Genomic DNA, 109775 nt, shown 5'->3' with positions numbered 1-109775 from the left:
CTGTAAAAATGAAGCCTTGAAACCTTTCTCGAAGTTAACGGTGGCCGCTCCATGTCATAGTCTTGTTTCTCTGAATCCCCTCCTGGGAGGAGCTGGCACATTCTTCCGGGCTGATGTCAACAGGAATGTGTACCAGTTAGGAGCCTTCATAAACAAACTCTCTTTAGCAGGGACAACATTCCTCAAGCTAGGGACCTGGGACCAGAGACGTACCAGACTTGTTAGCAGAGGCGGCAGTGCCTGCACCCAGGGGAGTGGTTGGGAACCCCGTGAGTCATGAGTTTCTCTGCTGTGCTCAGGAGTGCTTGGACCTGGGATATCTCCTGTCGGCCCTGCCTGTTCTCTTTGGCTAGAGTGTTCAGTGGGTGTCAGCCTAGGTGAGACAACCACGGTTTGTTAGAGAAGCCAGCTCCTGTGAGTCGACTAGAGGTCTTCCGGGCCAGTTCAGGATTTTGACTTGGGGTCCTGGGTTGTTTGTGACATGTAACTTTCTCCCCTTCACTATTCCTGCCTGGCTGTGTTACTGGAATAGGTGTCTGTGTATCTGTGTCTGAGACCAAGTTTCAGCCAGGCTAGCGTCAGAGAGAAATCACTTTCAAATGGATGGATCATGTGTCTTGTCTCGAGACTAGCTTTGTAGGGCTTATTGCTTAATTCAAGACCATTCTCACTGCAGCTCCCTGATACAGAATTCAAGACTAAAGAAGTTCACATGTAGAAATGCAGACACTGACTAATTGAGGTAGTGTCTTTTATGTAAATATATAAATAAGTTTGGGCATTGAAATGTAAACTGTACATTTTTCTCCTCTGTGGGTTTAGCCATCATTTCAGTAATATATTTGTTTACAGAAGAAAAAAAGAATCTGTTTAGAAGCTGAAGCTTCACTGCCGTTTTCCTTGAAGAGTGGCCATCTCCTCTTGTTCCTGGAGAAGGAGCAGCCTTTGTAACTTGGGTCAAGTTACTTTTAGTATTATCGGAAGGTTCAAGGCTTTCTAAGTTGGGATGGGCAGTCAGAAGTAGGGGTGGGGTAAAAGGAAAGGTCAGGTTCTCTTGGAGGACACAGGTAGGCCCTCGTTCTGTGGAACTCAGGAATTTGTTGGGCAAATAGTAAGCCCTTCTGCTCCAGAGGGCTTCTGCATGCGAATGCTTTTGTTTCTGTGCTATTGTAACTCTAGGCTCAGACATGCTGATGTAAAGGTAATCAGGTGAAAATGAGGTTCCTGTATTTCTCTTTGAATGGTGGGCCCAGGGTTCCACACCCCTTCTTTCAACTCCGTGCACTTCTAGGCAGCCGTCCATCTGGCGTCCCCTGGGCTGGGAGTGGCCCTGGAAGAGGGTGCACCCATGCGGCAGTGCCACATCTGAAGTCGAATGCAGCCTTTTTTTGGCTGACCCCAGAGCAGAACCCCTCTGCTCCCCTTACACCCCTCCGCCTCCCCAGCAGTGCTGGTCCTTCCCTGCACTGCCAGCTTCCTAGTGAGGCCAGGAACCTAGCGCAGCGCCCTCTGCTGGCCTGCAGAGCACGCTGTTACCCTGTGTTACCCTCGTCACTGTCATCCCCGAGGAGACGTGGATGGAGCCTCTTGGAGTTCATCTTTTGAAGGCTCCCCCCTCCGCCCCCCCCCCTTCTTCCCCAATCTCTCAGCTGAGCAGCACGCCAGCATCACTTGCTGCCAGGTCTCTGAAAGGAAAATTTGTTGGCGAGTTACCAGGCAGGCCTCCCTGGTACAGGGACAGCAGAAGCTAGAAGCCACCCAGACCTGCTTTTGTGTCACTATGGAAGTACTTTCAGAGAAACCATCTGCTTTTGTTTGGAAGTCACTGGAGAACGTCCTTCTCTGTCCTCTGTAGAAACAGGGCTTATTATAATATTACTGTGACCTTCGGGAGCAGGCTGGGAAACTCAGGTGTGGGTACACTGATTGATGGTGACCTTCTGTCCCTCTCGACTCTTAAACCTCCTCCTCCCAACCCTATGCCAGCTGGCTTGGTCCTTCTGGGGAACTTTAAGCCTGATCTAATGCCAAGCTGTACGTGTGTGTGTGTTCAGTCGCTCAGTCATGTCCGACTCTTTGCGATCTTGTGGCATGTAGCCCGCCAGGCTCCTGTGTCCATGGTTTTTCAGGCAAGGATACTGGACTGCGTTGCCATGCCCTCCTCCAGGGGATCTTCCTGACCCAGGGATTAAACCCCCATCTCTTGAGTCTCCTGCACTGACAGGTGATTCTGTACCTGTTGAACCAAGCTGTGAGCCATGCCCTAAGCTGGAAACATTGCTGACTTGAGATGTGGGGGCCACTGGGTCATCATTGGATGAAGTCAGAAGAAATTCTAGGTGGTCAGAGTCCTTGTGGGCCTAGAATCCAGGCTTGGAGTTTGCTGATGTCTAGTCGGATATGACAAAGTTCTGGCAAAATGGATTTTTTTCACTTGTGCGGGCTTGGCAGATGGTACTCTTCAGCCTTTGGGACAATGTCCAGTTGTCCTCTGGATTAGGACTATTCTGAAGGAGTCAGAAATGGTAGGACTTATCTTTCCCCAGACCAGAAAGTATGGGCCAAATAACAGTTCTGAATTAGCTTTGGCTTTTGCTAAGCACAAAGCACCCCTTAGGCCTAGCATAGATCCCTTCTAAGGTAAGTGCCCGTACAGTCCTCAGTAAGTTGTGATTGCTGTGGATTAGAAGGCTGCCTCCGTCATTCATCATGGTGTTGTGTCTTCCATTTGGCTGGAGAAGGGAAGCGGAATTCATTGATATATTGATAGAAGTCACTTAGCCTAGGAATTTGCATTTATAACTTGTTTGTCCCACGTGAAAAAGCAAGATGGGAAATTTAAATTTAGCACAGGGTGCAGATAATTCTCAGTACCACATGTGAAGAGTCACTGATCAGTATAACTACCTGTTTTAGCTAGAAGATAAAGGTAAAGATAAATGAAATCATAGCTGAACCACTTTTTTTCATTCTGGTGGTTATGAGGGCAAACTTGCTATTTGTCTTGATACACTGAAAGTAAAAAAGATGCGCTTACTCACCTTTAAACCAAGGCCTTTGGGGAAGCTTTTGCAAAGGGCAGTGATGTGAAGTTTTCGTTAACCTTTTAATGGCAGTACAAACAACCCTCCAGGAAGACGGGGACCTCAGGAACTTGTTTTTGTTTTGAAATGAAACTACCCAGGTGGCACAAGTGGCAAAGAATCCACTTGCGTCTCCTGCTAATGCAAGAGACGTGGATTTAATCTCTGGGTCGGGAAGATCCCCTGGAGAAGGAAATGGCAACCCACTCCAGTGTTCTTGCCTAGAAAATCCCATGGACAGAGGAGCCTGGTGAGCTACAGTCCATGGGGTCGCCAAGAGTCAGCCCTGACTCTGGACTGCTAAATCAAAGAAAGAAAAGAAACCAGAGAGCCCAGGGAATGAGAAAGCCCGGGGGGTGCTTTCTCCCATCCCAGGAGGATCATACTCACAGAGGTACAGGAAGGGGGGCGGGGGGTGCTGCTGAATAAGACCAAGTGTTCAGCTTGACAATGAACTTGCCTTGGCGTGGTGACAGTTCTTCGCCAGGCGGGAAAGGTGGTAATACGGGGACCGGGGTGTGCTGGATGGGCTCTCATCTCCCCGGCAGGCTCCTGGCTGTGGGCCCGGCCTCTGAAAGCGCCAGTCCTCGGTCCCTTCTCTGCACTCCTGCTCTGCCTCCACGTAGTGCCCTGCGGTGAGGCTCCTGCGTGGCTGGGGTCGCCACAGCAGGCCAGCCCACCCCTCTCGTTTCAGGAAAGCCCTTTTGTGATTCAGGTGTAGGGGAAGAGGAGCTCAGGGCTCCTTTTACTCCCAAGTCATGGATGGATTTTTTTTTTTAATATTCCATTTGTATTACTAATATACCTCTGTTCCCAGGAGCTACTGGAGGGCCGAGTGTGGTGGGAAAAGGCTAACTGTGAATTAAGTTAATGTTTTTCTGATAAGAAATGGAAGTTTATTTTTATATGAATACGACTATGTGATGCATTGAGGATGCAGATGTTCAAATGGAAGGAAATATCAAAATGATAATCCTGGAAGAAATGGGCAGTATTACAATTTGGAAGCAGCTGAGACCCCCTTTTTTTTTAATTTAAATGTTCTGGTGAGTGAATAAGGACTGTCCTGTGATATCTAACAGCCTTTTGAGGAGATAAAAGTTGACAGTCCTGTGGAGGATGACATAGAGTCACCAACTTTAAGTAAGACTCTTGTACAAAAGGGGGTGAATGTGATCAGGCTGATTGCTAGGCCTCTTAACTGGAGGGAATCAGAGGTAGTTTTATAAGTCACCTTAGCTCATTTTTTTGGAGCTGGAATACAGGGACTGTTGGATGAAACTGCACATTTAGAAAGGAAGTAATTTTCTAGTACTATACAGAGAACTGATGATGGAGAAGTAAAGCCCTGTTCTCATCTCTTTAGCATTTATTCTAGAAGCTGAGCACTGAATGGGCTTTTACAGGTAATAGGATCTCAATTCAGGAAATGTATTTAATCACCATAAACAGATGGGTACGAACCACCTCTCTTTGCTACAGAATGCCTCTTTACACTAATGGTACATCTATTTTGCTAAGGACAGTTGGGGGATGCGGAGGTGGGGTGTAGGGCTTTATGAACTAGCCAGAGATGATCCACAAAACGAAAAATCCACACACAGGTCACTGAGTTATCTGGTTGTCAGCATATATTGTTGACATTGGAGTGAAAACGCCTTCCTTTGTCCAAATCAAACAAAGACTGAGTTTCAGTCTAGCCCTCCAAGACCAGTGAGGAAAGCTGTAGATTCTGTGCTTTTGAGAAGACTGGGTAGGAGACCTGAGGGGTATGGGGTAGAGGAAAACAAAACTAACCTCCTTTGTACATCTCAGGCTTGTTGGCCGAATTTTTTTTTTTTTTTTTAATCGATCTGACGAGTAAGTCTTTTCTGAAAAAGAAACTTGGGAGAAGTTCTGTGTTTTCCAAGTTGAAGATCAGCATAGCCTCCCCATCGCCTTAAACGTCAAACCCCTACTGTGATGAATATCCCAGTGTAAGTCATAGCAATAAGAGAAACGGAATCTAGTTTTGTTTCAAGTCTTCAGCTCCTAGGATGAAATCAGTAAGACAGTTGATACAGCTCCCTGAATGTCCTGCATCTGGCTCTGCTGTCGTCTCTCTTCGGTGGGAATCATTTAGAAGGCCTAAGGAAAGCTGGGATTCATCCCAGCGGGTACATGTTTCTCGAACTGATTTTGTTCTGTGCTACAGAAAACATCTGTGTATATCATATGTGTATATATGTGAACCAAGCTGTATGCAGAGAGGTTGATATAACTATATTTACAGAAAACAGTTTTTATGATTAAAATTCACATTTTAACATGAACACGTGTGCTGCACTCCTTCGCCTGGTCCGAGAAAGGTGGTTTGTGATAGGAAGGAGCGGCAGCCGCGGGCGTGAGCAGAATGTATGGTGCTCACCTCACTTAGGGTGACGACGGAGGCTGCAGAGGCCTGTCCTCCTCGAGGCTGAGGTCTGGATACACACTCTCCAGGTAAGGGAAACCGAAGTTGGGAGTAACCACCCGCATTCCGTCAAAAAGTCGACTGCGTGCTCTCAGTGACATCAGGCGACTTCTGGAGGAGGACCCCGCCCAGACCAAAGCCTTTTTGTTTCACATCTTCTTCCTACTAAAGTTCACTTTAAAACATTATATACTGAGATGTACACACACATCTCACTTTTAACCTTTTGGGCAGTTACTTATTTGAAGGCAGTATAGAGTCAATTCCTAACACTAGGAATTATCTGTGTTCTAAGCCAGGTTCCTACCTTCCAAGAGACGCGACCACATATTACCTAGCTCCTTGGGTGGTGAGAACACAGTTAATCAGTCGTGTGTGTGAAGCGCTGGCACACAGTAATTATAACCATGCATACACATTGGCGGTGGGGTCAAGCGAAAGACTTTATACTAAGCTATATTTAATATAAAACCTCTGCTGTTTTGAATAGAAATGCTGTTGGTTTTTCAGTGACGTTCGTCTGACATAAGGTTTGTACTAAACAGAAGGTGGTGGTGGCGGGGGGGGGGGGGCGGACTCGGGTTCTCACTGGACCCTTTGCGTTCAGGTCTGGCTGATGTGGGAGAGTCTGTCACAGTTGTGTTAAACATCCTTTACGTGGACCTTATATGGAAGGACAGTGGCAGGAAGGCAGTAGATGATAAGGCAACTGTGTTCTCAGGTAAAAGCCTGAATCAAGGAAACAAAATTTGAACTAGGACATATCTACATTTAAAAATGAATCCCCAATCCTATGTTCCATTATTTCTATAGAAAAATTAGAATCACTAAATAAACACATACCTGCTGGTAGTCAAGATTCTGTGCTGGTCTTTTGCACTGTATTATACAAACAGTATATGCCAGATTCTCTGGGCTCACGTAGAGACTGTATTTTCTCAGACCACAGCACCCCCTCCCCGGCACGTTTGGACCCGTCTGCTTTTTGTTTAATTAGTTTTTGCAAAAGTGCAGCTTTTAACACCACTCTGAAGAACACAGAGGTAAACAGGTAAGCATTATTTTATGTGCTTTTTAAGCTGCTTGTCATGGTCTTGTCATAGCTGCTTTGTAATCCTTTAAGCATGTGGTCTTCCCTCTCCACAAGGTCTGTGGGTGCAAGTACATGCACTGTCCTAAAACTGATCTGCCTGAGAAGCCTGCCAATTCTTCTTCCCCTTTTTCCCTTTTTTTTAAAGTGCCTTAGGTCTCATCCACCTTATTGCAGTGCATTGCCCTCTGGAGTATAAAAACCTCAGGGGCACCAAATTAATTATAATGACTGGCTAACAAATCTATGGCAAGGCCAGTACTGTCTAGTTCTCTGCTTTCAACAAACTAAAGGAGGATCTATCTAATTAAGCATTTAAGCTGATATATCACTATCATTTTTGATATGACAGTGTCATGCAGTTGAGTTGCATAACAGAATCTTTCTATCCCATCTGCTTATTTATCTATTTACATCTATAATGTTAAACACTGTCTCAGCTGTAAATAATACGCCTTTGGGAGGAGACACGATGGCAGTGTAGAAGGGCGTGAGCTCACCTCTTACGGAAACACCAGAATCACAACTAACTGCAGAACCACCATCAACAACAAAACACACGCCGGAACCTACCAAAAAGGATATGCTCTATCCACAGAGGCCACAATAAGACGGTAGGGGGCACAATCAAGATTAAAATCAAATCCCATATGAACCAGGTGGGGACCCACAAACTGGAAAATAATTATATCACAGAAGTTCTCCCCCAAGAGTGAGTGTTCTGAGCCCCACAAAGGGCTCCCCAGCGTGGAGGTCTGGCGACAGGAGGTGGCTCCAGAGAATCCAGCTTTGAAGGCCAGTGAGGTTTGACTGTAGGAATTCCACTCTTGGAGGGTACAGAGTCTCACATACATGAGGATTCAGGGAAAAAAAGCAGTGACCTCATAAGAGATTAGGCCAGACTTTTAACCTGCTAGGATTGGAGGGTCTCCTGTGGAGGTGGGGGGCAGCTGTGGCTCACTGCAGGGACAAAGACATCGGTTGTGATAGTTCTAGGGAACACTTATTGGTGTGAGCCCTCTTGGATGCCCCCATTTTCTCACCAAGACCCCACCCAACAGCCAGTGCTAGGACACCTCAAAGCCAACCAACCAACAGGGCAGGAGCACAGCTCCACTCAGCAACAGACAACCTGCTTAAAATCCTGAGAAAACAGCTGCCCAATATAAACAGTCCCTGACGTAGCCCTGCCCACCAGAGGGACAAGACCCAGCTCCACCCACCTGTGGGCAAGTACCAGTTTCTCTCACCAGGAAGCCTGCATAAGCCTCTTGGATAGCTGCACCTGCCAGGGGCAGGCAGCAAGAACTACAGCCCTACAGCCTGAAGAATGGAAGCCACAGTCACAGAAAGTCAGACAAAATGAGATACCCCAGAAGAACAAATGGGCGAAGTAGAAACTGGCAATCTACCTCAAAGAGAATTCAGAGGAATGATAGTAAAGATGAGCCAAGATCTCAGAAGAGGAATGGAGGCACAGATCAGGAACATAAAGAAATATCTAACAAAGACCTTGGAGATTTAAAGAACAAAGATGAACAATACAATAACTGAGATGAAAAATACACTAGAAGGAATCAGTGGCAGAATATATGAGGCAGAAGAATAAATGAGCTGGAAGACAGAATGGTGGAAATCGCTGCCACGGATCAGAATAATGAAGAAAAGAATGAGGAGAAATGAGGACAATGTAAGAGATCTCTGGGACATTAAATGCAACAACATTCGCCTTATAGGGGTCCCACAGGAGAAGAGGAAGGACCCAAGAAAATATTTAAAGAGATAACAACTGAAAACTTCCCTAACATGGGAAAAGAAACTAACACTCAAGTCCAGGAAGCACAGAGTCCCAGGCAGGATAAACCCAAGAAGGAACATGCCAAGACAGATAGTAATCAAATTGACAGAAAAATATTAAAATCAACAAGGGAAATGTAACAACATACAAGGGAATTCCCGTAAGGTTAGCAGCTGATTTCTCAGCAGAAACTCTTCAGGCCAAAGGGAATGGTACAATACATTTAAAGTGATGAGAGGGAACCTACAACTAGGAATACTCTACCAAAGCTCGTTATTCAGATTTGACAGAGAAATCAAAAGCCTTACGGACAAGCAAAAGCTAAGAGAATTCAGCACCACCAAACCAGCTTTGCGACAAATGCCGAAGGAACTTCTCTAGGCAGAAAAGGCCACAACCAGAAATAAGAAAACTGCAAATGGAAAAGCTTACCAGTAAAGGCAAACACACAGTAAAGGTGGGAAATCATCTGTAAATGATGCAAATATTCCAAATATATCAAAACCAGAAATCGCGAGGAGAGCACAAATGCATTAGAAATTAAGACTACCAACTTAAAACAATCATATGTATATATAGACTGTATCAAAACCTCATGGTAACAGCAAAAGGAAAACCTCAATAGATACCACACACAAAAAAGAAACAGGAAACCAAACACAATACTAAAGTTAGTCATCAAATCACAAGAGAACAGAAGAGGAAGGGAAGCCGTAAACAAAGTGCAAAGGCTACCCAGGGAAATGGAAGAAAATATTTGCAAAGGAGCTGAACAACAAGGGGTTAATCTTCAAAATTTATAAACAGCTCATGTGACTCCGTCACTCAGTCGTGTCTGACTCTTTGAGACCCTGTGGACTGTAGCCCACCAGGCTCCTCTGTCCATGGGATTCTCCAGGCAAGAACACTGGAGTGGGTTGCCATTTCCTTCTCCACAAAAAAATGGGCAGAAGACCTAAAAGAAGGCATGCAGATGACCAAGAAGCACCTAAAAAGATGCTTAGCATCACTAATTACAGAGAAATGCAAATCTAAACTGTCATGAGACATCACCTCACACCACCGAGAATGGCCATCATCAAGAAGTCTACAAATAATGAGTGCTGAAGAGTGTGTGGAGAAAAGGGGGCCCTCCTATACTGTCATTGGGAATGCAAACTGGTATAGCCACTTTGGAGAACAGTGTGGAGGTTCCTTAAGAAATTAGAGTTATCGCATGATTCTACAATCCCATTCTTGGGCGTATATCTGGAGAAAAACGTGGTTGGAAAGGATACATGCAGCCCAGTGTTGACTGCAGTGCTATTTACCATAGTCAAGACATGGAAGCAACCTACGTGTCTGTGGACAGATCAACAGGCAAAAGAAGGTGTGGTACATACAGAAAAATTACTGCCCGTTAGAAAGAAGAATACCATTTGCAGCAACATGGATGGACCTGGAGATGATCATGCTAAGTGAAATAAGTCAGACAAAGACAAATATCATATGAAATAACTTAAGAAAACACAAATGAACTTATTTACAAAACACAGACCCAAAGAACATACTTACTGTTACCAGCAAGGTGGGTGGGGAGGATAGATTAGGAGTTTGGGCTCAACATGTACACACTGCTATATTTAAAACAGAAAACCAACAAGGACCTAATGTTGGTTGGGAACTCTATTCAACACTCTGTAATAACCTAATGGAAAAAGAATTGAAACAAAATAGATACACATATCTGCATAAATCACTTTGCTATATACCTGAAACAACACTGTAATCAACACTACTACTATATAAAATAAAAATACAAAAACGAGTTAAATAAGTGTTTTTCAATAAATCAACTCAGAATAAAGAGCATTCTAATAAAATGTTAATTTTTAATTTTCAAAAATTTATATCAATTGTATTTCAATAATTTATAACATTTATTCTCTTTTGAGTTAATTGACACTTGAACTAAAAAAGTTATTTCCATTTATATTTTTTGTTGGCAAGAAGATAGTTCCAATAAAAAAAATTTCAAGCATAAAAACATTACATTATGATAGCATTCTTTGCAGAAAGTGGTATGGAAATACACATATAAGAAAAATCGGCATTTTTCAATGACTAAACAGCTTACTAGTTTATTTTTGTAAATGGTTGATGAGTGTCAAATTGCTATCTATCTCAATTACACTGAAAATGTTTAAAAGAGCGATGTAACAGTTTTATTTTAAAATATCAATATTTACATGACACTAGAAAGTATGTACTTTGGCAACTACCCATGAAAATTTTTAGCTGTCAATTTAAAACTGCGGAGGGTTGCATGATTTTTCAAAATACTTTTAGGACGTACATGCGCAGAATAACAGTGTGTGTGGACCGCTGCTTTACAAGACCGTCCCATTCAGTTCGGGGGACCTCTCCTAGTAGAACCACCCGGGGACGGTGGCCCGCCTTTTAAGAAGTGCAGATTCCTGGGCTCCGCCCTCCAGACCGAGTTACTAAATTCGGGTTGGACCCCCAACTAAGTCAATTTTCAACTGGCACCCTAGGTGGTTCTCGGGCAAACCGACATTTCAGAAGGAGGACTGTGGGGTGGAGGCGGGAGAATAGAGTATTTGACAGTATTTCAGCCATGGCTGAAGAGGGACACACCTCTCCCTATGTGTTGCTTGGGCAGAGTAAACTGAAAGAAGCGGAGTCGGAGCTCACCAAGTCGCAGCACCGGCGGAAGGGCCTGGGACAGGCAGAGCGGCGGGAAAGCAGGTGGCTTGCTTCCCTGGCCCCAGGGCGGCCGCGGGACCCAGCGCAGAGGAGGAGCCTGCTCCCCACTAGGGGGCGCTGTTGAGGTCGAGCCCTTCTCTGGCCACTGCGGGTGGGGATTTCCTGGAACTAGTCTTAGGAAAAGCGGTCTTCACGGGGGACCGGGCCATCACAGCGGAGTCGAGCATGCGCTGCTGGGAAGGGAAGCACTGAGAGGGGGACGGGGGTTGGGGGGTGGGAGGGGTGCTACTTGCCGTGAACCGGCCCTTGGGGGTCCTCTGACAACACAGCGAGGGACAGGGGAGGCCTCGGTTCCCTTTTGGTCCCAGGGTGGCCTAAAGTGCAGTCTCGGGCGCCCACCTACCGCCCGCTCACTGGGCCGGGCTCTGCAGCAGCTGCTCCCTCTTGCGAGGGTCACAGAAGAACTGCAGTTTCCTGGGGAGCAGCTTCACCTCCACGGGCATCGCTTCGTACTCCTCACTGTCGATGCTGAAGGCGCCCCCTGTGCCCTGTGTGGAGGAGGGGTGGAAGCGCGGGGGAAGAGGCCTCTCAGAACAGCTCGTGCCCACAGCTGGCTGGGATTCGTCATCGCTCTGAGCATCTGGGCAGGTTGTTAGGGAAAACCGCAACCTCTCCGAGGATTTAGCTTAATGTTCTTTAAAAAGAGATTGCAGGGCCTGTGTCAGACACAGGGCTGGTTTTGGAAATAGGGGGGCTTCCCTCATAGCTGGGTTGGTAAAGAATCCGCCTGCAATGCAGGAGACCTGGGTTCAATCCCTGGGTTGGGAAGAGCCCCTGGAGAAGGGAAAGGCTACCCGCTCCAGTATTCTGACCTGGAGAATTCCATGGACTGTACAGTCCATGGGGTCGCAGAGTCGGACACGACTGAGCAACTTTCACCTCACTTCACCACCATGAAAAAGGTTTAAGTGGCCTCTGCCTCCTCCCAGAGGATTTTGGGAGAGGGGGTCCTGTCATATCTTTAAGGAATTCACATAAGATGTGTATGTCCTTCTCAGTCTTATCTTGCCCAAAAGAAGTGAGCAACACAGCCAGTTCTCTTAGGAAAGCCATTACAGCCACTTGGTTATTTTCTTGGATGTTCTTTAGGACTCGCTTACCTTTACACCTAAGGTATAGCGCCATTAATATTACAAATTCTAGAAAACCCTTCCATAACTCATGTGTTTAATTCAACATTTGCTGTGTTGAAACCATGGTACCAGCCACTGTGGGAACACCTTCTGTTTTACCTACACTCCTTTTTGACCACCTTAGTTTAACATCCAAGTCTTCAGAGGCCATCTGTAGTAACTTTTCTTCCCCACTTATAGGTTATTCCACATGGCTTGGCATTTCCCAGTACAGAAAAATTTACTGCCATCCTGAAAACGCTTCCAGATCGTTGTTTTTTTTTCAATGTGAAGCTAGAATTCACTATGAACGTTTGCAAACTGGAGAATTCTGTGGGTTGTTACAGTAACCATTTGCATAATTTACATTCAGAAAAATAAAAGCTCAGGAGACTGAAGGATCATTTTACAGAACCTTGGCTTGACAACACTGGAAGTCTTCAGGAGCCAAACTCTAAACTTGTGACTCAGAAGGGGCTTTTCTGCCATCTTTTCAGGTCTCCCTTAAAATAACCCAGAGCCTGGCACAGCACTCAGCATGTATGAGGTACCTAAGGAAGGGTCTGTTAATAGGAAGGAGGGAGAAAAAACCAGAAAGGAAGACCAAAGAGGAAAAGACCAGAAGCTATGGGGCAGCTCTCCCCTGCTCACCTCTGGAAGCAGCAGAGTGCAGCGGCTGGCTTGGAGACACTCGGTGCCCTCAACATGCAGCTTGGGGTCTCTCACCTTTTTACTTCTGTTGGTACAGGAAAAAGCAACCTTGGAAACCAGTACTCACAACTGCATTCAACTGCCAGAACAAAGCAAGTTCTGCACGTCTTTGGGTAAAGTCAAATACATGGACTCACGGTCTCTTGAACCATGGGGTTCTGTGAATAATTTTTCCCCCAGTGCTTCTTGCTTAGTGTTGAGATACATTCTAGATTGAGAAGGTTTATTTATTGCAGAGAACTGTACATGAAGACTGACTTTTCTCTCAACTGATCTTTAAGTAGTTCCATGTATACCTAATTCTTGGGCTATTTAAAAATCCCAAGTTTAAAAACTGGAATGAAATGAAATACTTTAGAAAAAAGTACTAAACTTTTGATATTTGGTACTTCTTGTGAGTCTATTACTTGCAAGAGAAAATTTATTTTAATTTAAACTAGATGGATTTATATGAACAACCAACCTTAGCAGTTTTTGTATGATTCTCCGTATTGATATGAACAGTCTACTTAGAATACTGCATCTTGACCTTGACTACATGGCTTTGGAATAAAACTGTTAGCCTCTCTCTACACACACACACACCCCCCCTCATGTATATACACCCTGAAGCTAGTCAGAGTCAGTGGGAAATGGGTAAAAGCGAAATCTAAGAAAATTAGTCCATCTTTATCACTAATTGCTAGAGAACAGATAGGCTACCCACTCCAGTATTCTTGGGCTTCCCTGCTGGCTCAGCTGGTAAAGAATCCACCTGCAATGCGGGCGACCTGGGTTCAAACCCTGGGTTGGGAAGGTCCCCTGGAGAAGGGAAAGGCTACCTACTCCAGTATTCTGGCCTGAAGAATTCCATGGACTGTATAGGCCATGGGGTGGCAAAGAGTCAGACACGACTGAGGGACTTTCACTTCACTTTATCATTAATTAACAATAGCAATTCTTTCGATTAAACATCATCGGTTTTCTAAAGCAACTTTACAGTGTTCTAATCAGATACTCAGAGGAAGCTGACATGACTTGATTTCCCTTCGCGTAGAGACCAAAAAGAACCTGTTACTGCTGCTGCTGCAGATGACGACAGGGACCATGTGCACCATGATGACTTCGTCTAATTTAAGCAGTATCATCAGCTTTTCCTTCTGGTTTTGGATGTCAGCATTATGAAGGAGATTCGAAAATAGCTGGTCCCACAGGCTTGTGGGACACTGTGTAGCTTCTGGACCCTTCGTAGGAGAAGAAAGACTTTTCCCTTTCTCCCTTTTACTATAGTTACAGCAAGTAAATCAAAGGCTGCAGAAGCAGCTATTCAGCATCTGAAGAATTGGTACCCAAGGCGAGAACACCACAAACTGAGCAAAGACATTGTGCTGCTGGTGCTGGCACAGAGAATGAGGTAGCCATGGAGACCCAGCCGCTGCAGCAGCAATGTCTAACCCTCACGTGGGCGCGAGAGGGAGCTCTGAGACAGAGTTCAGAAACAAATGGAGCAGATTCCAGTTGGCATGGTAACACACAGCCTTCTCAGTTGCTCTGAAGTCTGGCGGAAGGCTGAGAGCATCCTTAACCAATAAAACTCCGGCAGAGGTACGGCTTAACAAATCACGACAGGACTTGGGAGGGTATTTTGTAGTGGAAAAGGGAAAAAAGTCTGGAAAATGTCCAAGATACTCAATACCTTTTCATTAATGCCCTGGGAAGAGGCAAGGTGAGCTGACATGAATGGTAACTGATGGTACTTCATGCTGATGAAAGACTTTGCCCACACAGTCCCCCATATGAGACTCAAAAACAACCCTGAGAGAGAGAAGCAATTATGTTGTTCCACTCCAGGATTCAGGGACGGTAAAGGACCATGAGGCCAGTGAGTGGCAAAGTCAAGGTTTGTATCCAGTAGTTCTGACCCCGAGGCCAAAATTCTGGGCAGGATACCATGCAACACTGACTCCTATCATTTCAGTCAAAAGACCAAGACAGCTCCCAAACTCTGATCTTCCCAAAATGCAAGGGGAAGGCCAGACTAGGAGACATGCACTCCGCGTGCCAACCCAAAAAACAAAAGGGTGCTGCAGCTCCCAAACCACGCAAGTCTCCAGTGAGATCTCTGCTTGGACTTCGTGGGTGCTCGGATTGGTAAAGTCTGAAAATACAAGCCACTTAAAGCCTCCCTGCCTACAAACCCCAGTCCACTTACCCTATAGTGATGAAGTCTCCTTTGCTGATGGTGTTGGGTTCCATGCAGATGTTCATAAAGTCTTCTTTGCTCTGAAAAGTTAGGAAAACTAATGTTAATGCTCTGAATTTTGGCCTATGGACCCTGTTGCCCTCTTAGCCTTGGAGGGTTGTGGTTGGAGCTGTGTATTACAGAAGGGACTTGACTTTGAATGACTTAATCCTGAGTATATTTTCAGTCCTTTTTCTTCCTTTTTACATTAAGACCTTTATTGAAGCATAATTTACATACCATAAAATTCGTCTCCATTGTTTGCTTTTTTTTTTTTTTACGCTATATACATAAGCTAGGTAAAAACTCAGGTTTGGAGGTTGGTCAAGTTCTGTTGCTTGCTGATAATCACAATTGTTACAGTCTCGAGGGTTCCCTCCCTGGCAAGCCTCTCTCCCAGCAAGTCTCCATCCTCACTGTTTGTCAGCATCACACCACACCAGCTTGGTTGGCTTCTTGGTGTGCAGAAGTATCTGGATTTTCTTCTTTTTTAACTCTCTACATGCAGACTTAGTGAGTGACCAGAGTTGAAGAACAGCAATCCATTTATGCCATGGAATGGAAGTGTTTTTAATGCAGGAGTTGTGGGTTCGATCACTGGGTTCGAAGATCCCCTGAAGGAGCAAATGGCAACCCTCTCCAGTATTCTTGCCTGCGAAATCCCATGGACAGAGGAGCCTGGCAGGCTCCAGTCCAAGCGGTCGCAAAAAGAGTGGGACATGACTCAGTGACCAAACAACAACAAATGTTTTTAAAACACTGCATTCCCAACCACAGAATGTTCTGGAAGAACTAAGCTACAAGGAAATGGCTATTAAAAAACAGCCTTATTTCTTTGGCCACCCCTGAAATTTACTACCAGTTGGTAGTGAACAATACAATCTGGCCCTCTATAAATCAATCCCAATCCTTCTGGGTCTGCTTCAAATAGAATTTTGTTCTTTTTGGAAAGGTTCAAAATTCATAGCCCCAGAGTCATCCCCAGGTCTCTGCAAGCTGTCAGCCTTTGCCCAAGATTAAAGGGCTCAACCAAACCACAACTTCACATCTCAACCAGGAATTACAAAGCACAGAGGGATAACTGCTCTAAAGTCATCTCTTACTAAACGACTTATTGTCATCTTTGTACCATGAACTTTTCTAAGTGCTAGGGTCCCCTTAATGAACAAGAAACATGAACATTTCTGCCTACAAAGAACCTACATTCTACCAGAGACAGTGAAAAGGATGAACAAAACACAACCATAATAAAGTAATAAATGATCACAGATATTAGAAGTATGCTAGAGTATACCAGTATAAAAATAGTAAGCTGGAGAGTATGCATATTAGCATAAATGGTATAGAGTATATTAGAAATATTATGAGTACATTATAAAAGTGAGATAAAAGGTGATGTTGGTGGCATTTTTAAAGAGGAGTCCAGGTATGCCTCATTGACGAGGTAACCTCTAAGCAGACACCTGAAGAAGGTATAGGAACTGTGGAAACCCAGGGCAAGCTTTAAGAACCGTCACCAGGGTGGCTGTTAAATTCAGACTCAGCCCCATTCTCAGAGCTTACAGTCCAATAGATCTGGGGTGGGTCCCAAGAACCTTCATTGTTAAAAGGTCCCAAGCGATGCTACTGCTGCTGATCTAAGGCCCACATTTTGAGAACCACTGGTCTAGGGACGCGCAATCCACACAAAGGATACTGGCAGGGCAGGGGCCTCTGGTGGGAGCAGGTCTGACATGGGAGACAACAGCACGGAGCTGGCACGGCTGGAGCAGAGAGGGGAAAGGAGCCAGGAGGAGGGGAGATCAGGGAGGACAGACACTGGACAGCCCGCAAGGAAGCTGGCCATTAGGCTGAGTGCAGCAAAAAGCCACTGGAAGGTCTCAGGCAGAGAAATAGGATGTGCCTGTTTTTTTAAAGGATCTCTCTGGATACTGTGTTTACAGGAGAGCGAAAGGGGCAGGGAGACCACTTAGGAACCTATTGTAATAATTGGGCTAAAATACGACCCTGGCTTGGAACAGTTGGCAGGGGAGACTGTGACGTGCTGGCAATATTCATTAACAGAAGGTGCAGCCACTAGGATTTCCTCAGAGGTTTCGGGTGTGGACAAGGAGTATCCAAGATGTTTGGCCTGAACAGCTAAAAGAATGGAATTACAACCAGTTGTACTGGAGGAAAGAGTGAGAATAAGGCAATTTTCAAGGGGTGGGAGGGAAGATCAGGAGCTCAGGACATGCCAAGACCGACATGTATATGAGATATCAAAAGGGGTAAGTGGATATATATACGAGTCTAGGAGTTGACTTCTGTAAAGTGTGCAAGTGTGGAAATCAATGTGTTGTAATACGACAGATTCAGTGAGAAAGCCTTATCTCAGTAGTGGCTGAAAAGGTACTTGATAAAATTATATAACCACTCATGATAAAAACTCTTGGCAAACTAGGATAGGAATGGAAGGGAACTTCCTTAATCTGATAAAGGCTATCTATTAAAAAAAAAACCGCTCAAATTAAAGAATGAAGCAGTAAAGCCTTTTTCTCTAAATCAGGAATGAGACAAGGACTCCTGCCGATACTGCTTCTCTTCAACCCAGTACTGAGGTCCCAGCCAGTGTGACAAGGCAAAAGGTTATAAGGTTAAGCATTTGAAAGGAAAAAAATCATATCCACTGCACCATCTGCAGTTGGCATGACTGAATCTATTGAAAATCTAAAGGAATCCATAAACATGATAAGAATTGTAGGTTGCTGGTACAGCATCAATATAAAAAAATCAGTTACATGACCATCTACTAAATCAGTTTAAAAAATGACATTTTAAAAGACACTATTTACAACAATGTCAAAAATTAAGATAACCAGGAATCTACTCAGCAAGACAAAATGTTAAAGAAAACTATAAAACTTCACTGAAAGACATTAAAAGCTTAAATAAATGAAGAGATATGCCATGTTTATGTAACAGAAGAGTCAATGTTGTAGAAAATGTCATTTCTCCTCAAATTGATCTACAGGTTCAATGGAATCCTGATCGATTTTATAACATATTTATGCAGAACAAACATTCTAAGAGATTTACTGAAGTCAAAGAGCCAAGAATAGCCAAGAAACCCTTTAAGAAGAAAAACAGAGGGACTTACTCTAAAACTAATAATTAAGACAAGCATAGTACTAGTACAAATACAGAAAAATAAAGCAACAGAGTAGACTTAGGAACACCTCCATGTATACAAATTCTTAATGTATGACAGGTTTACTGCAGATCAGTGGGAGAGGGGGAGGGGTGGGGCACATTTCAATAAATGATGCTTGGACAACTGGCTTTCTACATGGAAGGAAGACAAAATTAGAGCTTCACCCTCTATCATTACCGTGACATTGAATGGTTTGCCTTGGAAACTAACAGAGATCATTCTGTCGTTTTTGCAATTGCATCCAAGTACTGCATTTTGGACTCTTTTGTTGACTATGATGGCTACTCCATTTCTTCTAAGGGATTCCTGCCCACAGTAGTAGATATAATGGTCATCTGAGTTAAATTCACCCATTCCAGTCCATTTTAGTTTGCTGATTCCTAGAATGTCGACGTTCATTCTTGCCATCTCCTGTTTGACCACTTCCAATTTGCCTTGATTCATGGACCTGACATTCCAGGTACCTATGCAATATTGTTCTTTACAGCATTGAACCCTGCTTCCATCACCAGTCCCATTCACAACTGAGTGTTGTTTTTGCTTTGGCTCCATCCCTTCATTCTTCCTGGAATTATTTCTCCACTGATCTCCAGTAGCATATTGGGGACCTACTGACCCGGGGAGTTCATCTTTGTGTCCTATCTTTTTGCCTTTTCATACTGTTCATGGGGTTCTCAAGACAAGAATACTGAAGTGGTTTGCCATTCCCTTCTCCAGTAGACCACATTCTGTCAGACCTCTCCACCATGACCCGCCCATCTTGGGTGGCACCACACGGCATGGCTTAGTTTCATGAGTTAGATAAGGCTGTGGCCCGTGTGATCAGATTGGCCAGTTGTCTGTGATTGTAGTTTCAGTCTGTCTGCCTTCTGATCCCCTCTCTCAGTGCCTACCGTCTTACTTGGGTTTCTCTTACCTTAGACGTGGGGTATCTCTTCACAGCTGCTCCAGCAAAGCACAGCTGCTGCTCCTTACCTCTGATGTTCGTTTCCAAGGCAAACTATTCAATATCATGGTAATCCAAGTCTATGCCCTGACCAGTAACGCTGAAGAAGCTTAAGTTGAACAGTTCTATAAAGACCTAAAAGACTTTCTAGAGCTAATACCCAAAAAAGATGTCCTTTTCATTATAGGGGACTGGAATGCAAAAGTAGGAAGTCAAGAAACACCTGGAATAACAGGCAAATTTGGCCCTGGAGTACAGAATGAGGCAGGGCAAAGGCTAATAGAGTTCTGCCAAGAGAATGCACTGGTCATAGCAAACACCCTCTTCCAACAACACAAGAGAAGACTCTACACATGGACATCACCAGATGGTCAACACCGAAATTAGCCTGATTATATTCTTTGCAGCCAAAGATGGAGAAGCTCTATACAGTCAGCAAAAACAAGACCGGGAGCTGACTGTGGCTCAGATCATGAACTCCTTATTGCCAAATTCAGACTCAAATTGAAGAAAGTAGGGAAAACCACTAGACCACTAAACCACTGTATGACTATACAGTGGAAGTGAGAAATAGATTTAAGGGACTAGATCTGATAGACAGAGTGCCTGATGAACTATGGATGGAGGTTCATGACATTGTACAGGAGACAGGGATCAAGACCATCCCCAAGAAAAAGAAATGCAAAAAAGCAAAATAGCTGTCTGAGGAGGCCTTACAAATAGCTGTGAAAAGAAGGGAAGCAAAAAGCAAAGGAGAAAAGGAAAGATATAAGCATCTGAATGCAGAGTTCCAAAGAATAGCAAGAAGAGATAAGGAAGGCTTCTTCAGCGATCAATGCAAAGAAATAGAGGAAAACAACAGAATGGGAAAGACTAGAGATCTCTTCAAGAAAATCAGAGATACCAAGGGAATATTTCATGCAAAGATGGGATCGATAAAGGACAGAAATGGTATGGACCTAAAAGAAGCAGAAGATATTAAGAAGAGGTGGCAAGAATACACAGAAGAACTGTACAAAAAAGATCTTCATGACCCAGATATTCACAACGGTGTGATCACTCACCTAGAGCTAGACATACTGGAATGTGAAGTCAAGTGGGCCTAGGATGCATCACTACGAACAAAGCTAGTTCCAGTTGAGCTATTTCAAATCCTAAAAGATGATGCTGTGAAAGTGCTGCACTCAATATGCCAGCCAATTTGGAAAACTCAGCAGTGACCACAGAACTAGAAAAGGTGAGTTTCCATTCCAATCCCAAAGAAAGGCAATGCCAAAGAATGCTCAAACTACCGCACAACTGCACTCATCTCATACGCTAGTAAAGTAATGCTTAAAATTCTCCAAGCCAGGCTTCAGTAATACGTGAACCATGAAATTCCAGATGTTCAAACTGGATTTAGAAAAGGCAGAGGAACCAGAGATCAAATTGCCAACATCCGATGGATCATTGCAAAACCAAGAGAGTTCCAGAAAAACATCAATTTCTGCTTTATTGACTATGCCAAAGTGTGTGGATCACAATATGACTGTGTGGATCACAATAAACTGTGGAAAATTCTGAAAGAGATGGGAATACCAGATCCCCTGACCTGCCTGTTGAGAAACCTGTAGGCAGGTCAGGAAGCAACAGTTAGAACTGGACATGGAACAACAGACTGGTTCCAAATAGGAAAAGGAGTACATCAAGGCTGTATATTGTCACCCTGCTTATTTAACTTATGTGCAAAGTACATCATGAGAAATGCTGGGCTGGAGGAAGCACAAGCTGGAATCAAGATTGCCGGGAGAAATAACAATAACCTCAGATATGCAGATGACACCACCCTTATGACAGAAAGTGAAGAGGAACTAAAAAGCCTCTTGATGAAGGTGAAAGAGGAGAGTGATAAAGTTGGCTTAAAGCTCAACATTCAGAAAACGAAGATCATGGCCTCCAGTTCTATCACTTCATGGCAAATAGATGGGCAAACAGTGGAAACAGTGGCTGACTTCATTTTTCTGGGTTCCAAAATCACTGCAGATGGTGATTGCAGCCATGAAATTAAAAGATGCTTACTCCTTGGAAGGCAAGTTATGACCAACCTAGACAGCATATTCAAAAGCAGAGACATTACCTTGCCAACAAAGGTCCGTCTAGTCAAGGCTATGGTTTTTCCAGTGGTCATGTATGGATGTGAGAGTTGGACTATAAAGCAAGCTGAGCACCAAAGAATTGATGCTTTTGAACTGAGGTGTTAGAGAAGACTCTTGAGTCCCTTGGACTGCAAGAGATCCAACCAGTCCATCCTAAAGGGGATCTTTCCTGGGTGTTCACTGGAAAGACTGATGTTGAAGCTGAAACTCCAATACTTTGGCCACCTGATGTGAAGAGCTGACTCATTTGCGAAGACCCTGATGCTGGGAACGATTGAGAGCAGGAGGAGAAGGGGACGACAGAGGATGAGATGGTTGGATGGCATTGCCGACTTGATGGACATGGGTTTGGGTGGACTCCAGGAGTTGGTGATGGACAGGGAGGCCTGGCGTGCTATGGTTCATGGGGTCGCAAAGAGTCGGACACGAATGAGCGACTGAACTGAACTGAACTCTATCATTCACAAAACTCAATTAGAAGTGGGAGTATTTCTTTTGAACATATATATGGAATCATTTGATGCAAATCATATTACCTGGTTTTCATTTAAATATACAACGAACATCTTTCCATGTTGGTAGAGAACATTTTAAATACATGTACCAAAATCTGTTGGAGTAGGAAGTAGTAACCCACTCCAGTATTCAAATTCCATGGACAGAGAAGCCTGAGGGCTACAATCCATGGGGTTGCACAGAGCTGGACATGACTGAGCAACACATCAAAATCTATTTAATCAGTTGCCTGATTAGTTTTGTTTCATGTATTTTGCAATGATAAATACAGTGAACACAGCTCTACAAGAGATCCTAATTTTCAAACATTCTACACCCCTAAAGCTTCTTTCAGACTCTGAATGGACATTTTTTTTTTTAATGATAAATGAACATTTTGAGCTATTACATGGCAGCTTCATTGTCTTTGAATATTTTATTGCATTAGCTTTTATTTTTACAAAGAGGTTTTGGAATAAAAGAAAATGAATGCGCTGCTGCCAGAGATAAGCAGCAGAGAATCATATACTTTTATAATTGGCACAGAGATAAAAAGCTTTCGGCATTCTGAATGCAACTAATCTCGAGCCACAATCACCTACTTGCTGAACTCGATCCATTCACTGGTATTCAATCATCAAAGCAAGAACAAAGTTAAAGAACATGAACAAAACACTGGAAGTACATATCATCAGAGACTGGGTATAAAGGAAATACATAATTAGAAGTCTTATCTTTCTTTTTAACAGAGTATTTTTTAACCTTAATACATTCACTTTCACCAACATTTCCAGAATCCCATTATGTAAGAAATAAGGGATTGTCTTGTCTTTATATATCATCTGATTATTTTTGATGGATAAATTTTTAGAAATATACTTAACAGGGCCAGTGATATGCTTGTATTTCAGATGCTTCATATATACTGCCACAATGCCATGGAGAAAGGGTGTTCCGAGGTCTCTTCCCTCCAATAATACCCGACAGCCCATTTCCCTACCCACACTGAAAACTAGCATGATTTTTAATTTACGGCCATTCGATATTTATGATTTTAATTTGTATTTCTTTGATATAAAGCATTTTTTCTTTACTTATGAAATTAAGATAGACATTATACCCACCTGATAGTACAGTTATGATGAATACATGCACTGACACTATATAAAATTCTTAGGACAGTGCTTATCAGGTAGTAAATATCAGCGATTTTTTTTTAATGTTTACTTCCTTTGTGAATTTCTGTTTTTGTTCTCTGCCTGTTGTTTATATGAATCCTTTGCCCATCTCTTATTGATCAGTATAACAGTTTAGTACAAAGGAAAGCTATTAATTCCGGGTCTATCACTTCCTAATATTTTTCCCAATTTTCATGAAAACTTTTATTTCTTTTTTATTAGAAGTACACAAATGCGTCAATATTGACTGTTGCCTCAGGTGCCAGGTTGAGTCTTGTCCTCTCAAGTTTATATTGATAATCACTTAAGATTTTACTCTAGTACTTTCATCAGTTTTTTGTTTTTCTTTTTTACATTTAACCTTTTGGTGAAAAGAGCTATGTGATCCAAATGTTATACAACAGACATGCATTAGTTGTTCGCTCTGAATACTGGAATCAAACTTCCCACTGCACCTCTCTCCCTCACTCACCATACGACATTCATACATTCAATTCCTTGTGCCAATTTTCAGACTGACCAGGTCAACTGTGAACATACTACTTTGATTTACTTAAAAGCTAAACACAGTATTATTGGTCCATGGTTAAGAGTAACCTTCCTGCTGGCATCTTCATGAACATAAACTACTAAGGTTTCCTCTAGACCAGGGGTCAGCAGACCTTCGCTGTGGATGGTCAGAGAGTAAATGCTGTAGGCTTTTGGGCCATTCAGTCTCTGTCACAATGACTCAGCTCTGCCACTGGAGCACAAGAGTGGCTGCAGACCACACGGATATGGATGAACACAGCTCTGTTCCAGTAAAACTTTACTTATGGAGGTTGAAACTTGAGTTCGTATAACTTTTCACCTATCACAAAATATAATTCCTTTTTTGACTTTATTCCAACCATTTAAAAACTTAAAATCAATTCCTGGCTTGCAGGCTGTAGCAAAACAGGTAGCAGACCAGTTTGCTAACCTCTGATTTGTCTCAGAATATTTTTTAGCGTTATTGTCTGTATCAGCACTCTCCAGGAGAACTCTCTGCACTGTGGAAATATTTCATATTTGTGCTTTCCAATATGGTAGCTATTAGCCACATATGGCACTTGACATGTAGCAGGAGAAATGAGTTTTAAGCTTTATTTTGTAATTAATTTAAACAGCTACCTGTGACTAGTGGCTACTATATTGGACAGTCCATGTCAATAGATTGGACTCAAAATATGTAAATATACATATTTGTGTGTGTATATATTTATACACACATACATAATATGTAAATATAGATATGTGTGTGTGTGTGTGTATATATAGGTTTCTTCACTGGAGATCTAAATCTACATATTTAATACAGTCACAAAAATAATAGATGTTTACTCAAGTAAAAGTTCTGCAACTTTTGATTCCTGTGACAAACAGGAGTGGACTAACTCCACTGCTAAAGGCCCTTTGCCCTTAGTTCTCTCAAGGCACAAAGCTTGGTGAGAGATACTTGACCAGAGCCCCATAAGCTTTTAGGCACTTCACTCAGCTGTTTCTTCCCATGCTATTATTCCTCAAAGGCGTCCCGAATCCTCTTGTTCCTGACCCCTCTCTCCCCACACAGGGTAAAAATAAAAACATCAAGTTACTAGAAGAGTGTGCAGCTTCTGTAGCCTTTGTCACTTTTCCAAAATGCTTTTCTAATTAAAAAAAAAAAGCACACTTACTGCCAGGTCAAGCTGACTGTTCCGGGTTGTGATGGACAGCTCAAGGGTGGACAGCTGCACTTCCTTCCAGACCTCTGGGTTCACCTCTTGCAGGGCTGTGTGAATGCATCCGATACAAGTCAGTTATCTCCCATGAACATTTCAGCACTGCCACCCACGGCCAGCTGCCAGCGGCTCAGATGGCCTCCCAAGCCCGTCTGTGGACTCCCAGGCTTAATTTTCTTTATCTCATACTTTTTATACATGGGATAAACAGCCAGGTTCAAAACGGAATCTCTAGGCCTGAGACAACCCAACAAAAGCAGCTACAGTAACATAAAGGCTGGCGAGAGAAAGAGGGAGTCGCTGGGAGTCAGGAATGACACAGGCTGTTGTTCCCATTCACGGGATGTTGCTGCTGCTGGTCTGGGCCTGCGCTGTGCACAATGAAGGCTGAGTTTAGGCTTCCCCAACTCTGTGAGGGTCTGACACTAGTGTGGGGTCTGCCTCAGGCAGTCCTGAGCTGCCCAGGGCTTTCCAACCTCGTCTCCAGGCTCCTCACCTCCCTGCGGTTGTGCCCAGTAGGACGCGAGCCTCCGTAATATTCTCCTATATAAAGAGGGCCGGGGAGGGGTCTCTTCTGCTCCACTGGGAGGTCTCTCTATAGGTCCCGTGTATGAGATCGAGGCTTGATGAGTCTGAGGCCACTCCTTTCAATGAAGGGAAAAAAACGTTTATCATGCAACACAATTACAAACTCTTGGAGTTTCTCAATATGAACAAGCACAGAATCACACCATAAGAAATTTATCATTCATTTAGAGATGGTGGCACAAACATGAGACAGGTGAAATCTAGTTGCATCACATACTTCCTTCACTCCGGGAAGCATGTTCCACTCAGAGGCCGCACTGGTCTGGCCTCGAAATCCAGCCCACGGCTTCTCGTTCCTGCTTCAAAGGCCATCATTCTCACACTCCAGATCTGTCCTCTTCCTGGCATCCCGAGTCCAGTACCATCCTGGGTCTCATCAGTGTCCTCAAGGATTATTAAAATAATACCCTAGCCTCTCAGCCCTTGACTTTGCCTCCAACCTACATAGCAACCCATTTCCATGGCCACATCCTGGTCCTTATCAGTACCCAGAACTATTCCATCTTAGAACTCTCAAGCCCTGGTATCCCACTATCTAATCACTTCCCTTATTCTTCCAGTTGATATTTCTGTGCCCAGTGGCACTCAGGGTGAACCACTCCCCTGTTCTCAAGTTTCCACGTGGTGAATTACAAAACAGTAACAATTAACTCTGACTTCTCTCACTCCATCTCTTACTCCTCCCAAGTCCAGAAAGACCCAACCTTTCTCTTCTTTCTCTGGAAGTGATCAGAGTCCTGCGGAGTCACACATCCATTGATTCCTCATGCAGTGGGCTTACTTAGCAGTCTCTGTCCTGACGGAGATCTTTTAAGTGGAGAAATTCAATTTGGACTGTGAGGAAATCAGATTGTGACCACGTGTCCACGCTGTGTCCTTCACTCCTGCTGACGCTGATAAAGCCAGTATGTCAATTTCCATCTGCTTTGTTTCTGCATTTTGTTTTCATAACTTGGTTCAAAGTCAGAGGAGGAAGAGAGGGCTATGAACTGGGGGCCCCTGAAGACTCTAACCACACCGGGCTCTCAGACAGTCCCAGCTCCTGGCCTCTCCAGCTGTCCTCAGCACCAACCAGGTTAACAGTGGATTTTACATCATTCTTCTATCGCTTTCGGCCCTCGTGTCTTCCTTCTCTAACATGTACCCTGAAAAGCCTCAGTTCTGGATCAATCTGTCACTAGGTGTCTATACTTCTACATCGTGGCTCAATATTATCAGAGGGGGAGATGAGGCCCTCCGGCTGCGTACCGACCCAGGGAAAACAACCGCCCAAGTGAGCATACTCACGTCACAACAAGTTCTTGGTCTAAGGTCTTCTATGTCACTTGATAATCTTTCTAAACCTTCCTATTTTCATCCTTCTTCCAAACTCCCCACCCACCTCGCTTTCAAAAGATCACCTTGCTTCCTACCATTCAGAAAGAAAACAAGGACATCAGGGAGAACTGCCTCACCTCTTTATAAATGTGTTTTCATCTGGACCTCTGCTTTATTGCTCCCCTGGCTCAAGGAAAAAGGTGTCCCTCCCCCTGTCTGGGGCTAGTCCAGGGCTTTGATCCACTCCCTCTTGCTTACGGACTTGGCCGAGTCAGTCGTGTTTTTGGTGCCCTTTCTCTCCTCCCCTCCCATTCGCTTTTACTTTTGCTTCAGGGAGTAAACACAGGAACAGTTCTCTAATTAAAAAACACAAAAAGAGAATGCTCCACTGACCCGTATTTCTCAGTACCTTCTGCTGTTTTCAGTCTCCTCTCCTTCAAAGTCGAGTTTCTTAAAGGAGTCGCTCTGCTGCCTCCAGTCTGTACCTCCGGTTTATTCCTGAACTTCTTCAATTTGGCTTCGGCCTCTCCACCTAACACGTTACCAAACCTGCAGGGGTTGCCAGATTCAACGGATCCTTACTTTCCTCTCTTTATTTTGCTCTTTGATGCTGCTTCTTAAAATCTCGCTGTCTTTTGGAAGTTCTCTTTTTCATTGGCTTCTATGTCAGTAATTCCTCCCAGAGTCTCTTTCTGGATTTTCTGGGCATCATTTCAGGCTCTTTAAAATGATGGTTATTCCTGCCCACCTATTCTCAACAGTAACTTCAACAAACCCATAGCTCAATGTCATACACTTACGACATTTAAATCTATTTCATCAGCCCAGATATCTCTGAATTCCAGATCTAAGTCATAGCTGTATGATTTTACTGGCCTGTACCACTGGTAATATTAAGCTCGATACGTGCCAAACTGAGAATTTCATCTTTCTTCACGAACGTGATCCAATTCTAATATTATCAGCATTCATGGAAAATTCTAGTCACCAAACTCTAGCCCCTCGAGCCAGAAACCTGGGAATACTCCCTGCTCCTTCTGACTTTCGAGGATAGTGCCTCTGTAGTCAACGCTCTGGGGTCAGTGTGCGCTATTACCACCTTGTCGAGACCTCATCTCTCCTCACCTGGACCGTGTTAACAATCTTCTATCTGATGCCTTTGCCTGTAACTACCAATGCCAGTCTCTTGCATACTGCTGCCAAACAATTTCTTGCCAAAGTGAAAGCCTCCTCCTGTCATTCCTCTGTTTAAGATCCAGTGACTCTCTAGTGTCTTAATGATAAAGGTCAGATCCCACGTCAAAACCTGCCATAAGCCCGCAAGCCATTCCACTGTGCTGGCCATAAGTAAACACCATGTGACATCTCTGTGACTCCACACATCCTGACCCCTGCTCTTGGAACGCCCTTTATCTAGTTCTGTATATTTTTCGAAATTTGGCTGAAGTGTCACCCTCTTTGGGCTGACTCTACTGACCTTCAGTCAGAGGTAAAGGCTCCTTCCACCTTATTCTTTCCTATTTCTCTCCAAGCATTTGCCAAACTGGTGATTTACCAGGCCCTCACTCCTGACGTGTAAACACTTCTTGAGGGCATGACACCTGTCTTAGTCAACCTGGTATTCCGATTATGCAACAGGGCTTGCCACCCAATAGGTACGCAATACTGTCTGCTGTTGAAATGATAGAAAAAGTTTATATGGTCCCAGATTCTACAACTTAAATACAGAGCTACTCTATTTCTTCCTGAATATTCCACCAATGAAATTATTCCCCCAAGCAACAACAGTCATGCATTTTACTCACACAGTTTGCCTTTAGCATAGAAAGTCCTTGCTCCCCACCACTCCAAGTTCATTTTAGTAATCACATAGATTGGTTACCCCTAGTACTTTAATGGTTTTGTTAATGATTAACTGGATAGCTCTGGGTAAAGAGAGCTATATTTTACAAATGTTTTGCAATGGACATACATTACTTTTTAAATTTCAAACCCATTCGATACTCTGAATGTTAACATTAGATAGAACCAAACTCTTGACTACATTTAAACTTCATCTGCCAATTTTCAGATCCAAACTGTAAATATACTACTTTCGTGTGCATAAAAGCTCAACATGGTATGTAGTACAAGATAACTATGACTTTTCTATTAGCGTTTTCATTAACATACATTGTTGAGTTTTTCTCTATGCCAATATTTTTCACTGTATAGCCTATAACAGCATAGCCTGATAGAACTTTCTCCTATGATGGCAATGGTCTCATACTTGGACTGTTCAATGCAGCAACCTCTACACATATTTGGCTAGTTAAGCATGGTTTGAAGCACAAAGCATTGTTTGAAGCCTACTATATTACACAGACGATTAGGTGTTCAGTTCAGTTGTTCAGTCATGTCCGACTCTTTGCGACTCCATGAAACGCAGCATGCCAGGCCTCCCTGTCCATCACCATCTCCCTGAGTTCACTCAGACTCACATCCATCGAGTCCGTGATGCCATTCAGCCATCTCATCCTCGATCGTCCCCTTCTCCTCCTGCCCCCAATCCCTCCCAGCATCAGAGTCTTTTCCAATGAGTCAACTCTTTGCATGAGGTGGCCAAAGTACTGGAGTTTCAGCTTTAGCATCATTCCTTCCAAAGAAATCCCAGGGCTCATCTCCTTTAGAATGGACTGGTTGGATCTCCTTGCAGTCCAAGAGACTCTCAAGAGTCTCCTCCAACACCACAGTTCAAAGCATCAATTCTTCGGAGGTCAGCTTTCTTCACAGTCCAACTCTCACATCCATACATGACCACTGGAAAAACCATACCCTTGACTAGACGGACCTTTGTTGGCAAAGTAATGTCTCTGCTTTTCAATATGCTATCTAGGTTGGTTATAACTTTTCTTCCAAGGAGTAAGCATCTTTTAATTTCATGGTGTATTCAGATACAAATCTTTAGTTCATTTCTTGATACAAATATAGGCACACTTGCAAGTAATCAATGAGATATAGGTCACTGTGTTCAAGGTTTGTTTGGTAAGAGTGAGTGAACAAAGGGAAGTGAAATACTAAAATGAAATTAAATATGGGCTTGGTAATAGAGAATAAGTTGCCAGATGAGAAATATAAGAACAGGAATGCTTTCTGGATTTGTGTGTAAGTAAATAGGCCCCATTTTAGGAGCATGCCGTATACATCTATAACAAGAAACTTTTAAAAATTCCAAATACACACATCACAAAGGAATAACAAAATACCAGAGGGCAAATTTCAATACTGTAGCCTGCATTTACCTTAAGAGTGCTGAAAAAGTGGGCTGCTTTGGTTTTTAGAGGCCCAAGATACCAGTACCTGAGAAAGAGCAAGATAAAAATCTGATGAGACTGTTAAAAAACCTATCAATGTGCCAGATACCATTCAGGACAGATAATACATTAGAATTACACCTCTGCCAGAAGTGTCTGCCCTGGTGGTTTGGAGATTGTGGTTCAGCATAAAAAAGTATTACAGTAAGTTTTTAATCTGCATTTGAATACCATGTCAAACAGAACATAATTAGTTATACAGCAGCTAAATCCTTACAATTTATGAGATATATAATCAGAGTCTTCTTGAATCTCTAAATTCACAGGTATCACTGTAATACGTACTTTCCACCGTGGAACACAGCTGAGTTCGCACTCTGAATGAGTGGAGAGGGATAAAGCCACGACGAGACGTAGATGTGGGTGCTGATGTATTACTCGTGAGCTAAATGGCTGCATGCTGTACACTGCGTTCTCTCTCAACACACAAACATACAATTAAAATCTGTAAATCAGCATCATTTTGCATTACCCACGTTATGCAGCTTCAACATGGCAAATGTGAAACCTGGGAGTAAAGAGGGCCTACTTCATATTGCTAAATTCCTAAAAGCCACTGAAGAGAAAAGGATGTCTGGCTGGATTTAGAAAAGTGGCATAAAGTAGACTTCTCTCTTAAAATGTCTCTCTTTCACCTACCAGCCCACCTTAACCGCTCCCTATTCAATTCGAATCAATATGCACTCATTTAGCACTTACTGTGTATATGGAGGAAACAGAAGCAATAGAATCAGTACAAAATTCTTGCCTTTGCGGGCTTCTGAGAAGATAAGGCCCCTCAGTATAATAGAGAACGACAAGTCAACATATTTCTATGACATGGTATAAAGTGATCACTATTTACTCGTAAGGAGAGTCAAGAAGGCGCAAGAAATCATTACGGCCCTAAAATCACTGCAGCAGCCACACCTGCGCAACAAATCGCACAAGAACAAAGTGAGGGCGTGAGACCTAGAAACCTGGGCTGGATGGAGACACAGGAGGAGGCAAGGACATCATTCTAGGCAGGACAAGGAGAAACAGCACGGGAAGCGCTTAGAGTAATCACCAGAGCAAAAGCTTTAAACAAAGGCACAGAACTCGGCAGTTAGGGATGATGACGGATTAAGTTGGTCTTGAACACCAGAATATGGAGTTTAGCCATCCAACGAGCAGAGCAGAACCATTCTAACTATTATCCCAGTAAGCACCACCAGGCTATTAAGGACGGCTTTGATTATCTAATGTTTTTGTTTCTGCTATTTTGTTGGAAAGCTCACTTGATGCTTTGCTTCTTTTCCAGGGTAGCCAGACAGAAACACTTCCCAGCCAAGGCAGTTTATTTCTAAACTGATTTAGAAATAAATAAATAACTTTATTCTGAACTGATACTGTGCGAGGTCAGCTAGGAAATGGCTTCTTGCACCCCTACTGTTTCTCCCATAACACACAGAGCGACTCAGTGGTTGGTTCTAGTCCAGGTACAATAATAGCCAGCATTTTAAAATTCCAGGCTCAGAAATGAAACAGAACATGGGCCTGTGTGTGATACTCCTCAAGGGCTGACCTATGCTTGTGCTGAATACACTTAGAAAGCAATGTAGGACTTCCCCAGTGGTCCAGTGGTTAGGACTCTGCACTTCTCCAGTAGGGGGCATGGGGTCCATTCCTGGTCAAGGAACCCCAAGTGGTCAAGGAAGATCCTACATAGCGCGTCGTGTGGCCAAAAGAAAGAGAGTAATTTACTCTCACCAGACTTTCTCAGGGGAAACTAAGCAATTCCTCATGGTAAACTGCTGTCACGTGAGATTACAGATCAGATACAAGAGGATTTGTGGGATGAAGATAACCGTGCATACTTGCAAACACAGGAACGCAGTGCGTGATGTAACTCAGTGGTCTCTCTCCTTTGACAGTCCACTGTCAGGAACATCACTAGCAGGAATAACCATGTGGGATAAATGAGAGGGATTTCTGTAAAGAAAATGGCGAGAATGCCTACAAAGTGAAGGAGAGCTTTCTAAGCTGTGTGTGAGCTCAATCACCGTTCATTTAGACTACACTCAAATTGTAAGCATGTTGTCAAGAAGAGGTAAAGAAAGAAAATAACGCCCACCAGCTAGGAGCGAACCTCACGCCCTGTCTCCTCCAGCCCCACCTCGGGAAGCCTTGCCCACGCGGCCTCTCCACGGCACACAGCACAGGGCACACCCTCTTTCCGAGCCAGCAGTTTCATGCTACACAGTGAATTCACCAAAATAAGCAGGTTGCCATGAAAAGCCACCAGCAGCCCTCTCGTCGCCTCCTCCGCAGGCCTGTTTCTTCCACCTTCCAGCATTCCCAGGTCTCTGCCTTTCTCCCTCCTCTGAAGGAGGCGGCCTGGGGTCGGTGAATCCGCTAGGCATTCAGAAAGAACACCTCTTGGGGGAAAGGGCGTCTTCCGCCCAGGGCTGTCAAAGCTCCAGGAAGCTGCAGCCCCAGTGGTACCTTGCACTTGGTACCCAGCTAAGCAGGCAGTGGGAGGAGACGACACCCAGTGCCCCTCTGGTCTAGTTGAGCCTCCCTCTCCCCGGTCACATATGATGTTTAGAAAGAAAGGTGGACACTGCTCATCCTGAGCTACCACTCAGCCAGCGTGGAGGAAACTGGGACTTCCCCCAGCCTCTCTGCACACAGAATGTAAACTTCACTTCTGTTATTCATACATAATTCAACCATGGGGCCCAACCCATGTATTCCGAGATCACTGTATACTGAAACCTCAAAGACAGGAATGGAGTAAGAACATGTTTAAAAACCACCACTGGTTAACCCAGCGCCCTTCTACCTGCTAACTGAGACGCCAGCATCTCGGAAGGATCCCCATCGAAGGCCGGTGAGTGCAAACACAGGCTGTTCCTTTTCACCCTGGAAATTAAATACATTTCACTTAAATTAATGACAATAACCTGGAACTCTCTACAGGTAAGTAGCCAGCAAACGTTCACAGCCTATGTTTCGTCAAAACAAAATTCCAAAAGGGATGTTCCAAATTTAAGAAATGAACTCTTTTGAGTGCTCAGTAAAAGTAATGAAATAAAATGAAACCAACATTCATGTATTAGGCGTCATGAATCTGCCGGCAAGAAAACATGGTATCATACTTCAGCCTGTAATCACTATGCTGATTCTTGGACCAATTAGTCGGGTCAGCCAGATCTTCTCTCACTTGTACTTGTCCGAGGTCATTTAAATCTGTGTTCTCTATGGAGGGCCAAGAGTTGTAAAGCAAGATCATCAGAGTCCTGGTATGTACTCCAGAATGTTTCACCTGAGTCTCCGAAGATACAGCCAGGTATTTGTCATAACAAATCAGGACGCAAAGTGATTCAGGTTTAATTCAGTGCTTTATGGCCAAATACTGCATATTATAATCACCAAAGTCTAATAAATCAGCGAGTTTAGCAATACCTATTATAGAAAATAAACATTAACAATGCCACTGTCTCTAAGAGTTTATACTCCATGCTGGACTTTTTTCTAGATGAAAATATACACATCTGAATTTTGAAAGGGACATTCCCTATAGCTCAGAATTGCAGCAAAAGCCCAAAGGCACCCCCACATTCTAAAGAGAGCTGCCAACTGCTAGACACAACTCCACAGAATTTGCTAATCATGCACAGAACCAGGTCAGTTTCCACTGTGCCATCATCAGAACCAGCGTAAGAAGAAGATTAGGAACTGGAGGAGACTCCTGGCACTCTAAGTTGCTGGCCGAGAGAAAGTGTCTAAATCTTCTTAGGAGAGGACGTCTGTCCGTTTTCACTCCTGTTCCCACTATGCTGAAACAAGCGAGGGTCTTCTAGGAGAACCATACACAAATAGGGCCAGTCTACAAGGAAAAGACACTGGCCTCTCACTCCTTGGTTGTCTATCCACTGAAGCAGATTTGCTTTTCTGCTCTCTGTACCTGCTTGAGCAAGAGAAGAAACAGTAGAGGAAGAGAGAAATAGTAGAGCAAAGAGGTGATGGTAAGATTACGTCATGACGGGCAAGGCGAGGATGTATTAGTCTCCTGGGTGCCAAGTGCATACTGTGGAAGATAGCAGGGCCTGAGTCTTTCTCACTCTATTAATCGTTCATTTACTCATTTTTTCCATGAATCATTAAGGATATTTACAGTATATATTAGGAACTAGCAATAAAAAATGTCTGTCCTCAAAAAGCTCAAGGTATAATGGGGGGATAGACAGACACAGACAATAAAAATACGCAGTAGGCCCAAGGAAGAGAGACATGCACCGAGTGTTGTGAAAGTACAGGGTGGGTGCAACTGCATGGTGAGTGAGGGAACAGAGCAGACAGATGGTCAGGGAAACACGACGTAAGGTCTAAGAAAATCCATGCATTTTAAAGAATAAGGTAGAATCTGAACAGCCTGATGACTAGTTAGAAGGCTGAATCAGTAGAAACCTCTCACCAAACAAACATCCAGGACCAGACAGTTTCACTGGTAAATTTCATCAAATACTCAAAGGAGAATTAACACGAATCCTTCTCATACTCTCCCAAAAAAACAGGAGGGATTTCTTCCAAACTGACCTTATGAGGCCAGCATTACCCTGATACCAAAATCAGACAAGGACAAAACACGAAATTAAAAGCCACTATTCCTGACAAATATAGATGCAAAAACCCTGAACAAAATATTAGCAAACCAAATTCAACCATACATTAAAGGGATCAGACACCATAATGAAGTAAGATTTATTCCATGGATGCAAGGATGGCTCAACATCTTCAAATCAGTCAATGTGATTTGACACATTAACACAAAGAAGGGTGAAAATCATATGTTCACTTCACTAGATGTAGAAAAAGTATGTGATAAAATTCAACATTAATTTATGATAAAAAGAAAACAAACCTCTCAATAAAGTGGCTATAAGGGGAACACACTTAAGTATGGGATAAAATTCAACAATGATTTATGATTAAAAAAAAAACTCAATAAAGTGGGTATAAAGGGAACACACTTCAACATAATAGAGGCCATACAGGACAAGACCACAGCTAACATCCTATTCAACAGCAAAAAACTGAAACCCTTTCGTCTAAGATCTTGAACAGCAAAGACAAGGATGTCTACCCTCACCACTTTTATTTGACATAGTACTGGAAGTCTTAGCCAGAGCAATTAGGCAAGAACAAGAAATAAAGACATCAAATTGGAAAGGAAGAAGAAAAACTATCACTATTTACATATGACATGAGAGAAGTAATAAAGAAATTCAGTAAAGTTGCAAGATATAAAATCAATACACAAAAACCTGTAACATTTCTATGCACTAATAACAAAACCTGAGAAAGAGAAATAAAGAAAACAATCCTGTTTACAACTGCATGAAAAAGAATACAGTATCCAGGAATAGATTTAACCAAGGAGGTGAAATTTGAAAACTACGTGGCATTAATGAAAGACGCGGAGAGTGACACAAACAAATGAGAAGAGACTCTGTGATCCTGGACTGAAAAAATTATTGATGTTCAAATGTCCATACTACCCAAAGCAGTCTAGAGATTCAATGTAATCCCTATCAAAATTCCAATGACATTTTCAAAGAAACAGAATAATCCTAAAATTTTCATGGAACCACACACACACACACAAATGCAAATAGCCAAAGCAATCCTGAGAAAGAAGAACAAAGCTGAAGGCATTATAATTCCCAGTTTCAACCTACATTACAAAACTGTAATGATTAAAACTGCATGGCATTTGCATAAAACCAGATGCAAAAATCAGTAGAACAGATTTTAAAAGCCCAGAAATAAGCCCACAAATATATAGTCAATTAACTTGTGACAAAGGAGCCAAAAATATACAATGAGGAAAGGACAATGTCTTCAATAAATGATGCTAGGGAAACTGGCAGTCATATGCAAAAGAATGAAACTGGACCATTAGCTTATACCATATACGAAGATTAATTCAAAATGGATTAAAGACCTGAAATAGAAGACCTGAAACAATAAATTCCTGTAAGAAAATGTAGAGGGTAAGCTTCTTGACATAAATCTTGGCAATGATTTCTGAATCTGACACCAAAAGCAAAAGCAACAAAAGCAAAAATAAATAAGTGGGGCTGCTGCTGCTGCTAAGTCACTTCAGTCGTGTCTGACTCTGTGCAACCCCATAGACGGCAGCCCACCAGGCTCCCCCGTCCCTGGGATTCTCCAGGCAAGAACACTGCAGTGGGTTGCCATTTCCTTCTCCAATGCATGAAAGTGAAAAGTGAAAGGAAAGTCACTTAGTCGTGTCTGACTCTTAGCGACCCCATGGACTGTACCCCACCAGGCTCCTCCGTCCATGGGATTTTCCAGGCAAGAGTACTGGAGTGGGGTGCCATTGCCTACATCATACTAAAAAGCATCTGTAGAGCACAGGAAATCATCAACAAAATGAAAAGGGAACCAAATGATCGAGAGAAAATGTTCGTAAATCACATATCTGATAAGTGGTTAATATCCAAAATACATAAAGAACTCATACAACTCAATAGGAAAAAAGAAGCAATCCAATTGAAAAATGGGCAAAGCATAGGAACAGACATACTGATGGCCAATAGGACGCCCAGAATCATTAATCAGAAAAGGCAAATCACACACAGTGAGATAACACCTCACATCTACTGGAAAGGCTATTATCACAAAGATAGGAAAACGAATGCTGTTAGGAATGCGAAGGAAAGGGAACCTTTGTGAATGCTGGTGGGAATGTAAATTTGTGCATCCACTATGGAAAACAGTGAAGCCCCTTCCCTGGTGGCTCAGACGGTAAAGCGTCTGCCTGTAGTGCATAAGACCCGGGTTCAATCCCTGGGTTGGGAAGATCCCCTGGAGAAGGAAATGGAGACCCACTCCAGTACTCTTGCCTGGAAAATTACATGGACTGAGGAGTCTGGTAGGCTACAGTCCATGGGGTCGCAAAGAGTCAGACACGACTGAGCAACTTCACTTTCACTTTATGGAAAACAGTAGGGAAGATCCTCAAAGAATTAAAAATAGAATTATCATGTGACCAAGCAAATCCACGTCTAGGTATTTATCCAAAAGCACAACAGTAACTCAAAAGATATACACACCCCATGCTCACTGCAGCAGCATTAACAATAGCCAAGGTACACAAACAACTTAAGTGTCCACTGACAGATGAATGGATACACTGTGGGACATGCACACACGCGTGCACACACACGTGTACACACACACACATGTGTACACACACATGTACACACGTGCACACACACGTGTACACACACATGCAGACATGCTCATTATTTATTATTCAGTCATAAAATAAGGGATGAAATCTTGCCATCTGGGATAACATGGATGGACCTTGAGGGCATCAGGCTAAATGCAGTAAGTCAGAGGAAGAAAAATACTGTATGATCTCTCTTACATGTGGAATCATTAAAAAAAAAAAACAAAAAAAACCTAACAAAAAAAAACAAGCTCATAGATGATACAGAAAACAGACTGGTGGTTCACACAGGCAGGAAGTAGTGGGTGGGAACTTTTTTCTTAATGCAATGTAACTATATTTTTTGATTCAGCATATATACATGTGTATATCTGTATATACATCTATATTTATATGAATCCTGGTTTATTTTATCTACTCATTATAATTTTTGCAGATATACCTAGGAGGTTCTCAACAGTGACCTAAGCACTATATAGGATTGAAAGAGAATGAACAAGGCTGAATCATACAGTATTGGGACTAGGGAAGATGCATGCTAATTAAAAAGGGAGAAACAAACCAGGTCCCTCAACTGAGGAAGAAAACTAGCTTACAATACAATAAGTGCATGCCACAGTGATTTCACCAGTCCTTCCCTAACAGGAATAAAAACAGAATAAAAAAAGAGCCTGGATTAAGGGGGTTGGAGAGAAGAGGAGAGAGAAAGGAAAGAAACTAGAGGAGAAAGAGTGTTCTAGCCTAAGGGAGAGAAACAACACTACGTGAATAGTACGCTGTATCCATGGGAACATTTCCCAAATGTCTTTTAAGATCTTAAGTGTTACATCTGATGCTGATGATTTTGATGTCAGAAGATTCCACGTTGAAATAGGCTGGGAAATAGCAAACGTATTTGGCTTGAAACAAGTTATGTTGACTGCAGTTCTTCTTAGAGTCTTTCATATGTTAATGTACATTATAGATTTCCAAGAGGAGAGATACAATATACCGTTTTCCTGAATCGTTTGTGCAGCCCTCTCTGGAAAGACATCCTGCATAAGTATAATAGATTCCTTGGGGAAATGCTATTCTAAAGCATGTAGCAGAGGCAAGAAGTTCTGAGATAAAGTACTCAAGATTTCCTGAATGGTGCTCTAAAACCACTTTCCCTTTCTTCATGTAGGGGGAAGAATTTGGGGACTATCCTGTTAAGACTAACTGAAAAGCCTTGTAACCTTAAGGTTCCACAGACCTGAGGTGCTGTTCTAGCAAGTGGTATAAAGGGCTCTGGACAATAGGAAAGGAGTGTGAAGAGTCTAGAGAAGCAGATGGGTACAGAGCCTTCAGGATGAGAAGAGGTCTGAGGCTCAGTACCGAAGAGACTGGTCCCAGTTAGAGAACACATGAGTCCAGCAAAAACAAGCAAGGTCAAATGGATGGAGTGGAAGCCAACAGACAAAGCATCACTGTATCTTAGGTCAGTGAAGGTCTGCTGCTGCTAAGTCGCTTCAGTCGTGTCCGACTCTGTGCGACCCCATAGACGGCAGCCCACCAGGCTCCCCCGTCCCTGGGATTCTCCAGGCAAGAACACTGCAGTGGGTTGCCATTTCCTTCTCCAATGCATGAAAGTGAAAAGTCAGAGTGAAGTCACTCAGTCGTGTCTGACTCTTAGCAACCCCATGGACTGTAGCCCACCAGGCTCCTCCATCCATGGGATTTTCCAGGCAAGAGTACTGGAGTGGGGTGCCATTGCCTTCTCAGCAGTGAAGGTCTGGCTGATAGGTTATGAAATGGAGAGGTCATAAAACAAGAATGGATACAGAAAGATGGTGCAGAGCCAGATCTTGGCAGCAGAGGAGACACGCTGCACCAAGTCAGAGGCTCCCCTGGACAGAGCGACTCCGTGCACAGAATGGCCTTGTGCTCTGCAGAGGAAAGTAACTAACTGGGAGAGCTGGCTGGAACAGAACAGTGAAAAGAAAACAATCCTGGTCAACCAGACACCTGCCTGATCTAGGAATCTTAAGGATTTTAGATGAAGAAAAAGAAGCAAGGCAAAGAAAATTAAAGTGGCTCAGCTGTGTCTGACTATACAGTCCACGGAATTCTCCTGGCCAGAATATTTCCCAGCCCAGGGATCGGACCCAGGGTCTCCTTCTCCAGGGCATCTTCCCACAACCCAGGGATCAAACCTAGGTCTCCCGCATTGCAGGTGGATTCTTTACCAGCTGAACCACCAGGGACGCCCAAGAATATTGGAGTGGGTAGGCTATCCCTTCTCCAGCAGCTCTTCCTGACCCAGGGATCAAACCGAGGGTCTCCTGCATTGCAGGTGGATTCTTTTTTTACCAACTGAGCTATCAGGGAAGCCCAGGGTAGAAGGGGCTCTAAAGCAGCCCTAAGCATCATCGTATGAGAAGGATCCGTGCTGGGGCTTTCACAGAAAGAAGCCATGTGATGAGACAGGAATGACAGTGGGGAAGGGTGGGGAGTTTCTCACTTCTCACCGCCTGCCCCACCCTCCTCATTTGGTTCTGGGTTGGCAGAGTCTGAGTCAAACCAAAAGACCAAAAATAAAGAACCAGAAAGAATTCCATAAATCTTTCCAGTAGTTACTTTAAAGTCAAGTTCAAGGCACTGTCGATATCTATGTGGGAGGGGCAAACAGTGACCCCCCCTGGACAAAGCACTGAAGGAAAAAGCAATGGCCCATAAGACAGAGAATCCTTCTTTTGTCTCCAGCACAGCTAGTCTATGATCAGATAACCCTTTATTTCTTAATCTGTCCCATGAAGACACTAATACACACCTTGCCTCTCTGAGTTAGAGGACCTAAGGAGATGTGAACTCACACTCTACAATGAAAATATAAAGCACTATTAGAGCTTCTAAGGGCCATTTTTTTAATCTTTGAGAATCTTCCATTATATGTTTAACTGTGTTTCAGTTTGTTTTTTAAAAGAGGAATCTGGTATCAGGCTTCATCTATAATGCTTTCTAGCATATTTTGAAGGCAATTTCCAGAAATAAAGAAAAAAGAAAAAAGACAAATTCAGCCTAGCTGGGTGCCTCAGAAACCACAGTAGGGGCTACTGTACTTTGTTTTCTGGGAATTGATTTTAAAGTTTTCTGCTTCCCGGGGTGTGTTACCAATATAAAGTGGCTGTGGTAAATTTGACTCTGGTTTTATCAATTCACAGAACTGGTATATTTGAAAGAAAAAGGAGACGAGATATTTAAATGTAAGCACAGTCAAGAATTTCCAGTTAAATCCTAATTATTTCAGAATGTATAACTTCTCACACATAAATGAGAAGCAGTAACTCACTCAGTTATTAAGAGATCTACCCTGATTCATTCCTTTGATAGTAACAATATTTTAGAATAATATCTTCATAGATGCTGATCTGCAGTTTCCTTTTCTAGCCTAACATTTCTCTCAGTACCTTTTGTGAAAACAATTAAGCTTTATTAGATGCTAAAGAATCAATTGCAACTTAAATCACTGTTACCCTGACCAGCAAGGTCATGGTGGAAAGTGCAGAGGTCACTGCATAGAACCTGGAAAGAACAAGGAAAATAAAAGGAAAACAGACTGCAAGCTCACAGGTCCATCAACTGTAAAGAAGCACATAACGAACGCTATAGAACAAGAGTGCGTTTTAGGACTGAAGCTTGGAATTGTGACACAGCGCTTCCACAGATACTTGGAAACCTGCGCGAATATAAAAGGTGCGTAACCTTTGGAGGACAACCTGAACGTAGCTGACACATTTTTAAGGCCAAATCTGAGTAAAGTATGAGGGATTCACTGTTTGTTTACAGGATTATTTGGTGGGGGGGGGGGGGCGGGCAGATGGGGAGAAATATAGATGACAAAGAACTGCTATCAAGCGAGAGCATCTTTTCCTTTTCAATTTCTAGGAATTGAAACCTTTTTAGAAGATTCTGATCAAGAACCTGCAATAGCTGTTGGGGCTTCTTCCCTCCAAACTTTTACCTTTGGTAAGATGTCAAACCAAAAAACTTTTTATATGTGCAATGAACACCATTTTTACCTCACACTCAGCTTCACCATGCCAACATTTCCTATTAGCTTTATCTGTGTGTGTACAAGAAACTGCAGACTTCATGACATTTCACTCAAAAAATTTCAGCATGTGTCTCCTAAGAAAAAGGACGTACACAGACATAACCATAACACCATGGCACCATATATCATCCGTATTAAAATATCTCTGGTATCTTTTATAGCTGACACTATTTTTTCATTTTTCTAATCCAAGATCTATCTTAATTATGATATTTCTTTAGTTTTCCTTAACTGCTCAAGATTAAATCTTCTAAAAGAAGATTTCATGACACTGATTTTTTTTTTGACACTGATTTTTTTTTTAATAGTTTTTTATTTTTTTAATTTTAAAATCTTTAATTCTTACATGTGTTCCCAAACATGAACCCCCCTCCCACCTCCCTCCCCATAACATCTCTGTGGGTCATCCCCATGCACCAGCCCCAAGCATGCTGTATCCTGCATCAGACATAGACTGGCGATTCAATTCTTACATGATAGTACACATGATAGAATGCCATTCTCCCAAATCATCCCACCCTCTCCCTCTCCCTCTGAGTCCAAAAGTCCGTTATACACAGCTGTGTCTTTTTTCCTGTCTTGCATACAGGGTCGTCATTGCCATCTTTCTAAATTCCATATATATGTGTTAGTATACTGTATTGGTGTTTTTCTTTCTGGCTTACTTCACTCTGTATAATCAGCTCCAGTTTCATCCATCTCATCAGAACTGGAAGAAGCCAAATCAGTGGTTGCCTCTAGAATGTCCTACAGCTTGGATTTGATTGTCTTCTCAAGATTAGAGTCAGTTAGATTAAGATTAATGTTTTAGGCAAGACACTACGTGGGTGATGCTGTGTCCTTCTCAATGTATCATATCAGGAGGTAGATGATGTTCATCTGTCCCGTTACTGGTGATGCTGTTTGATCACTTGGATAAGGTGGTGTATGCTAGATCTCTCTATGATAAAGGTGTTTTTTCCCTTTGTAATGATTAAGTACAGTAATTTGGCATAATTTGAGATTGTGTGGATATTTGTTTCTCAATAACCTTCTATTCAATGTGTACAGCATCCACTGATGATCTCTGCTTGAATTACTTCATTAGTGACTGCCAAACGGTAATTCTCTAACTCTGTCGTAACTTACACAATTTGGTGATTCTTCTGTAATATGACTGTAGATCAGGATTGATCATTTTTATTTAATGTATTATAATCCAGTAGCATTACTCTTTTTGATGTTCAAACTGCTCCAAAAGTGGCTAGTAGGATACCATCGAAATAGCTGCTAAAAGAAGAGAAACGAAAGGCAAAGGAAAGAAGGAAAGACACACCCATGTGTGTGCAGAGTTCCAAAGAACAGCCAAGGACCAGTAAGAAAGCCTTCCTCAGTGATCAACGCGAAGAAATAGAGAGAAACAATAAAATGGGAAAGACTAGAGATCTCTTCAAGAAAATTAGAGATACCAAGGGAACATTTCATGCAAAGATGGGCTCAATAAAGGACAGAAATGGTATGGACCTAACAGAAGCAGAAGATATTAAGAAGAGGTGGCAAGAACACACAGAAGAGCTATACAAAGAAGATCTTCACGAGCCAGATAATCAGGATGGTGTGATCACTCACCTAGAGCCAGACATCCTGGAATGCGAAGTCAACTGGGCCTTAGGAAACATTACTACGAACAAAGCTAGTGGAGGTAATGGAATTTCAGCTGAGCTATTTCAAATTCTAAAAGATGCTGCTGTTAAAGTACTGCACCCAATATGCCAACAAAGCCACTGCTCTTTTCCAAATTTGGCCACAGCAGTGGCCACAGGAAAAGGTCAGTTTTCATTCCAATCCAAAAGAAAGGCAATGCCAAAGAATGTTCAAATTACCACACAACTGCACTCATCTCACACACTAGCAAAGTAGTGCTAAAAATTCTCCAAGCTAGGCTTTAACAGTACATGAACCAAGAACTTCGAGAGGTTCAAGCTGGATTTAGAAAAGGCAGAGGAACCAGAGATCAAATTGCCAACATCCACTGAATCACAGAAAAAGCAAAGAGAATTCCATAAAAACATGTTTCTGCTTCATTGACTACGCTAAAGCCTTTGACTGTGTGAATCACTACAAACTGTGGAAAATTCTTAAAGAGATGGGAATACCAGACCATTTTACCTGAGAATCCTGCATGCAGGTCAAGAAGCCACAATTAGAACTAAACATGGAACAACAGACTGGTTCTGAATTGAGGAAGGAGTATGTCAAGGCTGTATACTGTCACCCTGCTTATTTAACTTAGATGCAGAGTAATGCCGGGTTGGATGAAGCACAAGCTGGAATCAAGATTGCTGGGAGAAATATCAATAACCTCAGATATACAGATGACACCACCCTTATGGCAGAAAGCAAAGAGGAACTAAAGAGCCTCTTGATGAAAGTGAAAGAGAGTGAAAAAGCTGGCTTAAATCTCCACATTCAAAAAACAAAGATCATGGCATCCAGTCCCATCACTTCATGGCAAATAGATGGGGAAACAATGGAAACAGTGACAGACTTTATTTTCTTGGGCTCAAAAATCACTGCAGATGGTGTCTGCAGCCACGAAATTAAAATACACTTGCTCTTTGGAAGAAAACTTTGAAAAACCTCGACAGCATATTAAAAGGCAGAGATATTACAATTATTAATATGTAATACAGATATTACATATTACCTTTGCCGACAAAGGTCCATACAGTCAAAGCTGTGATTTTTCCAGTAGTTAGGTATGGATGCAAGATTTGGACCATAATGAAGGCTGAGCACCGAAGAACTGACACTTTTGAACTGTGGTGTTGGAGAAGACTCCTGAGAGTCTTGAACTCTCAAGACCCTTGAACTGCAAGGAGATCAAGCCGGTCAGTCCTAAAGGAAATCATTCCTAAATATTCATTGGAAGGACTGATGCTGAAGCTCCAATACTTTGGCCACCTGATACGATAAGCCAACTCATTGGAAAAGACCCTGATGGCTGATGAAGATTGAAAGTAGGAGGAGAAGGGGACGACAGTGGGCAAAATGGTTGGATGGCATCACCAACTCAATGGACATGAGTTTGAGCAAGCTCTGGGAGATGGCAAAGGACCGGGAAGCCTAGTGTGCTACAGTCCATGGGGTTGCAAAGAGTCGGACACAACTGAGGGACTGAACAACAATGAAGGATCCCATCAGGCTGGCCCCCACGTCATTTCAGTGCTGTCCCCATTAGTTTTTCAGTAGTTCTTTGCCTTGTTCTTGCCCTGCCACTGAAAGACCTCTCTGCACAGAGTGCTGCCAAGTTTAATTAGGGAATGTACTTAAGAAACCAAAATCTGGGCGCCAGGTACGCTCACTGCTGTTTGCTGTCACTGTCTCAAGCCCCTTCAGTGGGCAGAGCCAGCAAACGTATTTCTAGAATAATTCATGAGTCCACCTACAAATCGCTAAGAAAATGTTAGGCCACCCAAAAGAAGATATAGGAAGCAACAGAGAACATTGTTCCCACCCTAAAGCTGAGAAAAAGCCTGATAATCTACAGAATCATAATTTTTCTTAAGCTCTTCAGACAGCTGAGAATACAAGAAAACAAAATAACCTGAATTCCCAACAGAAGGCCCTCCAGAGGACAGACAGGTCATGAGAAGGGTTCTGTCCGTGGCAGAACATGAGGTTAAGAGACAGCCACTACACACATGATGAAACCAGGTGCCGTCCCAAGGGCTTTTATTAGCTCTTTCAGTACTCAAAACAACCGTGTAAGATAAGAAAAATTACTTGTGGGTCAAACATAATCAACAGAGGAACTAAAAATCATGATACAACTATATTGAGAGCTGATATAGAGGACTTCTGATATGTAAGAGAGGCCAAGAGATAAGGCCTAAAACTGATAAACCACTACATGGCATTATATGCTTAAACTGAATTGTGTGTGCATGCTCAGTTGCTCTACCGTGTCTGACTCTTCCTGATCCCGTGGACCGCAGCCCACCAGGCTTCTCTGTCCATGAAATTTTGCAGGCGAGAATACTGGAGTGGGTTGCCATTTCCTTCTCCAGGGGATCTTGCCAACACAGGGATTGAACCTGGGTCTCCTGGATTGGCAGGCAGGTTTTTTGCCACTGTGCCACCTGGGACACCTCCTACACTGAATTTCACAGAAAAATGATTATGATGCAAATTTCAAGTTTTGGGGGGGTTTTTTAACTACAATTTTAAAAAGTATCATCATAGTTATACTAATTAGTGGTAAGAGCTAGAATAACCAAGTAAAATTATTTTCTCTGTGGAGTTATACTTCAGATAGCAAAGGGTAAGAAGAGGAACTGGTTTCATTCTAACATTATTTGAACTATTACATTTTTAAAAATATGTATTAGCTTGTAATTTTTTCAAACTCTGATGAAAAGACCTCCTTACCTTGATCTGTAAGACATCAAGTGGAACTGTCTCTCCTTTCACAATGGCAAGTGTAGCATCTGTAATATGTCTAAAAGATAACAAGAAGGAAATTATCACGTTGTGAAGAATAAGCAGCAGTCCCCCCAAGACACACACACCCACATATACACACACTCACCCCCCTAACACAACCATTCCTGCCCAGAGTACCAACAGATGAATCAGGAAAAAGACATAGCCCTTCGAAATACCCCCAAGAAAGTAGAATGAGGGAGTATAAAAGAATTGCTGATGCAAACAGAGTGGAAGGCTCTGATACAGACTCAAAAAGAAGGTTTCAGCAAAGGGAAGTTTATACGAATCATTTATTTACTTCACACTTATTGAGGGTCTACATTGTGTCCAACTCCTATCATTGGAAATTATGATAAATAAATAACATACCATCTTTCATTCACTGTAACAAAGTCAAGCACTTCAAAAACCATATACCGTTTTACTCTAGTAATCTGAAGGATAACTAAAGGACAGGACTGGGCCTCCCTGGTTGGCTCAGTGGTAATGAATCCACCTGCCAGTGCAGGAGACATGAATTCGATCCCCTGATCTAGGAAGATTCCAAATGCTGCAGAGCAACTAAGCCCATGTGCCCCAAATACCAAGCCCGCGCTCTAGAGCCAGGGAGCCGCAACTACTGAGCTCACGTGCCGCAAGTACTAAAGCCCGTGTGCCCTAGAGCCCGTGCTGCACACCAAGAGAAGCCACCACAATGAGAAGCCCACAGACCACAACTAGAGAGTAGCCCCTACTTGTTGCAATTAGAGAAAAGTCCACAGAGCAACAGAGACCAGCACAGCCATAAATAAAAGTAAATAAATGAGATTATTTTAAAAAAGAAAAAAAAAACACCTAGGTATCTCTGGTGTGGGATTACATTCAAAAAAAGAAAAAAAAATAAAGGACAGGATTCATTGAAGTTATTTTAGAAAAATATAATAAATCCTCAAAATATACACGTTAATGCTTGGATGACATTCTGGGTTCCCTAGTAAGCAAGCTGAAATTTAATAAACAACCTCATTTACTTTCTCAAATTTCTCTTTATCCTATTTCCCCCTCCAAGACAGATGCTATGTGGGAAGTAGGTAGAAGTCTAGAAAATGAGATTCAATTTAGGGGAAAGCAAGATGCATGTTCACCAGTTCAGATTAATTCGATATGAATATATTAATTTCAAAGGAAGTTATCAGAAAGAATCCTAAAGTTCCATGCTTGCTCTGAGTGGTACCTAGCACATTAAGAGGTTTAAGAAGTGCTTTTGAGAGGCTGACCTTTAAAAAATGTTCCGACTGAAAAATGCCTTTCCATATTAATTTTTTTCAAAATTGCTTGGCAGAAGATGGTTAACATGCAACCTTAAATTTGTCATCCTCTAGCAATAATTGAAAGTTCTAAATAAAGCAGCCCTGTAGCATGGAACAGCTATTTTTTAGGCTTATTTATCTGCAACATTCTGAATTCAAAATTCCTTTTTCTTCTGTAGTAATTATGGTACAACAAATCTTGACAGCAATGCAAAAAGCAAAGCCTTGTTCTTTTAAATAGCCTCAGGCACCTGCCATGTTAAGAGGGTCTACAAAATTCTGAACCCAGGGCAGACGGACTTAATTACCTAAGAGCCCTGGGGCATGCTTATAAATTAAGTTTTAAAAATCTTAAAATTATAAATAGAAGCAGCAACAACATTAGTTTAACTACAGGGAAAATCAGCTCTCAAGACACTGAGGGCTATTTAAGGCCTTGAGGGTGGGCGCCCAGCATAGACCGTGGCTTTGGATAGGTGACGGATTCTCCCAGGAATGCCGTCTGCCTCTGCGCTGCTGACATATTCGGTAACGCTGGCAAGCAGTTTGAATAATCTACACTGACAGGCAGAAAGACCAGCTATCACAAGTGATCAAGACCCGAACCAGACAGGATTTGTCTCCGACAAGCAAAAACGTTTACCTCACTGGTTGTCTATTTATTGTCCCTCAGAAATTCTAAACTGGGGGGAAATATACAGCAAAATGAAATGACATGTTCAGCTGCAGGAAAACTGGCAAAGGGCTGGATACTCCCCACTAGATGAAGACTTGAGGCATGAGGGACATTTTAATAAAGATCTGATATTAGTGCATGTCTACATTTATGCCTAATCTGTGATATATGGACCAAGGCTTTTATCTAAAACAAAGAACTGAATTGTTAAAAGATATAAAATGACTCCTAAAATTAAACAGCAATAATAAATCCATAAAACCAGTCTATTCAAAATCCCCAAGCAGAACTGGACAGCCACATGCAAAAGAACGAACTTGCACCACTAGCTTACACCACACACAAAGATAAACTCAAGATGAATTAAAGACCTGAATGTAATAAGACCTGAAACCATAAAACTAAGAGAAAACAAAGGGTAAGCTTCTTGATGTAAGACTTGGTGATGATTTCTGAATCTGATACCAAAAGCAACGAAAGCAAAAATAAAAGTGTGGGACTACATCATACTAAAAACCTTCTGGAGAGCAAAGGAAACCAGCAACAAAATGAAAACGCAACCTGATGAATGGGAGGAAATATTTGCAAGTCATATATTTGCTAAGTGGTTAATATCCAAAACATATAAATATCTCATACAACTCAATAGAGGAAAAAAAAAATCCACTTGAAACATGAGCAGATGATTGGAGCAGACATTTTTCCAAAGAAGACATACAGACGGCCACAGGTACATGAAAAGATGGCCCGGAAGCATGAAACTTCAGGGAAAAGCAAATTGAAACACACAGAGATATCCCCTCATACCCGTGAGAATGGCTATTATCAAAAAGATAAGAAATAACAAGTGTTATAGAGGATGTGGAGAAAAGGGAACCCTTGTTCACTGTTGGTGGGAATGTTAAATTGGTACAGCCACTGTGGAAAACAGTATGGAGATTCCTCAAAGAATTAAAAATAGAACTACCGTATAATTCAGCAATGCCACTTCTAGCTATTTATCCAAAGAAAACAAAAGCACTAACTCGCAAGATATATGCACCATATTTGTTACAGCATTATTTGCAATAGCTAAGATATGGAAACAAGCTAAGTGTCCCCTGACAGGTGAATGGATAAAGAATACGTGATACATGTATATGTTTGTGCACACACACACAGCATTCAACAATAAAAAAGAATGAAATTATGCCATTTGCAACAACATGGATGAGCCTGGAGGGTGTTATGCTAAGTGAAGTCAAGTCAGACAGAGAAAGACAAATACTATATAATCTCACTTTTTTGTGGGTGGCATCTTAAAAAAGAAGTTCATAAATGACACAGAACAGATTGGCGTTTGTCAGAGGTGGGGTGTGGGAGGTGGGCAAAACAGGTGAAGGGAGTCAAAAGTTACAAAATAAGTAAGTCGTGGGGATGGAAGGTATAGCATGGCAACTAATGCTAATACTGTGCTGTATGTTTGAAAGTTTTAAAGAGAGCATATCTTAAAAGCTCTCATTGTAAGGGAAAAAATTCTGTAACTATTGTCTGGTGGCAGATATCAACTATACTTACCGTGGTGGTATACACATATTGAATCATTGTGTTGTACATCTGAAACTAATATAATGTTGTATGTCCATTACATTTTAAAAGAAAAATCCCAAAGCAGAAACAAAAAAAAAAAATCCAAAACAGAAAATCACTTGCATATTGTTATTGTCATTGATTCTGGAAGGCTATAAACAGAAATGCCTTGAGAATGTTTCAATTCATTCATTCAACAAACACTATTTATTGACCTCTCCAATGTGTCACAAAGCCTTAAAGATCAGGCATTTAAAATGGATAATCAACAAGGACCTACTGTATAGCACAGGGAACTCGGAGCAATGTTATGTGACAGCCTGGACAGGGGGTGGTTTGGAGGAGAAGGGATACATGTATATGCACGGCTGAGTCCCTTCACTGTTCACCTGAAATTATTAACAACGTTGTTAATCGGCTATATCCTAATACAAAACAGAAAGTTTAAAAAATAAAGATTAGGCAACCGACAGTGAGACCCTGATAATGATGTGTCCAAGATTCTATTTCTAATCAAAGTCACAACTCGAATTCAAGATTCTCATCTTCTTGAAAGACTCAATTTTTGTTTACAGAATGCTTTCAAAAGAAAAGTGCAATGGTAACAATTTGCCTGACTCCTAAAGACAACGGTAGACTTGCAGCAATTTAATTTAGATGTCAAGGCTGCACTGCTTTCTGTCGACTTTCTCTGTACTGCCTTCTACTTTAGGCATTCACTAAAGGAGGTAACTATATTTGGTTGTTTTAGCTACTTATATTATCAAGGTAATGGAGCCAAGGCTGCTGGCTTGGTCTCCACGGGGGATTTGCTATTTGTCATCATGCATACTTAACACAAACAAACGAGCACTGCGAATCTGTCTTCACCAGAGAATCTTACAACACAAAAGCACATAAAGAGTATGCTTGGATCAGCAAAGCTAACTTCATAAGAAACAAAAGGACATCAGTATTCATCGCCATACCTCACCTGGGGACTTAATATTAGATCACCAGGGTCCCACCACCCAACAGAGAAACTTCCCAATCAACCGAATGCTTGAACTCTGATCTCCTCTTAATGATCTGAAGTTTCAGGCTGCTGCTGCTGCTAAGTCACTTCAGTCTGTATCACACATGCGGATCTGCCATTCCCAGGCTCTCTCACCCACAAATGTACCATCCTACATTGACAACCTACTGGACTTTGTTTCCACTTTCTGCAAAGAGTGTCTGGCTCAAACTACTGGTCTGGCCCAGTGGGATGAATCCGATGGGAATCTTACTGAAGGTAGCCTGGGGGGAAGAAAATGAGAGGGAAGTTTTATTGCTATGGTCAGAAAATGAGATCGAACAAAGAGGCACAGACGTGTCCATAAAACAAAGTAAGTGACCCTGGCCCTGCCTCCCTGTCTTCCATCCCACACCCCTAGACCAGCCATCAGGTGGTCCTGAGGAAGCAGTTTCTAGAACAAGGGAATTCATGAAAACAACAAAACTTCAAATTTGGCAGAAATACTTGAATACTTACTAACAGCAATGGATTGAAAGAAATTTGGTTTAGAAAATGAGTGTCTTGGATATTACGTAACTGCATGACTGCGACCGACTGTATTAGGTTGCCAAACTATTTGACAAAGTTGCAGATAAAATTCAATTTAAAATGTCTAACACTGGTATAGTGACTGAGGACAGGTGAAATTGCCTTGTAAACTATTGCAAGTATAAACAAGGCTAACAGAATATGCAAGGTCAAGTAGCAGAAGGCTACCAGAGGACTTAATCAAATGCTACAAATACTAATAGATACTGTAAGGTTCCAAAGAATATTTTGAGCTCTGTCTATTACCACCAAGGGACTGTGAAGGACCTTCTTCACTGTGGTTACTTTTTCTTGTTGTACTTCTTATTTAAAACGCTTTAAATGATTGTAGAAAAGTGGATAAAATAATCCCACAACACCCATGTAACTAAGACCCAGATTTGGCAAGTATTACATTTTGCCATATTTGCTTCAGAGTTTTAAGAGAGAAATTGATGCAGATGCAGTTCAAGTCCCTTCTCACACTCTTCCTCTTCCCCTTCCCTAAAGGAAACCAACCATCCGTCATCATAGACTTGGTACAATTCCTCTCCATCCACATTATCATCCTTTGACTACATAGTTGATGCTTCCATCAACAGTATCTTTGTTCTCTGAATTTTAAAACTTTGTAGAAATGCATAATATGCTTTAGCAACCTGACTTTTTTATTGAATATTTTTTAGATTTACCACGTAGATGTTTGTAAGCCTAGTTAATTCAACTGTTGTGTGGCTTCCAACATATGAATATACCATGGTTTATTAATGAAGGAATCCTTTGAGAAAAAGATTTTATAGGGAAATTTTATAGTTTAAACAACTCTTGGTTAAAAAAAAAAAAAAATCATCGGATATTCTAGATTCCCAAAGCAGCAAAAGTCAGCCACGGGTTAATAAAAGTGTTCTATGACAGGCAGATTTTACTTTCTAAAATCCAAGGAGGCAAAACTTGTTCCCACCTTAAAATATAAAATAGGGAGGGAGGGAGGAAGGGAGGAATAAAGAGGAGAGAAGTAAAAGTCAAAATGTAATTACTCTTATTTTAAAGCTCACCTCATCTGCTCTTCGAAGAAGTCCAGTAATAACCTAAAAATGTTTTAAAAAATTATTATAAACACCTTGTAGTTTCTTTATCATAAAATAATTGGATTCAATTTTCATGGACCACAAACTTGTTCCTGTTTTCTTCCTAGAAACTATGTCAAAAGATGTATTGGTTCTTAAAACACAAACCATTCTCCAATAAGATCAGAGCTAAATTAGGTTTTATTCTTCACCTGGGATCAATACGACTATAAAGACTAAGATAAAATAATTATAAAACCTCCACATTATATTAGCAAAATTATATTTTAAGTTCGGTAAGATGGGTCACTCAGAAGCCTGCTCTCAATAAAAGTTTCTTATCGATGAATACAAAGACAAGGGGAATTGTGTTCCCTCTATAAAAAGACATTTTTAATTTGAATTTTTACATAATTTACTTTCCACTTTTAAACTAAAATGCACAAGTCTTGTAAAAACTGTAAAAAATACCTAAGGAAAGAATACTTCCTCATTAACCCACCAGACATCATTAGTGAGTTGTTTATATTCTGTTACATTTCCCTCCAATTCTTTTTTTTTAATCAGGGCATAGTTTTATGACTAAATTATACTAGATACACAATTTGGTTATCTTTCTTAAAAACATTTTGTCAAGTCAAGGCTGACGCCAATCTTCTCCCCATCTCCTGCCTCCCTGAATTTGGGGATTAAATGCGGCTCTGATGTGGCCCACTTCATTCTTTGTTGGCATGCTATCTGTTTCTTCACATTTCATTAAAAAGCCATAAAAACAATTAGAAGATCATTAGCACAGCCTTTTAAAAAGCAGCTTACTAAGGCTCACATGGTTGCTAAATTAAACACAGGACAATGCCCTGCCTGCTGGGAGCTCTTGACCCACAAACACTGAGGCAAACCAGAGGTAGAGGCAAAAGGCAAGGGAAATGAGGTTCGGATGAAGCGTTTACACAAGCTGGGGCGACTGAGGGGGAGGGGCCCCTGCACGGGGCTCTTCAGGGGCTTCCAATACGTAATGAAGGAGCTAGTCTATTGCCCTGGAAGAGAAGAGCATTCCCAGGGCAGCATACTTAGTGTCCCAGGGAAGCAATATGGAAAAGGTACTGCAGAACAAAGGCAGTACACACACGTGAGCATGGAACCCTCTGCCTCTAAAGGTACCATTAGGAGATAACATTACCTAGGATGGAAATGATGTGAGAATGGACACATGCCTTCTTTTAAAAAGGGAATCTTATTTAAGTTTTACAAGAAACCTTCCCAAAATTGAAACTACGATTCTATAATAAACAGGGCTATTGCAGAAGGGTCATCAAAATGTAAAAAGCGTTTCACACCCAGCACCATTTTGTACCCTGTTTTATTCCACTTTATCTACCTTCAATTTGATACAACAAAAACCTTTCTATGTGCTGGGTTCAGAATTTATACAAAGCAATGAAATAGAAGTCCATAAGGAAAAATGTAATGCTATGCTTGCTTCACAGAGAAAACAATCCTGGGAAGAATGGATTACCAAGAAACCATTTCCTTAAATGATAATCACTTTATGCCCCCGTGCTAAGATCTCACTTCTGTTTTCCTCATTTGCAAAATGGCTTCAGACAGAACAGTGGCCATACCTCTTGCAAAGTCCCATCGCCTCCAGCGACAATGATCACATCTGTGTTTTCCATCAGTTCCAGGAGTTTCTTGGCTTGGCCCTCATAATCTGTCTGCAATACAAAGGAAGCCTTTGGTAAATGTATCATCCTAGAGCCACAAGCCCAAAGGTCTAAAAATGTAGAAGTTTCTTTACAGTTTTACACTGAATCTTTTCTTAAATTCATAATTGATGCATATGAAAAACTAAATAGCTGATAAAGCAACTAGATATGGTTTTTATAGTTTTATATGTTTAGAGCTGGAAGGGACCTCAGAAACCGTCCAGTCAGCTCCTTGCTTTAAAAATAAAATTCAAACTCAAACTGATGATGCGTCTCAGTTACAGTTAGCCAATCAGGGGGCTCATTCTCAGTGCAGTACAGATTCTATTATTCATTTATCCAATGACTTTCATCTGAAAGCAAGAGGTCAAATGTGTACGCAAATAAGGAGAAACAGATGTAATGAAAAGAGCACAGATTTGAGAGCCCAAGAGACCCAGATTAAACCCCCCAACTCTATTTTTTAGCTGAGTGGCTTTAAACCCTCAAGATCTTAATTTCCTTATCAATGAAATCATGTGTACTGGAAGAAAGGCTAACAGATTTCTCGTGAAAAGCAATCAGTAAGGTACCTGTTCTTAACTGGTACTGTGCTAAATAACGGCTCCCCCAGTGGCGCAGCTGGTAAAGAACCCGCCTGCCAATGCAACAGACGTAGACTCAATCTCTGGGTCGGGAAGCTCTCCTGAAGAAGGAAATGGCAATCTGCTCCGGTATTCCTGCCTGGAAAATTCCATGGACAGAGGAGCCCGGTGGGCTACAGTCCATGGGGTTGCAAAGAGTTGGACATGACAGAGCGACTAAAACCAAATACTGGATTTTAGCAGATGTAAAGGGAATGCAATTAATAATAAGGAAACACTATTTCCTGTGGACATTCTACTAGACAAACTAACAGGCGAAAAATTAAGAGACTGAGGTTTCAGACGGGCTAAAGCACCCGGCCACAGTCAACACAGAAAAAAAAAATGAAGTCCCTACACTAACATCACCTCATCTCATGATGTATGGTTCTACTTCTATCCTGAAAAAATCAAATGACTGGCTTTGCAGTTATACATTTGCAAATACATCTTTTTTCACACTTACACAGCTTATTAGAAAGGATTTAGATGAACAAACGAAGAGGTACCTGGGGCAAACTGTGTGGGGAGGGGCGTCCCATGCCCTCTGGTACACCACTTCTCAGACTTCCACAGGTTCACCAGCCCTGAAGCTCTCTGAACCCTGTCTCTTTGGGTTTTTATGTTGGTTTCATTACATACCTATGGTTGATTAAATTGTTGCCCTCTAGTGGTTGAACTCAATCAATCCAAATATTTCATTAAAAAGAAAAAAAGAATACATGTTGATCCTATTTTAAAAGGAGGCTTTGTAAACATCCCGAAATAGGTGACTACTGGTAATCTGCAAGGGTTCTCCAAGAACAAGACGTCTCAGACTGTTCTCACCTTTGATAGTGATAGTGAAGTCGCTCAGTCATGTCCGACTCTTTGTGACCCCATGGACAGTAGCCAACCAGGCTCCTCTGTCCATGGGATTTTCCAGGCAAGAATAGTGGAGTGGGTTGCCATTTCCTTCTCCAAGGGATCTTCCCGACCCAGGGATCGAACCCGGGTCTCCCGCATTGCAGGCAGACTCTTTACAGTCTAAGCCACCAGGGAAGTCACAGATAAGAAGATACGAGAATCCAAATAGACATTCTGTCTGGTCCTCCGCAAGGCTGAGCTATTTGATAATATCCTTGGGAACAAGGCGGAGACAAGTGGGAACAATACACTAGAATACAGCTGGGTGGACTGATCACCAAGTGAATGTCTATGTTCAAAGTAACATGTGCCCAGGGGAGGAACATCAAATTGTAGGTAGATTCCTGATGACATTTCTTTAGGGCTCTCCACTCAGCCTTTTCCTGAATAACACTTGATCAACAGGGAGAGGAAGGGTCATTTACTGAATAAATAAGTGACACAAACCTGACAATCTTGCCCTTCCTGACTTCTCCACCCTCATCTCTGCCTGTCTCTCCTAGCTCATCCTCCTCTAACTACACTGGCCTTCTTACTCTTCCTCAAACACCCACAAATACTCTGCAGAGCCTCTGAACGTGCAGTATGCTGGCCCTGGATCCTCTCCCCAGCCCACCTGCATGGCTCACTCATTTCCTCCAGGTCTCTTTGAAAGGGCATCTTTTAAGGCCAGCCTTCCTCGGCTTCCTGAACTAAACTAACACCCCCTTTACTTTTCTTATCCCTCCTGACTTTTCCTCTTGGCACTCACCACCACCTGACAAACTGTAAGTTTATTTATATATGTTTATCATGTGCATCCCTTCTTTTCCCACTTTAGAATTTCTCTGAGGACAGACAGGGAAAATGTTTTGTTCAGACTCTCTCCTCAATACCTAGAACAGAGTTTACTTTATAGGAGGTGCTGTGGTTGTTTAGTTGCTAAGTAGTATCTGACTCTTTGTGACCCCATGGACTGCAGCCCACCAGGCTCCTCTGTCCATGGGATTTCCCAGGCAAGAATACTAGAGTGGGTTGCCATTCTCTTTTCCAGGGGATCTTCCTGACCCAGGGATCAAACCCACATCTGATGAGTTGGCACGTGGATTCTTTATCACTGAGCCACCTGGGGTACTCAAATATTTGCAAGAAAAAGTGAAAAATAGGAATGAGTACAGGAACTTGAAAGAACCAGAATTTCAAAAGACACTGACACATTTAACAGACCATAATTTAAAAGACTACATTAATAGGGATGACATATTTGAGGCTCTAACCTTAAGAGGAAAATTCTAAATGCACCAAAGAGAAAGGAGAAAGAGTGGCCTAAGGACGCAGAAAACTCAAATTTTATACCTTTCATAAAAATTAACTCAAAATGGATCACAGATCTAAATGCAAATAAAAACCTATAAAATCTCTAGAAAATAACATAGTAGAGGATCTAGGTGATCCTGGGTTTGGTGATGAGTCTTTAAATAAATCACCGAAAGCAAACCTAAAATAAAAAATTAATAAGTTGGACTGTCTTAAAATTAAAAAGATAAGTAAAAATTATACCAGGCAAAAACTAACCAAAGTAAGCTAGTACGGTTACTAATAACACTAAATAAAATAGACCACAGTAAAAGGCAGCATCAATGCTTAAGGGTTATGCATTACAATGGGTTCAAAATGCAAGGAAAATGAAATAATTTGAAATGTGAATGCATCTACTGACATAGTCTTAAAATATAAAAGAGCAAAAGTGAATAAAACTACATTGAGAAATAGACAAATCTATCCAGCTGGATATTTCTAACACCTCTTTCTGAATAATCTATAGTTAAAACAGAAGAAAACAGTAAGGACATTATAAGTTTTGAGCTACACAATTAACACACATGACTTACTGGGCATATATAGAACATGGTACTCAATAAATGATACCTGTTCTTTTCAGGCATACATAAAACATTTATGAAAACAAACCACATGCTAGGCCATAAAACAAATTTACTGAAATTATATAGACTACATTCTTTGACTATAGCACAATTAAATCAGAAATCACTAACAAAAAGATGTGGCAAAGTTTTGAAAATTTTAAAACATGCCTGACTAACTCACAGGTCAAACAAAAATCATGATGAAAATTAGAAAATATTTAGAAATGAATGATAATGAAAATATATCAAAACTTCTAGGATGTAGCTGAAGCAGCAAATGCTAGGAAAGAAGGGTGAAAATTAATGAAATAAATATTCAAGTTAAAATGTCAGAACAGCAGAAGCAGAAAAAAAAAATCCAAAGAAAGTAGAATGAAGGAAACAAAGACAGACTGAAAATTAATGAAACAAACATAAATAATGGGATCAACAGGCCAAAAATGGTTCTTGGCAAGGATTAAATTGACACAGCTCTCACATGACTGGGAGGCAAAAAAATATGGTATAGATAAACAATAAAACAATATTGAGCATGCCAATGATTTATTTCAGATGGTACAGAAATTTAAAAGAAGATTTTATGAACAACTTCATGCCTATTAATTTGAAAACTTAGATGAAATGCACAAATTCCTTTAAAAATTTTAGCCTTACTAATATTAATAGAACATCTTGATGTACTTCTACAGACACTAAAGAAATTTAACACACACGTACAAAAAAATTTCCCTTCAAAGAAAGCTCCAAGGAGGCCCAGGTGGTTCTGCTTTTGAGTTCAACCAAACATTTCAGGGATAAATAGTATCAGTCTTAAGTGAGCATTCTCAGCCCTCTTATATGTAGAGTTTGCAGTATACGTCACAGGTCTAAAATAAATGTCAGTGTTCTTCCCCTCTCTCCCATCCCTGCAGGCAGACAACTGGAAGACCATGTCTCAGACAAGGTGGCGTTCAGCACTGCATGGTCAATTGGACTAAATGACCATTCAACCTCTAAGATTTAATGAAAGTGTCTAATATTAAAAATCAGTAAACCACAGACTTAAAAACAGGTAACAGTGATTTTTACCAAATACATTCACCTATGTACACACCTTACACAAAACACTTAAAGTCAACAAAGTGGGGCTTTGAGGCATCTTCTGAAGTACACAATTCCCTCTCATTTATTTTTTACCCCCTTTCTTCATATCCAAATCTTGAAAATTCTAAAGCTTTACCACTTAAAATTCCTCACCAGAGATAATTCCTTACCAGAAAGAAAATGTTTACCTGTCTGCCAAGAAATTAATTACTCGAAGTTTTTTTTTTTTTTTTTAAAGAGTCAGAAGAATTCTTACAGCTATAACAACTTTTCATCTTCTAAGAGACAAGAGTTCCAAGCCCTATCTTTCAGAGGAAAGGAACCAAGTTCATGGCTCCATTTAATCCTATTTTGAAAATGAAAAGCTCAGAGAGGTTGGGAAAAACAATATAATAGTATTAATTATCAGAAGAAGAACACAACGTTGATTTCTCTGTTCTTACCTCCTTACGTGATAAACGATTTCTGCTAAGTCAAGAGAACTGGATATGTTATAAGGAGGGGTGGCTTGGATAAAATCAACACTCTAGAGCAAGTCTCACCTTAACGACAGTAACATCCATGCCAGATAAGTGTAAAATCGGGGCAGCATTTTTTTCAAACAGAGTCCTGGCTTTGCTGTAAACAAAGGAAAAAATACAAATATTTTAACAGGAGTGCTCAGGGGGGAAAATAAAAAGCCCAACTACGTTCTCTAGAATAGGACAAGGAACAGCCTAGAGCACACAGGCTTCCTCTATTTCTTCAACCCAGGAAGACTAATGATGAGTAATGAATGGGTTTCTCTGGGTAGAAACACAGACTCTCTCACTCTAGGGCCCCCAGGAGCTTGCCCCTATCCATGCAGGATGCTTACAGTTCACATTCTAGCTCCTCCAGAGGAAAAGTGTACACTAGATATGCCTCCAGTCTAGCAACAACGTCTGATTCATTCAACAAGCACTACCGACCTTCTACTGTGTGCTAGACACATGTAGGAGCTGGACAAACAACAGGACAAGGCAGACAAACATACGTGTAATTCAGGTATAATGTAACAAGCCCTCGAGGGGCTTCTTTATAGTCAGCTGGTGGACTGAGAACGTATTTAACATTTTTCATGTGGCCTGAGAGAACAGATGGAACCTAAGAGAATATTGCTTAATTCTGACTCAGTGAACACCACCTTTGAAGGAAAGAGACATCATTTTTAACGATTTCAAATACTAGGGGTATCTCCATTTCTTGAGTTTTAAGCCTGTAGTGAAATCCCTGGAGAAAGAGCAAAATTCTTTTCCATGGAGGCAGAATTTCTGCTGAGAAAGGGAGAAGTTCTAAATTACTTAATCTTACTATGGGATAACTGGTAGCTTGTCTAAAACTCCAAGGGGCCTCCCTGGTAGCTCAGCTGGTAAAGAATCCACCTGCAATGTGGAAGACCTGGGTTCGATCCCTAGGTTGGGAAGATCCCCTGGAGAAGGGATAGGCTACCCACTCCAGTATTCTGGCCTGGAGAATTCCCTGGACTGTATAGTTCTAGGGTCACAAAGAGCCGGACACAACGGAGCAACTCTCACTTTCACTTTCTAAAACTCCCAGTCATGCACTTCTCAGGGTAGCCCTGGCACATGGTCCACACCTCTTGTACGGACTTTCACCTTCTATGAGGAATAGTGGTTCCCAAGACAGTCTTCAGGACTACACTGGAAGCCTTGCAAACACACACATCAAACCTTATTAGTCCTTGAGTCCTGTGGCCTTTAGCATTATGACAGGTATTCTTAGAAGGTTATTCAGTAAGCACCTGGTCCATTTATGCACTTATGAATGAATGAATAATCCATTCCAAATGTAGACAGGTATATTGTGAGGAAAAGGAAATGAGACAACTGTGGTATCTGATAACAACAGAAATAAAGCGCTCTTAGGAGAGCCTGTATGTTTTAAAAGTATCATACACATCATTCCAGTAGTGACCCTTGTCCAATTCAGGTCAAGATTCAAAAACAAGAGCCTAGAAATCAAGGGATACAGAAGCTGCAGAAAGTTCCCAATCACAGTCTCAAGGTTGAATAAATGTTAAACATACCCATCAGCTGACTTGTCTTTTACGCAAATATTTTCAACTATCGTATCGCAAAACAGAAACAAAAGCTAGCACTTTCAAAACAATCAACACCAAACATCTAACTTTTACATTCACACTTACCCAGTCCTCTATCAAAAAGATTATTTTTCTTATCAGTGAGGCATGCTTTGAATTTCTTAAGAATATTTTATACTAGAAAGAGATGCAAAAGCAGTGAATGAGGAACATGTAAAGTTATGCACAGACCATATTCAACGTTCTTTAAAAAGAAGTAACTACCACCTGGAATACAAAACATAAAATGTTTCTGATTATGAATGAAAACAGAAATTGAGAAGCTTGAGCAAATTTTCACAAGAGCCAAAAGAATAGCTTGAACCAAGGGCCCACCTAGGCAGGTAACAAGCAAACCAAAAAAACCTATCCTCCCACTTCTACGGCTCTGAATGCTTATTAGAATGAACAGGAGAGGCTAAATGGAAACTTCTCCTTCCCAGATCACCATTGCTGGGGCTTATACCAATAATAAAAGGCTGAGCTGGTGATACTGTAAACACTCCTCCTGGTAGGACTGCTTTCATTAACAGGCTGATAAGAAAGGGTCAGGTGGAAGTGGATCAGCTCTATCTCTGGGAGGCAGAACTCTGGAGAAGTCTCAAGTGGCGGTATTAATCACTTATAACACACCTGTGGGCTCCTCTGAGTCAGCTTAAGAAATAAGATTTGCAAAAGTACAATGAGGTATCACCTCACACACAGTCAAATAGCATCATCAAAAAATCTACAAACAATAAATTCTGGAGAGTGTGTGGAGAGAAGGGAACCCTCTTACACTGTTGGAGGGAATGTTAATTGGTTTGGCCACCATGGAGAACAGTATGGAGGTTCCTTAAAAAACCGAAAACAGAGCTACCATATGATACAGCAATCCCACACCTGGGCATAACATATATTCGAAAAAGATGAAAACTCTAATTTGAAAGGATACATACATGCACCCCAATGTTCACAGCAGCACAGTTTACAATAGCTAAAACATGGAAGCGACCAAAGTGTCCATCGATACATGAATGGATAAAGATGTGGTGTGTACACACACGCATATGCACACACACACACAACCAAAGCGTCCATCGATAGATGAATGGATAAAGATGTGTGTGTACGTACACACACACACACACACACACACACACACACACACACACACAGAGGAATATTACTCAGCCACAAAAAAGAATGAATATTGTCATTCACAACAACATGGATGGACCTAGAGATCATCACACTAAGTGAAATAAGTCAGAAAGAATGACAAGATAGTATATAATATTACTTACATGTGACATCTAAAAAAAATTTATTTTAAAAACAGAAATAAACTCATAAACACAGAAAACAAACTTACAGCTACCAAAATGGGGAGGGATAAATTAGGAGTATGGGATTAACAGATACACACTATTATATATAAATTAGATAAAGATTTACCAGTTTATAGGTTTTGTTTTTTTTTTTTGCCAAGCAGCATGTGGGATCTTAGTTCCCTGACCAGGGATTGAAGCTGTGCCTCCTGCATTGGAAGTATGGCATCTTAATCACTGGACAGCCAGGGAAGTCCCAACAAAGATTTACTGTATAGCACAAGGAACTATATTCAATGTATTATAATAATCAGTAATGGAAAAGGATCTGAAAAACTATACATGTATATATAACTGAATCATTCTGCTGTACACCTGAACCTAACACAATATTGTAAATCAACTATAATTTTAAAAAAAGAAAAAAATATCTGAACATTTGGGCCTTTATTCACATATTTATGTGATGCCACAGGTATAGAAAATCTCTAAGATGAAAGTGAAGACATTTTTTTTCCTTCTAATGTTCCATATACAAGATTGAAAAACAAGTGTTACCAGTAAGAAATGTATTATTTATTATATAATTAAGGGTGAGATAGCACCAGAGTCAAATAAAAACTTTCTATACTACAGCAATTTCCAAGTTCATGCACACACAGAAAATAATTACTCCTTAATGTATTATGTATTAATGCTAAACACAGTTATCTTATTTCCTAAAGCTCTAATGTAGTTTTAAACCAGTACTACATAATGAAATAGCTACATGATAAATTATAAATTATGTGTCAGGGCAAAGCCAAGATGACAAAAATAGTACAATTAAGTAGCGAAAGCTATTTCAGAGTGACTGCTTCCTAGAAGCATGCAGGGATTCACCTTGTCAAAGCGGACCATGACTTTAGAAAAATTTTCCTTACCCTCGTCTACAGATAAAGGTATCATACTTTTCAACAAGAACTTCACCTTTAAAATCGCAAATACATTTCCATGTAAAAGTGTAAACAGAACCTGAAACTGCTTTTTAAAAAGTGTCTTCATTGTTTAAAAATGCAAATATCTTTTACATGTAAAAATTCAAAATGACTGATTATAGCTTAAACAATTGCCATATAGATCATCAGAATTGGCAAGTTACTAACTTACTAGGTCTCTAGAGGAATAGAACCTGGAACAGTTACATTAATTCTGACAGAAGGAGAGGTCCAAGGGTGGAGAGCCAAGTAAAGAGCCTTTTGAACTTAGCCTATAGGTCAGTAAGGGCTTCCCTGGAGGCTCAGGGGGTAAAGAACCCATCTGGTGACGTACAAGACGCAGGAGACTCGAGTTCGATCCCTGGGTCGGGAAGATCCTGTAGGAGGAAACGGCAACCCAGTCCAGTATCTACACCTGACAAATCCCACGGACATAGGATCCTGGTGGCCTACAGTCCACGGGGTTGCAAAGAGTCGGACACGACAGAATGACTAACACTACAGGTCCGTAACAAGAACAGCAGCTTATATTTCTTTGATCGAATGCTAACTATGAAATGGAAGGACTGCAAAAGACTTCAGAGGCGTTGTCTCATTTAATCCTGAAGGATTACATGGTAATTTTTATAAGGTATGTGCCATTATCTTACCATTTTACAGATGAGTATAAATTGAGGAGTTAAGAAACTAAAAAGCAATACCCGCAGCATCACAGAGCAGAAGAGAGGATACAGACCTGATCCTCCAGACTCTTAAACTCACATCCACTTCCCTGCTGGCTTCTCCCAAAAGCCACCAGTGACTATTCAGCCGTCTCGGGTATTTTGATTGTGTTCTGTTAGAACCTTTGTTGGTATTTTTGTTTAGTGCTGGTTTTAAACAAGAATGAGGGAAGTTCCTGGTGGTCCAGTGGGTAAGAATCCACCTTGCAATGCCGGGGAAAGTGAAAGTGAAAGTCGCTCAGTTGTGTCCGAGTCTTTGCGACCCCATGGACGACACAGCCCATGGGATTCTCCAGCCCAGAATACTGAAGTAATGCTGGGGACGCAGGTTCAATCCCTGGTTAGGGAACTAAGATCCCACGTGCCACAACTAAGACTCTATGGAGCCAAGCAAATAAATATATATAAATAAATATTAAACAACAATGATCATAAGGGCTTATGATAAGTATGTTTAGGGCGGCAGGAAGTGGCTCCAACAAAGGTGGGCAAATATGATTCAATTAGGTAGAGAAATGGAGTCGATTTAGGCAGTCTGTAGTAAGTATCTCAAATTGCTGAATTCAAAAGAAATAAGGCAGGGCTAGTCCTCACATAGCTGAAGCCACACTCACTACCTCCCTAGAAAAGACAAGAGAAACTTATTTCACAATTCCTGCTTTTCTTTCCAGGCAACGTCAAACTTACCACTTAAGAGCCGCTCCCAACTATGCTTTTTGTTGTTGTTCTCATTATCTTAATGCCGTTTGACTTTGACCTTATAGAATCCAATCTAATACACAGTTATTAATTTTCTGATCCTCAATCAAGACGAAAAGAATTATTCTGGTCCTCAGAAAGCGTAAAAGGTTTCAGTCTCCCCCTCCTCCACCAATTCTTACTATTTAAAAAATAATAATTTTAGGACTTCCCTGGTGGTAGAGTGGACAGGAATCTGCCTGCCGATGCAGGGGACACGGGTTCGATCCCTGGTCTGGGAAGACTGCACACGCCACTAAGCAGCTAAGCCCATGCACCACAGCTACTGAGCCCGAGTGTCGCAACTGCTGAAGCCCACACACCCTTGAGCCTGTGCTCTGCAACAAGAGAAGCCATTCCAGTGACAAGCCCAAGCGCTGCAACAAGGAACAGCCCCTGCTCACCGCAACTAGAGAAAGCCTCCATGCACAGCAGCAAGGCCCCAGCACAGCCATAAATAAATAAAAAGCAGTCGTAATTTTAAATGATGTCTTCTAGAAACTATCAAAAGTCCTTTCCAACTGAATGGCAGTTGTTCCCAACTAATAGTATAAAAGAAAAAGTTTTTTATTTTGCTTATGGTACTTTTTAAAAAATTAAGACTGTAGCCTGCCAGGCTCCGCTGTCCACGGCATTTTCCAGGCAAGAGTCCTGGAGTGGGATGCCATTTCCTTCTCTAGAGGATCTTCCCAACCCGGGGATCAAACCCAGGTCTCCCACATTGCAGGCAAACGCTTTACCCTCTGAGCCACCAGGGAAGCCCAAGTTCACAGTAAAAAGAGTAGACAATACAGAGTTCTCACATAACCCCCTCCCCGATCCGCCCCCCACCCCGCCCCACAACACACAGAGTCTCCCTCCCTTTCAACATCCTGCACCGGCATCGTACATGGTACAATAAATGAACACATGACGATCAGCCAAGGTCCCAACTAGTCCTCACATGTTAATTCTCACACTTGCCTCACATGACCCCTCCAGGACTGCCGGAACATGACAGAGCAAGGGACCTAAGTCAGCCCTCCTATCTCTAACCACATTCCCCCACCTCCATGCGTCATTTCCTTAGTCGGGAAGACTGAGTGTCCTCCCGACTGACCTCCAAGACCTAACTCTACATTCACTGCTTTGGGGAAGACCGTTTCTGACCTCACAAGGCCACAATACTCTTGGCCACCTCTGAACATCTCATATCACGGCAGCAGAAGCTATTCCCAAGGGGGCTAGGACCAAGCAGATAAGACTGATTTGAGTGTGCTAATTCTGCAGTAATTATTAAAATTCAATTAGACAAGTTGGCTAAGCATCAGTTAGCTTTACAGTTATATCCCCTTAAACTGTGATTTCTACAATTGAATCTTACGGCTACAAGAGCAATGAACCTAGTGCGTCCAGTTTCACAGACTCCAACCAGCTGCCTGACACTGTGACTCTTTGCCCCTAGAAAAACTGAATTTGTAACAAATCACAGACTGACATACCCTTTGCAAGCTGCAGGGTTGAGAAACACGGTTGCCTTCTTCACTTGCGCATTGGGAGGAATAAGTTGATTGCCAAACACCTAAAAAGGAACAAAGAAAAGTTTTCAGTAAGTGTCCTTTTATTGAGTTGGCGAACACATATATTCTTTCATTCCAAAAGAATTTACTTCTGGTGCCTACCCTGAAGAAGCCAATGTTCTTCCAAGATTTCATATTGACAACCCCACCATCAGTTCAGTTCAGTCGCTCAGTCGTGTCTGACTCTTTGCGACCCCGTGAATCGCAGCAACCCCACCATAAACAACAATAAAGCTGCATGAATCTAAAAAGAATGACACCAACGAATTTACTTATAAAACAGAAACAGATTCTCAGAGAAGAAACTTAAGGTTGCCAAGGGGGAGGAATGGGGGAAGAGATAGGGAATTTGGGATCAACATGTACCCATTGTTGTAATTAAAATGGATAACCAGCAAAGACCTACTGTAACTAACAGCACAGGGAACTCTGCTCAGTGCTATGTGCCAGCCTAAATGGGAGATGGGTTTGGGGGAGATTCAGTTCAGTCACTCAGTCGTGTCCAAATCTTTGCGACCCCATGGACTGCAGCACTCCAGGCTTCCCTGTCCATCACCAACTGCCGGAGCTTGCTCAAACTCATGTCCATTGAGTTGGTGAAGCCATCCAACCACCTCATCCTCTGTTGTCCCCTTCTCCTCCTGCCTTTAATCATTCCCAGAATCACGGTCTTCTCCAATGAGTTAGCTCTTCACATCAGGTGGCCAAAATATTGGGAGTTTCAGCTTGAGCATCAGTCCTTTCAATGAATATTCAGGACTGACTTCCTTTAGGATGGACTAGTTAGATCTCCCTATAGTCCAAGGGACTCTAAAGAGTCTTCTTCAACACCACTTTTGAATCGATGTTCAAAAGCATTGATTCTTCAGCACTCAGCTTTCTTTATAGTCCAACTCTCACATCCATGCATGACTACTGGAAAAACCATAGCTCTGACTAGACAGACCTTTGTTGGCAAAGTAATGTCTCTGCTTTTAAATATGCTGTCTAGGTTGGTCATAGTTTTTCTTTCGAGGAGTAAGCATCTTTTAATTTCATGGCTGCACTCAACATCTGCAGTGATTTTGGAGCCCCCCCAAAAATAAAGCCTGTCACTGTTTCCATTATTTCCCCATCTATTTGCCATGAAGTGATGGGACTGGGTGCCATGATCTTAGTTTTCTGAACGTTGAGTTTTAAGCTTACTTTTTCACTCTCCTCTTTCACTTTCATCAAGGCTCTTTAGTTCTTCTTCACTTTCTTCCATAAGTATGGTGTCATCTGTGTATCTGAGGTTATTGATATTTCTCCCGGCAATCTTGACTCCAGCCTGTGTTTCATCTAGCCTGGTATTTCACATGATGTACTCTGCATGTAACTTAAATCAGCAGGGTGACAATATACAGCCTTGATGTACTCCTTTCCTGATTTGGAACAAGTCTGTTGTTCTATGTCCAGTTCTTTTTTTTTTTTTTTTCTATTCCAGTTCTAACTGCTGCTTCTTGACCTGCGTAAAGATTTCTCAGGAGGCAGGTCGGGTGGTCTGGTATTCTCATCTGTTTAAGAATTTTCCACATTTTGGGGGAAAATAGATACATATACATATACATATATATATGTCTGAGTCCCTCTGCTGTTTACCTGAAACTATCACATTTTAATCAGCTATACTCCAATACAAAAAATTTTTTTAATGGAACATTATTTAATAAAAGTAAGCTAAATAATATTATAATAAAACACCCCCTTCATTCACTTACTACAGGTAAGTAACTTTTCTTTTCTCTGTAAGATATGGCTAGGTTTATTGCAACCAACAAGGGCGCAGTCTGTCACAAGGGAAGTTTGTCTTTAGCTTTCAGAATATAATCATTTTCCTTTTAAGTGAAATGAAAGTCACTCAGTCGTGTCCAACTCTTTGTGACCCCATGGACTGTTCAGTCCATGGAATTTTCCAGGTGAGAATACTAGAGTAGGTAGCCTCTCCCTTCTCCAGGGGTTCTTCCCAACCATATAAAGCTTATTAATGAAAAATCTTTGTGTTACCAATTAACCTTCATATCTTTATACACATAAAAAATAAATCTCATACTCTAGCTGCCTCCTTTCTTTGCAGCCCTGAATAACTCAGTAGCATCAACTGGTACAGGAAAAGAAACATAATTAATGTTTCAGTTCAGTTCAGTCGCTCAGTCGTGTCCAACTCTTTGAGACCCCATGAACTGCAGCACGCCAGGCCTCCTTGTCCATCACCAACTCCCGGAGTTCACTCAGACTCACGTCCATCGTGTCGGTGATGCCATCCAGCCATCTCACCCTCTGTCGTCCCCTTCTCCTCCTGCCCCCAATCCCTCCCAGCATCAGAGTCTTTTCCAATGAGTCAAATCTTCGCATGAGGTGGCCAAAGTACTGGAGTTTCAGCTTTAGCATCATTCCTTCCAAAGAAATCCCAGGGCTAATCTTCAGAATGGATTGGTTGGATCTCCTTGCAGTCCAAGGGACTCTCAAGTCTTCTCCAACACCACAGTTCAAAAGCATCAATTCTTCGGCGCTCAGCCTTCTTCACAGTCCAACTCTCACATCCATACATGACCACAGGAAAAACCATAGCCTTGACTAGACGGACCTTAGTCGGCAAAGTAATGTTTACTAAGTGCCTAATATTTGCCACTTCCACACATATTGTTCTTAGTTCTCAGAAACCACGTAGGAATTAAATATTCCCATGTCTACAGATAGAAAAATTAAGTCAATGTGTTAACAAATTACAAGTTCAGAATTTATATCCATCTAACTTGAAAACCCAAGCTTCTACTCTATCAGTTCTAAAGAGAAGATAATGGATGAGACAGAGTTCAGACTCACAGATAAGATGTAAGGGGTTACGACGGGGACTAATCAGAGCTGCCACTGCTTCATCAGGATGGGAGAAGACAGTCAACAAAAAGAAGGAGAATAGGGAAATCCCAAAGAGGGTAAAATTTCGAGTCTTAACTCGTGGGAAGCAGGTCTGGGCCAAGAAGGTAGGATTCAAGTACAGAAGTACAAAGCAAAGGAGAAAAATGAAAGTTATACCAAGTATCTTATTAAGTAACTGATTCCAACTCTACCACTTCCCTGACAGCCCACTAGAGATCCTTTCTCATTATTGTCTATTACTTGCTCTAAAAACAAAAATAAACCTCTATTCCTGAATACTTCAGAAGGATATACTGTTTCTTTGTAAAAAGTTTCTAGTACATCATAATTTCTACGGTTTTCACTCTGAGTTAGACCTTAATATAATATTGTAAATTGTTCTTCTTCTATCCATACTATTTCTGGAATTTGGCCAAGAATGACTTAATTAACTGGCCAGATTCCAGATCTATAGTTCTAGATTATTCCTCTTGGTCCTCGGTTTTTAGCCTCTAGAAGCCTTAGCTACCTGCCGCTCAGGACTCGGGTTTACAGTAGATTAAGGAGTTTACATGAGACTGTAATGAGGTGAGTTTATGTGAGCTTTAACAAAAAAATAGTATTTTATTCAAGAATTTAGACTGAAAGGGCACAGACACAGGAAAAGTAACTAGAATGAGCAGACTGTAAGGATGAATTAACTTCCTTTTTTCCAATGAGAGGAGCTAAATGGGTGTTGGGAAGTGGAGAATTAGAAGAGTGGGAAGAGGGAAACATATGCAAGGGAAGAAACAACGGAAGGAAAAGGGCCATGAAAATGGAGGAGGAGAGGGAATTCAGGGCAGAGGTGAAGGTATTAATACTTCACACAAGAAAGGGAGTGCCCATATCGACTCTTTGTTCAAGAGCAAAAGGCTTCCCCGTGCACAATTTTCTAGTTGCTAATGGAAAATTAGCTTGGGGTGAAGATCACCTCAAATTTAATGCTAAAGTTTATTTGAATTGATTTCCAAAACAACTCAGAGCCATGAGATGAAACAACAAAGCAATCAAATTCTTAAAACATGGATTTAGAACAGTTAGGGAATCCCGAAAGAGAAATTCATTCATAGTGTCTATTGTCATTGTCATCCATGAAAACATTTCAGAACGTTTTCCGCCCCCTACTTCTACTAAATATATCATGCCTTTGTCATTTTTAAATTTCATGTTTCTTTTTTGGTATTTCTGATATCATAAGCTTAAGTAACATAACAAAAAAGCAACTTAACCATGCAAATTCATCTGCAAGTTATAATGTGCACATCTGGAGGGGAGGGAAGAAAAGAAATGTGATCTTAAACTTGAAAGGATGAACAATTCAACTCTAACCGGATAGATGAATATTTAAGCGCAATACCCTGAGACTGGGAATAACAACGCACAGGGTATGACTCAGCTGGGCTAAAGAGACAGGCTTTAAAAGTACGAATCAACAGTTTTAAGAAGATTTGACTTTGAGAGATAATGACTGCTCTGAACTGATATCCTTGGGGCTTATTCGGCTTAGGCATGAATCTGGCTTTAGCCAGAGCTTCTAGGCCACCTGCAGACATGAACAAATTCCCAGAACGCCAACCAGTCCGGTTCTGTGTTCTTTGGATTAATCCAGAAGTAAACAAGTCTGAAGGGGTGGGCGTTGGAACTGCTTTTCGCCAGATGGTTAACTTCCTCGAGTTCTATTCAGAGTTGGCTGGCAGCCTGATTCATCCCCTGATAGTGGGGGAAAAAATAGCCAAGCTGCACTGATGCAAGGTGCTGGGCAAGTCCCCTGGAACAGCCCGAGATTTCTGCACGGTGGAGATAAGGCGGGTTTTAATTGTTTCATATTAAACGGCATTACCTGAGCTTCTTGACAGGCTGCTCTCCTTAGTAGGTTATCACTATCAAAGTAAACAAAAGAGAAGGAACATTAACTTTAATAAGTAGGTTCAGATCCAAACAAATCATCATTTTTTAAAGTACATATAACTCTTTAAAACAGTCAAGTAAACATTTCTTAAGACCTGTAACAAATCACGGGCACATCTGAAAGGTACTTTCTCCGAATGAAATCCGTGTTAGGTGTTCCCACACAACAGCAGGCAGAATAATCCCCACTCCCTTTAAGATGCTCACATCCTAATTCCCAGAACCTGAAAAGGTTACCCCTTATGTGGCAACAGGGTTTCTACAGACATGATTAAGTTAGGGTCTGGAGATGGGAGAGAATTCTGGATGACGTAGGTGGGTCCAATGGAATCGCAGGGGTCCTCAAAAGCAGAGAAACTTCAGCAGCAAATGTGAGCAGGAAAGGATGGTCAGAAAGATACCCTGCTGGCTTTGGAGATGGAAGGTGGCTTTAAGTCAAGGAGTGTGGGTGCCCAGGAAGGAGAGGGTTCTCTCCAGAGCCTCCAGGAGGAACGCTGTCCTTGCCGACACCTTGACGTGAAGGGAGCCCTGTGTCGGAGCTCTACGCCACACACAGCAGTGCTTGTGCTCAGCCGCGTCTGACTCTCACGACCCCACCGACTGCAGCCCGCCAGGCTCCTGTCCATGCGATTCTCCAGGCAAGATTATTGGAATGGGGTGCCATGCCCTTCTCCAGGGGATCTTCCCAACCCAGGGATCACACCCCCATCTCCTGCATCGGCAGGCAGATTCTCTACCACAGAGCTACCTGGGACACCACAAAGCTGCAAGATAATAAATTTGTGTTGTGTTAAACCTCTAAGTTTGCGGCAATCTGATAGGGCAGCAACAGAAAAACGAATGCACATACCCTGCGTTTTTCTGATTCAGTAGAAATTACTCAGGTCATTTGCCAGAAATAAATTTGATATACAGTTGCTTCTGCTAGTGTTTTCTCTTATTTTTTATATCATAGTCAGATACACAATTATATCATAAATGCAAAATTCTGGCGTGGGGTAAAATTTTGGCTTGCAAAAACAAAACGTTCTATCAGAATATGTTCACCTATCCAGCATAAAGCTTTCTAAAATGTGTTTGGGCCACTTATACCTTACGACCACTTTTAATGGCTGACTGCCTACCATGCTCCAGAATCTTCTCCTTGTAAGGTCCATTCTAACACGGGTTGCTGGCATCATTCATATAGTAACTTCAACCTGGCTAACAACAGTTAAGAAAATGAATACCCAGAAAACATGGGCAGTGAACAACTTACAGGGAAGAATTAAACGGAGAAAGGGTTATTTTACTTAAATTTCCTGTCTAGACCTTTCTCATAACATCAAAGACCTTGAATTTTGCATCTTTCCAGTACAGTAAGTCCCCTACATGCAAACAAGTTCCGTTTTGAGGGTGCATTCCTAAGTCCAGTTGGTCCGTAAGTCCAACCAAGCTACCCTAGGTACCCAACTAACACAATCGACTATATAGCACTGCACTGTAATAGGTTTATAATACTTTTCACACAAATAATACACATTAATTAAAATTAAACTTTTGCTTTTCGCTATAGTTGCAGTCAAAGGCTACAGCATTTTCTTCCATAGCCAGGCTGAAGGACAAACCCGATTTCACAGAGCCATCAGCTTCCAGGAGAAAGCACTCCCTAAGAGGAAGTATCTCTGCTGCCCACCTGAAACCTAAGGGCAGTGACGACGTCCCATTACAATTACAACGACACCAGTACCTCAAACCCGGATAGCTCAGATGGCAAAGAAGCCACCTGCAATGCAGGAGACCCCGGTTCGATCCCTGGGTTGGGAAGAGCCCCTGGAGAAGGGAAAGGCTACCCACTCCAGTATTCTGGCCTGGAGAATTCCATGGACTGTATAGTCCATGGGGTCACAAAGAGTCGGACACGACTGAGCAACTTTCACTTTCTGTACCTGAAAAGCGCATACGGTTCTACAACAAAGATTTTAGGCAGACCGATCCCTTGTGATGTGTACCCCCACAAGGCGCCTTTACAGCCAGGCTCAGCCCCCCTACTTGAGCGATACTGCTCCCAACTAGCCCGCAGCAAAGGGAGTCCAACAAGCTCATCTCCCTCCCCCACCCAAGAGTTACAAATGCTTCGCTCTTTCCAAGCCTCTCCATCAACTGCTCTCAGTGAATTATTCTAAAGTCAACAGAACATGCACGCAAGACGAAGCAGATTCAGGGTACAATCTAATATTTAAAAATAGTTCAGTTCAGTCGCTCAGTCGTGTCCGACTCTTTGCGACCCCATGAATTGCAGCACGCCAGGCCTCCCTGTCCATCACCAACTCCCGGACTTTACCCAAACTCACGTCCATCGAGACAGTGATGCAATCCAGCCATCTCATCCTCTGTCGTCCCTTTCTCTTCCTGCCCCCAATCCCTCCCAGCATCAGTCTTTTCCAATGAGTCAACTCTTCGCATGAGGTGGCCAAAGTATTGGAGTTTCAGCTTTAGCATCAGTGCTTCCAAAGAACAATAGTTACATGTCAATAACCCTTTGTAGTAACCCTTCAGACTCATGCCCTTCTGTAGAATGATGAGGCAAAATACAGAGCCCTCTGTATCCACTGGATCATAAAATAACACTAGGTTCCTTGTAGTCACCTGAGCATTCTCAGCGGATTTAACCCTCAGTCTAGTTTCCAGACTGCCCAAGTTTCCGCTGCCAGTCTCACGGGACTGTCTTCCTCCTCTTCCTCACCTCGACGTGTTTTTCCTAGTAGACAGAATGACCTGTGCCTCGTCTTATCCCAGAGACGTCCTGTGGATGACTCCATACAAACACATGCTTCTATAAAAGCTGACTGCCTGTCTCTATATATCTGTCCGCTTCCCCCAGCCAGCTCCTCCTCTACTAGGACAGGTCTCTGAAGGCACCAGGCCCCTCTGGGTCATTAGCAGTCACTACCTTCCTCACTGCATTTCAGCCACGCTGATGCCTGTGGACCCAGCTGAAAAGGGAAGACCCCCAAACAGATACAAGAATGTGGGAAGCATCTTGGATCACCTTTTCTCAAATCCTTTTTTTTTTTGCTAGAAGTAAAATTCTGATAGTCAACTTGTGATGAAGTGTATTATTAAAGATCTCAGCTCTCTCGAGCTTACTAATAACTGCTTGATGTATCAGCATGCTATTGAAAATCAAAAGGTATTTTGATAGTTAACATCCTGGATTACAACGAGCTAGATGGAATATGTGTGCTGCCAATGCCACCTGTGAGAAAGACAGAATATGTACCAATTTAGACATTACAAAAGAAATCCTCATTATAATCACACTTAGCTTTTTAAATATGAAAAAATGGTATCAGCTATCTTGATCACGTTCTCTGAACCAAGCTGTATCTAAAACTCAAACTTGTCCTCAAAAGAAATTTCTCCTATTGACATATTCTGAAGGTCTACAGCAAGTTCTGAAAACTATTTCAAAAAAGAAATTTCAAGTATGTTTTCCATAATGGCAGCATTGCTGCAATAAGTAAGAAAATAACTTAAAATCCACACAGCAACTACTGTGCGCCAGATACTATGGCTGTTGTTTTCCTAAATCTTTAGTCTTTGTAACAACCTTGCAGGGCTTCCCTGAGGGGCTCAGTCGGTGAAGAATCCATCTGCAATGCAGGAGACCTGGATTCGATCCCGGGGTTGGGAAGATCCCCTGGAGGAGGGCATGGCAACTCATATCCAGTATTCTGACGTGGAGAATCCCAACGGACAGAGGAGCCTGACAGGCTGCACTCCATGGGGTCGCAAAGAGTCAGACACAACTGAGGGACCAAGCACACAGCCACCCTGCAAGTCAGGTGGTATATTCCCATCTTACAGATGAGGAAGTCCAGGCTCAAAGAAACTGACTTGCCCAAGAGCACCTGTTGCTAAGTGGGAGAGCGGGCTTTCAAATGCCTTAATGCTGCTACTTCTTAATTCCAGACCATACTGAATGGGCAATACTTCTTTGGATTCATACTTTACAGCACATTTATTAAGCTATCACATCACTTCTTAGTCCCAGCTAACATAACTCTGAGAATTTATATTCGTATAGTTTATATGTATATATAAATTCAAGTGCAATAAAGCTCCCAAAAGGAATTGGTGAAACAAACTGATTTAACACAAACTGCCAGGTACAGCACCATGAACAAGACTTGGTCCTGACCTGAAGAAGCTTGGGATCCAGGAGCAAAGAACAGCACTTGGTAAATATCAGTGATATAGTAAAAGACATGTTTCTTGATAGATAACATGCCAGAGATGATACACAGGTGAATAACAACATTCCCCATCCTCGTGATGTCTACAGTTTGAGGAGGGAAGAAAGACAATTTGCTAGGCAATCACATGATATGACTTCTATCATTTACTCCATAAAATGATACGACTTTCATTTTTACTCCATAAGAGGAGTGTCCAGTAGAGGTATCTGACCTCGTCTTGAGGGAATCAGAGACTTTTACATGGATAGTGAAGCTGAGATCTAGGGGAGAAACAGAGAGTAGCCAGGCAAAAACAGGGAGGAGAATGCCGGCAAAGGAAAGAGCGTGGGAAAAGCCTGCAAGTGCCAGGTCACAGCCAAGGCCAGAAGTGGAAGTAGCTCAGGACAGCTGCAGCGGCACAGCAGGGAGGAGCCAAGACAGGTGGCCACCAAGAGCCTTTTCTAACCTATTGAAGCAATGTGGGCTTTACCCATTACAGGGTTGTAAGAAGGAAACTGACATGACCAGGTTGACAGGGTAGAAGGATCATTCTGCTGCAGTGTCAAGAGGGCAAGGGTCAAAGAGAAGACTGCATCCAGGGAGACCAGGGAGGATTCTTCAGGAACGCAGGTCAGCGAGGATAAGGTCTAGAACCAGGAGGTAGGTGGTAGTGGGGATGGAGAGAACACAGACTCTGCAGAGGTTGAGGAGTGAACTTAAGTGCTGGTTCGTGAGTAGGGAGGGGTCAAAGACCCCTTGACCTTCCAGCGGAAGGTGTCACATTCACAGAGATGGAAGGCAACACGGACTAGTTGAGGAGGCAGCAAGCTATGCCTGGTCTGGATCGGTCGATCTGGGACAACGGTGAGAGACCAGGTGGGAGGATCCAGGGGACAGCTAGAAATACACGTCTGAATTCCAGACAGAGCTCTTGACTAAAGATGAACATAGCTGGACTTCCCTGGGGCTCTGCTGCTGCTTCAGTTGTGCCCGACTCTGTGCAACCCCATATAGCAGCCCACCAGGCTCCCCTGTCCCTGGGATTCTCCAGGTAAGAACGCTGGAGTGGGCTGCCATTTCCTTCTCCAATGCATGCATGCATGCTAAGTTGCTTCAGTCATGTCCAACTCTGTGCAACCCCATGGACAACAGTCCACCAGGCTCCTCCATCCACAGGACTCTCCGGGCAAGAATACTGGAGTGGGCTGCCATTTCCTTCTCCACCCTGAAGACCAAACAACACCACCCAAGTCTTTACCCTACCACACACAAAGCGGCTTGTCTTATCTTTCTTCCTTGATGACAGCGGTCCTGAAGTCATGGATAATTCACCATTTTCTTTCCCATAGCACAGAGCACAGACTTCTACACACAATCTAAGATACTCAATAAATAACTGTTTAATAAATAAGTGGCAAATGTTTGAACAGCAGAGATTGACTCATTGTGCTCAGGCAGACTTTGTTCTGGAGGAGACACTGAAGGTTATTTTCTGTAGAAGAATCTGGTGTTCTTGAAGGGGATGCTCTTTCAGGGTCATGATCACCAAATGGCAAGAGGAGGGCTCGCTGTGGGACGGGACAGGAGAGAAGGGGAAACTCCAGTCATAAGAGTGAAAAAAGTGAAGTGAAAGTCGCTCAGTCCTGTCCACTCTCTTCAATCCCATGGACTATACAGTCATATATAGTCAATACAGACATATAGTCAACATAGACATACTGCACTCAATATGCCAGTAAATTTGGAAAACTCAGCAGTGGCCACAGGGCTGGAAAAGGTCAGTTTTCATTCCAATCCCAAGGAAAGGCAATGCCAAAGTATGCTCAAACTACCACACAATTGTACTCATTTCACAAGCTAGAAAAGTAATGCTCAAAATCCTCCATGCCAGGCTTCAACAGTACGTGAACCATGAACTTCCAGATGTTCAAGCTGGGTTTAGAAAAGACAGAGGAACCGGAGATCAAATCGCCAACATCTGTTAGAAAAACATCTACTTCTGCTTTATTGACTACGTCAAAGCCTTCGACTGTGTGGATCACAACAAACCGTGGAAAATTCTTCAAGAGATGGGAATACCAGACCACCTGACCTTCCTCCTGAGAAATCTGTATGCAGTTCAGGAAGCAACAGTTGGAAACAAACATGGAACGACAGACTGGTTCCAAATCGGGAAGGGAGTACGTCAAGGCTGTATATTGTCACCCTGCTTATTTAACTTACGTGCAAAGTACATCATGAGAAATGCTGGGCTGGATGAAGCACAAGCTGGAAACAAGATTGCTGGGAGAAATATCAATAACCTCAGATATGCAGATGATACCACCTTTACAGCAGAAAGCAAAGAAGAACTAGAGTCTCTTTGATGAAAGTGAAAGAGAAGAGTGAAAAAGTTGGCTTAAAACTCAGCATCCAGAAAAGTAAGATCATGGCATCCAATCCCATCACTTCATGGCAAATAGATGGGAAAACAATGGAAACACTGGCTGAGTTTATTTTGGGGGGCTCCAAAATCACTGCAGATGGTGACTGCAGCCATGAAATTAAAAGACACTTGCTCCTTGGAAGAAAAGTTATGACCAACCTAGACAGCATATTCGGAGAAGGCAATGGCACCCTACTCCAGTACTCTTGCCTGGAAAATCCCATGGATGGAGGAGTCTGGTAGGCTGCAGTCCATGGGGTCGCTAAGAGTCAGACACGACTAAGTGACTTCACTTTCACTTTTCACTTTCATCCACTGGAGAAGGAAATGGCAACCCACTCCAACATTCTTGCCTGGAGAATCCCAGGGGTGGGGGAGCCAGGTGGGCTGACGTCTATGGGGTCGCACAGAGTCGGACACGACTGAAGTGACTTAGCAGCAGCAGACAGCATATTAAAAAGTAGAGACATTACTTTGCCAACAAAGGTCCGTCTAGTCAAAGCTATGATTTTTCCAGTAGTCATGTATGGATGTGAGAGTTGGACGGTGAAGAAAGCCGAGCACCAAAGAGTTGATGCTTTTGAACTGTGGTGTTGGAAAAGACTCTTGAGAGTCCCTTGGACCGCAAAGAGATCCAACCAGTCCATCCTAAAGGAAATCAGTCCTAAACATTCATTGGAAGGACTGATGCTGATGCTGAAGTTGAAACTCCAATACTTCGGCCACCTGATGCAAAGAACTGACTCTTTTGAAAAGACCCTGACACTGGGGAAGATTGAAGGTGGGAGGAGAAGGGAACAACAGAGGATGAGACGGTTGGATGGCATCACCAACTCGATGGACATGAGTTTGAGTAAGCTCTGGGAGCTGGTGATGGACAGGGAAGCTTGCCGTGCTGCAGTCCGTGGGGTCACAAAGAGTCAGACACAGCTAAGCAACTGAACTGGACTACATAGTCCACGGAATTCTCCAGGGCAGAATACTGGAGTAGGTAGCTGTTCCCTGCTCCAGGGGCTCTTCCCAACCCAGGGATGGAACCCAGGTCTCCCACACTGCAGGCAGATTCTTTACCAGCTGAGCCACCAAGGAAGTTCAAGAATACCGGAGTGGGTAGCCTTGACTGGCTCAAGAAGACCCACGGGTCTGTGTGTGTGTGTGTGTGTGTGTGTGTGTTTGTGGGAGAGGGTCATGGAGCTAGAACCCTCTAGAAAGGCTAATTCAGGAACTCAGAAATTCCAGAATGCTAATGGGTCAAGTATCTGAATGTGAACCAAAGATATAGCTAACAGCAAAAAAACAAACATTGTACATAAATTCCAAGCCCACACTCCTTCCACTACAGCATGCTGTCTCCTGAGAGCACTGAAGTTTAACACAATTTAAAAGAGGTGCTGCAAACTGTAGTCATATCAAAAAGGGTCCCTGAAGATCTGCTCAGTACTAAAATGTGGGTTCTTATACAGAAAGAAATTAGAAGCTTCTGGATTAGAAAATGAAGAAAAAAATCTGCTGATGTCACCCTGCCTGAGGCTTTAAAAGAATTTGAACATGCCTGCTACTGCAGGAAATGGGATGCTCTCAATTTATTCTGAGCCATAAATGTTTTATTTATTACTTTAGGACTGCAAAATAAGATAAGCTGTTACTTCACTAACAACTTCTACATGGAGAGAAACATTACATTGATCCATCCTATTCCCCCCCCCGCTTCAAAATACTTCCCACTATAGTCTAAAGGCAAACTGTAGAGCAATTTCTACCACCAGCCTTCCCCTTGAGGCATGCAAACAGCGTTTCTGCTTTACACAAAACTGATTTGAAGTTCAAGCCCCTACTCTTTGCGACCCCATGGACTGTAGTCCGCCAGGCTCCTCTGTCCATGGAATTTTCCAGGAAAGAATACTGCAGTGGGTTGCTGTTTCCTGCTCGAGAGGATCTTCCCAGCACAGGGATTGAACCCTCGTCATCCAAGCCCAAATTCCATTTCCTGACAATTGACATTTTTAAGGTTGGGTGAGTCCTTAGAAATTATCTAGTCCAATGCTTTTCAACCTCTCCCAACACAGCCTGATCCCATCAATCAAATGACATGGCATCAAATGACATGGCATTCCATTAGGAACCAAGTTCACTACAGCAGTGATCCTCTTCTGGGCAGAGAGACACACACACACCACACCACACACACACACCACACACACCCACACCCACACACACCACACACACACACACACCATATATAATAATTACACACACACACACACACACACACACACACACACACACACACACACCATATATAATAATTCCAGTCCCTAAGCCCCACGAGATTCTGAAGGTTCACTTCAACAGGGACTCCTTCAACTGTGCCATCTCCTTCCAGCTCCTGAAAAATAACCAACTCATCTAGTCTGAGAAACTTCTGGTCTGGGGATCTGCCCACTGTCAGACAGAAGTTACTCATGCTCAACAATGGTGGTTCTTCCCTCGACACTCTGCTTCTACTCTGTTCTCTAAGGCCAAGCCCAAATAACACAAAAAGCAGTCAGTACAGCTCCATTCACTGTCTAACTACACACGGGTCTATGCTACCGCTCTGGTCACCTTAATCCACAAGGGATCACGAGTGATTACTTTATGTCCTGCAAACCGGCTTAGGAAAAAGCCCAACTAAATCTAACCCCACTCTTTATTCATTAAGTCAAGAACACTTACTAGCCAGACAAAGACCCAATCTCTGTGCTCAGTGGGAAGGCCTGTCTACAGTGACGGCCAGCAGCTACATGAAGCTCTGGGTGAACTAGGGCTTATTCTTTCTTACTCTCTGAAACACAGAACTCCAAAGCCAGCTTCCTCCAAGCTTACTCATTCCCGGTCGTTTCAGTCTATACTCATGGATACCTCCCTGGTGGCTCAGCTGGTAAAGAATCCACCTGCAACGCAGGAGACTCAGGTTCAATTCCTGGGCTCGGAAGATCCGCTGGAGAAGGGATAGGCTACCCATCCCAGTATTCTTGGGCTTCCCTGGTGGCTCAGATGGTAAAGAATCTGCCTGCAACGTGGGAGATCTGGGTGCGATCCCTGGGCTGGGAAGATCCCCCAGAGAAGGGACTGGCTACCCACTCCAGTATTCTGGCCTGGAGAATTCCAGGAAGAGAGAAGCCTGGTAGGCTACAGTCCATGGGATTGCAAAGAGTCGGAAACAACTGAGCGACCTGCACTTTCAATGTGTACTTAAGTGGACCGCTCGTAATATTTCAAGTAGCTTCTTATTTCTCAGGTTTACGCCACACAACATTTCCTCTCTAATTCAGGACGGGAAATGACTTAATGAAAAACAGCATCCCCCGAGGGCTGCGCTCACATAATAAATGAATCATTTGGGTCTGTTCTGTAGAAATTTCCATTGACCAGAGAGATGGAAGTGTGTTCTGCAGGTTATTCCTTCATTCCATTGACCAAGAGAAACGGATGTGGAGGAAGCCTAAATCTTTTCTTATCTTAGAACATGAAATTATTCTATTTTCACCCTCTTATTTGAGCCTCTGCTTTCCATAAAATACCGACTGTTCCAACTCCGCTGTCCACACATTCACAGAGGCTGAGGTCTGAGGACCACCTCCAGCTGGCTGCTAGCTTATGCTCAAGTGTGGACTTTGGCTGCCACTAAAGGGATTCTTGGAGCTGCTGCTACCTCTAGTCACTTTTTTGGGATGATTTCTACCCCTACCTAATTCTTACAAATACTCTTTCTCTTGTGGTTCATTTACTTCTTTTGCTTTCTGTTCTTTTTCCATTCATCCACTTCTACCCAACACGCCAACTTAAACATTCTGTGCCACAGAGTCTCCTTCACACGCGTATAACATTAACTTTAGTTGGCAACCAAAATACTAGTTTTTCCTGTTCTATCAACCATTACATATTTATGGATATAATTACAAACACACACACACATGGAGTGTCAACTACGTACAAGGTATTCTCACCTATCTGCACAGAAAGAGAAAACACAGAAAACAGATGACATGGAAATTATGACAGGTATTCAGGAAGAAAGCCTTTCCCAGTGGCTCAGTGGTCAAGAGTCCACCTGCCAATACAGGAAACATGGGTTCGATCCCTAGATTGGGACGATTCCCTGGAGGAGGAAATGGCAACCCACTCCATTATGCTTGCTTGGGAAATCCCATGGACAAAGGAGCTGGGCAGGCTACAGTCCATGGGGTCACAAAGAGTCAGATACGACGTAGCGACTAAACAACAACATTTAGGAAGAAAGCACAGGAAGGGAAAATTCCTTTCTATCTCCCTCACCTCCCTCAATGACATATCCTATGTAAGTCACACACAGACAGTGGTTATTTACTTTGGGCTCCAGGATTCAGGACAGATCAGGAAAACTTCTGACCTGTAAACACACAAACTCGCAGCTACTGTGATCAGTATTTGTGCTGGTCCAGGGCAGGCAGTATTTGAGATGCCAGTGACCACCTGGAGAGGGGAAAATTTCAGCATCTCCTATACTAAGATCATGGCTCCGGTCCCATCACTTCATGGGAAATAGATGGGAAGCAGTGGAAACAGTGTCAGACTTTATTTGGGGGGCTCCAAAATCACTGCAGATGGTGATTGCAGCCATGAAATTCAAAGACACTTATGCCTTGGAAGAAAAGTTATGACCAACCTAGACAGCATATTCAAAAGCAAAGACATTACTTTGCCGACAAAGGTCCGTCTGGTTAAGACTATGGTTTTTCCAGTGGTCATGTATGGATGTGAGAGTTGGATGGTGAAGAAAGCAGAGTGCCGAAGAATTGATGCTTTTGAACTGTGGTGTTGGAGAAGACTCTTGGAAGTCCCTTGGACTGCCAGGAGATCCAAGCAGTCCATTCTAAAGGAGGTCAGTCCTGGGTGTTCTTTGGAAGGACTGATGCTGAAGCTGAAACTCCAATACTTTGGCCACCTCATGCAAAGAGTTGACTCATTGGAAAAGACTCTGATGCTGGGAGGGATTGAGGGAACAAGGAAAAGGGGACGACAGAGGATGAGATGGCTGGATGGCATCACCGACTCGATGACATGAGTTTGAGTGAACTCCAGGAGTTGGTGATGGACAGGGAGGCCTGGCGTGCTGCAATTCATGAGGTCGCAAAGAGTCGGACACGACTGAGCGACTGAGCAATGATTATTCTCTCTGCAGTGCTTGGAGCAGCTGAAACCACTGATATAAATATCCCTAAAAATTATGTAAAATTAAAACCAAATATAACATAAATATATCTCTGTCGTTCCAGCTCAGTGCCCCCGCCCCATCCCACTCCACCTTGTACCAGTAAACATATAGAAAATACATGGAAAGGAGGCAAAATAAACAACATAGACCTTTTTTTTTTTTAAAGAGATCTGTTTTCTAAATAATATGACAAGAGTTAAAAGGAACGGGGAAATAATTAAACTTCATTGCACTGAAAAAAAAAAAAGTCCCCCTGTTCTCTATCAAATCTGGGCCGACAGGCATGTTATTTAATCGTCCATAAATGAACTTCTTTAAACAGCACCTACTGATACCTCAAATTTCAGCATCAGATTGTGCTCAGAGAAAGGGAGAGAGAGAGGAACTTTGAAATGGCTAAAAAGCAAAACAAACGGCTTCCTTCAAACTGCAACAAAATCTGGAATGAGGAAAAGTCATGAGGGAGAAGAGCCTCGCTACCTTCTACTGCTACTCAATCAGCCGCGCTCCGGACCACTGACTGCAAAGTCAGAGGCTAATCTGAATGGATATCCAAGTAAAACGTCTGCTTTGTCAGAAATCCCAGAGATACTAAGGAATAAAGCACAAGGCATTACTGGAACCATATCTGTACCAAAAGAAACAGCATGGGTCTAGCCAAGTGCAGCTTCTGCATCATTTCCCCCTGGAATCTGACATCCCCTCCTGGACATCCCGTCAAGGTCTCAAACTCAACACATCTAAAAGGGAATATAAATATATAACACAGCCTCCTTAAACCGATTCTCCCAGGTGACCTTCCTCTTTCTGTATCACCAATTATCCTAGTCGCTCAGTTGTGTCTGACTCTTTGCGACCCCATGGACTGCAGCACACCAGGCTTCCCTGTCCTTTACAATCTCCCAGAGCTTGCACAAAGTCATGTCAATTATCCTAGACTTGAAGCTAAAAAAGATTTCTCCTAACTTCCTCTCCTTTAACCAAACAACCAACCATCTAGTAATTATTACAGTTAGCACTCATCAAAGTGCAGCACGTGACATGCATCAAGTCATTTTTTTCTTTTTTTTTAAAATTTCTTTTGGCCATGCCCCTGGGCATTTGGGATCTTGATTCCCTAACCAGGGATCGAACCCACATCCCCTGCGTTGGAAGGGCGGAGTCTTAACCACTGGACCGCCAGGGAAATCTCTGCACCATCTCATTAAATCCTTACAGGTAACCTGCTAAACAGACCTCACTGTCCCCATTCACCAATAAAGAAAAGGAGGCTCAGAGGTTAAGCAACTTGATGTGACCAGTAAGAAGCGAAACCCAGACCAAAGAGAAGCCTGCTGGCATGGCCCCCATGCCCACACCCGCTGCTCACAGTGCCACAACTTCCCGTCTGCCCTTTTATTTTCCCCTCCTAACACCAGCACTCTGGCCTCTGCTCTCTTCTATGTGAAGTACTGAAACGCCGCCCCCGCACCCCCACATCCACAGTCTACACGTTTCTCTCCCTCCTAGGCAGCAGAATTCAACTTCTAAACACCTCTTTGTTCCAGACATCCTCCTCTCCTTGGGCTCCAAATACTATACACTGCCTAGAGTCAAAGCCTTCCATCTGGCTTTCCCCTTGTTCTACAGGAAAAAAAAAAACCTCTATAGTGAGGTCAAATTCTTCGCCAGTCTCCAAGAACACACCACACACTTTCGTTTCCTGCATGTGCTCAGGTCATGAATCTCACCCAGAACATCGTTCCACCCATTCTGCAAGGCCCCACTTCAGACATCTTTGCTACAACACTTTCTCCGATGAGGAAAGAAGAGAAGAAGGGCAGCAATGTCTCTGATGGAGAGCCTGCTTTGTGCCAAGCCTCTAAGAAAATCTGTGTGACAGCCCAGTGAGGTGGATCAACCATGATCCATCTTTGCTTACAGGCCAAGAACTGAGGCACCTTATCCAGGGTCACAGATGCGTAAGTGTAAGTCAACATTCAGATCCATCCAGCTGCCCCTCCTTCACCATGTTACTCCAGGGAACGCTCGGAAGAGATTTCTCAGCCTTCTAACGGATGGGTCAGTCTGATCACATCTGAACCACTGATCAATTTAACATCCCCCAAAGCAGGACAATCAGACACCACGTACTTCCTGATGTGATACACTAAGATCCAGAACACGTCTATGAAGCACGCTCGCCACCACTAAACCCGACTGGAATCACACCCTCGGGACAGTGCTCCTCAGACTTCACTGCGCAGGCACGGCCCCTGGGGATCCGGTTAAAGATGGGGGTTCTGACTCAGCAGGTCTGGGCTGGACCCTGGGGTTCTGCATTTGTAATCAGCTCCCAGGAGCGACTTGTTCCACTGGACCACGGCTCATGCTTTGAAGAGCAAAGATCCAGAAGTCGAAACTCAGGACTTCCCTGACAGTCTCGTGGTGAAGATGTCTCTTTCCAAAGCAGGGGGTGCAGGTTTGATCCCTGATTGGGGATCTAACATCCCACATACCTTGCAGCCACAAAACCAAAACAAAAAAAGAGAAGTCATATGGTGACAAATTCAATAAAGACTTAAAAAAAAAAGCAGCAGGGAACTATTCACCAGTGTACAAGACACAGGTGAGACAGAGGAACAAGTTAAACAACTCAGGGCTGGGCCTCGAACAAAGGGAGGGAGGACCCACTCGCCTCAGGTGCAAAATTTAAGGGAACACCACAAAACATAGGAATGGAGATAAACACTTTCATACATTATGTTTAAAAAATCAAAATGAGCCTAAAAGATCCATGATGAATACAGTATCAGAGTTTTAAATACAGACTCTGTATTACTGATTCTTCTTTTTGCCTCAGGCTCCAATATGACTCTGCCCACCACTGAACCATGTAAGTTAACTGTCAAATCTAGAGGATGAAAAATTCTACAGGGCAAATGCAGACAGGCCTGGTTTCTAAAACAAATAAATGCTACAAGAGGAGGACGGAGTGAGAGTTTATGAGGCTTAAAAGATAAGACATCAAGTGCACTGTGTGGAACTTGTTTTGATATTGATTTGAACAAAACCATAAAGCAGAAATCGGCATCAACAGGCAAAGTATAAACATAGACTGAATATTAGATGACATAAAGGATTTGGGGTGGGGGAAGCACCCCTGGGAGCTCAGTGGTAAAGAAACTGCCTGCCAATGTGGGAGACATGGGTTCGATCCCTGGGTTGGGACGATCCCCTGGAGGAGGGTATGGCAGCCCACTCCAGTGTTCTTCCCTGGGAAATCCCATGGACAGGGGAGCCTGGCAGGCTACAGGCTGTGGGGTCACAGACAGTAAGATACAACTTAGTGATTAAACAGAAGCAACAGTAGAGAATTTTTAATTTTGTTCAGTTCAGTTGCTCAGTTGTGTCCGACTCTGCAACCCCATGAATCGCAGCATGCCAGGCCTCCCTGTCCATCACCAATTCCCGAAGTCTACCCAAACCCATGTCCATCGAGTCGGTGATGCCATCCAGGGTTGGCATCCTCTGTTGTCCCCTTCTCCCCCAGCTCCCAATCCCTCCTAGCATTAGGGTCTTTTCCAATGAGTCAACTCTTCACATGAGGTGGCCAAAGTATTGGAGTTTCAGCTTCAACATCAGTCCTTCCAATGAACACCCAGGGCTGATCTCCTTTAGGATGGACTGGTTGGATCTCCTTGTAGTCCAAGGGACTCTCAAGAGTCTTCTCCAACACCACAGTTCAAAAGCATCAATTCTTCAGCACTCAGCTTTCTTCACCGTCCAACTCTCACATCCATACATGATCACTGGAAAAACCATAGCCTTGACTAGACGGACCTTTGTTGGCAAAGTAATGTCTGCTTTTATTTTTTTTTTTTTCCAATTTATTTTTTATTTTATTATTTTTTTTAATTTTAAAATCTTTAATTCTTACATGTGTTCCCAAACATGAACCCCCCTCCCACCTCCCTCCCCATAGCATCTCTGTGGGTCATCCCCATGCACCAGCCCCAAGCATGCTGTATCCTGCGTCAGACATAGACTAGCGATTCAATTCTTACATGATAGTATACATGATAGAATGCCATTCTCCCATATCATCCCACCCTCTCCCTCTCCAAGTCCAAAAGTCCGTTATACACAGCTGCGTCTTTTTTCCTGTCTTGCATACAGGGTCGTCATTGCCATCTTTCTAAATTCCATATATATGTGTTAGTATACTGTATTGGTGTTTTTCTTTCTGGCTTACTTCACTCTGTATAATCGGCTCCAGTTTCATACATCTCATCAGAACTGATTCAAATGAATTCTTTTTAACGGCTGAGTAATACTCCATTGTGTATATGTACCACAGCTTTCTTATCCATTCATCTGCTGATGGACATCTAGGTTGTTTCCATGTCCTGGCTATTATAAACAGTACTGCGATGAACATTGGGGTACATGTGTCTCTTTCAATTCTGGTTTCCTCGGTGTGCTTGTCTGCTTTTAAATATGCTATCTAGGTTAGTCATAACTTTCCTTCCAAGGAGTAAGCGTCTTTGAATTTCATGGCTGCAATCACCATCTGCAGTGATTTTGGAGCCCAAAAAAATAAAGTCTGACACTATTTCCCCAACTATTTCACATGAAGTGCTGGGACCAGATGCCATGATCTTGGTTTTCTGAATGTTGAGCTTTAAGCCAACTTTTTTACTCTCCTCCTTCACTTTCATCAAGAGGCTTTTTAGTTCCTCTTCACTTTCTGCCATAAGGGTGGTGTTGTCTGCATATCTGAGGTTATTGATATTTCTTCCGGCAATCTTGATTCCAGCTTGTGCTGCCAGCCCAGCATTTCTCATAATGTACTTAATTTTGTTAGGCCCATGTTAAAGGCGTTGTGATTTTTAAAAATTCTTTAATTGTTAAAAATAAGGTATTAATGTATTTACGGGTATAGTTACAAGATCTATCTGGAATTTGCTTAAAAATATTCCAGAAAAATAAAACCAGGAAGAGACAGAGGAAATGAGATTAATACAATGCTGATATTTGCTGAAGCTGAACGCTGATATATGGGGATTCATCATACTATTTGCATTTTTATGTTTTAAATTTCCATAATAAAAAAAATGCTCACATAATCCCTTCTTCCCTTAGGCACCCCTCACACTGACTTTGTAGCACACAGGACGCAGCACGCAGTGCCTTATTCATCCAAAATAAAAGGTGCTGCTCTTTTTGATGTGTGCCAGAAACTGCGATGATCTTATTTAAGGTCACAATAATGTTGTGAGATACTGTGAGGAGGCGGAAAAGTGAAGTTTAGCAAGCTTGGAGAATCTGCCCCAAGTCACACATCAGGAAGTGACAAAGGCAAGGGCTCGACCCCAAACCCAGCTGACTCGGAGGGAAGCTTGATTTGAAGCACGACGTTCTATCATCATCTTAGGCCATGTGGGGCTTGGGCCTGGAACAATCTGTTTGCAGTTTGTCACCTAAGACACAGGGGCCATTGTGAGAGGGGACGAGAAGGCCCTGGTTTTCAATCAGGGTCCTGACACTTACTAATTGTGCTCAGTTACTCAGTCGTGTCCGACTCTTTGCGACCCCAAGGACTGTAGCCCTCCAGGCTCCTCTGTCCATGGGGATTCTCCAGGCAAGGATACTGGAGTGGGTTGCCATGCCCTCCTCCAGGGGATCTTCCCAACCCAGGGATCGAACCCAGGCCTCCTGCATTGCAGGAGGATTCTTCACCATCTGAGCCACCAGGGAAGCCTTTACTAGCTGTGTGACCCTGGACAAATTACTTCATCTCGCTATCCCTCAGCTTCTTCATCTGTCTAGGGCTATTAATCTCACACTAGCCTGAGATTAACAACCATCTCATAAAGTTGTTAGGAAGATAAAATGAGCTAATAAATGTGAAGTGCTTAGAACAGTGTCTGACACGTGACAAGCTCTGATGAAGTATTAGTGATCCTCATGATTAATACTACTACGTTCTCAATAAAGCTGAACGACACTGAACACACCCCTTGGGCCAACTCATCATTTAGTTTTACTTCTAAGCAATTGTTTTGACCACAGAATTGAAAGGTGGGTTCTTCTCAATGCTTATAGTAATCAAGATTAATGTATCGTAATCAAGATTAACGTTCCTATGTTCAGATGGAAAAAATTCCAGTATTAATAAAAACTTCGGGACACATGGCCCAGGACCAGTGCTACAGCATCATGTCTGCTTTGCAAGTTTCACGTGGAGGCATGCATAGTGTTCGTGGGATTGAAAATTCTCAGAGAAGATACCAGGATGTCTGGCTGAGTGGCTATATGCTCCAGAAATAAACAGGAGGAAGTCCCAGGTCACGGGCCAAGGTGGGTGGCCGAACTGGTGCCAGAAGCACAGAGCCAAAGCTGAGAACCAGGAGCCAGAACTAAGCAAGAACAGAGCTTCTGTCACCTGCCGAGCCACGAGGATGAGTCGATAAGCTGTGGCAAGCCTCACCAGCCAGGATCTCGAGGAGAGAGAGACCAGAGGCAGGATGAGCAAGGTCCCCGAAGGTGAAAGGATCTGAGCTCAAATCAGACGGACAAGGGTTCAGACACGCCTCACGGCTTTTTAACTACTTATGCCCTGCCTCTTTTGTGGTTATGTTCTGTCCCTCTTGAAATTACACTTTTCCAAGCTGCCTTGTTACACATGAAAGGTGAAATAAATGAAAGGCTGAGATCTCATTGCACCATCTGGCCGATCCTCATCTTCCTCCCCACTGGCTGGCTCTCGAATCATTCACTGCCCAGTTATCAGCAGTAACTCGTTTTAACTCCCAGAGTGAGTGAGTACCTATTACATCAAATTAATTCAGTTACTAGCATGTAGTGAACCCTGATATCAATCAAGCACTATGCTAAGAGCTTTTCAGTTACCTCAAGCCTTCAATGATCCAATGAGGTGCTGTTATTAGCCCCACTTTACAGATGAACCTGAGGCTCAGAGAGCCCAAGGTCAGACTGTTAGAAGCGCCTCCTTTCTTATGCTACTGTCTGTTAGCAGGCTGCTTGCCGCTGAAAGGGCTCCGAATGAGAGAAAGACCACTGCAGGTAACTGCTGACATGATGAACTTAACAACCCGGAACACAGTCTCCCCCAGGGAACCCAGAAAGCTTGGGGAGAGCAGCTGGAGAGGAATGAGCAATACTTCAATCCTCTTTACTTTCAGCAAAGACGGTCATTTCCTCCTGTTCACCTGCTCCTTCCAGAGTCCTGAAAGCAGCCCCTGCAGCTTGTGCCCACTACTGCAACCTGCTGTGGGGGGGAGGGTGCAGACGAGAATGTCACAGGTTTTGTTTTTTTCCCCTTGAAACGGAGGAGAAGGGAGGAAAGAAAGGAGAGAAATTCCCACAGGAGAAGAAAAAACTATAAATACAGCAACATGAATAACACCCGCAAATAAGTAATACCTGATCCCAAAGACACAGTCTAAAATCGGATGGATAAAAATAACATATGTCACTTTTTCCCAAAGCTGTCATACAAACACACACAACTTTTCCTTAAAAATGAAAGTGAAAGTCACTCAGTCACGTCAGACTGTTTGTGACCCCATGGACTATTAACAGTCCAGGGAAGTCTCCAGGCCAGAATACTGGAGTGGGTAACCTTTCCCTTCTCCAGGGAATCTTCCCAACCCAGGGACTGAACCCAGGTCTCCCACATTGCAGGTGGATTCTTTACCAGCTGAGCCAAAGGGAAGCCCACCTATCAAACCAGGGTCGTTATTTAATCAAAAAGTCAACAATGAAACACAGTCAATTATTCTTACTGGTATGTGAATCCTATATCAGGAGACACCAGTTTCCTTCCAAAGGAAAGAAAAGTCAAATACATATGACATAACGATTTGCTTGCTTTTTAAAATGAGGAATGCAAAATGTCAGTCAGTAAGAACAAAAAACTTAAAATTCTATAAGTAAAAAATATTTAATGCTTATCTTCTAGAATACTACTCAGCCAGAAAAAAAAAAAAAAGAAATGAACAATATGGTTGAATCTCAAAGACATTACGTTAAGAGGAAGAAGCTTAACAAAAAAAGAATATGGTTTATATTATATGATTTCTCTCATACAAAGTTCTAGAAGTAAAAAAAGAGTAGTCGATGATGGGGAAAAGAAAGTAGAATAATGACTGCCTCAGGGTTTGGGGGACAGGGAGTGATGGCGAAGGAACACAAGGAAGGCACCTGGAAAGATGACAGCACTCAGTCTTACCAGGAGTCTGAGTTATACAGGTGTCTGCATCTGACAAAACTCAGTGAAAGCAGGCTTAAATCTGTATATTTCATTGTATGTACATTTCATTGTAAAGGAAAAAAACAGTATAAGCAAATGCTAAACTCTAATTACTGATCCACATGGTTGGGTATTCAGGTAGAAGTACATCGATGTTGACAAATTACTTGGAAATGCTTCAGAAAGAAAGATTGAGAGGATGGACAGATGGATAGGGACGTGACAAGACAAAGACAGTGAAGTCTAGAATCCAAGAACTAGGTAGGCAGATGTTTACTGTAAAATGCTTTCAAGTTTGCTGTACCTTTGAAGATTTTCACAGAATGGAAGAAAAATAAATGTACTCATCTATAAATTGCAAACAGGTAAGGAAGCTTAAAAGGGGCGGGGGACGGGACTGACTTCTCTGATGCAGTGGTTAAGAATCTGCCTGCTAAGGGAGGGGACATGGGTTCAATCCCTGGTCCAGGAAGATGCCACATGCTGCAGGGCAACCACTGAGCCTGTGTGCCTTGAGCCCGCGCTCTGCAACAAGAGAAGCCACCACAATGAGAGGCCCGCACACCACAGTGAAAAGTAGCCCCCGCTCACAGCAACTGCAGAAAGCAACAAAGACCCTAAGCAGCCATAACAAATAAATAAAACTTTTATAAAAGGAGGCGGGGGGGACACAGAGAAAAAGTGAAAGGCCGAGAGAAAGGGTAGGAGCAGTGAGTAAAGGGGAGAGGGGGAGTCAGACCAGATACGAACAGAGGCCCACAGAGAACCACTGAGAGCACGAAGGGACAACCAACAGCATCCAGAAGGTTCTGAAATGAGGGCTGCGTTCCCTGGGCTACATGTCCAGTTTGCACCTCGTCTCTACTAAACGCTAATAAATGCATTCTGTCTATTTAATAAAGGAGCTTGATTCCATCTGAGCAACGAAAAATGAAATGGGAACATAATAGAACAGTTCTAGTAAAGCTGCATAAAAAGGCTTTTAAAAGGTAATGTCATTTAATCAATGCAGCAGATTTTATATACTGAAGTGAGCATCGCTGTTCAAAGTGGTCAGCAGCAAAGAAAGCACATGGGATGTACTATAGAACATGATTAACCTGGGTTCAAATCTCAATTTCACCAGTAGGTTGAGAGACCATTTTAGACAAGTTATTAATTTCTCTGAGCCTCAGCGTCTTCATTTCTATATGGAAGTAACATTCTCTCTCCCACAGGTCTGGTTTGAGGACTGCATGAGACCATGTATGTACATGGAAACAGCGAGCCCAGCACCGGCAGACCAGCAGGCATAGGGTACTTAACACATGTTGTTTTCTTTTATTCTTATTCAGTAATTCCACCATTGCTTTACACAGCTTGGCAACACATTTTTTGAGCTGCTGACCAAATGAAGAAGAGCAGAAGTGTTCCAGTTAGAGAGGAGAACGCAAGCAAAGGGACAGTGAGACACACAACAGGGAGGGCTTTTTCTAGACTTCCAGAACACAGAGGTTGAGTGTTAAGTGCGATGGAGGAGGGATGAAAAGGAATCAGAAAAAGGCTGGAGAGGAGGACAGGGCTGGATCATGAAGGCTCTTTTATGTCATGCTAAGGGGCTGGGTCTTTTTGTTCCAGCCAATGGAGAGTTATTTACAGGTTGTCAGTACAACAGCGACATGATCAGAGGTCTCTTTCAGAAAGAATATTGTGCTTGTCGACTGCCTGCTACAACTCCAGGGACATGCCTCACATAGGATGTCAAGGGAAGTAAGACATGGACCAGAAAATACTATGACTCCAAGATCTAAGTATCCCACCTGAAAACCCTACTGTGGTTACAATCACCTAAGAAGTCTATGGGATGAGGATAGGATAGGGACACCAGCATCTAAGGGACAAGCAGAGCAAAAAGACACCCTAAAGGTGGGAACTCCCTGGCGGTCCGGTGGTTAGGGCTCTGCGGTTCAACTACAAGGGGGTACAGGTTCGATCCCCGGTAGGGGAACTGAAAGAACTAATATCCAGCATGCCACAGGGCATACCAAACAATAGGAGAAAAAAAAAGATGCCCTAAAGGTAACGGAGGAGAATCAAACGTGGCAGGTGCGAACTGAAAAGTATCTACTTTATTTAACAAGCTTTAATGACCTCGTCAAGAACAGGGTCAATCAAATGATGGGATAGAAAACCAAGTTTTACTAAGCTTATTCTAAAAAGAGGGAGACGTATGCAAGTGTGAGGCAAGCTGTCAAGAACGCTGTAAATGGGAGAATGCGGGCAGTAAATAAATGGGAACACACGGCTGAAATGACACATCCCAGCTCTGAACAGTTTGACAAATGGGGAGAAAGAAGTAGGAAGGATGGGATTCAAGATACAAGTGAGGACTGCTGATACTATGTATAAAATGGATAACTAATGGGAATCTACTGCATAGCAAAGGGAACTTGAATCAGTGCACTGTGGTGACCTAAATGGGAAGGAAATCTACAAAGCAGGGGATATATATATATATACCTATAGTTGATGCACTTTCTGGTACAGCAGAAACTAACACAATATTGTCAAGCAACTATACTCCAATACAAATTAATTTTTAAAAAAAGGTACAAGCAAGGAAAAGGATAACCAACAAAGGAGGAAGAACTGGATCCATACGAGGGTTGGAGAGGCTAGTCCTGGGCAGGATACAACTTCATATGAGACAAAAAGAACAGAAGTGTGCATACAGAGGTAAGTGCTGATGTTCTTTCTCTTTGAAGTAGGAGTTAAGGTTGTCTAAGAACGAGGATAATGGTGAAGCAGGAAACAGAGGAAATTCATCACTGTTTCAAAATAAATTGGTGAAGATGGAAGAGTAACCTGACTATGGCTTTAGTGTATCATTCTCTTCAGGAGGATATATTCAAAAGCCTGGGTTTGTGAATTCAGAAGTAGGCAATCAAAACGGTTGAGATTTTGCTCTCTGAGAACTCAGACCTTCTTTCTTTTGCTTGTTCCTGCCTCGATAAATAAAATAGATGTCAAGTACTTTCTATGTGCTGGCCTTGGGGATGACGTTGAGAAAGACAAACAGGGCCCTTGCCTGCAGAGTCTTATGGCAGAAGAAGCAAACACAACAAAAAAAACGACAGCAGTGATGAATATCACATAGAGCTGGGCCATCAGGAAGGCTGAGCACCCAAGGATCGATGCTTTTGAATCGTGGTGCTGGAAAAGAGTCTTGAGAGTCCCTTGAACAGCAAGGAATTCCAACAAGCAATCCTAAAGGAAATCAACCCTGAATATTCACTGGAAGTACTGACAATGAAGCTGAAGCTCCAATACTTTGGCCAGTTGATGCAAAGAGCTGACTCATTGGAAAAGACCCTGATGTTGGGAAAGATCAAGGCAAAAGAGGGCAGCAGAGGATGAGATGGTTAGATAGTATCACCAACTCAATGGATGTGAATCTGAGTAAACTCTGGGAGACAGTGAAGGACAGGGAATCCTGGCATGCTGCAGTTCATGGGGTTGCAGAGACACACAACTGAGCAACTGAACAACAATTACACAGTAGTTCATAGTACTATGGAGAGAATATGGGAAGACTGCCTAGTCTGGAGGGGACAGGGAAGAAGTAACATTTGAGACCTGGGGAAATAGTAGTTGGCTGGGGAAGAAGAGAAGGGAAAAGTGTTCTAGGAGGGAACACTCCTGGAGGCTCTCCAAGGGACCCCCCCCCCCCCCCCCAAAAAAAAAAAATAGGACGTGGCATTCTGGAAGACCTGAATTGGGCTAGCCAAAAAGTTTGAGTTTCTCAGTAACTTCCTAAAATGCATATGGAATCTCAAGGGGCCCTGAATAGCCAAGAGAATTCTGAAAAGGAGGAAAGTTAAAGGTCTAAGACTAATTTCAAAATATACTACAAAGCTACAGTAATTAAGATAGTATGGTACTGGCAGCACAAAACAGATTAGAAGCAGTAAAGAACAGATGCAAGGAGAGCAGCCAGAAGGCATGTAGTAAGAATCCAGGCCCGAGATGACGGTAGTAAAGACAAAGGCGGTGACAGTGAGGAAGGACAAAAGGAACTGAACAAAGTCGATATAAAAGCCGCAAAATCACTCAGAATGCCATAACCTGAATGTGGGAAATAAGGCGGAAGGATGAACAGAGAATGACGTTCAAATTTTTAGTTTGGGAAACTACATGGATGGTGAGTGGTACCAATCACTGAGAAGGAACAGGCTTGCCAGGAAAGCTTTTGATTTTATTTTTGGTATGTTGAGTTTGGAGGCACCTGGAAATTATCCAAGGAGACAAGTTGTAAGCAGTTGAATACATGTACAGGTTTGGAGGTCAGAAGAAGAGGTCTTGATGGAAGTATGAATCTGGGGTTTGTCTATCTATAGCTGACAGTGGTACAATTGGGTGTGACTGTGTAAGGAAATGGGATAAAGTGGGCAGAGGGCCTGGGGCAGAGTCCTGTGTGCTTGTGTGAAAGTCACTCAGTCGTGGTCAACTCTTTGCAACTCCATGGACTATGGCCCGCCACGTTCCTCTGTCCATGGAATCCTCCAGGCAAGAATACTGAGTGGGTTGCCATTCCCTTCTCCAGGGCATCTTGCTGACCCAGGGATTAAACCTGGATCTCTTGCATTGCAGGCAAGATTCTTTACCATCTGAGCCACCAGGGAAGCCCTTAGGACAGAGTCCTAGAGAACTATTAATACTTCCCCAATGTCTGAAACACTGGGCTGGAGGAAGCACAGGCTGGAACCAAGACTGCCGGGAGAAACATCAATAACCTCAGATATACACACGACACCACCCTTATGGCAGAAAGTGAAGAGGAACTCAAAAGCCTCTTGAGGAAAGTGAAAGAGGAGAGTGAAACAGTTGGCTTAAAGCTCAACATTCAGAAAACTAAGATCATGGTATCTGGTCCTATCACTTCATGGGAAATAGATGGGGAAACAGTGGAAACAGTGTCAGACTTTATTTTTTTGGGCTCAGAAATCACTGCAGATGGTGACTGCAGCCCTGAAATTAAAAGACGCTTACTCCTTGGAAGAAAAGTTATGACCAACCTAGATAGCATATTCAAAAGCAGAGACATTACTTTGCCAACAAGGTCCATCTAGTCAAGGCTATGCTTTTTCTGGTGGTCATGTGTGGATGTGAGAGTTGGACAGTAAAGAAAGCTGAGCACCGAAGAATTGATGCTTTTGAACTGTGGTGTTGGAGAAGACTCTTGAGAGTCCCTTGGACTGCAAGGAGATCCAACCAGTTCATCCTAAAGGAGATCAGACCTGGGTGTTCATTGGAAGGACTGATGCTGAGGCTGAAACTCCAGTACTTTGGCCACCTCATGTGAAGAGTTGACTCATTGGAAAAGACTCTGATGCTGGGAGGGATTGGGGGCAAGAGGAGAAGGGGACGACAGAGGATGAGATAGTTGGATGGCATCACTGACTTGATGGACATGAGTTTGAGTGAACTCTGGGAGTTGGTGATGGACAGGGAGGCCTGGCGTGCTGGGATTCATGGGGTCACAAAGAGTTGGATACAACTGAGCAACTGAACTGAATGTCTGAGTAGAAGGGAAAAGTGAAAAGTGAGAATAAACAGCTAGAGGAGTAGGAGGAAAACAGGACTCTGGCAGTCAGAAGTCAAGGGAAAAAAAGTTTCAGGAAGAATCAACTGTGTCTAAAGCTGCGCAGTCAAAAAGGATGAGGAATAAAACTGGGAAGACTAATTCTAATGAAGACCAGACGGGATGTAGCACAGGCAGGAGGTAGGGAAGCAGAGGGGATTATTCAAAAAGTTTAACTTAGAAGAAGGGAAAATGAGATTGTGAAAAAGCCAGGGAGGCCATATGAAAAACAGTGTTGAGAAGTTGTATAATATGTTGGATAGAGGAACCAAAAACAGAAGAACATGAAGAAGGCAGGGATGAGTAATAGATTGGAAGAAAATGGAGGGCCCAAAAGACAAGAAATTGATAACACTGAAAAAGGGGAGTAAAGGAAGAAAATTGGGATAACAGAAGGCTGACATGAAAGATTCAGATGCCGAAGTTCCATGTTTCAAGAGAGGAACAGGGACAAGTGATAATAAGGTTTAGCATTCAACCAATGAGAATGGATGGAGATGAAAGAGGCAAAGGCTTAATGTGACAGGGATAAGTCAGGGAAAGGAAAGATGAGGTGCTACTGGATGGGTCATTCACATAAACACTCAGGGCATTCAGAAAGATAGCAAGACTTAGAGAGAAAAGAATATTGATAAGCCAGGCACTGAAGCCTGAGTCTGATGCAACAGATGAGACCCCAGAAATCTGGCTTATGGTTTTTATGGTTTTATGATATAGTCAGGTATTATGAACCTCAAAGGAGAAGAGATTTTTTTTATAAGATGATGAAAGAGTAATGGTTTGGAATAGGTACTGAGAAGCTAGGAGAATGCCAACACATTTGAAGGCAAGAGTAGCTTCTACTTAAGAGAGTTCAGGGGAAGATTTTCTCAGGGAAAAAAGTTAGATTAGTATAAAAAAATTGTGTTAGCACTGTTATGTGAAAAGTTGGGGGATATACAGATTTTTTTTAAAAAAAGACAATAGAAGGAAACTACCTCAAAACAATAAAGAACATGTATTAAAAGCCCACAGCTGATATCATATTCAACAGTGAAGATTGAAAGCTTTTCCTTAAGGATCAGGAAAAAGGCAAGGATGCCTGCTCTTGCCACTTCTACTGCATATAGTCCTGGGAATCTTAGCCAAAGCAATTAGGCAAGAAAAAGAAATAAAGGGCATCCAAATTGGAGAGGAAGAAGTAAAATTATGTTTGCGGATGACATCATCTTATATGTAGAAAACACTTGAGATGACACACACACACAGAATCAGAATAAACAAATTCAGCGAAGTTACAGAATACAAAAATCAGTCATGTTTTCATACACTAACAGTGAACAAATAAACAGATAAACAAATGGCCAGCAAACATGAAAAAATGTTCAACATCACTGATCATTAGAGAAATGCAAATCAAAACCACAAAAGGCCATTATCACACACATTAGGATGGCCAGTAATGGGGGATGGGGGGGGCGTGAAAACAGAAAATAATAAGCATTGATAAAGATGTGGAAAAGTTGGACCCTTGTGCAGCTGGGACTGGAAAATGGTACAGCCACTATAGAAAACAGTATGGAGCTTCCTCAAAAAATTAAAAATGGATATACCATTAATCCAGCAACCCCACTTCTGGATATATATCCAAAAGAACTGAAAACAAGATGTTGCAGCCATATCTGCATGCCCAAGTCCAATGTACTAGCATTATGCACAACAGCCAAGAGGTGGAAGCAACCCAAATGTCCATTAATAGATAAACGGATAAGAAATGCGGTCTACACATACAATTCAGCCTTAAAAAAGACAGGAATCCTGCCATATGCTACATCAATGAATCTTAAGGATACCATGCCAGGTGAAATAAGCCAGTCACAAAAGACAAATACTTCATGATTCCACTCACATGAAGTATCTGCTGCTGCTGCTGCTAAGTCACTTTAGTCGTGTCCGACTCGGTGCGAGCCCATAGACTAAAGCAGTCAAACTTATAGAAACAGGAAGTGGAATGGTGGTTGCCAGGGGCTGGAAGGAGGAAAAAGACAGTGTTCAATGCGCACAGAGTTTCAGTTTTGCAAGATCAAAGAGTTCTAGAGATCTGTTGTACGACAAAATGAATATACTGCATGCTACTGAGCGTACACTTAAAAATGGTCACAGTGGTAAATTTTCTGCTAGTGATTTTTATCACAATATTTTTAAAGAGGCGGAGCTGCTAAGTAGCACCAAAGCATGCAGGAGAGAAGTTGAGAAAAGCGAGCTATGCAGGACAATGGAGATTTGCATTCTAAGCAGCGACCCTGAATGTCAAGGGCAGAGACAGAGCAAAATGAAGCCTTCAGGCTCCTGCTACACTTCCAGTTCAAGCTGTTTCAGATCCAACTGAGAATGAGACCTCTGACTCAGTGCTAGAGACTTAATGGGGCCTTTTTAAAAGTCTCAAGACTACACTATGAGAAGTAACTATGGTACCTTAAAGACATCCTGAACTGAGGACATGGTTATTTCCTCAGACCTTCACCCCGCAGTAGCAACAGCCACAACCCTCAGTGAGGGGGAGGTTCTCCTGCACTGAGCCAGCTGAGGCCTGGACTGGGTGCTCCTCCAAAGGAAACCCTAGTTCCTTCCTTGGCTGGAGCTATAAGGAGCCTTCCCTCGAGGGCTCAAATGTAGCTCGAAAAGGGAGGAAAAGCCAGACAATTATGTGCTCCAGACACAATTTATTAAAACCTTTCTTCTGCCTTTCTTTTTATATATTAAAATTTTAAGATGCTTGGGTCTGTTCTTTATATGCTAGCTAATGGAGCTCACATGGTCAGCCTTGAGAATACTTTAGAGGAGGTGGGAATGGTTCATCTTCTCCGTATCTGCAGAAAGTAGATACCACGTTTACCATAAATGCTCTCTGACGGGTGAATTGAGGATATTCACAAAAGGACCAACGTGAGTCTGCTTTTCAATGTGGATACTTCCATTGTAAAGCCTGCTCAGTGGGTTCCACTTAACAAAGCAATCAATTAGGATAACTGGATTTTAGAGAAGGTTGCTATATATTTAAGACGTAGCCCTGAATCCCCCAAAGACTACAGTGTGACTGGGTCTCTTAATAATCTGTATAATTTTTATTTTAAAAAATTGTTTATTTAAATCTTATTAGCATGCTAAACCAGAAGAAAAGCTTGACACTTTCTTCTCCCTGTAGACCTGAAGGGTAATAACTAAAACCCAGGACTCCCTGGAATCCCTTACTCAAACAAAAGGCTGGAAAGTCTTAGTTTCATTTAAATGAACCTAGGCTAATGAGTTAGACGAAGAAAGTCCGAGTCAGACATTGGAGGGACCGGACTCAGTGTCCGGCAACGGCCACTGTCACAGATCAAGAGGCTGGAGTGAGAAGAGAAGGACTGAAACCCCAAGGAGACGTGTGAGCTCCAGCCCTCCACCCTTCCTCGGAAGGCCGCTTGCCTCTCTCTTGAGGCGGCGCTCAGTCTCTCCCTGCCCTGATCTGGTGGCGTATTCTGTGTCCACTGAGGTATAAGTCTCAACAGTTCTACAGTTTCTACCTCTCGGGACTGGTTACAGGAAGCCATCGTCTCTGAGGTTTTAACATTTGCCTTCCCTTTACACCACAACGTTTTAGACAAGCACAGCTGAACAGGACGCTGACCACAGGCCCTGCGGACTGTGCTGCACGTGCGGGTGGGGTGGGGTGGGGGGCCGCCAGATGCTTACCAGTGTTTCCCGTAGACCCAGTGGCCTCCCCATGTCAGCAGGCAGATCCCAGCTGTCGTCTTCTTCCAATGATTTCGAAGTGTTTTAAAGAACACAGGCATCTTCTCTTAGGAATTTGCTGGATTAGTACAGGCAGAAAAGAAAAATATAATTATCCAGGGAATCACGTGGGCCCTACGCTTTCATCCTCTTCCTTCTTTCATCCTCCCCACGTCTTCCTTCCTTCCTCCTTTTCCTTCCTAGATACTTCATCTTCTTACCTGCCCACCTACATTTCCTTGCTTCCTTCACTCCTTTACACCCAAACTATACTTTCTCTTCTTTCATCACTTTTTCTTAGAAGGAAGAGGAAAGGGATTCTAGGAGCCCTGTCTCTGCTTTTACAGTCACTATACCTGTTTAAAAGTATCTGCTTATCCTTTATATATAAAGTGCTTATCATCAAATTAGTAATCAAACTAGTGATGTAAAAGGGTTATTCAAAATAGGAGAAAACAACCAGGCCCTCAATAAAAGAACATTCAAAGAAAACTCAATGAAGAGGAAATATCCATAACTGTAAAAATGCTCAACTTCCAAGGTAATCAAAGACATGCAAATTACAAAGAACTATCACCATTCACCGATAAAATGAACAAAATTCTAAAATGATCGTATTCACTGATGACAAAATAAAATGAGACAGACACTCACACACTCCTATGAGGAAGGTAAATTAGCTTAACTTTATGGCAACCCACTCCAGTATGCCTGCCTGGGAAATTCCACGGACAGAGGAGCCTGGCGGGCTGTAATGCGTGGAGTCGGAAAGAGTCGGACTTGACTGAGCCACCGAACAGGCACACGCAAAACCAAAGCCATGCCAATGTATGGCAAGGACCACCGCAGTACTGTAATTAGCCTCCAATTAAAAAAATAAATAAAAACAAAAGTGCAAAAAAAGTGACCATATATACTTCTGTTTTTCTTCACCACACTTATCATGTGGATGGTCCTTAGGTGTTAGTTTACTATCCCACTGGAACGTAAACTCCACGAGTAAGGACTTTGACTGCTCTGATCCACTGCAGAATCCTCATGTCCAAAATAAGATCTGGTGCCTAACAGCCATTTGATAAGTAACTGTGGAATGAGATGGGGCTCAAGACATGGTACCCCAAACATGGCACGTTGTGAGGGTGGACATCTTACTCAGAAAAGGTTTGGAAAATAGCAAAAGCAGGAAGGTCACTCTGACCACCTCCCCACCTTGCCATTTCTTAAACAGATCATAAAACCCTCCAGTGAGAGGCACTTGCTTTGTCAACAAACACTCCTTAACACACAGGCCTCCCTAAGGTTTTCATCTGCTACAATTACCTCATAGTCTTTACCCTATCACGTTCCTCCACCATGGTCCACTCAAACCCTTGGGTCCTCATTTCCTTATGAAGGCTCTCATGTCACGTAAAACTTACATTTAGATAACGTGCATGCTTTGCTCCTGTTAATCTGTCTTTGTCAATTTAATTTCCAGACCCAGGTAGCGACCCTACGAGGGTCAAGGAACACTTTCCCCCCATCTAGATTAAATTTTTTTTCACTAAGAATTTTTGTTGATGTGGAAAAAACTAAAAAATATAACTTTAAGTAAAACTGGCAGGATTTAAGTCTTATGTAATAGGCATTTACCAATTACATTCAAACACAAATATAAATTAAAAAAAAAAAACAGAAATAAACACACAAGACTTTGTAGTAATTCCCTCTTGTGAGATAACGGCTGATATTTATGTTTTAAATTGCAATGTATTTTTAAAATTTTCTTAATTATTTTCTAGACAGGACATTTTTAACTATGTGTGCATGAGATAAATTGACCAATGCTGATGGGGCTGGGGGCAGCTCGGGAACAGCTGCTTTTGCTGATTCTAGTTTTCAGGACTAGTGGTAAAGAACCTGCCTGCCAATGCAGGGGATGTAAAACATGTGGGTTCGATCCCTGGGTCAGGAAGATCCTCTGGAGGAGGAAATGGCAACTCACTCCAGTATTCCTGCCTGGAGAATCCCCTGGGCAGAGGAGCCTAGCAGGCTACAGTTAACGGGTTTGCAAAGAGTTGGATACGACTGAAGTGACTTAGCACACACTAGTTCTTTTATTACTCCACTTAACGACAGGGACTCTCTTCTTGACCAGAAACTTGAATCAGGCTCTGAGTTCTGCTGGACTAGGACTTACCTTGGGGTTCCCTCTCGGCCCTTGTAGAATCCAATTTGAGCAAGAATCCTACTAAGGTGGTTTAGTGAAAATCTCCCATCCCCACCATTGGAATCTGACCACCCCGGATATCTTATCACCCTGGTCTGCCTTCAGCAAGAATTCTACTGAGTCACCTAGTAAGAGTCCCCTCTACCCTTGACATTTCTTTAGCAATTTTCCATCCACTGATGCCGCCCTGCTTCTTGGCTATAACGCCCATTTGTCCTCACTGGAGTCAGGGTTGGGCCCAAGCTCCTCCCCTCAGTCCAAGACCATGCCCTCAGTGGTTCCTACATCCACCCAGATGCCTCTCCCCACCCTGGAGGGAAGGCTGTCTTACCAGTCTTTAACAAGTGTCACTACTTAATTTTTTCTTTACCGCCACCACTGGTTAAAATTCCTCTCAAGGCCAGACACATCCTTATCACCAGTCACGTGTGAAACTGGTGCCAGGGAGCCCACCTTCCTGGGAATCAGGGCCGCAGTGCAGGATGGCACATAAAGGAACCCGAAAGCACATGTAATGAGATGCCTCTCCACCTGGCCCTAAAGCGCTCATTCAATCAACGTGCTAGGCTCTGGGCTGGCTGCTAAGCAGAGAAGCACGAGTCTCTGTTCTCAAGTGCTGGCAACTGTGAAAGCCACAAGTACAAAATAATCACATAACGTATGGTTGTAACACAGGGGGAAGGGGTGGAGGGCTAAATCATGGCTCTGTGAGAAGCCCCGAGAATGACCTAATGTGGACTGGAGGTGACAGGGTGGTCCATGATTAGGGAAGTCTTCCGAGAAGGCATGACATGTACCCTGGGTCTTGAACATTGAGGAGAAACACCAAAGCAGCAGCTAAGGAGACTTCTGCACACAAAGGCCTCACTGCCAACAAGGTACATTCAGAGATACACAAGTGTGTCACCAGGTATAGACAGGGAACAGGGTCAGTGAGAACAAGGCCTCTCAAACTTGAGTGTAAATCTTGTTAAAATTCAAAGAACTTGTTTAAAATGTGGATTCTTGGGCATGACCCAGAGATTATGACTTATTCTGGTCGGGCTGTCAGGGAAACAGACCAGTACCCTGTGGAGCTTCTGGACACAAAAGCCTGTGCCCCCCATTTCTTGACCTTCCCCGAGTTCCAAAGGGCAGGTTCAAATAGTTGCTAATCAGGGAAGGGAGGGGGATACACAGACAAGGGAGGAGGGAAAAAAAACAAACAACAGTGCAGCCTTGGGGGGCAAAGTCCCGATCCTGCCTCAAGTGATAAACGGAAGGACTCTTGGCGCTCTTCAGAACTCCCAACAGATGGAACATGTTAATTATTTGATGACGCATTCTTCATCCCAGAGGTCACAGTGTGATAAACTCTAGAATCACAGAAGCGCATCAGAAACCCACCTGAGGCCCGATTAAAGGGGCACAGGCCCTGCACAGCTGATCCTTATTAACAACCCTGCCTGTAAACCATTCCTATAAAACTCACCAAGTCCCCCAGAGTTGAGACACAGGTTTTGAAGGCATGATCTCACTGTGTCCCCCTTTGCCTGGCAAAGCGATAAAGCTATGCTTTTCTCCTTCACCCAAAACTCTGCCTCCAAGATTCGACTGGGTACCTGCGCAGAGGCCACTATTTGCATTATCACGTTCATTATTAACCAGTACTCCCGTGCTTCTCACAGAGGTCAGCACCACACTGACAAAGAGTAGTTTGGAGATAAAGGATGGGGAAGGTCCAGGAAGTTTAGAAAACTTCAGGCAGGACCTTGAATCCATGCTAAAGACTTTGGAAACAATATTGACAATAATAAAAAACCCTGAAGGGAATAAGTAAGTGAGAGACAGGATCACATCTGGACTGTAGAAAAATCACTTTGTAGCAAAACGGAAAATAGGATGGAAGAAGCTGAGTTCAAAGCTACAAAGAGCCAGCAGGAAGTTATTACAATCTTTAGACACATAAATGAAGAAAAGAACAAAGGGGGATGAACTTGGGAGATCTTTAGAAAATAGAATTTGGCAGCACTGAGTGATCAATTAGGGCTTCCCTGGTAGCTCACACAGTAAAGAATCTGCCTACAATGCAGGAGACCTGGGTTCAATTCCTGGGTCGGGAAGATTCCTTGGCAAAGGGAATGGAAACCCACTCCAGTATTCTAGCCTGGCAAAGTCCCATAGACAGAGGAGCCCGGTGGGCTACAGTCCATGGGGTTGAAAAGAGTCAGACACAACTGAGCAACTAACATGTTCACCCATGATCAATTGATTATAGATGGTGAAAGAAGAGGTACCAAGCAAGGTTTGTACCTGGGCAATGTCTTGAATAATGATTTCAATCATGAGATCTGGGGAGTAGCTTCATAAAGAAAGGTGTTACATGTGGTGTAGGAGATGCTGAATTTGATTGAGATTCCCATGGGGAATCCAATGGAAATGATCAATGGGTATCTGGACTTAGCAGTTAGAAGCCAGGAGAAACTGGATAGAAGATATAGATTTGGGATTCAGTGTGAAGGAGGTCAAGATGGAGTGCAGATAAAATACCCAGGGCAAGGACAGAAATTAGAGTAACAATTTAAGAGTTGTTAAGAGTCTGTTTTAAGGCCACCCATGACCCACTGGAACTGCCTTGCGTCACAAATGAATGGGTCTGTGCATTACAAAACTAGTGCAGAACCATGCAAGCAACCTCGAGCAGTGGAAAGAACATTGGTCTAAGACCTCGGCTTAGATTCAAGTCCTACTTTTGTCACTTATTGGCAGTGAGAGCCTGGGTAAGTCATTTAACCTGTCTCTTATGTTTTTATGAATAAAATGAGGATCAGTTCAGTGGCTCAGTCGTGTCCGACTCTTTGCGACCCCCAAATGAGGATACACCTGCTCTGATCAACTCATTTGGCTATAAAGTTCCCACTGTACCAGGTATCGATGCACTCCGTAAATGTCTCATTTAGGTCATCATCACAATATGCAACATATGAGTTACCAATGTACATGCTTTCTAAGTACCCAACAGAATTCTTACTCCCCAATCACAGTTTAAAAAAAAATTTTTTTTTACTAAAAAAATTAAAGTTGGCATATAATATTCATTGGAGAAATAACGGTTGCACGTCTCATCCGAAATGCATGTTTGCTTTTCCCCTAAGAATTCCCAAATTCCGATTGTATTCGACCCCCCTCACATACGGTGGGGCTCTCCTTAGACTGTGAACCCTCACAAAGCAGGTTCTCACAAACAGAACCTAGTAACGCAGCTGGAATGAATGAATCAACCGACCAGAGACCATTAGCCCTATTTTGCAAAAAAGTTAGCTGAATCGCTTTCTTCCCCTCCCCCCCCCCCCCCCCCATCTTACCCCCGTCCCCAAGAAAAGGAAAGGGTCACACAAGTTAGCGACAGCTCTGGGAGCAGAGCCCGGGGCATGTGCCTCCCGCAGGGACAACAGGAACCGCCATCCGATGCTCGGAGCTCGCCCAGTGCCGCTCAGCCCGGCCCTCGCTCCCACACCCTCCGCCCGCAGCGGCGTTCCGACAGCGGTCACCTAGGCCCGGCCCCCGGGGCTCCGCCCCACACCCCCGAGCCCAGCGCTTGCACGGTCCACGAAACCCGCTCCCGGCTCCCAGCGCCAGCACCGCCGCACTCACCACGGCTGGTCCCGCTCGCCGCCCTGCCTTTCCTGTGCGCTCCCTTAAGAGTCCCCCGCTCTTTGAAGGGAAACAGCTACCCCCGCCCTCGGGTTCCGCCGCGGGTTCCGGGCGCGCAGGGAGGGCGCGGTCTGCAGGGGCCGCCGCCGCCAGGGGACTGACTTAGGGTTTTGATCAAACATTTATTTGATCTCCATCCTTGTGGCTCAGACGGTAAAGCATCTGCCTACAATGCAGTAGACCTGGGTTCAGCCCCTCTGTCGGGAAGATCTCCTGGAGAAGGAAATGGCAACGCACTCCAGTATTCTTGCCTGGAGAATCCCGTGGAACCGAGGATCCTGGCGGGCTACAGTCCATGGGGTCCCAGAGTCGGACACGACTGAGCGACTTCACTCACTCACTCATTCATCCTTACCACCTATCCCTCTGTCGCTCAACAATATTTTATGACAAGCCTAAAAGGCGAACACTGTTTTAGGACCTGGCGCCAAATCAGAGAATTTTAGGCAGTGATATATACCACTCATTCATTATGGACATGAATTTGAGCAAACTCGGGGAGACAGTGGAGCGCAGAGGAGCCTGGCGGGCTACACAGTCCATGGGGTCGTGAAGAGTCAGACACGACTTAGCCACTAAACAACAACATGTACACAAGAAAATGAAAAGAGGTGATAGAAAGTGGGTGGAGAGAACTGTTTTAAGTTAGGCCTCTCCTGGTAAGGGGCAATTAATCTGAGACCCGAAGGCGAGAAGGAGCAGGTCAAGCAAGGTCCTCTTTTTTGAGGGAGGGAACAATCAGGGCAAAAGCTGTAAAGTCTGAGGCAGTTTACCAAGTCAGGGACCAGTGTGGGTGAAGCAGAGAGAACTAAGCAGTGGGTGACAGGGGTGAAGGCAGAGAGGTGGGCAAGACAGGCCAAGGCAGTAAGGAGCTCCGACCACGTTATAGGCAACAGGACGGGAAGACCCGGAGGGTCAAGGGAATGACGTGATCTGATTTGCATTTTGAACACCTCTGGCCACAATGTTCAGTTCATTCTCTCAGTCGTGTCCAACTCTTTGCGACTGCAGCACGCCAGGCCTCCCTGTCCATCACCAACACCCGGAGCTTACTCAAACTGATATCCATTGAGTCGGTGATGCCATCCAATCATCTCATCCTGTCATCCCCTTCTCCTCCTGCCTTCAATCTTTCCCAGCATCAGGGTCTTTTCCAAATGAGTCAGTTCTTCGTATCAGGTAGCCAAAGTATTGGAGTTTCAGCTTCAGCATCAGTCCTCCTTCCAATGCATATTCAGGACTGATTTCCTTAATATGGACTGGTTGGATCTCCTTGCAGCCCGAGGGACTCTCAAGAGTCTTCTCCAACACCACAGTTCCAAAGCATCCACAATGTAGTGAATAAATCCTAGCAAGTAAGAGAGGGCAGAGACGTCAGGGCACAGGCAGACCACCAAAGGGCAGTTCTAATTCTCTGTCCTCCCACCTCTTCCCCTGACTAGCACCTGTAGGGTGGAGAGATGCCAGTCAATCAAGAATGTTTTCTTTCCTTTTCCCATCCATTATTGGTCAACCAATAGTTGCAGAGAGTTGCGCATGCGCTAGGCACAAGGGATGCACGCCTGTACATCACCCCTCCCCATGGTCCCTGCCCTCATAGAGTTTGCAGTCCAGTTTCCCCATTTACTGCATAAAGACGCACATCCTTCCTATCGCCCCCCTATATGAACAATTTAAGAGAAATGAGACAGGCCAACGAGATTATGGTGCAGTAAAGCATACTTGCCAAGTGCTAATCCTCAACGGGCCATATTAAGGGTCGGGTGAACTTCCTAAACCATCCACCCGTAAATTAGGAGACTAGATCATCATTAAAAAAAAAAAAATCTTGCCTAGCTGTAAAATGTTGTGATATTTTAGGTATGACAGTTATTTTCAACTCTTCTTTTCCAACCATTTAAAACATCTGCATTTAAAAATAAGTTGCTGAACCGCATGCCTGCAGGTTAGAAAAATTTGGAACTTCATGCTGCATGGTCCAATGGGCAGATTAAGCTTCAGGGCTTCAGCAGAACAGTATTTCCCCTCGGTGAGAAAAGTTCAACTTAAATTAGTTTTTCCAGAAGTTTCCAGTCAAAAAAATGAAGAAATGTAGAATAAAGCTTTTTCTTAAAGTATATATCTATACCTTATATGGAGATGTATACTTTGTATACTTTCTTTATACATACACTTTTTCTGTTGTTCTAGAGCTGATTTTATCTTTGTTTTGGATCACACTTCGACAGGGAGCTCTATACTCATGTCTCTCATTAGGACCAACAAGCAACAGAATCCAGGCTGGCTGGCACATCCTTGTCCCGAGTGGGTGTGATCTGACCACATCGAATGTGCTCGTGTGCGTGCTGCCTTGTGAGTGCCCGGGGAGGACAGCTGTGTCAGCTGTCTTTGTATCTGTGCACACGGTGTATCGAGTTTCACGGCAGTGAAAACAGTCCTCCCTCTGTGGTCTGTGACTTATCGCCACAATTGGATGAGAGCATGGCACTGCCCAGGCTGCGGATGGGCACTTAGTATGATCTAGAAGAAATCAGAAAAGCCTGGTCAGTTCAGTTCAGTCGCTCAGTAGTGTTTGACTCTGTGACTCCATGGACTGCAGCATGCCAGGCTTCCCTGTCCTTCAGCAACTCCCAAAGCTTACTCAAACTCATGTCCATCCAGTTAGTGATGCCATCCAACCATCTCATCCTCTATCGTCCCCTTCTTCTCCTGCCTTCAATCTTTCCCAGCATCAGGGTCTTTTCCAAGGAGTCAGCTCTTCGCATCAGGTAGCCAAAGTACTGGAATTTCAGCTTCAGCATCAGACCTTCCAATGAATATTCAGGACTGATTCCTTTAGGATGGACTGGTTGGATCTTGTGGCTCAAGGGACTCTCAAGAGTCTTCTCCAACACCACAGTTCAAAAGCATCAATTCTTCAGCACTCAGCTTTCTTTATAGTGTAACTCTCACATCCATACATGACCACTGGAAAAACCATAGCCTTGGCTAGATGAACTTTTGTTGACAAATTAATGTCTCTGCTTTTTAATATGCTGTCTAGGTTGGTCACAACTTTTCTTCCAAGGAGCAACTATCTTTTAATTTCATGGCTGCACTCACCATTTACAGTGATTTTGTAGCCCAAAAGAATAAAGTCTGACACTGTTTCCATTGTTTCCCCATCTATTTGCCATGAAGCGATGGAACTGGGTGCCATGATCTTCGTTTTCTGAATGTTAAGTTTTAAGCCAACTTTTTCACTCTCCTTTTTCACTTTCATCAAGAGGCTCTTTAGCTCTTCATTTTCTGCCTTAAGGGTGGTGTCATCTGCATATCTGAGGTTATTGATATTTCTCCTGGCAATCTTGACTCCAGCTTGTGCTTCTTCCAACCCAGCGTTTCTCATGATGTACTCTGCATATAAGTTAAATAAGCAGGGTGACAATATACAGGCTTGACGTCCTCCTTCCCTGATTTGGAACCAGTCTGTTCCATGTCAGGTTCTAACTGTTTCTTCCTGACCTGCATACAGATTTCTCAGGAGGCAGGTCAGGTGGTCTGGTATTCCCATCTCTTGAAGAATTTTCCACAGTTTTTTGTGATCCACATAGTCAAAGGCTTTGGCGTTGTCAATAAAGCGGAAATAGATGTTTTTCTGGAACTCTCTTGCTTTTTTGATGATCCAGCGGATGTTGGCAATTTGATCTCTGGTCAAATTCAACCCTAAGTAAGAGACCTCTGATGGTTATTCTAGCCTCAGAGCTCCTCATGAGGTCAACTGAGGCAGT

The 109775-nt window shown here is 42.9% G+C and overlaps 1 protein-coding gene and 1 non-coding gene across 7 annotated transcripts; one reads left to right on the top strand and one right to left on the bottom strand.

Annotated features, from left to right (window-relative positions):
- Positions 1–10557: 10557 nt before the first annotated feature.
- On the bottom strand, positions 10558–105978 carry AGK (acylglycerol kinase). 6 transcript variants are annotated; one of them, XM_052638799.1, is made up of 17 exons: positions 105946–105978; positions 100065–100182; positions 70525–70564; positions 65688–65767; positions 58880–58955; positions 53735–53827; positions 52101–52133; positions 50665–50759; positions 45891–45960; positions 32984–33063; positions 30106–30163; positions 25416–25563; positions 24875–24969; positions 15204–15274; positions 12953–13037; positions 11529–11677; positions 10558–11362 (listed from the first exon to the last, which is right to left on the bottom strand). In XM_052638799.1, the coding sequence occupies exons 2-16, from the start codon at positions 100163–100165 to the stop codon at positions 11540–11542; spliced, it is 1263 nt and encodes a 420-aa protein (XP_052494759.1). In that variant the 5' UTR covers positions 100166–100182; positions 105946–105978; the 3' UTR covers positions 10558–11362; positions 11529–11539. The 6 variants fall into 6 exon arrangements, with proteins under 6 accessions (XP_052494759.1, XP_052494755.1, XP_052494757.1 ...); XM_052638795.1 differs by having other exon boundaries at positions 10558–11677; XM_052638797.1 differs by lacking the exon at positions 105946–105978 and adding an exon at positions 105843–105922 and having other exon boundaries at positions 10558–11677.
- TRNAY-GUA (transfer RNA tyrosine (anticodon GUA)) lies at positions 36958–37029 on the top strand. Its single transcript has one exon. It is a non-coding gene; the product is annotated as a tRNA-Tyr (tRNA).
- Positions 105979–109775: the final 3797 nt, after the last annotated feature.

Source organism: Budorcas taxicolor, chromosome 4, assembly GCF_023091745.1.
Source record: "Budorcas taxicolor isolate Tak-1 chromosome 4, Takin1.1, whole genome shotgun sequence".
In the NCBI taxonomy this organism is placed as follows: domain Eukaryota; kingdom Metazoa; phylum Chordata; class Mammalia; order Artiodactyla; family Bovidae; genus Budorcas; species Budorcas taxicolor.
Note: the sequence above shows the minus strand (reverse complement) of the source record. Positions and strands in the feature narration are given on the sequence as shown.

Excerpts from the sequence above, each read along its gene's own strand:
- AGK (XM_052638795.1), bottom strand. The coding sequence starts at position 100,165 with ATGCCTGTGTTCTTTAAAACACTTCGAAATCATTGGAAGAAGACGACA. Across the intron at positions 52,134-53,734 it reads GCGATGGGACTTTGCAAGAG|GTTATTACTGGACTTCTTCG; the intron begins GTATGGCCACTG and ends AAACATTTTTAG. Across the intron at positions 45,961-50,664 it reads GAAAGTGGAAACAAAGTCCA|ACATATTACAGATGCTACAC; the intron begins GTAGGTTGTCAA and ends GTTATCTTTTAG.